General features: G+C 39.7%; 18 protein-coding genes and 2 long non-coding RNA genes across 21 annotated transcripts; 8 read left to right on the top strand and 12 right to left on the bottom strand.

Moving 5' to 3' along the window:
* The first annotated feature begins 2,412 nt into the window (after positions 1-2,412).
* On the top strand, positions 2,413-18,418 carry Pvf2 (PDGF- and VEGF-related factor 2). Its single transcript, XM_017149179.3, has 5 exons — positions 2,413-2,706; positions 3,413-3,935; positions 13,506-13,614; positions 17,180-17,711; positions 17,768-18,418. Exons 2-5 carry the CDS (start codon positions 3,561-3,563, stop codon positions 17,916-17,918), a joined length of 1,167 nt encoding a protein of 388 aa, XP_017004668.2. The 5' UTR covers positions 2,413-2,706; positions 3,413-3,560; the 3' UTR covers positions 17,919-18,418.
* Ugt307A1 (UDP-glycosyltransferase family 307 member A1) lies at positions 18,406-20,000 on the bottom strand. Its single transcript, XM_017149177.2, has 2 exons — positions 19,330-20,000; positions 18,406-19,258 (listed from the first exon to the last, which is right to left on the bottom strand). Exons 1-2 carry the CDS (start codon positions 19,998-20,000, stop codon positions 18,406-18,408), a joined length of 1,524 nt encoding a protein of 507 aa, XP_017004666.2.
* Positions 20,001-20,655: 655 nt separating this feature from the next.
* Positions 20,656-25,744, bottom strand: LOC108062436 (uncharacterized). The gene is made up of 6 exons (XM_017149095.3): positions 25,672-25,744; positions 24,914-25,612; positions 24,310-24,649; positions 22,735-24,253; positions 21,168-21,849; positions 20,656-21,109 (listed from the first exon to the last, which is right to left on the bottom strand). The coding sequence occupies exons 1-6, from the start codon at positions 25,733-25,735 to the stop codon at positions 20,730-20,732; spliced, it is 3,684 nt and encodes a 1,227-aa protein (XP_017004584.2). The 5' UTR covers positions 25,736-25,744; the 3' UTR covers positions 20,656-20,729.
* Positions 25,745-26,032: 288 nt separating this feature from the next.
* Nuf2 lies at positions 26,033-27,454 on the top strand. The gene is made up of 3 exons (XM_017149090.3): positions 26,033-26,410; positions 26,477-26,849; positions 26,905-27,454. The coding sequence occupies exons 1-3, from the start codon at positions 26,110-26,112 to the stop codon at positions 27,416-27,418; spliced, it is 1,188 nt and encodes a 395-aa protein (XP_017004579.2). The 5' UTR covers positions 26,033-26,109; the 3' UTR covers positions 27,419-27,454.
* On the bottom strand, positions 27,409-27,916 carry Sem1 (Suppressor of exocyst mutations 1). The gene is made up of 2 exons (XM_017149091.3): positions 27,696-27,916; positions 27,409-27,636 (listed from the first exon to the last, which is right to left on the bottom strand). Exons 1-2 carry the CDS (start codon positions 27,805-27,807, stop codon positions 27,509-27,511), a joined length of 240 nt encoding a protein of 79 aa, XP_017004580.1. The 5' UTR covers positions 27,808-27,916; the 3' UTR covers positions 27,409-27,508.
* A 2,337-nt stretch (positions 27,917-30,253) lies between these two features.
* On the bottom strand, positions 30,254-33,674 carry LOC108062429 (chymotrypsinogen B-like). The gene is made up of 8 exons (XM_070214548.1): positions 33,309-33,674; positions 32,127-32,513; positions 32,021-32,066; positions 31,803-31,966; positions 30,981-31,487; positions 30,877-30,925; positions 30,679-30,809; positions 30,254-30,609 (listed from the first exon to the last, which is right to left on the bottom strand). Exons 2-8 carry the CDS (start codon positions 32,335-32,337, stop codon positions 30,254-30,256), a joined length of 1,464 nt encoding a protein of 487 aa, XP_070070649.1. The 5' UTR covers positions 32,338-32,513; positions 33,309-33,674.
* Positions 33,675-45,142: 11,468 nt separating this feature from the next.
* On the top strand, positions 45,143-46,101 carry LOC108069522 (uncharacterized). The gene has a single exon (XM_017159633.3). The coding sequence runs from the start codon at positions 45,279-45,281 to the stop codon at positions 46,020-46,022; it is 744 nt and encodes a 247-aa protein (XP_017015122.1). The 5' UTR covers positions 45,143-45,278; the 3' UTR covers positions 46,023-46,101.
* Positions 46,102-48,275: 2,174 nt separating this feature from the next.
* LOC108069483 (low affinity immunoglobulin epsilon Fc receptor-like) lies at positions 48,276-49,216 on the top strand. Of its 2 annotated transcripts, none has more exons than XM_017159579.3 (2): positions 48,276-48,381; positions 48,439-49,216. In XM_017159579.3, the coding sequence occupies exons 1-2, from the start codon at positions 48,316-48,318 to the stop codon at positions 49,168-49,170; spliced, it is 798 nt and encodes a 265-aa protein (XP_017015068.2). In that variant the 5' UTR covers positions 48,276-48,315; the 3' UTR covers positions 49,171-49,216. The 2 variants fall into 2 exon arrangements, with proteins under 2 accessions (XP_017015068.2, XP_017015076.2); XM_017159587.3 differs by having other exon boundaries at positions 48,291-48,381; positions 48,442-49,216.
* A 977-nt stretch (positions 49,217-50,193) lies between these two features.
* On the top strand, positions 50,194-51,152 carry LOC108069464 (uncharacterized). Its single transcript, XR_011420609.1, has 2 exons — positions 50,194-50,311; positions 50,375-51,152. It is a non-coding gene; the product is annotated as an uncharacterized lncRNA (long non-coding RNA).
* A 404-nt stretch (positions 51,153-51,556) lies between these two features.
* Positions 51,557-52,820, top strand: LOC138914966 (uncharacterized). Its single transcript, XR_011420668.1, has 3 exons — positions 51,557-51,885; positions 52,104-52,179; positions 52,622-52,820. It is a non-coding gene; the product is annotated as an uncharacterized lncRNA (long non-coding RNA).
* A 3,844-nt stretch (positions 52,821-56,664) lies between these two features.
* On the top strand, positions 56,665-57,612 carry LOC108069444 (collectin-11-like). The gene is made up of 2 exons (XM_017159540.2): positions 56,665-56,770; positions 56,830-57,612. Exons 1-2 carry the CDS (start codon positions 56,705-56,707, stop codon positions 57,610-57,612), a joined length of 849 nt encoding a protein of 282 aa, XP_017015029.1. The 5' UTR covers positions 56,665-56,704.
* A 1,107-nt stretch (positions 57,613-58,719) lies between these two features.
* On the top strand, positions 58,720-59,703 carry LOC108069506 (low affinity immunoglobulin epsilon Fc receptor-like). The gene is made up of 2 exons (XM_017159610.3): positions 58,720-58,861; positions 58,922-59,703. Exons 1-2 carry the CDS (start codon positions 58,796-58,798, stop codon positions 59,648-59,650), a joined length of 795 nt encoding a protein of 264 aa, XP_017015099.2. The 5' UTR covers positions 58,720-58,795; the 3' UTR covers positions 59,651-59,703.
* A 12,438-nt stretch (positions 59,704-72,141) lies between these two features.
* LOC108069453 (repetitive organellar protein-like) lies at positions 72,142-73,285 on the bottom strand. The gene is made up of 2 exons (XM_017159551.3): positions 73,173-73,285; positions 72,142-73,115 (listed from the first exon to the last, which is right to left on the bottom strand). Exons 1-2 carry the CDS (start codon positions 73,236-73,238, stop codon positions 72,201-72,203), a joined length of 981 nt encoding a protein of 326 aa, XP_017015040.2. The 5' UTR covers positions 73,239-73,285; the 3' UTR covers positions 72,142-72,200.
* Positions 73,286-75,575: 2,290 nt separating this feature from the next.
* LManIII (Lysosomal alpha-mannosidase III) lies at positions 75,576-78,800 on the bottom strand. The gene is made up of 5 exons (XM_017159516.2): positions 78,699-78,800; positions 78,270-78,640; positions 77,739-78,209; positions 76,814-77,684; positions 75,576-76,760 (listed from the first exon to the last, which is right to left on the bottom strand). Exons 1-5 carry the CDS (start codon positions 78,780-78,782, stop codon positions 75,576-75,578), a joined length of 2,982 nt encoding a protein of 993 aa, XP_017015005.2. The 5' UTR covers positions 78,783-78,800.
* Positions 78,801-79,300: 500 nt separating this feature from the next.
* Positions 79,301-82,462, bottom strand: LManIV (Lysosomal alpha-mannosidase IV). The gene is made up of 5 exons (XM_017159622.3): positions 82,379-82,462; positions 81,958-82,328; positions 81,430-81,900; positions 80,550-81,375; positions 79,301-80,485 (listed from the first exon to the last, which is right to left on the bottom strand). Exons 1-5 carry the CDS (start codon positions 82,460-82,462, stop codon positions 79,307-79,309), a joined length of 2,931 nt encoding a protein of 976 aa, XP_017015111.2. The 3' UTR covers positions 79,301-79,306.
* An 893-nt stretch (positions 82,463-83,355) lies between these two features.
* On the bottom strand, positions 83,356-86,589 carry LOC108069435 (lysosomal alpha-mannosidase-like). Its single transcript, XM_017159529.2, has 5 exons — positions 86,491-86,589; positions 86,035-86,405; positions 85,504-85,974; positions 84,596-85,439; positions 83,356-84,537 (listed from the first exon to the last, which is right to left on the bottom strand). The coding sequence occupies exons 1-5, from the start codon at positions 86,569-86,571 to the stop codon at positions 83,356-83,358; spliced, it is 2,949 nt and encodes a 982-aa protein (XP_017015018.2). The 5' UTR covers positions 86,572-86,589.
* A 1,194-nt stretch (positions 86,590-87,783) lies between these two features.
* On the bottom strand, positions 87,784-91,101 carry LManV (Lysosomal alpha-mannosidase V). Its single transcript, XM_017159679.3, has 5 exons — positions 90,977-91,101; positions 90,521-90,891; positions 89,990-90,460; positions 89,082-89,925; positions 87,784-89,023 (listed from the first exon to the last, which is right to left on the bottom strand). The coding sequence occupies exons 1-5, from the start codon at positions 91,055-91,057 to the stop codon at positions 87,842-87,844; spliced, it is 2,949 nt and encodes a 982-aa protein (XP_017015168.2). The 5' UTR covers positions 91,058-91,101; the 3' UTR covers positions 87,784-87,841.
* Positions 91,102-92,597: 1,496 nt separating this feature from the next.
* On the bottom strand, positions 92,598-96,010 carry LManVI (Lysosomal alpha-mannosidase VI). The gene is made up of 4 exons (XM_017159645.3): positions 95,851-96,010; positions 95,353-95,723; positions 93,909-95,295; positions 92,598-93,844 (listed from the first exon to the last, which is right to left on the bottom strand). Exons 1-4 carry the CDS (start codon positions 95,932-95,934, stop codon positions 92,663-92,665), a joined length of 3,024 nt encoding a protein of 1,007 aa, XP_017015134.2. The 5' UTR covers positions 95,935-96,010; the 3' UTR covers positions 92,598-92,662.
* A 602-nt stretch (positions 96,011-96,612) lies between these two features.
* Positions 96,613-97,305, bottom strand: LOC108069538 (uncharacterized). Its single transcript, XM_017159660.3, has one exon. It carries the CDS (start codon positions 97,199-97,201, stop codon positions 96,659-96,661), a length of 543 nt encoding a protein of 180 aa, XP_017015149.2. The 5' UTR covers positions 97,202-97,305; the 3' UTR covers positions 96,613-96,658.
* A 15,236-nt stretch (positions 97,306-112,541) lies between these two features.
* LOC138911961 (uncharacterized) lies at positions 112,542-113,468 on the bottom strand. The gene is made up of 2 exons (XM_070211638.1): positions 113,365-113,468; positions 112,542-113,307 (listed from the first exon to the last, which is right to left on the bottom strand). The coding sequence occupies exons 1-2, from the start codon at positions 113,428-113,430 to the stop codon at positions 112,849-112,851; spliced, it is 525 nt and encodes a 174-aa protein (XP_070067739.1). The 5' UTR covers positions 113,431-113,468; the 3' UTR covers positions 112,542-112,848.
* Between the last annotated feature and the right edge of the window lie 18,864 nt (positions 113,469-132,332).

Genomic DNA, 132,332 nt, shown 5'->3' on the forward strand with positions numbered 1-132,332 from the left:
CATTAACCTTTCATCTCTGTCTCGATTTTTTTATAAACTTCTTTCTATAAATGTTAGATTTTGAGGGCATTTATAAGTGTGTGGTATTGTGCCAACAATTCTTTGGAAAAGGGTAGGAACTTTTTGTCAGACCGACTGATTGACGGTAGCGCTGAAAGCTGTTGTCCATCATCAACACCAGGGAATTGAGAATCGAGCAGAGAACACAATTCCCAGCCGAGAATTCCGGACTTAGAACCGAGAAATGAAACGCAAATGCATGGATGCAGATCTTGCGAGTATTCTTCGCTCACTTGACAGAGATCATTAATAAGATTTATGTGCTATTAGCAGAACCAGCCACAGGCCATAAATAAGACAAAACCGCCGAGGATTCGAGCAGATCTCCAATGGCAAACCTGTTGACAGGCGAGTCGACATCTGGAGCTGAATCACATCGTTCACATTTGGATTTGCATATGAACCCAAAATAAAACTCGGCGTGAAGCGTGTGCTATCGATAAGCTTACTTGTAATTGGCCTGTAAATGAGGCTTTAATAGTCGACACCTTAGAATGTGGATGATAGGTGTGATCTCACTTCTATTTATAACGTGTTACTAGATAAGCGCCTTCATAAGAAAACGCATTAAAATGAATTTATGAATTAAGGTATCATTTTAACTAATAGTTAAATTACATTTATTTATGACATTAATAGTTAAAATTCAAAACGAAGCATTAAATTAGACCTTAAAGTTACAGGAATTTATATTAAACAAATAATTCATAAATTACATAAGTCATCATATCATTAGTTACAATTTAATTTTCATTATTTTATGTATTAGTCAGTGAAAAACAAATCATTATTAGCTATAAACATTTTCTTACGTAAAAAACTAATTGGACTTCCGAATCTTTCTATCCTTACTTTCGGCAATTAATCATTTGCAATGCGGTCATAAATATAAAAAAAGGTTGGTTATTCACATATGAAAAAACTAATAAAATAAGTTCGCCATTAAGAACACTTTCTATTTTAAAGTTATTTACGTATACTCAATTACGTATACTAATTTACGTGTATGAATCAACATTTCCTCAGAAGGCTCCAAAATTTTTTCACTTTTTTGTGGTCTTTGAAAATTTAATATTAACACAGATTTTGAAACCTTAAAACTGGTCTTATTATTTTCAAAGAATTCGTATCATACACGTTGTGATTCACCAAATACGTTTTGTATCCTGTTGCATTCGACGATGAATCATCTGCAATGTAGTCCGCATTACAGAATAATATTTAAGTATTTTCTAATGCCTAGATACGCCAGAAAAGTTAAACTATAACTATTTCAGTGGGAAAAAAACCATAATTTGAAAATACATACTGATTAGAATAATAAAGTGTAACAACAGCTTTCGCGAAGCATGCAACATAATTTTCCACAATTTTTGCAACAGATTTGCTCTAAATTATACAGAAATTGTGAAATTATCATTTCAACAGCACCAGCTGTTTTAACCGAATATTATTCGCTTATTTGTTCGTTAAAGACATAAAAGAGATCACGCTGTTCAACCTTTTACTGCCTTTTCTACAAAATCCTATAACTAACTCCACCAACATATGTATCAACATGGAAATGTAATGTTGCTTTCGTATATCCTACAAAAAGATCGATTTTCGTGTGAGTTTTCAAAGATTTTCGTAGCTGAGCCTTTTCTGACTCACGCATTTAAAAAGAGAGTATGAGTCAATTTGCTCTTAAAGAAAAGCACTCGGATCGCACCAGTGTCAGAGTAAATTGGAGTCACACAGAGAGAATGAGTTAAAAATGTGAGTTCACAGTGCATCAAAATTAATGGAATAATATATTATTTCTATTACAGTTTGGCAAAACGTGAGACTAACCCAAATCCATTGATCATATCAAGTACCTATTAAGTTGTTCTCAGTAATAATTATATATTCCAAAGAATCAATTCATAGTTAAATATATAAACAGGTTTTACCAGAAGGATACTATAAACTTGTTGGTTTTAATATCTTTTCCTAGTCTCACTTTAATAAAGCAAACATGTTTCTAATAGGACTTTAAAACAGGGACCATAAATAATCAATATTTGAGATTTTTATTTTAAAAGGCCTACTGAGGTTTTTACAAGTTTTAATCAACAATATACCTGGTTTTTATGCACTTTATAGACATGAACAAATAACAGTTAATTTGCTTTCCAGATTTGTTGAAATGCATATACTTTGTGGACAAGAGTAAAAAGAACTTTATTTTTGACGTTTAAAACAAAATATCGCAGTAGTCTTTTTAAAATAAAAATCTCAAATAATGATTATTTACGGTCCCTGCTTTAAAATAATAAAATTGTCTTATTAAAATATTCAACAAAATTTAACAGTAACAACTTAATTTAATACGTATTGTTCTTAAAGTGAATAAGAGCACTCAGTTCGTTCGTTTTCATTTTACTCAGTCTGAGCACAAAACTCTTAATGTCTGAGTGAAAAGAGCGAAGAGAGAACAAGCTTTTGGCTGCTGGGGATCGCCGGCAAATGTCTTCAATCAGTTCAAAACAGGCACTCGAAGCGCGCGGTTCGCTTGCTCGGCTCAATCCCTTATTTAAATTAAAAGTCCTACAATTATTCGGGTACTTTGAAATAAAGTAAACAAAGTGAATAAAAATGTCCTTTTGAAAGTTTTGTGAAAAGGTATACCATTCAAGAATCAATCAGCTATCTGAGTAAATTTACATAAGTGCTTGTAATTAATTGACAAATTCATTTAAAATAATTTCGCCACTGGTTGTAAAAAAATATGTTGGACCTTTTATTAATCGAAAAGAAAATATAAATTAGAATCTAGAAGGAAAATGTGTTAATAAATAAATCAAAACCAAATTATTTTTTTTACCTTTATAATTTAAACGTATTAAAATCTTAATAAAAAATCGTGTCTAGTTTATATTATTAAAGCCAAAATATCGTGTTTAATGCCTTGCCGGTAAAAATTATTGTATTCTCGACAAGCAGGCAGCAAACAAAATGCATTGTAAATAAAAAACGATTAAATAAGAAAGATTTTTGAATGTTTTCAACCGACAAATTCGCCAATTCTGTGCAGCCGTGCGTTAAAAGTGAAGGCGTGTGCCAAAAAAGAAAACATTTAGCAACTTGTTAGACTCAAAAAATTGTCTTACAAATTGTTGAAAAAAAAATTTAAACAAAAATCCTGCAAAATGTAATTAACAGAACCAAAATAAATGGCTCACATTTGTGCAAAAAAATAAAACAAGTGCGAAATCTTAAAATAAATTAGTGCAAAATTAAATAAAAAAAAAAAATAAAAATTGTTTGTGCCTAAGGCCTAGCCACCAAATACTAATTGCTTATTCCATTTCTCTTTGCCTATTTTCAGAAAAGTGAATAACAAAGAATATTGTGAATCTTCTAAAATATTCTTATTTCAAAAACATAAACAATATAAATGAAACTAAAATAAGAATACAAATCTCATTACAAAATTTAAATATTTATAAATACACTAAACAAAACGTAATATAAAAATGAATCTCCTAATCGGGCTCGCAATCTTCGCGATCTTCTTTATGAAGACGACACGCGTGTACTCCAGTTTTCCAACCGACATAAATAATAATTATTTTGACGTGAGGAATTCGACCTTGCCCAGGACCACCTCTCATCCACATACCTATCGACCTCGTTATTACCTCCCTCCACGAGAATATTACAATGAGGACGAGAAGCCCTACGTTATCGGGGAGTATTCCGAAGATCGGGAGATCCCGAGGTTTTCCCACAAGCGCGTGGCACGTGAGCCGGCCACCCAGCAAGGGTTCCCTTATGGCCGCAGACTCAATGGCAACCTCTTGGGGCAGGCTGACGATAATCGCCTCGATTCTGAAACTGCCGACGATGGGGTGAGTACTTCATTTTAATCTTGGGACCCACACGAAAGCAAACACTTCGCGGAACCCATAAAAATATGGTCCTGTTGACTCGCTTCATTCTATTTTTCTTCACAACTGCTTTAAGCCGATTAAATATTTGTTAGTTATTTAATTTTATGACACTTAAGGAAAGGTGGATTACGAATGTTTATGAATATATTTTAAAAGAACAAAATTAAATTAGTTTTGACAAAACTATTAAAAAGGAAATATTCGCATCAATTATTCTTTGAAAAAAACACATATAATTTTATAGAAACAATTGAGAACTTAAATAAAAAATGATTTCCATCATATTTAGAGCCTCAGTAATATTTAATAATTGTGTCTGATAGCCATTCTAAGATTTGACTTTAAAGTTTTCAAGAGAATTCGTATTTCAATTCAGATTTATAATTAAATCATTAAAATTTTTGGAAATTTAATTTTGGCACGTACTGAAATGTTTCGAGGAAATTAAAAATCTGAATATATGTTTTTTTTTTTAAGTAAATCTGCATAGCAGAATATTTCTATGTAACAGTTTTTTATTCCTTTCGCAAATTCTCAATGAATTTTCAAAGTATCTTTAGTAGCTGCTGCTAGTTGTTGCGCATTAGAATCGGAATGGTAATCAGAATCGAATCGAAACGAGATGGCTCACCTTGAACCTCGGCGCGTAAGTGAATCGGAGACGGGTGACTAACCCTGGGACGTGCAATCGCAGCGATCTCCGAGCCGCTCACCCATTGCGAATCGCAGATCGAAAAGCCCACCCATATGGCTGGGGATCGGCAAGAAGGAGTTACACAACGGCGGCAATTATGAAACGTGTTGCGGCAGGTAGGAGCCACCAATTTGGTTAACAAGCCAATTTGGCGGTGTGCAAACGGGAGCCAACATAATGCCCAGATCCAGAAGAGAGAGATCCCTACTCAACGATCGGTTTCGGTTTCACTTTCCGGCCTGTAATTGTGCCGATCCGTTTAAAAGCGACAAAGGGGGATCTCGGGAAGAACCTGTCGCTTTGTTGTTTTATTTTTAATTTTTTTCTGTTCCATGGCCGACAGCTGGCCGATGATAATAAAAAAGGGGAAAATGCAAACGGGTTGTTAAAGGGATCTTTAAGACACGACTTTCCGTTATGGTGGTCCCTCGTTAATTGGCCCAATTGACTTGACAACTTGTAACTGTTGCCGCCCTTAAAGGGAAATCAATCGTGCCTAAATATATATGGGATTTATTAGGGGAAAATTGACTCTCTGATTTACATTGATTACTCATAATTGAGATGAAACATCTGATAGAAGAATTAATCAATGACTCCGTTGTTAAAAATGTATGACCATGACAAGTAAATAGAATTGCTTGAAAAGTCGTTTCGATTTCTTATATTTCATATTAAATTTTTAATAATACTTAAACAACGAGCTTTAATAGGAACAGATTTTGGCAAATCTTGGAACTGATTAAACAAACATTCTGCAAATGGGCATTTCCAAGAATATTAGATGGTTTGCGTCATCAAATAAACCACTTTTAAGTTTCATGGGAATTTTGATCCAATGTAAAACATTAACACTATATTTTTATTTAATTATCTGATATGATATAATATATTAAACAATAATTGCGTGAATGCACTAGTGCCTATATAAATATTGCTTTGGAATTCCCCGAAATGAACGACAATCACTGCCTTGATTGCGGTTCATTCGCTTATCAACCAGAGGCTCCCGATTTGTTCCCCGTCGTTGAGTCTTATTTGCCCTCTTATTGCACACACTTTTGCTTGAAACTATAAGTGATCCAATGGCAAAGGTACCTCAATAAGCTTGCCTGAAAAGATAAGGGGATTGATCGGAATGGGGATGCGAGTGAGAGTGGGTGGTTGATGCACTCAGGCGGCATAAAAAGCTTATGGTCTGTGGTCATGATTTTACCTTAATATCCGCACCTCCCATCGACCCCTCCTTTTGACCTCTGAAAAGAGGAATTTAATATCTGCTCGTTGGAACTGAATACTCTGCACTCTGCTTTTCCCTGCCCCTCCAACTACCTTTTCGCCTTGGGAAACCGCTGCACTTGCCTCCTCACATACCATTTCATTTCTCTCCGTGTGTTTACCTTTGCCTGTTTATTTGCCATCACATTCCGTGCGCATAACTGCACTGAGATTAAGAACTGGGAATGGGTCTCATATCTTGGTTATGAGCGTAAAAATTCCAATTCCAAAAGTTCCCACCAATTCCCCACTTTATTATATTCTTACAATATTATTTCTTGTACATAGTTCTTATTTGACATTTGGAAAACCCCGATGATGCCATCGTGCCTTATTGTAAGTTGTTTAAAGTTTAAGGTTGTGAAAGCCCTGCTTTAATTTCGAACAGAAAAACCAGACTCAAATAGGTCACTATAAAATCTTGTATTGCAACCAGCCGGAATGTGAAAACAAATTGACTTAATCGATTAATCATCAAGAACTTAGTTGCTATATCACAAGGTCAATAAATTCTAAATCTGCATATGTATTTATAGGCAAATGTGCGATTAATATAACTTGATCTGGACGTTAGCATCGCGACTCATAATTGTATAATCGCAATAGTTGAATGACTAGAAAATGCCTTTATCACCAGCGGGATTGGAATAAAAGGAGGTTATCTACGGCAATATATACATAAAGTTGACGAGACACTTAAAGACGTGGGGAAAAAGAGAGTTATTTGCACTTGAACTCCTCTAGATAACACATTCTGATTTATAAATATCAATCTTAACTTGATGAGAATGAAATTAATTATTTATAGTTAATAAATTATTTTAGAATATCATAGAAAATTGTATTTCAAATTGAAATATGCTTAAACAAAACACACTTACTATATTTAAAAAATCATTTCACAGCTGTCAATACTCATTCATCTGTTCATAAACAATGCAAATATTTTTTTCGAAAAGCACTTCGCAACTGCAATCATTTCACTTTCGTTTCGACTGTGAATCAAGAAATAAACACAAAAGTTCCTATAAAATTTCTTTCCCCATTAAATTTGTGTTGACTCCGTCTATTGCCACACAGAGTTGAACGATGAAATCTGTTGCCACGCACCAAAGTATATTTGGGGATAATGTAAATGTCGGCAAGATTTCTGATTTATTAGCAATCTTAATGTGGCGCGTTTTACCAAAAAATATAAAAAAAGCTAATGACGGGCAAATCGGCTTATGACATAACTGCAAACTGCTTTCGGGCGGTCTACAAAGTACTCACATGCCAATGATTTGGTTATGACTAATAGTCCAGCCGACTTCGACCATTTGAGGCGGAAGCTTTGAATATTTATGGCAAATCTATAAAATTTTATATTATTAATTTCTAGTCTGCGACACATCGCCTAATGAACGTGGAAAACCCGTCGACAAGAAAAAACGCGTGAGGAAAGTGTAGGGGAACTTGTCGCCAGACCAATAAATTAGGAGCAAAGAGTTCACGCTTTTCGGCTGCTGGCAATAATTAACTGGCCCCGACTGTGCGAACTGGCTGATTGATCGCCGGCGACTTGTTGGCCATTAAACGGGGCATGCGCCAAGAGTCACGCAATTAAGGCCCACCAGCAAATATAAATCACGGCCAAGACGAGGCCTTAATACACTCTTCGGGAACATAAATCATATAAATTCCTTTGTTCTAAATTTAATGGCCATTTCTCCCTTTGTGTGATCTATGTTTTCCGGGAATATTTTGCGGAACCAAGCGATCTTCGGGAGAGATGAAAGACGTTTGTAAAAAATTTACAAATATGTTTCATGTTATACGTTATAAATCACTTTTATGTTGTGAAAGTTAAGAGCAAGAAATACCAATGGATTATGTATGTGGAAATTCCCTACTCTCGAGATTAACAACTGTGCAAAGTTCTATAAAATTAAAGATTACAGAAGTTATTTATTTATTTATTCTAAAAGTAAAGCATTTACCACATTCCAGAATCCCATATTTCCGTATCCCCCATCGTTTATTTGCGCATGAGTCTCACAACAAAGTCAATATTTCCTCTTTGTCAGTCAGTGTATCGCCTTTGATAAATTCAAACAAATTGCAGATTGAAAAGTCAATCTAGAGCAGGCCAGACGAGTCGGGAGATCGGTGGATTGGTTGATCGGTGGAGCAGCTACGTTTCAATCTCTTGGGCAATCTAGCGGCAATCGATCGGTGCGTGTGGGCGTTGCAATTAGAAGAGTCAGACAACCCCGACACTCCCAGCCCCTCTCTCTATCCCTCTGGGGTCCAATCTGATCCCCCCACATTTTCCTAGACATGTTCTTCAAATCGACGTCTCGACTGGCAATCAGTTTCTCGATCGATCCCTCCGACGATGATGATGATGCATCAGTTCACATTTCCGGCATTTGCCAAGCTGCGCCAACAGCAACTTGCTATATTTTGCAGTGAGTTTGTCTGTGAATGGGCCATTTAATTGGTAGGCGCCTCCGTGACTGGATGATTCAACCTCTGGCAGGGATACAATATAAAATAAATTTGGATTGTGTATTAGATTATAGTGTCAAGAATGAATATATTATTATTTTACTTTGTCTTGTGAAAATATTATTGACTCATATTTAAACCACAAGAAAATTAATTTTATTTTGTTCCCCAATATTTCAAGTCAATCTTTTAATCAGAGTTGATAGGCTTTTATTTTGGTGTATCTTCAATATATTGTTAATAAAACAACCGATTGTTGTACGTATATTGAATTAATATTGCTGTATTAAAAAGAAAAGTAAAAAGGCTGACAAATTGTTCATTAAATTTTTAAAAAATATTAGAATATATATATTTTTTATTTCAATTTCCAATCGGTAGTTCTAAGAAGATCATTCCAAATTGTCCCAAAATCGAAATGAAAAATCTAAAACACATAGTCTCAAGTTTGTATCCCTGAACGCAGGCAGCCAGCTCTCTGGCCAGAAACATCATCTCTCTGTCATTGACATTGGATGGATGCTATAGCCATTTATGGTACCAAAGGCGGCGTCTTTGCTTTCTGATTTCTGCTTTCAGCCTTGATGCTTTCCTTTTGCCTGCTTTCGTTTTCGCAGTCGGCCGAAAGCAAACAAATATAAAATTGTCATAATAAACGGCCAAGCAGTCGCGGCAGATTTCGCGGCTACATTCGCTCGTTAAAAATTAAAAAGCATTTTATACAGCCCGTCCTTTTGCGCATTTCTTTTTGTGTTTCTTTCAAAATACTTGCCCCGCCAAAAAGTATAAAATTGTATGGGCTTTTAATGCGAGTAGTTTCAATTAATATGCAAAAAAGGAAAACACCGAGTGAATATGCAAAGTGAGTCCGATTTTAATTACTTAAGTTAATTGTCGAATTGGGAAGGGGGAGGGCGGTGAGTGAGTGCCCGCCTAATTGGTACTTTTATGTCAAAAAATGTATAAAGAGCAAACTGGAAATACAATAAGAAAGAGAAAAACCCATGACACATTAAGCATACGCCATATGGTCCATCCATAACCTCCCCTTTTCACATCTCTTCGTGTCTGGGCCATGTTAATAGTTCTAAAAAAAACGGAAAATATATGGAGGCGTATATTTTCCCAAACGCTGCTCACTGCGCTTTTTCATACATTTTCCCATTTTCCCTGCTTAGCTTTTAGTCAAATTGCAATTGCTACATTTGCATTTCGCGGCATCGCATTCAACACAAATTAAGAAAACACAAACTGAAAAGCCTCAAAAGCAGACTGACAACGAACTGGTTATGCCCTAGAGAGGAGAATATTGGTTTTCAAAGGAAAAAGAAATGAAACATTTCTCTCATGCAGCTTTTTTTTTAATTTGTCAAATCAATGAGTTGCGTTGATTCTTTTCGATGAAAGAAATGCAGTGTAATTATGCAATGATCTAGAGTCAGAGAACTTAGAAAAATAAATGAAAATATAGTCTTATTTAAATAAATGTGTAACTTTAGAAAAATAATATAAATTAAAATATTTTAAATTAAATTAAGTTAGTATTGTTAATATTTCGTAATATTTTAGACAATAATAAAATATTAATTTGTCATTTTAAAACTATCAACTAAATAACTAATACATTCTCCCTAAATCTTTTTTTTTAACAAAAAAAAACATTGTAATAAATTGTGCTTTACCAAATTTAGTCAAATACTTGATGTTTTTGTACCCAGTGGCCTATTGCGAATTTCGTCATTCCCTTCTGGATGAAAATTCTAATTTAGCTAAAGCGATTCATTGTGAACGTACTTGCCCATTTATAGTTGTGGATTCCAAGGGGGATTCCGGGGAAAATGAAAGATGTAAAGGGCGAGGAAGGCAGTGCACATTTAGTTGGCCCTGTTTGTTGTACTCTCTTTGGCGTAAACAAATATTGGATTGTACTATTTGCAACTTTGGTCCCTCGTCCAACCACCCAGCCCTTTCTGGTCTATTATCAATCCCCCCTCACACCCACCGCCCCTTGCTTATTTGCACAGTTGTCGGCGAATTTGTTGGCCAGACTTTTTGTACCGCCTCTGCCCCTGTTGATGATGTTTCTCCCACAACTCTCCTACTTTTTCATCTTTTGCCCATTCACGCATTTTACCATGCATAAAAAGAGCGAGGAAAAAGGGGGTATTTAATCTTGACCTGGGACAACCAAAAAGGAACACCTTTAAGCCCTGAACCTCGCTGTCAGAGGCTTAGTTCTGGAACTCCCGAGAAGTACACTAAAATGAATAGTTTTGGAATAAATAAAGAAAAGTCTTAACTTTATTTGAATAAAAATAAGAATTTTGTTTTGTTTTATATGTAAATTAGGAACCACTTCCTTTTGTATTTTTCACAAAATATCGATGTTGAATTTCTCGTCTTACAATCAGATGATATTTTGATATTTGATACTTTAATTTTTATTTTAATTTCGCGTTTTAGATTTTGTTTTAGAGTGTAAGGGAATGAGGATCGTAAAACAGGGTACTGGGTGCGCTATTTGCATTTGGCTCATAACTCTTTTGATTGCAAATAAACCCACGACAGGCTCTTTATTATTGTTGTCGCTGCTGTTGTTGTTACCTTCTGGGTCGTAAAATACCAAACACAAGTCACACCCACGCCAGGAATCCCAATTGAGGCTAAACAAAAAAGGTGTGGAAAAAAAAACAAGAGTGAAAAATAATAAAGAAACTGCTCCTCCGACCAAAACATCCTTCAAACGCTCAAAACAGAACAAGGGGCAATGCAAATGAAGTTTGGCTTTTTTTATTATTATTTTGTATAGAGGAGACTGGCTGGAGCGGGCCTAAGAAAAACCAACTGTTTTCGAATACTGTCAACCCCGCAGACACTTAATGGCTTTTTTTTTGTTCATTCATGTGTCCCTGCCTCAACTTCGGTTCTGCAGTGAAAAAATAAAGAACTTTAATTGTGAAAATCAATTGGAAATTCAGTTTTTAATATTTATTAATTTATAACTTCAATATTTGTTAATATCAGTATATTCAGCAAATCGAACTGCAAACATGAATAAACAACAAACAAACATTAATTAGACAATACTTTGTTGAACAACAAGTACAATTTCTTGTATATAATATATATACTATATATAGGCCTACGTATTTTTTCTCTGTGCAGCTATAGCTCCGGTTCCTGCTCCTGGGATTGGCACTCCAGATTGATGGTAATTCTAGGGGGGAATCTCGGGAGGGTTGGGGGTCGGGGAGTTAAAAACTGCCAGTCTGGATGAAATGGTCGTGTCATGGCTGAGCATGCGTAATGAAGCTTAAGTAGAGCTGGTTATAAGAAAAGAGAGCTGAGGTGTTGCCTAAAAGAAATATCAGAAAGGGGGGCATGGAAAGGAAATAGGACGGAGAGATTCCGGATCCGATTCGAACGACTTTGATTGGTCTAGGGAAAACGATCATTGTAAAAAAATAGAAGTATACAAAATCAAAATAATTACTCATTGGTAGTCATCAGTAGTTCCTGATGATAATGCTTAAGCATAATCGAAATAAAGACTCATGTTAAAGGATCCCCCGATTTCGTGCAGTCATGATCAGCGGTCATTAAGCTCCCAAAAAAATATAGTATATGCATCCGAACCATTAGCTTCTTTTGCATGCGGGGCATGACTTGGCGTAAAAACCTTCAATTTCAATTCGCAAACGAAGGATCCCCCACCGCCCACATTTGCAACCCCAAACCCTTTCACCCATTTCGCTGGCCATTTCACTTAACGCTTTGGTGACTCTGTTGGGAATGCGAATGGAGTTGTGTCCTGGCTGCTTTATCCTTTCTGCTTCTGCCGGTGTCATTTTTCTTACATGCACACTTCATTTATTACACCCAGAAGGCAGCCACTCCCGCTTTTCCGATTTTCCGCTCCTCCTTGTCGCATTATGTATCACTTATATGCATGTCGTTAGTTTTCATGACATTCGGGGGGCGCCTTTTGGGGCTGGAAAAACGTGGGAAAAGCCAGTGCAGCCATCCCTTTGTTGAAAATCGATATATGTGTGTGGCAATGCAAATTGTAAAAGTTTTACCCCACATCCGCTGCCGTTGCTCTTTGAGCTGTAAGTGATAGCTTTTCAGGTGCTCTCAGGTGTGGCACGCAGTTTTCCTTTTGCACCTGCACTTGGTATTCCCCTTTCGCTGCGGCTCTTGTGTGAAGCGTGTTAAAAATCTGTTAAATAAATCAAAATAGCTGCGTGAGCACAACTCGCCAGCACACATAAATCAAAAGGCATAAATTGAATTTTATTTTTATTCGCCCTCTGTGCAAAGAAAAAACCAAAGCAAGAACAATACCATGGAAATTTAAATATTTCACCATAAATTGAAAATTACTTTACAAACATAAATGTTCTGCTTGTCAGTAGCTTCCGGTACGTCGTAAGATTATTGTTCTAATATTAATAATGACAAAGGCAAAAAGATAAAAAGACTCAAGGTCAATAATTTATTATCATATTGCCATTGGCTTACATTTTAATTTCACAACAATAACAAATTAAATTAAAAGTAAATAAATAAATAGGAAGAAAACTAAACACCTTAACAGATAATTTTAATTACTGCTGATTTTCCTAAATATGTTCCAAGAATATTGCAATATAATATTTTTGAAAATTTGTTTATTTTGATTCATCCGATTCTTCATTGAGTAAATATGGGAAAAACCCTTCTGTATGCTGTCATATTGCACAATCCAATTTATTAGCTGGTCTATATGTTTTTACTGCCATAAAAAGTGGCACAAAATTGTAAATACTTTATGGATGAAAAAATACGTGGAAAAGGAGCGATGCCCAGCCGCATTGTGCAATAATAATGAAAGCCGCAAAACATTTCGTTCTGTAAATCGGAATAGAGTTACGTGGTTGTCGAAAAAACAATAAAATAATACAAGATAAACCGACTATATCCATAAATTAGGTGTTGTTCACATATGTAGGTTGTTACATTGCCTTATCTCCTTTCAATGCTTTAATATTCCATATTTTGTATGCTCTTTTGTTTCATGAAAACAGAACGACGACTATCCATCGGATCAGCCGCCGGTCGCGTTAGCAGCCCAGAGGGAAGTCCAGTATGGAACCCCAAATGCCATCGAGGAAGCCAGAGCGAGGAAAGTCAATAGTGAGTACGCTACCCTTTACCCTTTTTAAAGATTTTCCCCGGTCGGGGTTCATTGGGGCCATTAATGGCAACTCCCTTCCCCCGTAATTGTGCTGCAAATAGATGTCCGAGGCGCCCGCCCATGATCATCACGTTCTGGCCATAAAAAATGTGCTAAGCAAATGTGCTAAGCGAACTCCATGCAATTCTCTATGCGAAAGGGCGAAACAAGCCAAACAAAACGCCATCAAATGGCCTTTGATGTGGCAAAAGGAGAGCTGGGCGAACAGTTGATGCCAAGTTTATAGAAGCAAACGAATAAAAAATATACAAGCTCTCAAGAATTCGCGGTTTAGTAAATAAGGGCTAGGCAAACAGTTGATGCGACAAAAAAAAAAATATTCGAACTCTCAAGAACTAGCGGTCTTAAAACTATATTTAAAACCAATCAAAACACATTTTTTTTCATCTTCATTTTTTTTTAATTCAAAAACTGAGAAAATGTTGTCCCAATAGTATATTTTTTTATTTTAATATTAATGTTTTCATATATTTTGATCCAAGGCAACCTTTGTAATTCCACAACTGTGGCTGGAGTGCGTGGCAATCCCAGTTGCTTTTCCTGTTATTTATGACAATGGAAATGAAAATGACTGTTTTATCCTTTGGCACGTGACTCTCCTTGTGAATGATGTGAAACCAGAGCACGAATGTCAACAACAGTATGGGTGAAAAGTCAGGCTTGAGCTTATTTCACGCACTTTACTTTCTAACCGTAGGAAAGTGAGTGAAAACTTCGCATTAAAGAGTTGAAAAATTACCCAAAAAATACTTTTCCACAGCTTTTTTCCCTTTTTCTACGTTTTTTTGTCGCTTGGGTGAAGCATCTGCACTTTCATTGCAATTAAAAGGAGAGTTTTCTTGTTCAGCAAATACACACATGCCGCTTCTCTTAGTTCAAGTTGTTGATTTGTTTTTTTTTTTTTGGGGAGAGGATTGGAGACTTGCATAGATCTGGCCAATTACTTCATTACAAGTTTAGTGCCACTAGGTTTTACAAAATCCCCATTAGAGATACAGAGAAACAATATTCTAGAACCACAAAAGGTATTGTTACAAAAGTTCCACAGAAATTTTTTTAAAGTATTTAAATTAGTTGGTGCAGTTCTTTTGAATTTTTAAATAAAATAAATCTATTATAAGAACAAGAAGTAGACAACATCTTAAATTATATATTTTGTAAAAATATAAATATAAATAAATTTAAATACAGTTGTTTTCTCAGTGTATTGACAATTACGAGGCAACCACAATCTCAACCCAGACCTCTGACAATGAAATGTGAGCTCGGTCTGTCTCAATACTTTTTTATCTCCACCCCTTTTCTCCATTTTCTCTGTCTTTTGCATTTGAGCGGAAAATTGTTGTCGCTTAATGGGCGCGAAAATTGTTTTTGGTAATACCGTTAAGAGCGTGTGGACAGAGTCGGGGCAAAAGCCAACAAAAGTGTGTCACTCAGCCTGGGAAATTGTCAATGGAAATCCATGTGGATGTGGTCGTAAATGCCTAATGATGCAATTTTCTTATCACATTCGATTTGTTCAGCTGCATTTGTTTTAGTTAAGCATCTAAGATTTTTACCCGTAACAAAACTTACTTACTTTGACTCATATGAAGATGATAGTAATTATTAGCTTAAGAAAATTAAATATTGCCAACAGGAATTTGCTACGTTTTGATAGGAATTTGTGTAGAAATTCTTTACTTGATATGGGTAAAAGTTTATTAAAAGTTTATAGAGTTATGCTGATGTATATTTGAAGAGATAAGAGGAATATCCCTGGTGCTTTTCACTAACTTTTCTTTTATTAAACGATGAGTAACATTTCGGAACAGTCAAAATGACTATATTGGCCAAGCCCAACTACTGGCCATGGAAAGCCATGGCAATTTGGACGAAAATTCCCCTCACCTCATCATATTTGGAGTCCGTCAGATTGGCCCACATTTTCATGGGCAATGGCGTCAAGTTCAAAGGCAGCAAAGCAGACTTTCCTCAACCCAGGCATCAAGAACATTGCAATTGCCCCCTCTTTCACCCTATTTTTCACCCCGCCATTCCCTTTAAAAACCCTGTGTTCTCAGTACTCCTGGCTTGTTGAGCTAGAACCTCTTGAATTATTCATGTGGCTGTTGTGGCTGAAGCAGCTCCGCAAACGCTGAGGCAGTAGAACGGCTCCACCACCCTTTGTCGCTACATCATGCAGCTACCTCAAATGCACCGAAAGAAAAATAATTTTAATAAAACACAATTAGGATCCTAACATCTTCAATTTTACAAATCCTTTTAACAAAGAAATTTCTGCATACATTTTTTTGTTCAAATTTAACAATAAATAGTTCGACTTTAAAATTTAATATTTGTAACAACTTATACACAATTTTTTAATTTGAATTATAATTTTATATTTTTAAATATGTAGGGCAAAAAACTTTCTTTTTAAAATCCATTAAAAATTTTTCAAAAAGCTTTTCCATTTTTACCCCTATTTATTCTGAAAAATTCCATTTCAAAGGGGATTTTTCGACAGTGTACAAATACCCACCCGATCCCTCCCAGCATGCTCGTTAAGTTGATGATTCAATCATGGGGCATTTATGAAAATTACATATGGAGCCAACAGTTGAATCTTCCTTGGAGATTCGCCTGGAAAGTTGATCTCCCAGTAGGTGAATGAATGGAGACTGGGACTAGGACCCGGGATTACCTCGGTTAACTGCGCATTGGGTGGTCTTTGAAGACACTTTCCCCCTGCCCGCCAATCCGCTTGGCTCGTGCAACTTTATGACCGTCAGACGGACGAGAAAAAATTAATTCCGCATGCAAAGATCGCTTCTGAACGTTTTTTTTATAGTCGCGACAAAAGACCATAAATAAAACTCGCCTGCAACGGTAAACTTAAGCCAGCCAAAAAGGCCTTAAAGGGGCAGTATCCAGCAGCCGATCAATAAAAAAAGTCGGATCGCACAAATGATCTTAAGCCGATGGCATGGCAAAAAGCCAGTGGGCGATCGAAAACGCTACCGAAACGCACGAAAAACGCGCGCAAAAGGCATTGAAAACGCGGAGGGGAAAAATTTCTGGCAGTTTACTGAACCGACCGATTGAGAAGGCGAATGAACAGCCTTTAGTGGGCTATTAAGTAATGAGCCCGGTAACTGGTTATTCCAATGACACACATACGCGAAAAAGTGTGTTTATGTTAATAGGTTTAGTGTAAAAATGAAACATTTAAGGGGATTATTCAAAGCAGCAGGATGCATTTTACTTGCACTAACTTTAGTGTTTGAAATAATTTATTTTTGTTTTAATTGGCTATAAAAAAAAGATATTTTAATTTTAGAATAAGTGCCTACAAATTAACATACAAGCTATAAATAACTAAGCTTGAGTAATAATGGAATAAGAATTGTAAATCTTAACTTAACTTTCTTTTCCATTAAAATGTTTAAGATTTCATTATATGATACACAAACCTTTCCCTGCGTAAACTATACCGTTAAATATTATTTATTTTCTCCACAGATGCTCGAATCAAGGAACTCACTAAAAGGGCCGAAAACCACCAAAAGTTCATGTCGGAGAATGGGGCCTGTCGGTGGCCAAGGCCGGAGGTGGTCTACATCCCAACGGCTACCGATGCCTTCTATTCGCCGCGTGCCACGATCCTTCACCGGTGCAGCGAAAAGATCGGATGCTGCGCCGCAAAATCTTCCTGCCAGATGAAGACGAACCAAATAGTGGAAAAGGTGTTTTTCAAGATAAAGGGCTCTCACAGGGAACCCATATTTTTTAATATGGTAAATCACACGGAATGCGAGTGTGTGAAGGTGGAGACCCGACGCAAACGCAGTCCACTCTGCCAATGTCCGAAGCACTTCATCGACTTCAGCTGGACGGAATCACCTACGGTGGAGGAGGAGGAGGAGGAGGAGGAGCAGGAGGTGTATCCGTGGGAACTGAAGGAGCAGCGCTGTCGATGCGACTGCCACCTCAGCGACGACACCTGCAAGAGGCTGAAAAATGGCTTGGAGGGATTCTCGGTGATGGAGCGACGGTGAGTAATCATTTCATATCAAATGATTGAAAAAATCACTAAAAACATATTTACAGACGCATTCAAAGTGGGGAAATCAGTCCGCCTTTTTGCAATTACGGTCCTTATGATGCGAAAAACGGCCGTTGTCCGCGCCCTGAATTTCCAAATCGGACACTAAGCCGGCACAACTACATCCAATCGAGGCGCCAGCATAACAAGAGCTAAACCAAATCCCCAGTGAAAACCATAAGTCCAGAACTGTGCATAAACTAAAAACTACATATTCAATACTACTATTTAAAGATACGAGTTAGCCATTGAACAAAATAAATCCAGAACTGACTTTCCCGATGATGAGGATTTGGTGAATAAATTTTACCAAATGCTCCTTATGGGAACTTCCATATGTTTAGTCGCTAGTATTATGAGCTATAATATTAAATTGATATATATGGTCCTCCTGGAACACATAAACCATTTTAAACACTACTTTTACAGCAGACACACTTCAAGTTAATTTTTATAGTAATAAATGCTGAGAGTAAGATGCCAGTAAAAAAAAGCTTGAAGCAAAAATACAAAAAATATAGTCCCATGTTCCGATCAGAAGTATTGTCAAACAACATTCGAGTGTACTTAAGTTATCGTCGATTAAGTTCACCTCCTAAGCTACTTATGTAATATATTTGTATACATTAAACGATACTTCTAGTCACAACAAACGATCTATTTTCCTGAGTACGGTTATTGTTAGAATTAAGGCCCCATAGATGGTCACATAGACATCGATGGAGTAATACTCGATGAAATTTAAGTGCCTGGCGGGATTGTACAAATTCTTGGCTCCCTTATGACGAATAATGTACTCGATCCAATAAGTGGCCAAATCGCTGGACTTCATTGGACGATCGCGGTAAATTTTGGAGGCCTCTGATATAGATTTAGCATAAATTGGATATCTAATTATTCTGTCCATTGTTTTGGATAGCTCTAAATGGGTGAGATTGTGGGTAGACAATGTCAAGCCCCAATTTTTCGACTGCATCTTCTGGAGATTTGCCCGTTGGTCGCCAATCAAAGGCAGTCCCAGCAGGGGCACTCCATAGTAAAGAGCTTCCGAAAGACTGCCCTTTCCGCCGTGAGTGATAAACAATCGAACTTTTCCACTTTCCAATAACTGACGCTGGGGCCACCATTTGCCGACTTTTATGTGGGGATAATCCAGACTGATGGCACTTCGATTTGGTCCATCGTAGGTCCAGTAAATGTCATAGTCCGGAAACTGGTCAAAGGCATTTGTGAAAGTCTGCAGCAATTTCGGAGAAGATTTTCGCCATGTAAAACGAGTTCCCAAACTGAAAATTATGAGCGAACGATTGCTTGCCGTTCTTTCGTGTGATGAGTCATTCAGTTTCTGTTCCAAGACTATACCGCCTATATCCACCATATTGGGTAATAGAGGAGCTATGGGCCCCTCGCTGATCATGTGATGATTACTTAAGGCCAGAACTACCGATCGGCGCATGGTTTCAAAGCTGGGGTAACGGGGTTCGGGAAAATGCAAGCTAAAAATGAAATAAATATTTTCAAATTGAATAAAATATTTAAGTAAGTAATAACTGTTTTCAAAACATACCTATAAATCCTTGCTAGCACTCTCCTCGCCATAGCCTCCATTAGTTTCTCCCAAACTCCAAATATCCACGCTGAGACTCCAGTCCTCTGGCGACTATCATATGGTTGTGGGACATACCAACGCTCCTCGGGATTTCCCATTATGCTGTTTACAAATCCAGTTGGCTGCTGGGTGGAAATTATGGCCACTGGACAGTTAAAATGCGCTGCAACCCCCAACAGATGATCGTTGAAATGATAGCCCAAAAGTAGCAGATCATAAGGAGTAGTAGGTGGCTCTTTTAAAAACCCTTTCCACTCCGGCAGATTGAGCAAATCTCCTGAATGTTCTAGGCGCCTAAACATCCGCTGCAGATGGAGAACTATGTCAAAGGAAGATCCATTATGATTCTCCTCTTCTGTCTGCTTCCACGGAATTAAAATGTGCGACACATTCCCCCGGATCTCCTGCTCCTTCAACGGCAATGTGGTGACCAATGTCACGTGGTGACCCTTCTGCAGCAGAGCTCGACATACTGCCAAATGGACCATTAACTGGGATCGATGCACATTCACAAAAAGCCCCAAAATGTGATGTGATTCCACTGAGGTTGGGTTACCGGCCAGCAGGAAAAAAGTGGAAGCGAGCCACCAAAGTGACAAAAGTGACAAACTGACCGGCGAACTGTTCATGACTGGGGCGTCCGACTCAAATTCACATTAACAGCTAATTAGCTGAGACCCACGAACGCACAATAAATCAATCAAAATGATAACAGCCAATTTGGTTACCCAACGAGACCGACTCAACAATCGTGACGTCATGGGACTGACAAATTTGGATCCGCAATCGAAATAAAAAATCAGAGAGCCGAATAAATATAAGAGTATGAAATACGTATAATGTAATCAATCAATTTGATAGTCTCAAAGTAAAATATAGAATAGAATATATAAAGTATTAATTTAATAGTTTTAAAGTGCTTAGAACATATCAAATTCAATTCAACTTACCTGAAGCTAGTGTCAGATATTTCTATATTCGATGTCAATCTTTTTGTTAACACCGCATTGTCCCACGAAGTCGTTAAATACAGGGATTAATCAACCTAAACCGCACATCAGTGCTCAATGAACAACAAATTTAATTACAGTCGGTTTCAAGCTTATTTGCGGCTTTTTAATTTAACAGCTTTTGCATTCTAATTGAAAATGAAAAAAATATAACAGAAAAGCCGTGTGGACGAATTGCTTACATCTAGTTTTTATTTGACATGGCATGAGTAACACCCAATCAATAAATATAATTTTTAGGATGTGTAGTTTAAGTTTATACTTTATCCAAGTATTGTTTAAATTAAAAAACTAAAATTATTAATTTTGAAAAATTACATTAAATACATACAATAAATTAATACTTTCCTATTTCTTGCATAACTTGGAGTAAAAATCTTCGAGAAATTCCTTCAATATTAACTTGAACTTTTCACCATGTTTTGCCAACTCCAATTTAGTTTCACCACCCTCATTATCCAGCATTTCATCCGCCTCCCTTAGGACTTCGAGGTAGTGCAGCCAAGCGGACTCCAATCCCATCACCCTCTGATACGTTTTCTCGGTTAGTTGAACCTGATATTTGTGCAGGAGCACAAAGAGTTCCAACATGGGTGTAAAGGCGGATTGCTTCACTGGAACTTCTTTGAGGAGTTGCTCGAAAAGCTGTTTGGCAGCCACGGTTTCACGGATTGTACGAGGAACCTTCATCACATTTCTCTCATTGCGTCGCATATATCGGTAGGTTGCTACAAGAGACATAAAATAAATAGTGATATATATTTAAATATATTCTGTAAAACTTACCCCTCATCAAATTGCTGGCATAATCCAGCAACATTTTAATATTGAGAGCCTGCCACTTTTCGATCCAATCTAGGATAGTGCTCTTCAGGGCATTCTGATTGATCAGTATGAAGTACACGTTTGTAATGGCGTCCTCGAAGATGACATCATCGGCCAAAGCACTATAGTGTTCGATTCCCCCTTCAAAGACCCCAGCTGTTCGTGAACTGGACATCAGTCGCTGCCGGAATCCCTCCTCAGTAGTCTCCCAAAGGACACGATTTCGATTCCATACCGATTCATACTTGTCGATTTCCTCTCGCTGGATGGCGATCTCCGCTTGAATTGATCTCATCAACTCTGAGCATTCCTGATCCTCACGAAAAACGCTAGCGAATCCCTGACGCTGCTGCTTCTTCGGCAGCTTTAGTTTGTAGCCCAGACGCGGAAACTGATCCAACATGCTGCGTATACTGTCTACGATCCCGTTTATCATGTCTTCAATCGCATTCATGTCGGGAGTGAAGACAATTCGACCATCTTTCACGTCCGATTCGATGACTATTATGGGAGCGGATGCCATATCCTCATCGCAGTGCAGGGCCTCGTACAGTTTGCTCAAGGATCCGCGGGCACTGGTCATTAGCGAACTGGCTAGCATGTCGTCCATATCGTTCACATAGGCTATCCACTCTTTCGACATCTGGTTTAAATGGGAACAAAATCGGAATACAAATGAAAACATTAATTTTGGATCGCCACACTTATCGTTTAGAGCTATAAAATTAAAATTATATTGCTTAAATGTGGCTGATTCAAGAAACTATATATAATAGTTTCCAGAATTGTTTTTGCTACTTATTATACATTTTGGTTTTTGAAAAAGCTAATTCATATGCCGTCATGCAATTTTCTGTGGAATAGATTCTCCAAATAAATTCAGCTAGTAACAAGAGAGAACGTTATAGTCGGGTTGGTGTCCCGACTATCTAATACCCGTCACTCAGCTAAAGGAAGTGCGAACGCGGGTTGGTGTCCCGACTAATAATCGTAACTCAGCTAAAGGGAGTGCGAGGGAGATAGATATATAAATTTTAATTGCGTATAACTTTTTAATGAATGTTCCGATTTGAAAAATATCTTCTACATTTCGATAGGTATAAATATACACAAAAAAATTGCATTTTTACTTTTCGGAAATCTTTAAAGATGTTGGCGCATGACCCATTTTAAAATCGTTAGTGGGCGATTGTGGGCGTTAGAGGGGGAGTGGCGCTCGGCTAAAATAAACTTGCGCTGCGTAGGAAGCCAAAGAATATGTGTGGGAAATCTCAACCTTCTAGCTTTTGTAGTTTCTGAGACCTCAGCGTTCATACAGACAGACAGACGGACAGACAGACGGACAGACGGACATGGCTAGATCGACTCGGCTGGTGATCCTGATCAAGAATATATATAGTTTATAGGGTCGGAAACGCTTCCTTCTACCTGTTACATACTTTTGCACGAATCTAATATACCCTTTTACTCTACGAGTAACGGGTATAAAAACATCATACAAATTTAAATAAATTCTCCAACGCCTTACCTCATCGTCCACCGACTGGAACTGCCGACTAAAGGCCGACAAGAGCTCCACGATGTTGCCGTAGTAGCTCCTCAGGATGTCGCCCGAGGAATTCAGCCTAGTGGACAACTGCTGCTGGAACACCGACATATCCACGGAGCCAGAAAATGCAAAGTGCAGCAGGCAGGTGTCGCAGATCTTCCCACAGCTCCTGGCCACGCCCCGATTTGCACGCTTGAATATGTGCACTAGTTCCTGGAACTCCGCGATGAACTCTTTGCCGTCCTCGAAGAACTCCTCATTAAATTCCGAGCCATAGGCGATCTTGAAGATGCCAGGAGCCAGTTGGCGATCACAGGCTTGAATCAGCGGTCGAAATAGTTTCCTTTCCCGCTCGCTGAGAACGGTTAAAATGCGATTATGGCTGAGGGCCAGTTGAATTATTCCATTATACAGGGATCCTATAACATCGTATCTTTCGTAAAGTTTCTTCAAAGTGTTGGGGACGGCAAAGCCCATTCTTTCAAAGTGCTGGGCCTGCTCACAAAGCTCCAGAACAGACGGATCGATATTGCACTCCAGAAGGCCCTTGAACTTTTTACTTCGAACAATCAGATAGCGATCCAAACGCTGGGAGAGTTCCCCGGAAAAGCCGCAGCACTTGGCCACCCAATCCTCGTAGGCCTGTCGGATTTCCTTTTGAAACTCGTGACGCAGTGAATCGAATTTGGCCAGAGCTGGAGAGGATTCCTCTACGGCAGGCAGCCACTCGGCATTTTTCAGGCGATCCCTTAGCCAAGTCAGGCGTTCCAGATTGATGCGATAGCCCAGGGCAATGGACAAATGATGGGACAACCATGACTCCTGTCTTCGCTCCTCGAGCAGTTTCCGCGATGTAGCGTCCATTTCCCGGGAGAACATCCTCCACACTCCGCTGGTTTCCTTGAGGTACGTCTTCCTTAGAGTTCCTCGCTGACGGTAGGAGTAGAAGAGCATGGCCTGCAGAGCCTCCAGGGTCTCCTCCACATTGGACACCTGCTGGAACACATTGAAGATCAGCCGCTGGACCGTCTCCTCCAGCTTCCGCATGCTGCGACGAAAGTCGCCCACATCCGTGTACCAATCCGAGCGATGTACATTTAGTATATAAGCCTGCGAGCTGTCCTGCAGCTTCTTCAAGGTGTCCAGAAACTGCTGCTCCACATTCTCGGCAATCTTCTCCAGCTCCTCGCCACTGGAGCCGCCGAAAGCCGGTTTGGGTATGCTCCCGTTTTCATCCAAGCGACCAAACACAATCATGGATTCACAAATGTCAATCACATCATTTAGTCGCTCCACAAAGGCGTCGATATGGTTGAAGATTAGACCCTCGTCCAGCTCCCAGGGTTGTTGGCTCTGCCTTTGGTCCAATTGTTTGGATATTTTACCATAGATTCCCTTGTAGGCCAGACAGCAATCAATGGCGATGTTGGATATCTTGATACCAAAGCGCGGCTTTCCGGAGAGAATCTCCTCGACTTTTGTTTGCTGCGTGCAGAATCTGTTTAGGGAAAAATATGCAATAAAATTTATTCTAAATTTATATTTATTGATTACCTTATAATCTGGTTGCTCAAATTCCGGAACAATCCAGCAATTAGCCTATTTGTATTATAGTAATCCGAGTTCAGCCATATAAAACGTATTAGGTGGATAATGCGTGGTAGAAGCTTCGTCAGATCCGCCGGACCTGTGGCCACATCGATTTTAGAGCAGGGTTCGATCAGTAAGTGAAGAAACTTAATGTTGGACAGGGCTTTAGTAAGCTCCACCTTAGCCCTCTCTATAAGTCCTTCCATCTGGGGGGAGTGGACGGAATGGGAGTTGTGCAATAGCAATAGCACCTTTTGGACATCTGATTGAGCCAATTGGTCGTTGATTCCTTGAAGAACTTCATCTGGGGAGATAGAAATAATTGGGATTTTAGGAAAGAACTATCTTACAGCCAAAAAAAAATCGATATAAAACGTAGATCGATTTCACATTATTTAAGATCAATTTTAATTTGATATGTGGCCAGGTAAATTTAACCTGGTCGAAAAAAATATTTCATGTAAAAACGATATGGGTTTTGCATGACCTGAAATTTACATGGCCATATCGATTTTACGGGAACATGCTTTTTCTTGGGTATAACCTTTATTTACCCCTTCCAACTCACATCGATACTCCCAAAACTCAAACTCATCCCGCACGGTGACCAGATCATGGGGAACCGTCAACGTATCATCGCCCAGCAAAGTGCGGATCTGCGTAGTCCAATACAAGGCGATCCCCTCCAAACTCCTGACCAACTGCCTGTCGACGGGTCCTGCCGACAGTTCCTTGATGACAAACGGCACATATAGCACGGCCACGCCAGAGATTTGATGGTGCATTCCGGTGAGGAAGGCCAGGAACCTATCCATGCTGGAACAGAAGCGATTCCTCACAGTGCCATTCCAATCCAGATAGTTCCGGAAGAAGGGGACATACAGGCGATCCAGTAGCTCCATCAAACAGCCATCCACATCGCTCGTCAAGGTGCCAAAGTTGATCTCATCGTGGAAGCCCTCCACGCTGAAGATCTCGTTGGGTTCCCGGCGAAAGTAGCTCAGATCCGAGACACAAGTGGACGGGAGGCCCAGACAGGCGGATAGTGAATCTCTGTCGTAGTAAATGGCCAGCAGGGGCTCGTGCACCTCCAGCAGCCAACGCCGGATGATGTCCAGAGCGCCCTCGTGCCAGTCCCTGTGATCCAAACAGCTCAGCACGCACATCCGCTGTATGTAGCCCACCAGGTGATGCAGTTCCTCGTCGCTGTAGGAAGGTTTTGGGGTCTCCGGACGCAGCTCTTCCTGGCGCGGTTCCACGCTGCGCTCTGGGATTTAAATTCAGGAATTTAGGGGTTATAGAACGGAAATAGCGGCACCCACTCACCTTCATCATCGGTTAAATCGGAGTCAGTGAGATGCTCATCTTCTACAGCGCTGGAGGAGGCCATTTTACGGCGTTTTCACAGACCAAAATCGGAAAGAGACTTGGTAAATAAAAGAATCCATGGCAACCAAAAACCGGTTAAACAGTTACCATTAGTATTTACAAACACTACAATACTAATTTATGTTGCAATTGATAAGATAGATATAAAATTACATCATTTTATAGAAATTAAATTGTTGGTAATGATATTTTAAATTTAAAATAATTTCAAATGTTAACGGATAATAGGCAGTGTTGGAAATCGTATTTTTAAATGTCATTAATTACAGGGGAATACCCCTACTAATGGGCAATTTCCGCCTAACCAACTCTGGTCACATCAAATTTAAACGCAAATTTTAAAACGCTTTGTCGAAACTTTTTAACCCAGATAAAATGGATGTGGCTGCGGAAATCGAGAGGTTGGTGGACCAGGGCAAATACCTGATGCCCGACATCCACATCTCGCAGAGCGACTTGGCCCATCCCACCGAGCCCATTGTCACCAACATCATGGTGCACTATCTGCGATGCTTCGGATTCCGCGTCGAACCGCCTTACAAAGTGGGCTCTGAACTGGCGCACGCATCGCGGGAAGCGCGCGTCTTCCTCATCCGAGTGTGCCGCCAAGTGGAGCGCATCATCCAGATCTGCTTTCCCAACAAGACGTACTCTTATGTGGACATCATAAAGCCAGGTGAGCAGCATCCTTACTTCCTTCCTTACTCAAGTACCAGTAATAATAGCTACTCCTCTCCCACAGCTGTCAAAAAGACCCTGACCATTCTGGGCTACCTCTTCAACTATCTGTCCTACTACAAACTGTTCAAGAAGAGCGTGCTGCCACCCGTGGAGGAGGCCATCAAGCTGAAGGATTCGCTAACGGCCGAGCTGAAAGCCAAGAGCCAGAACTTGGAGCAGCGCAGGCTGAAGGCGAAGGAGTGCGAGCTGGCCATCGGCCAGCTGAAGAAGGACCTGCACCAGTCCCAGGCACAGCTCCTGCCGCTGAAAAAGTCCTGCAGCGAGCAGAGCAACGCCCTGGAGCTCATCGAGCAGCTGCAGTCGGAGCTGGACAAGCGAATCACCCACTGGGAGCAGCTGGTCGTGAAGGACAGCCAAGTGATCGAGCTGCAGAAGTAAGTGATGCTGTGGGGAAGCCTTGAGTTCTGATGATAATGCTCTCTATTGCAGCAAAATCAAGAGCGCCAATTCCCACGTCGAGAGCTGCAAAGCGGAGCTGGCCAACAAGGAGCTGGTGACCAACGAACATCGCCAGATTATCGAGGCCAGCCAGCAGATAGTCACGGCCCTGGAGAAGGCCAAGGCTGTGCTGCCGCTCAGCCAGGTGGAGGCCTACAAGGAGAGCTCCAAGCAGCTGGAGGCGATGGAGAAGCAGCTGGCCACCGGGCAGGCCAATTACCAGAAGAGGCGCCAGGATGCGGAGGCCATGAGGCAGGAACTCGCCCGGGGCGCCCAGCAGTACGAGGCCAGGAGGCAGATGAACGATGCGGAGCATGACAAGCTGCAGAAGGCACTCGAAAAGCTGAAGGTCGAAGGCGAAGAGCGCCTGAACCGGATAAAGCTGCTCGAGGACAACATCAGCGAACTGGAGCAGGAGAATCTAGGCAAGGAGCAGCTCCATGCCATTCTGAGTGAGCAGCTCGCCGAGGTTCTCGGCGACAATTGGCAGTCGACTTCCACTTAATATACTGATTTTATTCTATATAAACTGCAAAACAGCTCAGCTCGTTTTTATGGTTAGGATCGAACAATTGGGGCCGCCGCCGCCGCCGGTTTACGTCTCCATCTTCTTGCTCTCCAGATGCGCCTTCAGCTGCTGGCTGAAGTCGTCCTCCACGTTGTCGTCGTCCCAGTTGTCCTCCCACACGTTCAGCTCCTCCTCGTCGTCGCCAACGCGGAAATCTGCGTTGGAATTGCGAAAAAATCAGAGAAACGCCCGATTCATTAATTACGGGACGTACCTTCGGCGGGAAACTCCTCGAACTCATCGTCCTCCTCGAGCAGACCCAGGTCCTCGCCCTTGTTGTTGGTCTCCTCCTTCTCTTTCTCCTTTTCCTTGTCGGGTGCAGACATTTTCTGTTTTTAAATTAACCAAAAGACGACGAAACAATGTTTTTAACTATATTTTTTTTTGTTGCCAAATGATGCCAAGTCACTTTTAGAGAGACCAGGGGGCAGGAAAATGGTTAGACCGTCGGCAGAAATATACCAATTTCATTTTTAAAATATACCGACAGGCTTCCGAACGGTCACGCTGATCGGTATTGAAACGGACTAACGCCACTTTTTCACAAAAGTTCTTGCGCAAGGTCAGATTTCTAACAAAGTTGTTGCACGGTCCTTGGCGGGAAATACTTAACTTTCAAAAACGATCTAAATTACTTTGGCATTTAATACAGCAGCCTTCAATTTTTCCCAGAGTGCTCGCAAGCGTTGCCACCCAATTGTTCACTTTGAATGTTAACGGTTAACTGGTGAATTCTAGGAGGGTGGATCGGCTAAGTTAGCGAGTACACCCTCCCTCCAAATTCGTGTCAGTATATATAAGAAAAATACCAGAAAATTATCAAAAATTGACGAACGGTCCTACGCGATTGCAAGGAGGGTGTATTCGCTAACTTAGCCGATGCATGCTCCTGTCATTCGCGTAGAACGTAGTGTTTAAAGTGGGCGCGTGTATAATCGATAACAGGCATTTTCAAATAAGTGAATTCTTTGACTAATATACGAAATTTACCACCGACTCGATGCGGCTTGCCTTTGTTTTCGGTAAGTAATTTTTTTTAAAAAGTACTTGCATATTTGTACAATGCACATTTCGCGAAGCGTGAAAGCTCATCGGCTGATCGAAGGTCTATATGGGCACTTCCAAAATGTCGCTCGGGACATTTGCACACCTTTAAAGTGGAAAAAAAATTTTAAAATAATGGATTTTAATTTTAATTATGGGCTTTACTTTTCACCAGGGACCGAAAATAATGATTATTTTTTTTTAAGTAAAAAATAAAAATCACCATTTAATGATTATTTTGTAAGCGAAAAAAATATCGCTCAGAAATAATGATTAATTTGTGAGCGATATATTTCGCTCAAAAATATCACTCAAAGTGGGATTGCATCCGTCCTACGCGAAATTTTACAAAGATTTAAACGTGCTCTTGCAAGTAGAACCACGAAGCACATATTCCGTTAAACAAAAAAAATAAATTTTCTATGTATAAACCGCTTAAAAAAAACAAAAAAACTTTTTGTATAAAAACACTTTCTGTGGGATTCGAACTCGTGCTTACAGCTCGGTGGACCAACACACTAGCACCCAGCCCACATGTCGGGTTGGATCTAAGTGGAATAGTTGTCAAGTCGTTTTACTAATAAATAAATGACATAAAGTTTTAAGGTTGATACAACTTTTTGTATTTAAGCATACCTCTTGTCAACTAAAAACCGCGTTTTAAAAAGTTTATACAAAGAAATCACCATCTTTTATTAACTCGATGTGTGCTTCGTGGTTCTACCTACAAGCTGAAATTTAAAAGTTTGTAAAATTCCGTACAGAACGGCTGCAATCGCACTTTGAGTGATATTTTTAAGCGAAATAATATCGCTCACATAATAATCATTATTTCTGAGCGATATTTTTTTCGCTTACAAAATAATCATTAAATGAAGATTTTAATTTTTTCACTTATAATGATTACGGTCCCTGCTTTTCACTCTTCCCAAGCTCTATTTTTTGTGAAAATCTTGATTTTGTACCACTTTTAGTTTTTAAGATATCGGTAAGAAACTGCCGTATTCGCTCGGGACAAAAATTGAAGTGGATTTCGGGGAAGTTCATACAACACCAGAAATTAGCGAATTCTGATGGAATATTTAAATGCGATTTTTTTTTAATGTTTTTCAAACATGTCGCTGTGAAATGCTTTTGGTTTTACTTAAAAAATTCTTGCCGTTTTTTTTTTATGCAGTTTTAACAACATTCGCTCGGGACATGTCGCTCGGGACATTTTTTCCGACTGTTTTGTAAAGCGGATTTCTTTACCTCTATGTCTCAATTGCTGGATGTTTTGCTTTTAACTTAATAGTTTAGTATGTGAATGAAGCATTCAGTACAGAAAAATGTCACATATTAGCATTCCTATAGGATAAATTAACAACAGAAGACAGGTCCAAAAAATAACAAAAAAATAGACAAAAACTGATTTTTGCATATATTGGTGGGGTTTGTCAGAAAAATAATCAAACTATACTCCAAATTTTTAGTTTAGCTCAGGATCCAACTAATTAGAAACTAATATGGCGGCAAAATCATGTGGAAATATGTTTTTTTCAAGTTTCATGTTTTTTGGCTTGGTGGACCTTTTGGTGGAAGTGCCCATATTTTATAGTTCCCATTCAATAATGTTTAACATTTAATGTTTTTCAAGATATTTTCTTATATTTCGTTGTTTTTTATTTTCTTTATTTATACTATTCTAGTCCCCATTTTTATTATAAATACTAAAATATTTGTTTAAATTTAAAAATTGATTGTTTTTAGTATCCAAGCCATGTAACTTGAAATATTTGTAAGGATGGTCAAACCGTTTCTTTCAAAGCTGGCTATACCATGAAGAAAGAATTTATTGTACGACCCGAGTTCTTCAGTTTTGCCAAATACTTCTGAGATAAACTCTCCATTTAAACATAATTGGGTTTCTTCCAGTTCCTTTCCAATTATTCTGCCGCAATTCAAATTATCAATGACAGAAAAATTCTTTTGTATTTGGGGATTATTTTTAGAAAAATCCCAAGAGCGGAGAATGGCAGTAAGCGACGTTGGTGGCTCTACAAACTTTTGAGTATTTGGTCGTAAGCAGATAGGTGCCAGAAATTCTTAAAAAACAAATTAACAAAAAAAAAGGGGTTATGACGAGAAAACATCGGTCAATAGAAAATACTTACCAGAATACGGAACATCTTCATTGAGTTTGATCAAAGCTATATTATTTGTGATCAACGGGTACCTTCTAAAATCGGGATGCTTGTATACTGCTTCAACGGAAAAGATCCTACCGCCGAGCGATTGAACTTTACTGAACCACAAAAATGGGGAAAGAAGTAAAATAAAATATAAAAATATAATAATAAATTTGCTCTTACACTTTTTCGGCCTCCGCTGGTAAATCCTTGGCAACAGTAACAACGAATCCTAGAAAACGTTAAATTTTTTTACTGAGATTTATTTTTCCATTATAAATACTCACGGTTTGTTATAAGTGCGCCTTTATAGTAGCGAGGAAGTATATGCACTTTCCACGGCTGCCGGATAGATCCAGATGTGCGCCAAATGTTGCTGCAGTCGTCATCCAGCAATTGGTTCTTGTTTTCAGTTTTGGCCAGCACAGTATCGTTAATCCATTTTTTGAAGCCATAAACATTCGTGTAATAGGCATAAGAATTGCAATGTTTGGAACCTCTGCTCGTGATTCCAAACTGCGTGGTTATCGGTTCTCTCCGGTATGTGATATTGGCCGCAATTGGACCACCCGAATCACCATAGCAGGTGTCACCCAAATTGGCGCGAGCGCAGATTTCCTTTTCGGGATCTGACCCCCGACAAATTCTCGAATCGACTCGGAAAAGAGCGATGGTCTGAAGGACTCTGCTTGTAGATGCTTTCTCCGTTTGACCCCATCCATAGGCCCTGAAAACCTTAGTTGACAAATGGTTTATCTCGTCATCCATAACAATGCAGATTGATCGGATATTAGCTGAAGCCAGAGAAAGATTGTTATAAATGAAATAAAATTAGTTTCAAGAGAGTCAAAAATTAATACAAAACCAGGAAGAACGCTATAGTCGAGTATATCGACTATCAGATACTCGTTCCTCAGCTAGAAATACTCAGTTTGAGAACTCCATTTTATTTGATTAATTCTCTCTGTGCATGAATCACACTGACTTAAAAATGTAGATTAAAAACTTTTGAATCATTTTGTGATAACTTTTCGATTCAAAAATGCCTCGTACATGCCAGCCTAACATTTCCTATATATGTATAAGTCTTTTTCTTTTTGCCAACTTACTTTTGTAGTCCACTTTCTTCTCCAATTTTAAGAGAGCTATATCAGACTTTTGTCTAACTCGGCTATATTCCGGATGCTGTATTGCCTTAATCACATTAATTTCTTCGCTTTGTGTGCAATTTGGCGGATGACAGTACGTTTCATACTGCCCCAATATAACGGATCTAAGATACAATAATTCTTACATTGGGGATAAACTCTATCTGGGGGTTACTTACAAATGATCAGTTTCGTCAAAACAATGCGCGGCTGTCAGGACAAACCCTGCAAAAAGAACGATTGAATAAATGATTGGGTGAAAATTTAAAAAAAGAGAGTACGAACATGGATGAATCAGCGTTCCTCCGCACATAAATGTGTTGTTAACTTTTAATTGTGCCATCCAAGGAGTGGTTCCTGGCTGAGCATCTTTTCCATAACGTATCCTCGGGGCAGGGGGGGCCACACAATCTTCATCCAGGAGCTGTGCCATTCCATCCTTGCAGGACACCAGCACGAAAATAGCTAACAGAATCGCGAATGACTTCATTCTCATCGTGAAGGTCCGAAACTAAACACCCAAACCAACAATGCTTCACACGAAAGCCCCATGCGCGTCTTATCAAATTCGGCTCACATTAAGCCTCTCCAAATTTAAATATATATATAATTTTTTATGACTATTCTGGGGAATCCACATTAATTAGTCAAAATGTTTTAAATGAGAGCTTCCTGGAAATTTATAAAATATTTGGGTGTTAAATTATTAGATGGTAAAATATCTGTAGTAGAGATGTACCTAAAATTTGTATCTTTTAAAGTTTTTTTGACTTTTAAGAAATAATGTAGAAACTGTCTGAACCTAACTTATATAGAATATCTCAAAAACTCTAGTAGTGGCAAAGTCTAAAATAATTTGTTTCATATTTTTTATAACGACCCGACGATAAACTGAGCTGAGGAAAACAGGGTTTCGAGAAAAACACATTAAAAATAATTAAATATATCTACTTCACAAGGAAGGTGGGTGCCCTCATCCTCGTATAAGTTCCAAAATAGCTTGAATTTCTTCGTGAAACTTTCATGACACATTCTTAAAGAGTTATTCTACCAATTTAAATAATACAAAAAATGGATTTTTTTCTTTATGTATCTCCCTATTTAAGTGAGGGTATCTACGCCCCTAATTCCCTAGGATATTGGCATTTTAAGTCTTTCACATAAACAGTTTACAATTAAATAACTCTTTAAACTTTTTTTAAGGCATTATATGGCACACTTTTTAAGCTTTGGTTTAAATTAATTTCCAAATTTGTGTTTGCACAATATAGTTTTTATATTATATATGCATTAAATTATTGGGCTGGGCTTTTTATTCCTAATAAAATAAATGACAGCTATTGCAAAAGTAATGGAAGGGCCTAAGAGTGTTTGCAATCTTAATTTGCAATTTCCTAATGACGAAATGCGTTTCGCACCTTTTTTAAATGGCACCTCAGCTTATTGTTTTGGCTTAATTTAAATTACCTGTTTGACTAATGCACGGTCTCAGCCACGGGCGACAACAATAATAACGAGACTCTCAACTCATTATGCATTGTTTATTGCCACTCAAAGCAGCTCTCCTTCCTCTTTTCCGCATTTTCTGAGCACTGCAGCATTTCTTTTAATGCACATGTAACAATAGGAAAACTCCACTCCTCCATTACTCCACCCACCCATCTATGGTGCCACACTCTTTTGCTATTCTCAGAAACAGGTTGACTATCCTACATTTTACTTAAAATACTGTCGTATTTTTATAAATAATCTTAATAAAGTAAGTAAGAAAGTAAAGTAATATTTAATATTTTCAGAACCAAATTTTGAAATTATTTTGCAGACCCAGATTATTGTTCCGATTTCCCAAATTATATTTCCAAAACTATATTTCCGAAAACTATGATGCAAAGCAAACTGTTAGACATATTTATATATATTTTCGAATAGCGATATATAGTTAAATACTTAACGAGTATTTGAAACGTTTTTAAATCACTTTGTCCACATATTCAACAATTTGTCTATATTTCTGGCTTCTTCTAGATTCTACCACCTTAATTACTCAATGAATGCATTACTCTTCTATAGAAAGGGGAGAATTTCCCAATAACTTTCCCTCCAATCCCTCAGATGCCTTTATATAATGAATTTATATTGGTACACGTAGGTGGTGGATGGCAAGTAAAGTAAAGGCACTTCATTATGCACATTAGGATACAAGTTCTTTTGGCACAGGCGAGGTGGTATCTTAACTTAATTTAACCAACTAGGGAACAGCGTGGGATTTCGTGGGCGGGGCTTGCGTGTGTGCTGCTAATGGCCTTAATAAAAAATGCAACATTTTGATTTAATTTAATTGAAATTCACGCCACTCGAGCAACTCCATTAGGCAGAAACGTGTCCGACGTCAAGGATGCAGATGATGGCAGCGTCGAGGAAATCAAATTACCCAAAGGCAGTGGCTCGAACGTGGGCGGAGGGGGGCTGGCATGCTGCGGGGGGCGGGGCTGTGGGCGTGGGTTGTAGCAGCTCAAATAAATATTGTCAAAACACTTGTCAAATGGCTAAACAATTGGGCTGGGACGTGGACAGGGCACAACGCACTCTTCTTGTATAAAATTTGGCAGGGGTTTTCCAATTGATAATACACTCGAAGAAAAATACCAAAAGTTAAAATTTATACATTTTGAAAGCCAATTTTCATTATTTTAATTTTTTTATTTTGTGAAAAAAAAACAATTTAAAAAGTATCAAAAAAATGTTAATTATTTTTGTAATATTCATTAGTCAAAGACAACAAACTTTTAACATTTCTTATATTACTTTTTTTATAGACAATAAATACATGAAATTACTATTTTTCCCAAGTTTTGTTTAAATATAAATAAATAAATTGTAGACTTTTTTTAATGTGTAGCCTTGGCGTGAGTAAAAAGTGAAACTGGAACTGTAAGCAAATCAATTTGATTCGATTTAAATTTAAAAGCATCTGCACACTGGCATTCATCACCTCCACCATTTGGACGTTCGCCCAGTTCCTTCGTCACCATCAGCCCTATCCATTTGCCATCCTCGGCGATCTTGAGCGTGATTTTCATGTCGGGGTCACGTGCCGCCGACGCGTGCCACTGACATAAGTTTTCAGTTCTAGATTCACAGCTCTTCGAGCCCAGGAAAACGAAGGGGATTCCGATTTAAGTCGCGGCATGACCACAAGGCAAAAAAAAGGGTCGACATTTTTCAGTGGGTGCTTTCGGTCGGGTGACTTGATTGATTTAGTTAAGTTATCAGTTTAATTGTATTAGTCAAACAGATTTAATTTTTTTTCTTAATTCTGCGCGTGTGTGTTTGCTGTTCTGTTTTCTGATAAGAACTTGGGGCTAGGAATGGGAATAATATATTTATATTGTGTAGCAACAAACAGATAAAAGCGCTTTTAATCTGCAAAACGTGGCAAAAGCATTATAAAATAAATAATTTAATAACTATATATACGTAAAAAAGTAGTAATAAATGTTAATAATTTAAACTATATTAGGATTAAGTTGGTAATATATTCAAACGTTTTCTTTAAGCAAAAATTTGTAGAATTCAAAGAATTTGTGGAATTATTTGTTTTAAAATTTCCTAGTGTGGTGATACTAATAACACTTCTTTAAATACAAAGTTATATAATTAAGTTCAGAATCTTATACCTCCTTATCTATATCCTTTATGTCTTTATTTTATGCTTAGTGTAGTATTATAAGTAGCCATATAAGGTAATTATCTATTGGCATGAATAAAAAGATAAATAATTTGTTTCTAACCAATTGAACTTCCTTTATTCTAAACCATTAACCACTTGGGACGCAGCATTTCCCACGGCTAACTTATCCGATTTGTCCAATCGAAGGTGACAGCCATATAGTGGCCAAGTATGCACATACATCCTGTTCACCTGTAGCCTCGTCGCTCTCGAAGTTCTCCAAAGTTTGGATCAAATCAGCCATAGAGGTGTCAGTATACAAAGGACGCGCCCTGACACGCGTCTGACGTTTATTGGTGCCCTCCAGCTGCAGCGAAAACTTTTGCCAAGCAAAAAGCCTTTCAAGGAAAAGCCACATGTGGAAATTGTAGACGACAAGCAGACACAACACAAGACACAAAAAATACACAAGAGTGGATGGCTAACTGGGTAGCACCGAAGATGAATATACCGCTTGGATTTAAAGGTAAAAAAATCTAAGAACAATGTTCATAACAATCTTAACAATTTGTGTTAGTACTTACAACCAAAAAGAAAAAATGTATAAATAAATATATATTTTGAATACCATTAGCATTATAAATAGTTTATAAATAATAAAAAAAAACTGTAACTGTAAAAAATATTAATAAAGTGGTTCCTTTTCCTTAAAAAGTGTATCTAAAATTCCCTTTCAAATGCACTTTTAACTCTAAAGGAGAAACAGAAATAAAACACGGTCGCGATTTGTATTTTTGTGTAAATATTTTCATGTCAATATTGCAAAAGTAAACATGAACTGACGACAAAGTTGGGGGAGGCCCTTTTAAGTGCTGCCCTTTAGGCAGCTGGCAAGTGGGTTTAAAATTTCCCATGTCCATTTTCTCGCATTCCCTTCGCTTGGCGTCAACATGTCCCAGCATTTTGGCTTGGCTTTCTTCACTCGCCAAATATTTGAAGTGTTTCAGATTTCAGAAAAAAGAAACAGAAAATTAAAACCAAATTTTTCTTTTCTTTAAAGTGTTTTTTAGTCACCATCGAAAAACTACCCCCTCATTCCCACAGAGGAATCTCCTTTTGGGCCACCAAGTGTTGCGAACTCACTCAATGATTTCTGGTTTGCAGCAATTTTTATTTTCTACTTTTGCCGCGTGGAGGGTTTCTGTTTCAAGTCGGGTGGCTGGGCTGGGGGCGGCAAGGACTGCGGGCGTGGCACTCTCGAGTGCGTGCTTGAAAATACAAAAATTTCACTGCATTTCGCGTTATTAACACGTAGGTGCCAAGAACCCTCGCGGGTTCGGGTTAGAAGCGGTTTTGCGACTATGGTGCGGGTTAAGCTTGGTCGTGCGACCGCTAGGGTTGGGTTGGTGGTGTGCACTTGCACTACAAAAAAATATCGAGATTAAAAATTCCCGAGTCCTGTTTAAAAAAAAAAAAAAATTTAAAATTTGTGTTTATTTGGTTGGTAAATAAATTCTATTTAGACAAACCCTTTAATGTTTGGGGATTAAATTATTTTTTTTTGTTGAATAAAAAACTCATTTAATATTTCAGTGTGGACCGGCCACGCTGACACCGTGTAATAAGGAGTTTTCATGGCCTCTTGAACGCTCACGCTTACCAAGCGAGGACATTTTAATTGAGAGTGTTGCGAGGAAGGACGACGACGCTGATGTCGATGACGGCGGCGCGGTACTTGGCCAGCTGCCGCTCCTTCTTCCGCTCGTTCCGCTCCTCTGGAGCGCCTCAAGTGCGGTCCATCGTCCTCGGCACTCGGTCCCATTCCTTCCCAGCTTTGGGATTTCCAGAGCTGTTGGTTTGAGGCCTGCTTTTCTGCTCAGGTGTTGATGGATGAAAATTCTGAGGGCAACTTCTGAGTGGCGGACACTTGGAGGACAAACCGGCTTTCAGAGTTAGCCATGAATAAGATCTTGGAAGTTAACTGTAGTTTACCAGCCTAAGCCCAAGTCATTTTCAAGAATTCATTACTTATTCTATAGCTTAATTTAAAAGTTGTAATAATAATTTTATTATTTCCTAAAACTACATGACCCTAACATTTTTATAACTTAAAGCCTCTATATAATAATTGTTCTAACATTGAATTAAAAATGACCGAAGTATACTAGGAGTGAACTTTATATAAGATTTTTAAATTCTTAAAGAGTAAATAACAAAATCTTTTAAATACTGAAATCAGAGAAAAAATATGTTTTAATTTTAATGTGAAAAAAATTACATTCTACATTCACACATCCAATGATTAGGTAATAAATATACCTAAATAGTGTGAGAAAACAAAAACAGCACGAATGAGAACTGCCAGAGCAATTTATGAGTAATTTCCAATTTGGGACCAAGAGGGTGAAGACATCATTAATTTGCCCTCTGGGGAAAACGAGGGGGAAAGGGGAAGCGACAATTGCCAAAAATATTTACAGGCAAAACAGAAGCTGGGACAACAACAATCAGCCACCCCAAGACCCACCCACTCCTTCCGCTTGCCCACCCACAAAACCCACCCACTCATACTCACTTTAAGTTTTGTTCCCAGCGGAGCAAAAGAAGTCGAAATGAAATCAGCAGAAAATTCAATGAGCAGGAATGGGTGGTATGAGTTCTCGTTTGGGTTGAGCTACACTGAGCTTGACACTATAAAATCTTTTACGATAAGTTGTAATATTTATAACTACAATTTTTAAAAATATATTTTTATGATATTCTTACGTGATCTATAGAAATCTATGATATTCATGGATCCACTATACATTTTGGGTATACACCTAAAAAAATTAATATTTAAAATACTTTTGTTCAGTGCAGCGGTCTCTTGGAGTTTTCCAGTGATATCAGACAGGCAGACGCCCTGTCGGCGGTGGTTGATGGCTGCAATTGATGGCTGGCAACCAACCGCTGCCCCACCCTCCAAGTCCGACCCGCCGCCCACATCGTTTGGTTAGCGAAGGGGTTGTGATTTCAGGACTTTCCTGTGTGTATGCGTATCAGCTGCTTAAGCCAACATTTTTGGGGGAGCTGAGAATATTACTAGGTACACCAAAACTCGGGGGAGTGGGGTGCGGAGGTGACGTGCAAATGCCAGAAAAATATTATGTGACATGATAAATATTGCACACAGGGGGATTTTTCGAAGCTATAAACGAGGATACGGCCGTTGTTGTTGTCAGCATCATTGCCGTCAAGCTGATGAGGATGGCGATAAGTTGTTGCTGTGGTTTCGCATCTTTTTCTGGCTGCGGTGGCACTGGGTGTTACTTTGTGGGTGTATTCTTGTGGGTTATGCAAATTGGATGGGAATGATCCGAATACAGCTGTTCCCATGTCCATTACTGTAGGTTTTGAGAAATATAATTGCTCTTATATTTTTTCTGTAAAGAAACCCTTTTCATTTTAAGTCCCTAAATATATCAATTTCTTTAAAAAAGAACTTACAGGTTATATGTAGGCGTTATAGGGGGCGTGACGCTCGGCGGAAACAAACTTGCGCTGCGTAGGAAGCCAAAGAACATGTGTGGGTAATCCCAACTTTCTAGCTTTTGTAGTTTCCGAGATCTCAGCGTTAATACGGACAGACAAACAGACGAACATGGCTAGATCGACTCGGCTACTGTCCCTGATCAAGAATATAGGCTATAATATAGGGTCGGAAATGCTTCCTTCTAGCTGTTACATACTTTTGCACGAATACAATATACCCTTTTACTCTACGAGTAACGGGTATAATTACACTGTGCAGTGGCGGATCTAGGATTTTGTTGTGGGGGGTGATATCAGAAGAATTTTTTTGTTGCATACTTTTTGAATATCAAAATTTCTTTAATTTTTCACCCGAGTGGGGGGTTATATATCACCCATATCACCCCCCGTGGATCCGCGCATGACACTGTGCAACAAATTTAATGCTATATTTAATGCTATATTGTTGAATTAGTTACGAATTCCCAAGTTAAACTGCGTTTTCCAAAAAGTTCCCCGACGCAAGGATTCTGAGCAAAAGGACCTCAAAGTTCGAAAAATGCTGAAATTGGCCAACTTTCCGGATGTATCAGAGGATTCCGGATTCATGGTTTGCGTTGCTGTAAAAATATTTTAAAAGTGACACTCTTTATATTTCAAAACCTATACTTAAATATTTGCGACATAGCCATAAACAAAGGAAAGTTACTTCTTGAGGACTTTTCCCAATTTGCCAATTTATTAGTATATAAGTTTATAATTTATATAATAACATCTGAAACTAAGTTAATTATGTAAAACCAACATGGTAATCATTTTAATTCTGTTAATCTTCCAGTTATTCCTATGGATGCTATATGATAAGTTGCGTAGGAACGCAACAATATTTTTGATAACCAAAACGAACAATAAATGAAAACTTTGAAATTGGGATACTTAAAGAGGCGTTGGGTGATTAATCGGGGAGCTCCCAGTCGCATTCCAATAACATTTGGAAATGTCTGCGGGTCTGTGCGCCCGACTCGGAAGTACCCAAAAGTGAAAAAAACCAAAAACCAAACAAACAAAATTGGCGGACGCAGGGCGGAGATGGGCGTGGGTGTGGGGGAATCCTTTTGTTCTTATTGGAGCACGCGCTGCCAAATGCCAATACAAATGGCGCAAAAAAGGACGCGCCGCAGGAACAGAAACAAAAACCAAAAAAAAAGGGAGAAAAAGTTACTCAGGGTTGCAACCACTTTGAAGTGTTGCTGTTTGCTCTGCTCCCTGTTGGCGGGGATTTCGTCCTTAAACATGCGCACTAAACGCTAATAGTTTGCCCTTCGCCCCCAAAACAACCCCAGACAACGGAGTTGCTCCATTTTGTGCCGACTTGGGGAGGCTTTAAGAATTTTTCAAGCTTAAAATGTCCAAGCGAGCATGCTCGTAAAATATTCGAAAATTGCATTCATTTATTCCCATATTCACTGATTCTGGGGGAGCTGTTGTTTACTTCCTGTGCCCGCAAGATTGATTCACAGCGTGACCAAAGGTCCTGCAACAAAATTATTCACGCATCTCGGTCCTGGACATGCAAGCGGCCAAAAATCATATAAAAGGACGAAAAATATGGACACGTGCGCTCCCTGATTTTTTACGACTACTTGGGCTCCGGGCAGCAGAAGGTCGAGGAGTGGTAGTGAAAACTGTTTACGAGGGTGTTGTACACGATTTAATATCCCTGACCCGTGGAGCAGCCGACGAGCTTCATCAACCAGAAGTCCTGCAACGAAAATATTCATTAGCCACCCACGTTTGTATAATATTAATATTCTTTGAAGTCAAATTATGTATTTCATTAAATTTTAATTTTTTAAAATAGCTTTAAACAAAAAATACCTTGTAATTTAAAGTATCTACTTTAGAAAAGCAGTTTTCTTTTAAATTAAAAAATAAATTTAATATTTCTCAATTTTGTTAAACACGTTTTCTGCACTATAAAGTATTTTACATTAAACCCTAAACCTCAACCCACACTTACAAGTAAAACAAACAAACAACCCGTCGAAAAAAATTGCATTCCATAAAAAGCAACCAGAAAAAGTGGGCGTTTCCGGTACCCGCAATAACTGTCAAATATCCATGTGACCAGAAAAAAGGCAAGAAATGCCATATAATAAATAAATTTATGTAGGACAATAAAAATAAAATCCAATAAAAGTTTCCTTTTTCCCTGTTCCGCTCCTAAGCACCCCAACTCAAGGAATTCCAATTGTGAACAATAAGGATGTGAAAATCGAAGCCGAAATATATTTTATAGATTTCCATACCATGCAATAGGTAAATGACCCGCATACTCAAATGAAGGTCAAGTTCAGTGATAATTTCAATGCTATTAATTAGTTCGGATTTATTCATGAATTTTATGGAGGAATTAAATGATTTTTCCTTTTATTTTGCCCGCATTTGTCGTGGAAATGGCGCATTCTTGACTATTTTCGAACAATTATAGTATTGTTAAAATTGCAGCTAGATTTAAGAACGCAAATGACAGATTACCCCAGTGACCCTAGAAGGCTAAATACAAGATACCCCTACAGAGAAATCCATTTGTTGGTTGGCATGCCCCGGACTAATGATGTTTGCTTGGAAATTCCTTGTCAATGAGGGTTGCATATGCCAGCAATAAATTTGATTATCGTTAATCTTCGATAATTTGCCATGAGAAAATGCTCAGTTGCTCGGTTTTGGATGATTTATGCATTTAGATCTTCAGTAAATGGAATGTGGTATAAGTACTGATAATACTAATAATTGTGAAAAAATAATATTTGGTGATAATTAAATAAATTATAAAAAACACATAAAATGAAAACTTGAATTCCTTTTTTCACTTTTTCTTATATTTGATTGGAAAATAAAAAGAGCCTTAAAAAGCCGGTTTTCCAATCAATACACTCATTGTCAAAGGAAATTCAGACATATGACGACAAAATCAAAACAGTTCAATTAATTTCCAGGCAGCGAGCAGATCGCAGATAAGCCAGCTCCCATGACGATGAATAATCAGCTTTAAGTGAGATTACTTGCCCTAGGTTAGGATGGGGTTTTCGATTAAAACACACTACACGGCAGCCGATAAGCTACACGTATTTACATACACCCCGACCATTCAGATCCGATCCAGACGCACATCAAAGCGGTGGAACAAACCGGGGAAACTTGACATTTTGCACTTGGTCAAGCAGAGAGCGATGCGGAATCGGGGAAATTGTGGCAGGCGGACAAGGCGGCCGACATCTGAAGGGGTTTGCGCAACTTATGGCGACATCGATAGGACAAATACCGAAAAAAAACGTAAGCCCAAACCCCTAAAAAGTGGGAGGGGCGGGGCGAAGGCGAACCACTCGACAAGCTGTTGGCACACATAGAATGTCCTGAAAGCCCAAAGACACTCGAAAGTAAGCTACAGTTGCCGGCAAATGTCTTCACAGACACACATACACAAGCACTCTGTAGGACTCGTTCCCATATTCCCATTCTTTAGTCCAATCCAAAATCCATGGTCCCCATCCCTAAAAGTTTCCTGTCATTTATCTTCACCGCTTTTTTTTTGTGGCCAGAGTCTAACGAGAAATGTCGAGCAGCCCAAAGTTTGCTGCCTTGCTTTTTTATCTTTTACAATTAGAACCGTTGTCCCTGGTTTTTCCATATATTTACAGAGTGAGAAAAAATATTGGAATTTCCAAAAAAAAATTAGGAAAGAATTTTATTTCATAACGGAGAATAAATTTCCCATCCTTTGGATTTTGATAAAATGGAGAGAAAATAAAATGAATTAATATTAATATCAAATTAAAACAAGAATTGGGTCTGTTAACAATCTTACAATAAACCACGGGACCGAAGACCTAAAAAATAGAAGAGAGACTTAAATGGCTAAAACATTTTTTGCAGTGTTTTTTCGGGATATATATGTCTTTTTTTCAGCGACTTTCTCTTACTGATTTGTTCGTCCCCTGGTCAGATAAATGCATTTTTGGCTGCTTTTCCCCCTCGCTGTTAGCATGTGATTAAGGAAGGAAATTGTTTTGGACAACGCACAAAACAAATAACACTCTTGGGGTTGTGCTGATTTTGGAGGACGTTTTTTCGGTTCTTATCGCTTAAGTAGCATCATTTAACTGCTGTCTGCGGTTCGTTTTTCTTTTTTTTATTTTTCCTGTTTTTTTTATTGTATCATTTGTTTTTCGTGTTTATTTTTTTGTGGGTCACAATTGCCGGACATTGTAATTTGTCGTGATGAATGTTTAGCAATAATTGTTGGAAATGAATGGGAAAAAGTTTAATAGATGTTTGTTGTAATTGAAAGAATGATATTTAAATAGATAAATATTAGATTAAAGTACTTTCATCTAATAATAATACATACTTTCATCTTAATACAGGATTTGCATATTATTGTAACCCTAGAATTCATTTTTGTAATTATAGTGCTGGTTGTATACCTTTCTATTTTTAGGTATACTTATATCATGTTATATGATCTAATTTATTTCTATACCATGAGGTCCTGCAAACCAATTATATCTGTTGACATAAAACCACTAATTGGCAAACGGATTTGTGGTCTTCTCGGCTTACCGATAAAAACAGGTTGCCCCAGTAACTTTGTCATGCAAAGTAATATGTAGAATCTTAACCCTCGATATGGGTTTGCCGCATATTTTTATTACGGTGGATGAACCTGTGAGGGACAGGGCGCAGACCCAAACCTAGATAATTACATAATCAGAAACGTTAAAAAACGGTCATTGTCAAGCGGGCAGGGTAAACGGGTGAAGTGACATTTTGCGGTTAAGCAATTTCGTCCTTTTCGGCGAGGGAGTTGACTTCGCCTGGCAACGAACGCATAATTTATAATTGTCAAGGGAATGTCCGACGAGAGCTGGGGGATGGGTCGTGCCAGTGCTGATTTATGGAATTTAATAAATTTTCACAGATTTTAATCGCTTGTAATTATACGAGAAGAAGCACTGCAACAACAACAAAGAGCGAAAAAAAAGATATTGTACAAATTTCAATTAAAATTAAGAACGAAATCAGCGACAGGTGAAGTCCAGGACCAGTTGGCGCGGCTCTCCCTTATTTGATTGGTTTTTTCCAGCATTCAATTCAATGTGTGTGTTTCAGTGTGCACATTTCCAATTCAATTTCCCCAGCCAAACATTTCCTTTTATTTTTATTTCATTATGCTGTTCATGTATGTGTACACAGTTAGGGAGCAAGTAATGCAAGTTTATGCTAAATTTAAATCATCTTTAAAACTCTTGATTTTTGTAATAATTACTTTAAATATTAATTAAATATAAATTCATTAAAAAATTCAAAATATCAACACTAAACCATTTTGTTTTTTTTTTTATTTATTTAACTGAATTTAATAAGCTAACAAATCGGCCCCACTTTCTTCGAAAGCATGTTCATATTACAAAATAATTTTTATGGAACTATTACATTGACAGCAACTGTAAGCATATATTTTTCCTGGACTCTGAGGTCGCTTCTTGGTATTTGTTATTGTATAGCATTATAGAGCCTCTCATATCCTTACCATTGGCAGTCCCAGATTGATTTTCCTCTCCACTCCGCCCGTCTGCGCTCTGTATTTTTGTATTTCCTTGGAGACAAACTGGCCCACCCACAGGACTCGAGTTTTTATCCAACTTCAAAGGACTTTCGGCCGCTGCTGAGCCTCAAGTGTCCTTGCAGTTTGTCCTGCGTCGGCTTATGCGACATTTTTTTTTCATTTATGTAGCGTTTCTCGGGCTTCGGCTCTCTGATTTCATTTTTTGTTTTCTTCTCCAAAAGGGGATGAGTGGGCCTCAAATTGATGGCCCAAAAACGATGAAGAATAAGCCCTCAAGAGGTGTGGCAGAGTCGGCACTTTTGCGGCTGCCATATATATTAGATTTGCTTGGGGAGGCTGCCAAATTGGATAGTACGATTGGATTGAGCATCCCTTATAAAGGAGCCGCGTATTCGGCTTTACTAGAGTTTCTAAATGTAGGTATACAAGCACTATTTATTAGTATTAATATAATATCGTCTGTTTGGGAACTTATTGAAAGTCATCTTAGTTGTTTTGAGTTTGATCTCAAACGGTTTTTTAATATTTTCTATAAATATGACCAAAATTTTTAGTGTCGTTGAAAGACAAAGGCAATTGATGTTGCTAGGACTATCCGGTGAAACTGATTTTATAGAATCGCACAATGTCGGACGAAAGTGGCACGACTATGAGTACGAGCAGATTTGTTGGGTGCACCCTGCTCATCCTGGCAATATGCCTGTTGGTCGCCACTCCGCAATGGATGATAATGTGCCTCTTTGCGTGGGATGCCATGGTGTACACGGTAGCCTGCTTCTTCCTGTCCTTCGCGCTCCTTGCCATCATCCACATGTTTGAGCCGCTGAAGTACGCAAGGCCCTGGAACTACATCGTGATCGCCGTTTGCTACGAACTCCTGACACTTGGTTCTGCCAGTTTTCTAATGGAATGGAACCTGATTTGCACCATTATCGTCTTGGCCATGGCCCTTCTATTCCTCGTTATCGTGCTGCTGATCTGTGCCCTTCTAATCTGGAGCGGACTGTATGCGAACCCCTTCAAAATGGCCGTCGTTGGAGTGATGGGTTTTGTTTTGGCATTCTGCATTGAAATAATGGATATCCTTGAGCACTGGTATTTTTGGCAGGATGTGGCTGTTGGTGTCTTTATATGTAGTGTGATTATTGTAATCATCTCCCACGTGTTGATCACGTACAACAATATTGAATTGCTGGTCAGAGATGATGCTCTCCTCGTCGCACTCGTGCTGTACATCGCCTACTTGCTTTTCTTGGTAAGCGGTAGAGTTTCACTCTTTTACATTCGAGAAAACGCTTATTATTTTGCCACGACTACTCCTATGACCTATGACGCAGAAGAAGACGATGAAGAACATAAGAGGAAATAAAGTTTATGGATCAAACCAACTTTCATGTTGATAATTATCCTAAAAGACTTTGAAAAATAAATTTGTAGTTTTTTGAACACTTGGTTTTGGTTGGTTTTTAAACATTTGTATTTAAATATTTGTTGACTTTGTGTATAGCTAGATTACTTACTCAATTTCCTTTATAACTAAGTTCCTGACTGTATCGAATAATTATAAGATGACAACTTTTCTCTACGCATGACGTGATGGCATCCATAATGCGATACGATGTTAATTTCTTACTGCACAGGTATGATTCATTATGGAATCTGGGATTTATGGATGAGTAGCCCCAATCACGTTCCCGGTTCTTTGTGCCTACGTGACTTGGGAGTCGATCTTAAATCGTAATCTCAGAGAAAATCTGTACACCTGTAGATGATTTTCTCTCAATTTATTATTAGAACATAAAATTATACATTTTTCTTCAACGTTTCCAAGGTTGGATTATATTACTGAGAAAGTAAAGGCATTATTTTACAATAAAGATAACCATTTCTAAACATTTAAGCCGCACTGATCACCCAGAATCAATTGAAACCATCATTAAATTGTTGAACATGAAACAGATTTTCGTGAAATAAAAAAAATGATGGTCACTTTCGGTCGGCCATAAATTAAGCTAGAAAAGAATTTGGCAATTCAAATCGATGAGTGGGGTGGTGATGGCGTGGACCAGGAAAAGCGAGGACGATATAGAGGAAGAGATGCCGGCAATTGAAATTGTCGTCATTTCTGTTGTTATTGCTCGGTTTTTCTGGCTCGCAGCGGATGCAATTCCTACAAAATGATAATTTATGATAATGATGCTTCCGTTATGGGGAGCACAAAACTGGACACAGGGCATTGGATTGTGTGCGCCGTGCCGCATATAAAATTCATCAGCCAGCCAGTGAGATATGGCGAAAAATTTGCCAGTTTCATTCATTTTACGGGTCGGGCCTCGCATATTTATTGATAATTTCCGTGAATTTCGCAGCAGTCAAGCGAAAGCGGAAGTTATGCCATTTGCTGCATGCCCGCCCACAAAAAGGACAATAAATAGTTGCTGTCGCCCGCCGAAATGGGCGTGGCAGTGGGTTAGAGTGACTGTGGGAGCACAAAATCAAAGAGCCTATCGATTGCGATGATTTGCCTTGTTTATTGTCTCAGTTAAGGCGGTGTACGCGCTTGCTCCCCCCTATAAAACCCCCTTTGCCACCCTTCCAAATTGTTTCGACTGCCCCTGAGTATTTATGGGTTACGCTCGAGCAACAATAGCAACAACAATGACAGTGGGCTAGTCCATTGTCTGCGATTATCAATAAACATTAGCCAAACAATGGGATGTTCAGTGTCAGTGGCTCCCCCATTTCGGTGAGCCTTCTAATGACCTTGAAAATTAGTTCCTGCATAAATCTCTCACACCCAACTCTCATTGCCCCACCTCACCCCGTTTGCCAATAATAAGTTCTTAATTATTGTTTATTATTTATCGCCGATTGCATATTAATTGCTCGCCGTATGACAAAAATTCCATTTTAATTTGCATTTACAAACATATGGATGGTCGGTCAGAAGCACTGACAATATGGTCGAAATCAGCACATGGCTGATGCACTGCATCCGCTTTTGGTCAACGGCAGGAAGATTCATTAAGGCTTTATAAAATTCAGTGAACCACAGCGCACTTAATAACACACTATTTACAAATTTAATTAATTAATCTTATGAGAAAATTATCCTATAAAACACATTTATAATTTGGGGCGAAATTCGAGTGGATTTCATACCATATAGCACAAATCGTTTATTGGAAAATTTTTAGACAATTAATTATGGCTTTGTTCTTTTTCAAACAACAACAACAACTTATCAAAGATTTCAGATTTTCAGACAAACATTCTTACGATTTAAAAAGTACGATTTTTTACTTTGGCATCGATACCATTATATTTATATAATTAAAATCATTCCCACGTTCTTGGAATTTATATTAATTCCTAGAAGCATCTTTTAGTTCCTGATTTCATTTAGAAAAACATTTTGGATAACCTTTTGAATTATTGTGCTGATTAGAAATGATGACGAAGGCAGCCAAAAAAAAAATAATTTTTGGCAGTTTTTAGAATTTGGAACCTCTTATGTACAATCTACATAAACATTATATACAAACTAGCTGGATTAGGCATTGATTACACAAATGCAATGCCTATAAAATAGCGGGATCAGTGAAAAAATGTTCAGTGTCTACTTTTAATTGCTACGTAAAGGTCTAACAATTTTTTACACAATGCGTGAATTTTTAATATTCATCCTTTTCGGAGTTCTTGTTGAAGTTACCCTTGGAAGCGGATTGGTAAGCTAATGTGTGCAGCTTGGTGACCAAATTTTGGTAATTTTGTCGTTTTTATAGCAGTCTTCCAATGACCTCGAGAGAAGACTCGTGAATCTGGAAGCCCGGCAATTCGCTGATAACGATGCCTTAGAAGAGAGAATTCAGAGATTGGAAATCCACTTGCCCATCCAACGGAGAATTGAAATCTCGCAATCGTACCCTGTGTATTCATCTCCTTCTCTGGAGCAAGCGGAGCATGTTGATAACGAAAAAATTATTGGTGAGAAATTCGACAAATTGGAGGATGGATTAAAAAAAGAGTTGGCTGAGCAACTGGGTAAACTAATTTTAAAATTCGACGAAGTAATTGGAAAGTTAGCACCGATAGAAAAGGAAAGTTCCAGCAGCAAGCGATCCGAAAAATTTCAGAAGATTGGTGAAAAATATTACTATATTGAAAATGACGTTCAGAAGGACTGGTCCGATGCCAAGGATATTTGTTCGGAGATGGAAGGACATCTTGTGACTCTTCAAAATGAAAAGGAGTGGAAGGCACTTGCAGAGCATCTGAGCAGCGACAAAAACTATTGGGTGGACATTAACGACAAAGGAGAAGAAGATGAATTTATATCTGACTTTACCGAAAAGGAAGCAAGTTTCTTAAAGTGGCGTGAGGGCGAACCTAATAATGCGCCTGATAAACCCTATTATGAAGATTGTGTGGAATTGCGAGGAGATTCTAAATTTTATATGAATGACGCTCAGTGCTCAAATCGGGCTTATTTTATTTGCGAAGAGTCTGATTTGTAATTTAAATTAATAATCAGAAGATTTTCCAAAGAATATAAAGTTTAAATGATGTAATTAAGAAGCATTTTTTGAACTGGTATGGGTTTCTTATGCGTAAATTCTACACATTTTGGTAGACCTATTGAATTTTTGTGAATTGCTGATAAGAGGCAACGGAACAAAAACTACTTTTTAGCAGATATTTTAAAATGTTTTTAAAATGCATAAACAGTTTTAATATTGCCCGTCCATTTATACAAAAATTTCATCAGTTTTAAAGCTATTTGTATAAAGCTTTCCCAGAAGTCTTCTTTCTGTTACAGGTATAAATTGGAACTTATGTAAACTTACTTACTTACTTTTATGGAAAAAATACAGCAAATTTTTAAAGATTTCAGACTTTTATACAAACATTCTTACGATTTAAAAAATACAGTTTTCTACTGTGGCATCTATACACTCCGAAAACAAATTTTCCTTAACTTAAGTCCATTGACTTTGATTTAAGCAATAATTGCTTTAAAATGGCTAACAAGTCTATACGTGGACTTAAAAATGTTCATCCCATATAAATTTTAAGTCGAAATAGACTAAAAATGGACTTAAGTCCATGTAACAGTCCAAATGGCCTTAGGTCCATTTTTAGTCCATTTAAACTTTTAAGTCCATGTATAGCCTTAGTTAGCCATTTTCAGTCGATCTTTCCTTAATTTAAAGTCCATGGACTTTAAATTAATTTTTTAACTGGGTGTATCATTATATTTATATAATTAAAATAATTCCCAAGTTTTTGAAATTTATATTAATTCTATGAAGCATCTTTTAGTTTCTGATTTCATTTACAAAAATAAAATATTTTGGATAACCTTTTCAATTATTGTGCTGATTAGAAATGATGACGAAGCAAAAAATTCTTTTTTGGCAATTTTTAGAATTCGGAACCTCTTGTACAATCTACAAAAAACAATATATACAAACTAGCTTGATTAGGCACTGATTACACAAATGCGATGCGTATAAAATAAGGGGGATCAGTCAAATATTGTTCAGTGTCTACTTTTAATTGCTACGTAAAGGTTTAACATTTTTGTACAAAATGCGTGCATTTTTAATATTCATCCTTTTCGGAGTTCTTGTTGAAGTTACATTTGGAAGGGGATTGGTAAGCTAATGTGTTTACAAACAAACAAACTGAACAAAAGTTGTAATTTTGTTGTTTTTATAGCAGTATTCCAGTGACCTAGAGCGAAGACTAGTGACTCTGGAAGCCCGGCAATTTGCTGATAACGATGCCTTTGAAGACAGAATTCGAAGATTAGAAATCCACTTGCCCATCCAGCGGAGACTTGAAATTTCGCAGTCTAACCCTGTGGATTCATCTTCTTCTCTGGAGAAAAAGGAGCATGTTGATAACGAAAAAATTATTAGTGACAGACTCGACAAACTGGAGGATGGCTTAAAAAAAGAGTTTGCGGATCAACTAGGGAACTTAACTTCAAAATTCGAAGGCCTAGTTGAAAAGTTGCCCTTGTTAGAAAACAAAGTGGCATTCGGCAAGACTGGAAAAAAGTTTAAGAAGATCGGTGAAAAGTATTATATTATCGAAAATGACGTTCAGGTGGACAGGGTCTCTGCCAAGACTATTTGTTCTTACATTAATGGACGTCTAGTGTCTCTTCAAAATGAAGCGGAGTGGAAGTCACTTACCGAGAACCTGAACAGCGACAAAAACTATTGGATGGACATTACCGACAGTGAAGATGAAGGAAAATTTTTATCTGACTTAACCGAGAAAAAAGCAAGCTTCTTAAAGTGGATGGAGGGCGAACCTAATAATGGAGCTGATAATGATTTTGTTGAAGATTGTGTGGAAATGCGAGGAGATTCTAAATTCTATATGAATGACGCTCAGTGCTCAAATCGGGCTAATTTTATTTGTGAACTCGTAATTTAAATACGAATTTTCAGTTATTTCAGCAAAAATAAAATTAATATGATTTTATACGACGCATATATGGCATTAGCTATTCGCTTGGAACATTATTTTGGAACAGGATCAAATTTTTGGGTAAAAACACATTTCTTTATTGGGTGTGTTTCTACACAGAGAAAACTAAAAATGAAAATAAAACGTTTTAAAAAGCATATATAAATCAAAATTTGTATGAAGCGTTTTCGATTTTGCGACCGCTATAGTCGGGTTGGTGTCCCGACTATCTAATACCCGTCACTCAGCTAAAGGGCGTGCGAACGCTGTACTTGTGTTGGTGTCCCGACTACACTCATAAAAATTAATTTCTAAATTTTGGAAATCTCGCCATTGAATCGGCCTACCTTTGAAAATAGAAAAAAAATTTCTTGTTATTAGAAAATTGTCCTTTGAATACAGAAAACCTTTCTTGATGGAAAAAATTCAAGAAAGAATTTTTCTTAAAAATAGAAAAATGAAAATCTCATATGTTTGTTTTGCCGTCGCAGCCAAAACATTTTTGTACGTATTTAATGACAAAATCACCTTTGAATATATGAATGAAATGACCCTAGAATATAGGAAAGTAGCCATTGACTTCCTTCGGCTGCCGAATGTTAACGACAAGAAAAACGAAGTGGGACGAAGGGCCTACCCGGCTACCGACTTCTCTGATCCCCCGAGCGTCAGTTGTGAAAAAAATTCGTGAGTGATGGACGTGATTTTCAAGCGGATAAGAGGTGAAGCCTTTTTCCGAATATTCAAAGGTATGTAAATATGTATATAATTTTTTGTATAGCGGGCGTACAATTGTATGTATGTAATTAAAGGATACATTTCAAATCTCTTTACCAAGCGTATACCAATTTAGGTGAATTGTTTTTTAGCTAAGAGCTACGTACATACATACATTTGTACATAAATTTGTGGGTGTACAGTTCTATAATAACTTTATCTTATTACTCGCATTTTATTTATTTTTCAGAGTGAAAATACCTGCAGTTGCATCAGCCAAATAATTTGTTTGTAGAAGCTGTAATTTTGTTTTAAAACCTTCTAAGGTAAGAAAAATATGTTGTATTTGTTTGACATACTTATGTATGCATGTAAATATCTATGCATGTACGCGGCTCACCCGATCTGAAACCCGATTTTCAACCCTTTCATATTCTGCTCGTCTCTCTCGCTCGCTTGACCTACGCGTCGCGACGTTTCTCTCTTCACCTTCTTAAAACTGACACGATCTGCCCTGCTTACATTCGGTCTCCCTTCGCGCAAAGGACTGTATGTAAATATATATGTATGTATGTACGTGTCTCTCCCGTGCCTCTCTCTCTCTGAAATTCGATTTTCAACCCTTCATTTTCTACCTGTCTTGCTCCTCTCCCTCGGTCGTCTGTCCAACGTGTTTGTATTTTGGCTATTATTAACATTACATTATTTCAAAAAAGTTGTTCATCTAAAAACAAATCATTGATATCCCAATAACTCTTTTTTTTATAGATGAGGAAAGGCGAAGAAAATGGATCACCTTGGGTCATATGAAGTTCAACAGACCTTGGGTAATAATAATGTTTTCTTGAGTCAAAAATGTGTTATTTAAAAATGTTTAAATGTTAAGTGTTAAATGTTTTAAATGTAAATAAATATAATATGCAAAAGAAAAAACCAAGTTACATTTTATTTTTAGGGTTTCAGTGTTAATATAAAACTTCCTTTCAAGAAATATTATTTCTTAAATCAAGAAATAAAATTTCTTGAAAGGAAATTTAAACAAGAAAGAATTTTTCTTGTTTAAAAGGTGCCTTTCTAAAAAACCCTTTCTTGTTTTAAGAAATTTAATTTCTTGAAACAAGAAACAAACCACCTTTGAAACAAGAATCGCCTTTCTTGTTTTAAGAAATATTTTTTCTTGTTTTTATGGTGGCTTTCTAAAAAACCCTTTCTTGTTTTAAGAAATTTAATTTCTTAAAACAAGAAATATTTTTTCTTGTTTTAATGGTGCCTTTCAAAAAAACCATTTCTTGAAACAAAGGTGAGGTCGCCTTTGGCAAAAATTCAAGAAAGAATTTTCTAGATTTTAAGGAAATTCTTCGATTTTTTTTTATGAGTGTAATAACACTGTGCAGCATTTTTACTGTTTTTTAAATTTACCTCGACAAATTTACAAACAAAGTTTGATGTTGTAATGGATCTCTTCCTGGTAATATTGTATTGATTATAATTTTACTATTAGACTAATTGGATAAAAAAAAGTTACAACATCAAACTTTTAAAAACACAAGGCGGCCACACTACTACTATTTTGACCGCAGTTGTATGTTTTTAAGTTTTTTGACTATGTTTTCTGGAATTTATTTCTGCCATAAAAAAAATCCTAAAATTATTTTAAGTATGGGGTTTGAAAGATAAAGGGTGTATCTTTTAAAAAACTTTAACATTGAATCAAACCATGCATCCATTTGCCTCTGAGAGCTCCGCAAAGTTGGCCAATTTCAGCATTTTTCGAACTTTGAGGTCCTTTTGCGAAGAATCCTTGCGTCGGGGAACTTTTTTGAAAACGCAGTTTAACTTGGGAATTCGTAACGAATCCAAAAATATAGCATCCATCGAGGTAAATTTTTGATGCTGCATAGTGTAATCGTAACTCAGCTAAAGGGAGTGCGAGGGAGATAGATATATAAATTTTGATTGCGTATAACTTTTTAATGAATGGTCCGATTTGAACAATGTATAAATATACACAACAAAATGGCATTTATACTTCTCGGAAATCTTTAGAGATGTGGGCGCAGGACCCATTTTAAAATCGTTAGTGGGCGATTGTGGGCGTTAGAGGGGGCGTGGCGCTCGGCTAAAATAAACTTGCGCTACGTAGCTTTTGTAGTTTCCGAGATCTCAGCGTTCATACAGACGGACAGACGGACATGGCTAGATCGACTAGGCTAGTGCCCCTGATCAAGAATATATATACTTTATGGGGTCGGAAACGCTTCCTTCTAGGTGTTACATACTTTTGCACGAATCTAATATACCCCTTTACTCTACGAGTAACGGGTATAAAAATATTTTTTCTCGGATGGCCACAGTACTTGTGTGATGAGTTCTAAAAAGTTTAAACCAAAAATAGATGTTCGGACTTTTTAGCAAATATTTCATATTTTGACTACTGTGCTGTGAAGGAGACAATGTAGATGAATTTCTATACACTTAAAATTTTTTTTTAGCAAATTGCCTATGGAAGCAAATCCATACTGCCGATTTTTTCTATATTTCTGGAAAACTTCTTAAATTTAATAAATTTTGATTATTTTATAGAAAATTTTCTTTACCAGTAGAAAGCGAAGCAAGTCCATTGGCGATTTTTTAAAATATAGGGGCAATTAATATTTTGAGTGTAAAGTAAAAGTATATAACAGCTAGAAGGAAGAATCAGGGTCACTAGCCGAGTCGATCTAGCCATGTTTGTCTGTGTATCCGTCTGTCTATCTGTCTGTCTATCCGTCTGTCTGTCCGTCTGTATGAACGCTGAGATCTCGGAAACTAAAAAAGCTAGAAAGTTGGGATTACCCACACATATTCTTGGGTTTTCTACGCTGCGCAAGTTTATTTCAGCGGAGTACCACTCGACTATAGCGTTCTCTCTTGTTAAAACTAATATTTAACAAAGAAAAACTTTAAAGAAGAAGGAAAGATCAAGAATTTAATGTTAAAATAATAACAAAACAATGTTAAAAAAATGTTTTATTTTTTTACTTCTTCTGAGATTAATTTTTAGTTAATTTCTAAAAGATTTACACCAACAATATATATATTGATTTTTATCAGCGCCCAAAAGTTGTTGATTTGAGTTCCAACATTGTGGAAGTATTTATGTAACATGTTGATAAGAGATGACGACAATGGCAACCAAACAAAACAATACTTTTTGCAGATTATTTGAAATTCGGAACCTTATGTACACTCAGAAAAAAACGCATCCTAAATTTGAGCGCGGTTTATACTTGATTTCGGATAGTATTTTTTGGGCTTGTTTTAAGAATGAGAATGTTGGGCGTTCTTGAATTAAGAATAAATTATTCTTAAAACCCAAATTATCCGCAAATGTTCTTGATTCCAGAACATAATAATTCAATAAACAGGACTAAACAAGAACGATTTATCCTAAACCCAAGTATAATTTATTCTAAAAAAATAATTTTTCATGGTAAGCACAAACATTCTTAATGTGATTACTAAAAGTACTTAATTTCAGAAAATTAGGTTTTAGTATTCTGTAAATAAGAATGAATTATTCTCATCAGTAGTATTAAAATTAAAAAATAATAAGCATTTTGACAAGTACAATTTGTGCTTAAGCCAATGTTAAAATGTACTAATTAATTTAGTTAACGAGTTCCAATATTGATTAAAGTAAAATAGAATTGGCACTAGACTAAAAAAGATTAGTTCACAAAAACTGTATAATGTAGGTACATATGTTTATAAAACACAAGTAGTTCAATATTATTAAAAATTAAGAGTTAGATCCTCAAAACAAGCAAATTTTGTTAAATCGGAGAAAATTTTGAAATTAATAATTGTTATTAAATACTGTGAAAAACGTGCATCATATATGCCAAAATACGATTCGATTTGAAAAACATTTAAATTCATAGCTAAGAAATAAATTCTCAAAACAAGCCGATTTTATGTTTAAATCGGGGAGAAAATAGCAAATTACGGATTTTGTGTCACTCCATTTTTAACTTGTTAAGAGGTGTTTTTGTTTTATATTATTTAAAACTAAGAATTAAATTCTCAACACAAGTACACGTTGTACTTAAATTAAGTATGCAAATAAAAGTACTTATGTAGGTTTTTTGGTCATCGCCGCGTAAGAGCGAGCGTGGCCAAGCTGTTAGAACGTCCGACTGTGGTGCGTGAGGTTGCGGGATCGAATCCTGGGAGAGGTATATGATTTTAAGAAAAATGTTTCGTAAGTATAAAACACATTTTTATCTACAAATCTTTATACATTTATGAGTAATTAAGTTTAAGATTATACAAAATAAGTATTGTTAACTAATAAAACAACACAATGATTTATACTATTAGTTTAAGAATATTTCATACTTCATTTGAGCATAGCTTATACCTCATTTACAAGTAAATCGGATTAAATTTGTACAAATAATAATATTAACCCTTCACTCTAAAGCAATTTTCATTAAATTTTTAAAATTGTTTTTTTATTTTTTACATTATTTGAGTAGAATTTATACTTAATTTAAGTATAATTAATTCTGGGTTCAAGAACATTTCATACTTAATTACGCCCGAAAATGTTCTCAAATTAAGAATGTCGGTTTAAGAATAAAACGTGAAAAAACAAGCCCATTTCGTACCTGTCGACCTTTCAAGACCATTTGGGCTTGAAACAAGCACAATGTGCTTGGTTTTGTTTCTGAGTGTACAATGTATATACAGCTTGATTAGGCATTGATTAGACAAATGAGAAGATGCCTATATAATACGGAGAGTGGGGTTCAATTTACTCAGTGTCTACTCTTACTTGCTTCGTAAAAGTCTTAATTCTTTTTCAATATGCGAGCATTGTTAAAAATATTCCTTTTAGGAGTTTTTGTCCAAATAACCCTTGGAATAGGATTGGTAAGCTAGTTTTGTCATCTTGCTGACTAAAAGTTTAAATTCTTTCGATTTAATTTCAGTCTTCCAATGACCTAGAGCGAAGACTCGTGAATCTGGAAGCCCGGCAAATTGCTGATAATGATGCCTTTGAAGAGCGAATTCAAAGATTAGAGAACCACTTGCCCATCCAACGTAGAATTGAAATTACTCAATCCAACCCTGTGAACTCGCATCTTTCTCTGGACAATGCGGAGAATGTTGATATCGAAAAAATGGTTGGTGACAGACTCGACAAATTGAAAAATGGCTTAAAGAAAGAGTTGGCGGATCAACTGAGAAACCTCACTTCGAAATTCGACGGCATTGTAGATAAGTTTCCCTCGATAGAAAATAATGTGGCATTCGGCAAGACTGGAAACAAATTTAAGAAGATTGGTGAAAAGTATTATATTATCGAAAATGACGCTCAGGTGGACTGGGACTCTGCCAAGACTATTTGTTCTTACGTTAATGGACATCTGGTGTCTCTTCAAAATGAAGCGGAGTGGAAGGCACTTGCCGAGAACCTGAAAACCGACAGAAACTATTGGGTGGATATTAATGACAAGGAACAAGAAAAAAAATTTGTATCTGACTTAACCGAGAAAGAAGCAAGCTTCTTAAAGTGGCGTGAGGGCGAACCTAATAATGGAGGCGATGACGATGATGATGATGACGATGATGACGATGATGATTCTGATGATTCTGATGATGTTTCTGTTATTGAAGATTGTGTGGAATTGCGAGGAGATTCTAAATTTTATATGAATGACGCTCAGTGCTCAAATCGGGCTAATTTTATTTGCGAAGCATTTGATTTGTAATTTAAAGTAATAATTAGAAGATATTCCACCGAATATAAAGTTTAAAAGATGAAATTAAGAAGCGCTTTTTGAACTGGGATGGGTTTCTTATGTCCATGAATATAAATTTTACACAATTTCGACATTTTGGTAGACTGAATTTGAATTTTTTTGAATTGTTGATAAGAGGCAACTCAATAAAAACTATTTGTTAGCAGCAAGGACCGTAAAAAATCATTATTTGAGATTCCTTTTTTAGCAGATCTTTTAGAATGTCTTATATAGTTTCAGTGGCTCTCCCATTTCGGTGAGCCTTCTAATGACCTTGAAAATTAGTTTCTGCATAAATCTCTCACACCCAACTCTCATTCCCCACAACACCCCTTTGCCAATAATAAGTTCTTAATTATTGTTTATTATTTATCGCCGATTTATTTTGCAATTACAAACATATGGCTGGACACTCAGAAGCACTGACAATAGGGCGGTTCGATTTGTATGGGGCCGAAAAAAGTAATGAATCGTCTAGGGGGAACGTAACCTTTAAAGGATTCTAAGCCATATTGGTGAACATACTTATGGTCTAAAATGACGTTTGACCCCCCCCCCCCCCCCCCAACGCGAATGAAAAATACAGCTTTTTTTGAGGAAAGTATCTAGTAGTCAGCTCATATGTATTACTAAATTTGAAATAAAAATTTGAAATTTATATTCACTCGCACTCCCTTTATTCGAGTGACGGGTATTAGATAGTCGGGACACCAACCCGACTATAGCGTTCGCTTTTGTTTTACTTTGGAATCTTCTTTTCTATTAGTGATTGACTGGACCTGTTTATTCAACATAATGGCATCTATATTATTATATTTATATTATTAACATCATTCCCAAGTTCTTGGAAAATAGATTAATTCTTAGAAGCATCTTTAAGTTCTTGATTTCATTTACAAATATAAAACATTTTTGGTGACCTATTAACTTATTGTGTTGATTAGAAATGATGACGAAGGCAGCCTAATAAAATACCGTTTGCAAGATTTTTTAGAATTTGGAACCTCTTATGTATAATTTACTTATACAATGTATATAAACAACCTTGATTAGGCATTGATTAAACAAATCCGATGCCTATAAAAAAGGCGGGATAGCGAAAAAAATGTTCAGTGTCTTCTTTTAAAAGCTACGTAAAAGTTCAACCAACACAATGAGTGAATTTTTTAAATTGTTCCTTTTCGGAGTTCTTGTTCAAATTACTTTTGGGAGGGGATTGGTAAGCTAGTTTGCTCAACTTGATGATCAAAAGTATTAATTTTGTCGTACCTATTTATAGCAGTACACGAATGACCTAGAGCGAAGACTCGTGACTCTGGAAGCCCGGCAATTTGCTGATAACGATGCCTTAGAAGAGAGAATTCAGAGATTGGAAATCCACTTGCCCATCCAACGGAGAATCTCGGAATCTAACCCTGTGGATTCATCTCCTTCTCTGGAGCAAGAGCATGTTGATAACGAAAAAATTATTGGTGATAAATTCGACAAATTGGAGGATGGATTAAAAAAAGAGTTGGCTGAGCAACTGGGTAAACTTACTTTAAAATTCGACGAAATAATTGGAAAGTTAGCACCGATAGAAAAGGAAAGTTCCAGCAGCAAGCGATCCGAAAAATTTCAGAAGATTGGTGAAAAATATTATTATATTGAAAATGACGTTCAGAAGGACTGGTTCGATGCCAAGGATGTTTGTTCGGAGATGGAAGGACATCTTGTGACTCTTCAAAATGAAAAGGAGTGGAAGGCACTTGCAGAGCATCTGAGCAGCGACAAAAACTATTGGGTGGACATTAACGACAAAGATGATGAAAATGAATTTATATCTGACTTTACCGAAAAGAAAGCAAGTTTCTTAAAGTGGCGTGAGGGCGAACCTAATAATGGAGGTGATGATGATGATATTAATTTTGAAGATTGTGTGGAATTGCGAGGAGATTCCAAATTCTATATGAATGACGCTCTGTGCTCAAATCGGGCTAATTTTATTTGCGAAAAGTCTGATTTGTAATTTAATTAGAAGATATTCCACCGAATATAAAGTTTAAATGATTAAATTAAGAATCGCTTTTTGAACTGGGTTTCTCCTGTGCATCAATATAAATTCTATACGATTTCAACAGTTTAGTAGACCTATTGATTTTTTTCGAATTGCTGAAAGGAGGCAACAGAACAAAAACTACTTTTTAGCAGATCTTTTAGAACGTCTTATAAAAAACATAAAAGGTATAAATAGTTTAAATATTGTCCGGCCATTTATACGAAAATTTGCCTTTCACTTTTAAAATAAAAAATAAAGAAACTTAGAACTTTTTTATTTTTGACATATTCAGCATAATTTAAATTTTTAGAATTACGAATCAAATATTATAGAAAATAAACAACTAAATTAAATAGCTGCCATAGGATCGGAAAATGCATTCAAAAATAATACGAATTTTTAAATGCCAATTTTTTATCAATCTTTCCGAAGCTACCTTCCTGTCTTGTTATATAAGACAACAGACAACTTTTGGCATTCAAAATACGAAATGACTATTTGCTCAACTGCATTGAGCCGAGCTGCTCATTTGCAAGAATTTAAAGTACACTTGCCAGTTGCATATGAATATGGAAATAGTTTGCCTTATCTGTCCTGCAGTCTGGCTCTGACTTTGGCAAAATACGGCGGCAAATGGAGCCAAAAGTTATGGACGAACCGAAGACTTCCATTTCCTCGATTCGAGAAACTTTCGTTGGGATAATGCGAATCCCACAGTGAGCGAAGTGTTTGGCATAAAGTTATGCGTCAGCCAAACAACAATAAAATAATAAAATTTTTTGTTAGCCAACTCACAATTGGGTTGGTAAGTCGGGGGAAATCCCTCCACCATTATTTGGGTGTTTTTTTTTGGCAATTCGCGACTGGTTCGACGCTGGGCCATAAACTTTTCCAGGAATATCGAAAGTTTCCTCGCATCGCGTTCGGCTCGGCGAAAAGCAAGAAGCTTCGAGCTGCGCGAGAGACACACAAAGGCTACAAAACTTATAACGAGAAAACTTTGCCACTTGGCAAATGCGCGATAAAGAAACAAACGGAACAGAACGGAGCAAAATAGAGCTGGGCTCCGAGGAGAGATGAGATGAGCAGCCAAACTAGGAGCGAAGAAGATGCCGTCGAGTTGATACCAATACCAGAGCTAACTTGGCCGAATGCAGAATGAGAGCAGGCTTGATATCCCACCTCTGGCGACCTTCGAGCTCCCTGCCTATGGATGGCAGGGTTCGAAACTAAGCATCTTTTAAGTTTTTTTTATTAATTAACAAATTATGCACTTATAATAGACGAAGGCCGAAATAAATAGGACAGAAGTAGAACAACCCGGAAATGTACATGAACTTAAATTAATTAATTTATTAAGTTAAGAACTTTAATAAAACAAAACAAAAAAAAATGTAGTATTAAATAACTGTAGCCCATGGGCTTATAGAAATGTTTTCCAATCTTTCCAAATCGTCATTTAGTTAAATAAGTGTAAGACCTGGTTTATTCGGATATATCCGAGCTAAAGAATATTTTGCAGGGTACTCTGGAGCAGCGATTGGATAAAAACTTGCTCAACCTCAACCCACAGAGCCGCCGGCTGGCTAAATATAAAACTTCGGCACAAGCTGAATTTTTCGCTGACAATGGAAAAGCAGAGGGAAAACTCAAGAAAACTCATTCGCGCGTTTTAACTAACTAGCAGAGGGAGCGAGTAAGCTTGCGAGCACAAGGAAAAGCTGGCGAAAATTATTATTTACGCACGGATGGTGTCATCTAATTATGAATTCATTTTCGTTTTCTATGCCAGCACCGGCACGGGCACCGGCACCCACAACAAGCGACTTTCTTGGCTTTTCTGTGGTCCTTTGGCCAGGTCTGAGAAATTAACAAAATGCGACCGCAGTTGGACAATGCACCTGCAGAGCTGAGAAGCAGCTTTCCGATCACCATTCTTCCCATTTGGTGGGTCGCTTTTAATGCCGTATTTTGCATGAGATTTTTTCCAGGCCGCCACGATAAAAAGTTTTGCTGCACGCAGCAATTTCAGCATTTTGCATTCTTCACTCTGCATTTTTGCGCCCAAGTTGCATTTTAGCCTAGACCGGGGGACTCGACCAAAGGAAATTTCATGCTCTTTGAAAACTTGTTAAAGTATGATAACCACAATGCAGGCCACACCTCCCGCCCCCTCCACAAACATGCGTTCATGTTCCCCCAGGAGAATTCCAAGCCAAAGAATCGCCGCAAATAATAATAAGCAAGTTGAATTCCAGAGCACGGGACTCGTTAACTCGCCTCCGAAAGTTAAGAAATGCATAAAATTTGTTAACAAGCTAGAAAAAATAAGAGGGAAAGAATAATGCCTTGTTCATACTTATCCGAGGGTGGCCAGCACCTACAACAAGGCAACCATTTTCTTAGAGGAAATAGTTAACAAGCACGAAATTTTCTTTCCAATACCCTTGCTTAAATGGAATTACGACGAAGAGAACATCTTTTTCGCGACTTTAATATTTTTATTAAAAATAGATTTTTTAGGCTTAGAGTCGAAAGACTAATTCACCCGCAATCGAATTTACATTAAATATAAATTATAAATTTTATCTAAATTTCTAAAATAAAAAATAAAATGTTGTAAAACCCTAAAGATGCTTATCAATTGTGAATCTGAAATTTAATGGATTTTAATAAATGGTTACCTTTTAAAAGAGCACTCAGATTTTGTATTTAAACTACGGAAATTTTTCTCGTTTTTGAGAATTATAAACGCTTTTATTTTTAGAAAGGAGGCTTTGTTCGCGTTATACCTCAGGCAGAAAGTTTCCCTAATGAAATCCGAATATAAATAAATCTTATTTGTTTTCTAAGTGCCAAACCAATGCTGTTCGTAGCTATTAACTCTCTTAAAGCCCAATACAAAAATTATGCATATTTTTCTGTTGAAAGTAAGGTAATAAAATAAATAATTTAAAATTGCATTTCAATTGTGTTTTTTTTGTGTTTTCATTCCTTTCTTTATGGCAGCTCGCATATTTTGCGGTTTCAGTATTTTTCCTGCCACTTATTTCACCGCTAATTGCATTTTAATGTAAATTAATGAATCTGCGCACTTAATTTGGCCGCATTGCCCCCGTCCCCTTTACTCGTGCTTTTTGAGGTTGGGCCTGTCAACTTGTCTGGCCGCCATCCTCCAAGATACATTTTGACTCATTGGATTTCGCGGAACAACAACAAGAATTTGGCTCATTAGCCGGTCGTGTTGAAAGCTGATACTTCGATATTTCTTCAGTTTCTCTTTTTAGCGTGAATGTTTTGATAAATGATTGAAATAAATGATGCTAGCTTTTCGGTACTGCCAAATTAACACGAACTCCGGAGCTTACTTAAGTGACGCAAAAGCCGATCACCTTATGTATAAAACTCTTTTAAAAAGTTATCTCTTTAAAAGAGTTAGAAAATATGTACATTAGGGTCGACTTTTTTTGTATGCAATTTTTAAGGCAATGCTATATTGCCTTTTGTTATCCTTAATCCATAAAAGAAAGAAAAAGTAAAAATAATTCGTTTTATGCGGTGTGCAACGGCTTTAAAGTTTATTACGCAAATTTCAGAATCATCTAAATGCCGTAGACTTAATTTTATAATTTGACAGTGTTTCAAAACGTATCTCAATCACTTTCCTGATTATCACTTTCCCGAGATTTTTAACAAGGGATGGAGTCGATGATAAAATTCAAGTCCCTGGGAGACAAATACAACTGAAAAATAATAGTCGGCATTTCTTTGACCATAACGAACGCAAAAGTGACAGTTAATCTTCAATATTATAATATAGAATCTTTATTTTAGTGTGAGTCACACAAAAAAAAAAACAATACGGGTCGGGGATCGAACTCGGTCCTTTTGGTACGGAGACAGAAGCTCTACAAGCTAGGCTACGTCCAACTGTTAATAGGCATAAAATAAACTTTTACTTGACTCTTTTATTCGAGTGAAACAAAAAAGATGACAAGTGAAGAAAGGAAGAAAAATGTTGGACGCGTTCAGCATGATCACTGATGGATCAGTAATCAGTGATCAAGTTTGTTCTGCTGAACGCTCATGATACATTTCGCTGACGTAAAAGTAAAAGACATCAAAAAGTGCGCGTGCAATTTTAGAAAGGGTATTTTTCGTGCTCGTGCAACTTCAGCACTGCTCACAGCTATCGTGGATGCATAAAAATTCAAAATGGCTGAACAAATTCAAAGAATTCCACCGTATTGATGGATTTATTTAATTTTTATGTTAATAAGTTTCGATATTTCGACTATCTATACATGCCAGAAGCCATGTATCGTGTATCAAGAAAAGGCAGCGTACTATTTTTACGCTACCTGATACCTGATCACTGATGCAAAATTCTTGCATCATGATTAGTAATCACGTGCGTTCAGCACAACTATCGTAAGAAATCCCTCAGTGATCAGGTATCATGTTGTTCTGCTGAATGCGGCCACCATTTTGTAAAGGAGAATCAGGGCATCACACATAAAATTGGTATAAAAAAATTTACAAAACGTATTTATTAATTGTAATGTTAAACTCAAAATACAAAAAATCAATTAAAATGTGTTCAAAAATAATTGGTTAGGTAATTTAAAAGCGTCTGTTTATTGAATCAATTTAGTTTTATATTATTTATTAATATTAATATGATTTGCAAATAAAATTGGCCTGATTTATGCAACGAGCGTCGTTCATGTAAAAATCAGAATCTCCTCGCAATTCTACACAATCTTCATTATAATATGTATCAGGCCCATTATTAGGTTCGCCCTCACACCACTTTAGGAAGCTTGCTTCTTTTTTGGTTAAGTCAGATACAAAAACTCCTTCATCTTCTTTGTCGTTTATGTCTACCCAATAGTTTTTGTCGCTGCTCAGATGCTCGGCAAGTGCCTTCCACTCCGCTTCATTTTGAAGAGTCACAAGATGTCCTCTCATTTTAGAACAAGTAGCTGTGGCATTAGACCAGTTCTCCTGGACTTCATTTTCAATGTAGTAATACTCTTCACCAATCTTCAGAAATTTTTCGGATCTATTGCTGCTAGAAGTTTCCTTTTATATAGGTGTTAACTTTTCAATTATTGCGTCGAATTTTAAAGTTAGTTTACCCAGCTGCTCAGCAATCTTTTTCTTTAATCCATCCTCCAATTTGTGTAAACAAATTTTAGGCCTTTACGTAGCAATTAAAAGTAGACACTGAACATTTTTTCACTGATATATAAGCATTGTATTTGTGTAATCAATGCCTAATCCATCTGGTTTGTATATAATGCTTCTAGAAATTAATTTAAATTCCAAGAACGTGAGAATGATTTTAATTATATATTTATATATAAATTATTCAATTTCAGGGGAAATTCGAATTTATCTTATAATTTATAAGTTATAAATCTATTTTTGTGCGTAGAACAGATCATATTTTCAACTTAGTGGGCAAAGTTAAAAAAAATTCAATACTATATTTCAGTATAACTTTTCTGCTTAGAGGACCAGGGCAATCTGAAAATTAGCCAAACGTGTTCCCACCTCCTGATTACCTGAGCATTTCCAGCTCTTTAAACATCGCACCCACTCAGCTAATTTTGCAACACATTTTGATAAGCTGGCAGCATATTTCTTTCCCCATTTTGTTTCCGTATTAAAAATATTGTTTGCTTCGCCTGTCCCCATCACATATACCACCGTCTGTATGTGCAAGCATGTTTTATACTGCCATTATGAAAATGCGACGCCTGTTTTGTGATTTTCCTCACATGTGTGAAATTGCATGTAGGTGCGAGAACAGTGAGGTGGGCGAGTGATGCATTAGAGACATAATAATTAAACGCGGCATGTGCTCATCATCATCGCAGGCATCATTATTATCAACATTTTTTCGCGATTCTAATAAGCCATTCGTGTTGTTGCAGATTTTTTCTCCCTTTTTTTCGCATGCCGTTGTTACTGCTATCCTCGCGCCAATTAGGGGAATTGTGTGCTATTTCCAATTTGAAAATTTCAGCTCATACCGCCCTTCTGGTTGGCTTCTGCCGTCTGGCTTAAGTGCCTGGCAAGGAAGCAACCAACCAACCAGGATGCAAAAATATCCGAAGGGATAATAGACAATGAGCGTCAATCATTCCAAATGCTCTTTTTCGGATTTTTGGTATTTATAATTAGCATTCACGAATTATTAAGAAACTTTATTTTATAATAATTACTGTAATGAAATTAAGAGATTCAATGGGTTCTATTTGAAGAAATTGTTGTAGTTTTTGTAAAATACACTAATACATAAAAGCACAAAAAAAAAAATAAGAAGAAAAATTTGAGTATAGAAAGCACCAAAGGGAATCTCTCCTCTTGTATACCCAGTGAAAGGGAAAAAAACATACAAAACAAAGGAAAATTTGCGATTTATTTGACGTTAAACTTCCGCGATGTGTTTTCTTCGTGTGCGTGTGCTTGTTAGGGTGTTGTCCATTAGCCAAAATGGAGCAGACTATTTTTGATTTAATGAGCCATGGTCTAATGGATTTTGATGCTTCCCCAACTGTAATTAAACCCTCACCGCCAAAAAAAAAGAAAAATCGTTTATTTCGAGTTACCTCAAGTCTTCTTTTGTTAGACACAAGGAAGTTGCAGGCAAGTTTTATTTGAAGGACCTTGTGTAAAAGCAATGAACATGTTATCTTGAATACAATTGAGAAAACTTATCACTCTAAGATATTCTTGGGAAGTATACTTATATTGTTTTCACAGAATAGATATAATTTTGGGGTGTTTAGTAAATCTTCAAGAAAATATTAGACCATCGGTAAAACCCGAAATACCTAGCTCGAATCAAAATCTCAGACATCAGGGGTGCAAACTGAAAGTGCGGCCGAAAAAAAGCCAAGTGAAATAAAATAAACAAACAAATGCCTCATTACATGCGAAATTAAATTTAAATGTTTGCTTAATGCGATTCCAGAGTTGCCCGTGGTGCTCCGGAGTCCGTAGTCCTTAGTCCGGACCACCGGGCTCTGAATACGACTGGAAAGGGGCGGAAAAGGTATACGGAACTAAACAAACCCAAGCACCAGGGCCATCAAATTTAATTTCATTTTGAAGCCCTGGGCTAACCAAGGATGATGACGACGATGACGATGGTGACGGGTCGCCGACGCATGCTTAGAAAAATATTTCTGGTATTTTCCGCCTCCATTTTTCCCCATTTCGGTTGTTGTTTTCCTTTTTTCCCCCTGCAGTTTTTGGGTTCTTTACTGAGTGGAGAAATTAGAATTTTTGCGTGTGTCTGCGGTCGCCGCATTTGGACGCCGACGGATGCCGCCATCGCCCCCGGTCGCTTTTCCTGACACCCCGTCCTCCTCCGAATAGCACCCAGAATTTAATATATTTATACAGGGTGAGTCCATGGTGAGCAGGCTATATTCGTATTGTCCACCGATGAACAGGTTTTTTCTTTTTTTCTATGATATATTTTAAGGAATTTTAACTCTACTCTATCCCCTCTTGAACGGTCGGAAATACTTTTGAATGTTTTTCTAATTAGTTAAAATTTAACATACGGACGAAAAAAACGTAAATAGGAAAACCCCAAAAGTGTATGGTATTGTCATATTGTATAATACAAATATATTTAAAAATATCGTTGAAAATATCAAATATTTGGAATATTTTGAACTTACAGTTAATAGTAAATGCCAACCTATAGGTGATTTAAAAATTTTTTTAATGGGTAGAAAGTTGTCGAGCTTTCCTCTTAATTCCTATTTAACCAGAATCTGGCGGAGACAAAGTCATAATAATTTCAATATTTTTGTTGTCGTTGATGTGCCTGTCAGCGGCAAACTGTCAGGGCGTTTATTTGACAGCCGCTGGGGATTAGAGGGGTATGCGGTGCTGGGAGACTGATGGGGCGGCGGATGGTCGGTGGTTTTTGGGCGGCACGCTCAATTAAAATATATAATTTTTGCGAAATACGACGGGAATAAAATAAGCGAAGCAACGGGAGCCGGGAAGATCCTTGTTGGGATCTGCATCCCATTGCATTCACATGGCCATAAATTAAAAACTTAATAACGAGCGGCGCACAGGATCCGAGCCGAAACCAGGACATGCCCAATACGTGTGTCCTGCTCCTGGCGACGTCCGCAGTCACGTCACCAATTCCCTATTCTCCCCGCTCACCTCCTCGCCATTCTTTCCTCCGGACGATGGGATGCGGCTGCGGCAGCAATAAATCGCTAACAGCAAATAAATCAACGCGCATAAATTCCAATGTTCGGCGAGGATGCCTGCCCCGACTTTATTTACGACATTGCGACAAAGACAGTTACGGCAAAATGCTGCCCCTACCCTCGGGGCCTCTATATGGCCGCGTCCATGCCCCTGGCAGCGCCTCTGACCCCGCCGCTGCCCCTTTGCAATGAGCGGTACGAGGTCAAGCCAATGGGGCAGATGTACCGTGGCTTATTGCCAAACTTCTTGAGATATATTTATTGTTAGAGTAATTTACAAAACTAAGAAATATTTCCCTAGTCTAGTGCAATCAATTCAAAGAGATTAAAGAAGATCTAACCAAGAATTTGTGAGGATATTTAAACTTTACAAACTGATTTTGTTTTGATCTTTACTTTAAACTAAATTGTCCTTAGGAATAATTATAGAAATTTACGGCTAAAAATATTTACTTTGTAATGTAGACACCACAAAAATGCTTTTATTCTACAAAACTAATTATTGTATTTGCATGAACTATCTAATAATTATTTATATGGGGAACTTTAAAATTTAATTATGTAAAAAAGTATAAAATATAATTCAAAAATTGACGATCATAGATAAACTACTTCAGCTATTTTTGATGTGAATAAGTAGAATATTAAAAAAACGAAATCACTTTCTTTAACGTTGATTACCATTCGCCCATACATGATTAAAAATCCATACAAATCCAGTCATAAAAGTTACTGCCGTTACTTGGCAAATGAGTCTTAATTAGAGGAAAAAGAACATAACAATTTCCATAACCAAAAACTGTCGAGCCAAGGCGAATTCGCATTCTGCGAGTGGCAAAGCCAATGAACATGAAAAAGGTTGACCTCAGTGTCGTGGCAATATGTTCTAGGAAAATGTCATCCAGCACTGTCCGTGGTTAACCAAAGAGGAGTCGCTTGCCAAGGGTTAAAAGGGTTAACCCTGGGCTAAAACAAAAAGGAGCGAGGAAAAAAAGGCAACGAAAATGGTAGTTGGCAGGAGGGTCAACGTCGACAAGGACGAGTATATTTGGCGCATTTAAACAAAGGGATGCCGTGTGCTAGGCAAATAGACAAAGGACATGCCCGGACACATGCGAGGCGCCAAATCAAGGCTTGATTTATGGCCAACCAGCCAAAGGATTGCCAAGGAGCAGGAATAGGAACTCACACACAAAACCGGAGAAAAAGTGCACAAAACTAGCATTAGCACCCTTGTAAATGTGTAAAACCGCCAGGAAAACACTCTTCCACACAGACAGACGGGTCCACCAACAAATCATAGAAATCCGAGTGGAAAAAAAAAATTCCATCCTGAACGGAACGAAATCCAGCATTAGTTGCGCCACTCGGGCCGTCCTGCCCCTGCCCGAAAAACCTCTGGCGATAATTTATTTATTTCGGATTATTTATTGCTCATACATCATAATTTTCGAGACTCGCTGGCAAATATATTTTATTCCTTAAGCAGGCCCCACCCCGTCTCCGAAGATGCAAGAATTATAACTTTCAACAATGAAGGATGCGCAATAAATTAAAAATTCCAAACTTAAAAACGCAACAATAAATACACGATTCTCATGAAGAGGGAGAAGGAACGAGGACTCCCGACAATCGCCAGGAACAGGACATGCAGTTGATTTATTTCTCCTCTATGGAAAATCACAGAACGAGCGAGATGAGGAGCGGAATTTCTCACCCCGCACTCCTCGAACTCGGGAGACTTCTCAAAGGAGCGGAAGTATTTATTTCATAATCGTTATGATGTAATGAAGAAAGCGTCGACATTTTCGAAAGATTAGGCGGGACTGCAGTTATTTGTCATGTGCATTATCAGCAATATAGATGTTAGAGTGTTTTTCTATACTTTAATATTTTATACTATTTTATTATATATTTTTTAAATATAATAATAATTAAATTAATTTTTTCCAATTTAAATATATTCTATTATAAATAATATTTTTGTTTATATAAGCATCAATCATAATTAGTTTTGTCTTCTTTAAAATGCATAAACTTTTTTTTTTACCCCATCTATCTGGGAATATTCTCTTCTACTCAACGTGTGAATGATTCAAGGAACTGCGCAAAAAAGGAAGGACGAGTACGAATAAACCGAAACACATCCTCGACATCAAAATACGTGGCGCATATTAAATTCTTACAAAATCTGGGCTCACTAAGGGATGCTCGTCGTGGAAGGCAGCGCGGGGGAAGGCCGCGAGTTGAGATATAGATAGACTAGGGCGCTATTGTTAAAAGTTTGAAGCATTCTACCGAACTCTCTACTGCTACCTCTGCCTCCATGGATGTGAGGTCCCGCTGCGATATTAAAAACTTGTTGCTAATAAAAATATTCGGATACGGTTGTCGATGTCGCATTTTCATAATGCCTTTGATGATCATCGCGAGCTGCAGTGGCAGATGATGCTGTTGATGATGACATCAATGACATTTGTTGCGGTTCAATAAATTCGCAAGCGCTTGGAAAACACATCTCTTACACTTAAAAAAAATATTTTCTAAAATTTATGACAAAATTTTAAAGTATTAAAGTCTCGTATAGGCTTAAAAAAATATAAAATACATCATTTATATAAATTCTAATTTGTATGGCAAGAAAGTATTAATAAAATGAAGTAAACGCCGTAGAAATTTTAAAATAAAACCAAATTGTATCGAAAATATTGTATCATAAATCAAAATCTGATTTTTGGTCTTGCTTTAAAAAATTGTACCTTTCGAAGTGAATATTTCTGTTTAGCAAGATGTGAAGAGAATACTTAAAGATTTTACATTTAACGCTTAGGAAGGGGAAAATAGTAAACATACTAATTTTCTCCCAGTGAACGTACTCTTATATTCACCATGTGTGCTCTGTTTTATAGACCCTAAGTAGGCTTGAGCTTCACTGCGCATTTAATTGTCGCAAAGAGGGAGGGTAGAATATGGAGCGGGCCCAGTTTAGCATCGTAGTGACAATTGTCAAAACGAAACGCTTCTCCATTCATTGGCACCGGGGTGTTGTTTAGCTGTCGGATAATCCGATGCATGCTTCCGTTGATTAAAATGACACACATAGGGACACACAACCATTAACTTGCCCACAATTTACCGCTGGGGCCTTAGGTCCAATGGATTTTCCGGGGGGACGACCAGTCGATTGTCTATAAGCCGACTGCAGTTCCCTGTATTTGAAGTGCCAAAAAGCACACTTTGGATTGTTTTTTTTCGCCGCTGTTGTACTCGTATTATTGAGTTGTCGAGTGAGCGCTTTGGCGAGAGGATTTATGCTCGATGACGATATTTGTTTAGCCGCTTAGTTTACCATTTGTCCTTTGTTTTTTATTTTCATCCGACTCGTTTAGACCAATTCGAATGGGTACTGATTCGAGTTCCCTTTGAGCTGTGTTTAAGCTTAAAGTTGGTTTCTGAAAAGCGCATAGCTAAACAATTGCATATTGCAACATATTGCAATATGGTCAAAGGGCGCCTTTGGACCATATTGTAATTTGTTATATGGTCTAAGGCGCTCTTTGACTATATTGTAATATGTTCTAAGGCGCCCTTTGACCTTATTGTAATATGTTCTAAGGCCCCTTTGACCATATTGTAATATGGTCTAAGGCCCCCTTTGACCATATTGTAATATGGTTAAAGGCCCCTTTTTTTAAGGGTATACGACAACAGCCCAAATTCATAAGAGCTATGCCTAATTGGAAATCTAAAAAAAATTTCGATATCCCCCATAATTTGGGCGCTGCTCCGATCAAGATGATTTTTTTTATCATTAGTTAATATATGGCCCAAATGCTTTTGTTTAATTTTTCAAGTTTTTAAAATTTTTTAAAGTATTTTTTACGAATATATTATACATTTTTAAAGCTATTGCGTTGCATTTTGTGAGAGCCAGCCGAGAGAGCGAAACCCAGAGAGCGGATGCTAAGAGAACGACGGCCGAGAGAGGAACAGATAAGAAAACTAATGAGGGGGAGTGCTGTTTGGAAAGGGGAGGGGATAAGGATATGTTTTGATTATAATAGAATACAACGCAATGTTGAACAACGAGAAATCTAAAAACAACTTTGATTCACAATTTAAGGCCAATTTTCACTTTAAAAAAATTTAAAAAATTCGTATAAAAATGTATCTCCCATAAATAAGTAATACATGCATATATTATAATTTTATACCTTTATACATCGATTTTTTATTTACATTTTATATTAGACAATTATAGCAAATTAAGCAATTTCAAAATACCCATCAAAAATGGAAAGTTTGGGTCTTTCACATATGAAATTGTTTTCTTGCCAACAGTTTATGTCGTTCATATAGTGATAATAGTCTGACCGCAATTCCACGCAATCTTCCCGCATAACTGTTGTAAGGAGATTATTTGGTTCTCGATAATCCCATTTCAGGAAGGCTGCTTTTTCCGAGTTAGTGTCAGATATATATTCCCCCTCTTTGACCAAGTCATTGACATCTACCCAATAGTTTTTTTCCGGACTTAAGTGTTCTGTGATAACGCCCCATTCCTCCTCATTTTTAAGACTAACCAGATGAGCTCCCCATTCGCTACATTTATCACGTGCCTCCACCCAAGTTAGCTTAACATTGTTTTCAATGTGGTAATACTTTTCCCCAATTTGTTTAAAATTCTTAGCCATCTTTGTTCCGGATTCATTCTCTAGATTTTTTAGGTTTTTCATTAACTCCAGATCATTGTCATAAATGGTCTCATCCGACTTTGTTTCCGATTCCTCACTATCAGTAGTAGTCGGATTTTCAGATTGCTCTAACCCTTTCAAAAATTCTGAATTCTTGCCTTCACTTTGCTGTTCCTCAACTTGCTTCTCAATTTTAGAGAATTTTTCCCAAAGGATCTCATACTTGGAAGATAGTTCCGCAAGCTGATCTCCGAACTCCTCCTTAAATGTTTGTTCCAATTTTTCGAGTTGTTCATTAAAATGGTTCGTTTCTACCGGACGTCCCACTTTTGTATTCGAAGTGTCAATTGAATAGAAACTTGGCTCGAGATCGATTCGGTTTAAAGTTTCTTCATCTTGATGAACTCCCATCTCTGTTTCTAAGCGGAGTACACGATCTTCCAAGGTGTCCAACCTTTGCTCGGTGTCGTAGGATTCGGATTGGTCCTGTCAAGGATTTAAGTGGAATAAATCAATCCAAAAAGATTTTCGGATTAAGCTCACCAGTCCTCTTGCATAGACATTGTTCCAGTACACGCCAAACAAGATGAGTACTATAAGGTAATGCATTTTGTCAAAAGCTTAACTGTTACACGACACTTGAGAATGTAGACTGCAAATCTATTGCACTAACGGCACCTTTTTATAGGCGGGCAGGCAATAACACATTCAATCTCTGGGATTTTTTCCTCCGTCATAGCTGGGAGATAAGGCCTTTTTTCATACGAAATAGTCTTATCAGCTGAATGTTAGAATATTCATTAGAATTGGCTGCCAATTGTTTTTATTTCCGATCTCTCCCTTTGTCCTAATATGACCTAGTATAATCATCATAATGGAATGTAGACTAAAAAGTTGAGTTTTTATTTTACTCAAGTGATTGACTTTTAGGCCAATTTAAAATAAATAAATAAATAGAAAAAATATACACGGCTAGATCAACCCGTCTAGTGATTTTAGTATTTTTTAAATTATGTTTGAAATTCTGAAATATTAAAAATAAAACTGTGTGCAAAAACGAGCTGTTAAAAGTCTGAAATGTTGTTAATATATCGTTCACGTGAAATAGTTCAAACCAAAATTTGTAATATAAATTCAATTATTCTACACAAACATTTATAGCCACATCAATTAGGTGAACAGTTTTTTCGTTATAATGCAGATGTCAAAGAAATTACTCCCTTTAACAAAAGTCCTAAAACACATATCCCTAAACCACAGAAATATGCTGTATTATTAAGCATTGTGCTAATCATTTTTGTTGCTTTTATTGTGACTTTCGTTTTTGTTTTGTTGGCTTCACCACGCTCACACATGGGAATAAACGACTCAGACTTGGATTTAAACACCCAACTTATTACGCTCCCCAACGCTGAAATTACTTAATCAAAGTTGGATTATCTGTCCAGCTCAGCGAGTAAACAGGAGGCGAGTGGGTGGTGGGTGGCCTCTTGTATGGGTTTCATTTGAATTAAAAACGCCAACTCGACCGGAAGTCGGCAAAGTAGAGTTTGACAGCCAGCATGGGGTACTTGGTACACATATGCCAGGCCACACTGTGGCAAGTCCTGTACAGTGAACAAAAATCAGGTCCATGTTTGTTAAGTTATAAACGATAAAAATATAATACAAAAATACAAAACTATTTAATACTTATATTTTCTATGATTAATTAAAGTTTAAAGTTTAACTTTAATAAAGCCAAAAAAGACATTTTAGAGTACAAATTTAAATTTATGCCAGAAATAATTGTATGTTATTATTGATTAAATAAATAAAATTTTAATTGGCCAGTTAATATAGAAACCCCAAATGGGACTAAGCTTGTTTCAATCAGCATTTTCGAATACACTTGATAACTCTACAATTTGTATACCAATATATCTTAAGATTTCTTTTTCAATTTCGTTGATATTTTGGCTCTCTGTGCTTTTTCTGGCTGCAGCTGGAACTAAATTAAATTCCGTGTCTAATGCTCGCCAAGGATTAGTACCAAACAACGCCTCAGCTTGCCTTGCCTCATCGCCTAAGACGGGCAATATTAAATAATTTTTTCCCATCTCCCAGGACCCAGGACTCGGCACACACATATGGCATGAATTCAGGAGTTCATTGTTTTGCATCGCAGCGAAGTGAAATGGAGTAGAGCCGAGGGTGTAGCTGTGTGTGAGCCGGCTGTCCCAACCAGGAGACGGAAGATTAAAGTCTCCCGTGGCGAACTTAATAATAAAAGCCCAGGACCAGGACCAGAGTCCTCCTGCAATGCGAGTGTGGTGTTGGCACAAAAGTATTTAGTGGGCTGGGCCTCAACTAAGGGGTATTGGGCGCAAATCTTTTTTCGAGTGCCAGGCATTAGCAGCATTAGACCAACAACAACGAGCTATCGCATATAGATATCATTTCCACTTATATACGGTGTATATATATATATATATATATATATATATTTGTGGACCAGGCATTGCACAACGCCGAAAGCTCACAGCAAAAATGCAAACGAGGGGAGAGCGGAAGCCACGGGTTCACCAAATAACCAAAGGACTTATGCCGACTCAGGCTGGGATTTGAGGTGTTTTCTGTGGGTGTGAGGCTCACGGGGGCTGGGTGGGTTTTGGAAGCCAATGCAGTAAATGTATCTGCATTGTAAGCGGTAAATATGAGAAGCCTGCGGAGCGGCTGATACTGATAATCTCGAATCGACATTTCCGACCCGTAATTATCATTGCGGTTCGTCTATCTGGGTAGCTTTACCACAACACATTGGCTTTAGAAATAAATATAAGGATTATTCATGCCCGAATCTAAATGTCGGTTAATTAAATATCATACCTAGTGCTAAAAACAAAATTAAAACTAAAGATGATTTGCCTTGCGGTTAAAGCTTGATATGCATATATTTTCTAGAACTTAGACTTGCTCCTTTTTAATGATGAAGGTGCGAATTTGCATAGGTTTTAACGTTACACTGAATGCCGAGGCATCCTCTGATTTTTCAACTGCCAACGGCTCGTGCAGACTGGTAAAATACTCCGGGACTGAGGGATTAGGACCAGAACCATCGTGATGGAACTTCAGGCGCTTCATATCGCTAAGTGGGAGATTGCCATCCAAGGTGGTTTCCCGAATCTCCAGCCCACCAAGATCATCAAAGATCTGGCGAAGGCTGAAGCTAACCACGTTGCCCTCGGTTTGATCTAAAAAGTTCTCCAATCGCAGCAAAACTTCATTCTGGGAGTAGGGCTCCAGGGTGAGTAGATGAACCGACTGGGGGAAGTCATTAAAGTCGGGCAACGATGTGGAAACTTCCCGTAGAATATTACTGGTTTTGCTGAAGAACTTCCAGAAGGGCAGGTGAATCTCTTTTTCTGCCACTCGCTCGGCTGCAGTGGCTCCATCTTCAATAGCGTTGAGATAGAGATACAGTTTTCCGCGGGCGATTAATCCCTTGCCAAACTGTTGTTCATTGATGGCTTCGGCAGCCCCTGAGCCATCGGCGAAAATGTGCCGACGATGCAGCATCATCTCCAAACGACCACTTTCCAAGCTGGCTCCTCCCTGAGATCGATCGTTGAGCAGGACCATTCGCCTGCTATCATCCTGCAGAGCCATCCTCGAGGTGACTGGGTAGTAGTTACCACTAACGGGCTGCTCACTCAAATCGGGACTGAAGTCCTCCCTCTTGTCCTTCTCTCTCCTGATCATTTCACGACCATTCGAATCGGTGTAGAAGACTCCGTCGGAAGAGATTCCACTCTGGAACACGGTGACTATCTCCTTGCCCAGCTCATCGTCAATCGGAACAGGACCCACAAGCCATTCCAACTCCACTCGGTTGACACCCTCGTAGATGCGAATTACCTGAGAGATCCACTCGTTCACCTGCTGATGAACTTCCTTCACGGATTCACCTTCGTACACGGTGAACTCGAAGGGATCTTCTAGAATTTCCAAGTCCGCATCCTGACGGAAAATGTAATGACACGACCGAGCGGTCTTGTACATTCCAAAGGTCTGTTCAATGTTTTCGGAAACTCCGTTCATTTCCACTGTCTTTAGCCGGCCTGTCTTGTTGTCAATCACCAGTTTTATAAGCTGGAAAATATGTTTAAGAATGGGTTACCTTAACTTAAAGCTATAGGACTTACAGAATTTTGGACAATCGTTTCGCCGTCATCGTGGGTCACAGTATCAGTTTTTAAGGTGTGCACCTTTTTGAATCGCATAGGCACTTCTCCTTCTTTGGCTTGAGTGGCCTGGTCTTCCTTATCTACCTTATTGATGTAGTAGCTGGCAATTTTGTTAACGGAAGCCTTGAAGACCAACTCATGCTGAGTGTCGTTATTACGGAACTCCAGGGCGAGGACTTGCCAGGGAACTGGGACCAATTCGGAAGCCACCACGCGACCCTTCTCATCGGTAACCTGGTAGTTCTCCTCCTTCACCGGCACTCGAACATACTGCGTAGAAGTGTGGGCCAGTGGATTGTACAAAGTCACCATTATATTATCAGCACTTTCTTTGGTAAGGGCACACTCGCTTATATTCAGCTTTAGGCAACTTGCAAACTCTGCCTCTGGCTGGTTGGTGAGCAGGCGAAGGGCATCGCGGGCGGTGTTGGCGCCTCCCAAAATGGCATCGTACAAAAGGCGATCGTAGTCATTGGACACCTCCTGCTTCTCAGTGCCCGTGATGGCATCGTGATGTTGCATGACTCCCATGATCTGACGTAGGTAGTCCAAGTCCTTGGTTTGCTTGTCGCTTGAAAGATCGGCAAGCACACTCAATTGCTTGGCCACCTGCAACATGTGGTTGCCATCGCGCTCAAATCGCTTCACGGTGGGACGTGAGGTGAAGAAGCCGGTCCAGAAGCTCTTTGCCTCGTGAGAGTGGGGCAGGAAGTCCTGGGTCTTGTTGGGCCAGCTTTGGAGACTCTTGTGCAGGGAATTCAGATAACATCCTGCAGTGGAATAGACGACATTGTACTTGGAGCCACTGGCCTGGCGTTCGTTGACATACCTTAAAATAAATATTTAGAAATACGATCATACCAAATAATCATTATTTACTTACTTGATCAGTTTGTCCATGTTCTTGTAGTTCATGTAGGCATTTTCGTACTGGAAATCATCGCCCATGGGCACCATTATGTGATCGGAGCGATAATAACCGGCCAGATTAGAGGCATAGTTGATGAAATCATCCACCCGGGACTTGACATTGTTGTCGTAACTCTTTCCATCGATTATGGGATCATCTTGGCAGAGGGAGTCAAAACAGAAGCCAGGAGGTGCCGAGTAGTGATTGTAGAGCATGCCGGTGAAGAAGTCTAGTTCCTTCAGGGTCTCGCTGGCATCCCAAATCATTTCGAGGCCCAGGTTATCCACTCGCTTGTTCTTGTCATTCTGATCCATGCGTGCAAAGAACTGGCCGTCGAAACCCATTTGGGCAAACATAGAGGCCTGCTCCCTGGAGTGTCCAAAGGCATCGATCTGCCAGCCGACACGTGGACGACCGCAAACCCCAAAGTTGTCATTCAGGAACCTTAAAGGTGTGGTTAAATCATTATAAAATGGCAATGAGATGATAGAGCTCCGTTCTCACTTCAAACCAATGGCGAACTGATCGATGACACTCTGGTAATTAACGGCAGCTTCATCGTTCATGCTCCAGGCGCCGCCAGTGAACTCCAGACGCCCCTCGTTCACCAACTTCTTGACCAGTTGCTTCTTAGTTTCCGACTGGTCCTCCCACCACTTGGCGAAGAAACCGGTCTCCACCTGAATAAATCGGCGACGGGAGTCCTTGCTCAGTTCCGCAACAACGGTATCGAATATATATTGCACTCCGGCATGCTGAATGTTGTGCTTATTGCCGTAATAGTACTGATCGACCGTTTTTAGCCAACCCAAATCGTCATGGGAGTGGGGCACCAAGTGAATATTGATCATATTTGACTTTGTTTCAGGACATGACTGAAATAGGCACAAATTATTACATTTTCTTTCCTAAAGATGCAAGTTTTCTACCCACCTCATAACCGCAGACAGCTTCAGATTGGATGATATAGAAGGCAAGTAGGGCCAACAAGATGGCCAAGGCCTTAAAGTTGGCCATTTTCAAGAATTCGCAATACAGCCGACTCCAGACCAAGAACTGACTTTATAAGAAAACTTTCCCACTTTTATAAACATCTCAATGGGGGGTTAGCTGATAAGTAATCACCACTTCAGAATGTTTTGAATTTGAACTAGCCGAGAGAGCCAATTAACTTAAACTTAAGCATTAGCAACGAGTCTCAAAGGGTAAGTACCTTGCGTTTTATTTGGGCCACATGCATTGCTTCAATGTTGCTAACATAATCACACTGTACTCATAGTCTTATCAGGCATTCGGCACTGAATTGCAGTTCTTATCATTCATTCTCTAATGCTTAAATGGATTTTAATTGACGATTGCCCACTCAAAGATAAGGACTCATTTACGATTTGGAACCACTTGAGATTTTCACGAATATAGTGAGCTCTAATCTCAAAAAAAAGTGAAAGCCACACATGCAGAAGTGGCGGATAATGAGAATGAACCCAAGAAATGACAACGTAGTATTTTAGTCGTAACTCATTCATTTTTATTGCTTTTTCTTATTGTGTTTTAATAATAAATGTGCGAATTTGCATGGGATATAGTGTTACAGCAAACAGGGAAGCTTCATCGGACTTGTCAGCTTCAAGTGATCTATGCTGAGCCGTAGAGAACTCAACGGCTGAATGCCTATTTCCGGATTCTTGGGCATGGAACTTGAATCGCTTCATATCGCTCAGTGGCATGTTTCCATCCAGGGTGGTTTCCCTAATCGCCAAACCGCCCAGGCTGTCAAATATATCACGTATGTTGAAGCTAGTCACTTGTCCCTCGGATTTGTCCAAGAAGTTTTCGAATCGTAGTAAAATTTCCTTCTCAGTGAAGGACTCCAAGGTGAGGAGATGAATCGACTGGGGAAGGTCATCAAAGTCGAGTACCGTTTTGGTGGTGGCCTTTCCAATTTCCGTTGCCCTGCTGAAGAACTTCCAAAAAGGAAGGAAGAGCTCCTTTTCCGCCTTACGCTCCAGAACGGTATCTCCATCTTCCACAGAATCAAGAACCAGGTATAATTTTCCTCGGGCTATTAACCCTTTTCCAAAATGCGTCTCGTTCAGAGCTTCTCCCACGCCACCACCATCGTTGAAAAGATGGCGACGATGAATGAGCATCTCCAAGGCACCGTCCTCCAAACTGGCTCCACCCTGGGAACGATCATTCAGCAAAACCAATCGCTTGGTCTCATCTTGCAAAGCAATCCTGGAGGTGACTGGATAGAAGTTACCGCTCACTGGTTGGCGACTCAGATCGGAAACAAAGTCCTCACGCTTATTCATCTCGCGTTTCATCAACTCACGGCCATTGGAATCGGTGTAGAAAACTCCCTTTGATGAAATGCCACTCTTAAAGTTTGTGACAAACTCACTGCCCAGTTGATCATCGACGGGAATTGGTCCTACCAACCATTCAAACTCCACTCGGTTGACATCCTCGTAAATGCGAATCACCTGCGAGATCCAATCGTTCACCCGCTGGTGGACTTCCTTGACCAAAGCTCCTTCGTAAACTGTGAATTCGAAGTCATCTTCAAAAACTTTAATATCCCCATCTTGGCGGAAAGTATATGCACAGGAAGTGTGAGTCTTGTAGACGCCGAAGTTCTGGACAATTTTCTCAGACACTCCGTTCATCTCAACCGACTTCAGGCGCCCTGTTTGGTTGTCAATTACTAGTTTGACGAGCTGTGAATGAAAAATAATAAAAGGAATAAGCCATTTTGTTAACCAGACAATCGAATAGACTTACTGAATTTTCTACTACAGTCTCGGAACTATCAATTTCCCGCTGGCTAAGCTTCTTGATGGCAGAAGTCGGATTGCCCTCAACCTTTTTGATGTAGTAATTGGCGATTTTATTCGCTGTGGCCTTGAAAACTAACTCGTGCTGCGTGTCATTGGGTCGGTACTCCAAGGCCAAAACCTGCCAGGCCACTGGAACCACTTCTGAAGGAACCGTTTTTCCCTTGGCATCTGTCACTTGGTAGTTCTCCTCCTTCACCGGTATGCGAACATACTGGCTGGAGCTATGAGCCAGTGGGTTGTACAAGGTCACGACCACGTTGTCAGCACCGTCCTTGGTAAAAGCACACTCGCTGATGTTCAACCTCAGGCAACTCTCAAACTCTCCGTTGGGCATGTTGGTGAGAATCCGCAGGGCATCGCGTGCATTGTTAGATGCCCCAACGATGGCGTCGTACATCATTCGATCGTAGTCATCGGACACAGCCTGCTTTTCAGTGCCCGTGATGGCATCGTGATGCTGCATTACTCCCATAGTCTGCCGCAGATAGTCCAAATCATTGTTGTGCTGTTCACTTGTTAGATTCGCTAGTACGGATAGCTGCTTGGCCACCTGCAGCATGTGATTCCCATCCCGCTCAAACCGTTTCTGAGTGGGTCGAGAGGTAAAGAATCCTGTCCAAAAACTATTCTTCTCATGGGCATAGGGGAAAAAGTCCTGGGTTTTGTTTGGCCAGGACTCCAGGCTCTGGTGCAGGGAATTCAGATAGCAGCTCGGCGTGGAGTAAAATATGTTGTACTTCGATCCAGATGCCTGGCGTTCGTTAATATACCTAAAGTAAAGCGAAATAGTATTAAGGGATTTTTAACTCTTTACCCCCTCTTACTTGATCAACTTGTCCATGTTCTTGTAGTTGACTTTGGCATCCTCGTACTGGAAATCCCCACCCATGGGAACCATTACGTGGTTAGTGATGTACACCTCCGACATATTTTTGGCATAGGCAATGAAGTGATCTACCCTCTCTTCGACATTGTTTTCTTCGCTATCGCCATCGATAATGGGCTCATCAGTGCAAAGTATATCAAAGCAGAAGCCCGGAGTATCAGAGTAGAAGTTATACAACATTCCACTAAAGAGATTGACTCCACTCATCGATTCACTAGCATCCCAAATCATCTCCATGGTCAAGTCACTCATGCGGGTGTCCTTGTCGTTATGATCCATCCTTGAAAAGAATTGGCCGTCGTAGCCCATGTGGGCGAATATTGCTGCTTGCTCACGGGAGTGACCAAAGGTATCGATCTGCCAGCCAACTCGGGGACGAGCACAGGCTCCGAACGTCTCGTTGAGGAACCTTACAAAGTGAGTTACTACTAAATACTACGAAAGAAGAACCTCTCACATTACTCACTTTAATCCCACTGTAAACTGATCAATCACACCCTGGTAATTGACATCGGCCTCATCGTTCATGCTCCAAGCACCGCCGGTGAACTCAAAACGTCCTTCATTGACCAACTTAGTGACCACCTTCTTCGTGGTCTCCGACTGCTCACTCCACCACTTGGCAAAGAAGGCCGTCTCCACCTGAATAAAGCGACGATTGGGATCCTGCAGTAGCTGAGTGACAACATTATCCAAAATGTATTGCACACCAGCATGATGAATTTTATTCAAGTACCCATAGTACGACTGATCAACAGTCTTTAGCCAACCCACATCATTGTGGGAGTGAGGAACCAAGTGGATGTTAACCATGTTTGATTTCGTTGCGGGACACGACTGCAAAGGACATTATAATAACTAAGACCAAATCAAAAGCTACCGCTTACCTCATAGCCACAAACTGCTTCGGATTGTTGAGCGAGGACCACCAATAAGGTGGCCAAGAGAAAAATTCGACCGAGATATGTCATCATATGTCATTACCAAGTACTGGCCTTTTTTCACACAAGACTGCTGCTTTATAGGCCGCGAATTCTGAAGTATGATGTGATAAGAAAGTACAAGATGGTCACTTTGATAAGTTTGCTTAATTAGCAATTAGCGAAGCTCATAAAATATTCCGAACCTGGTAACTACTGTTTTTTAAGTACCACCATATTGTGATCATGATAAAGCTATTTTAGCTACCTATATTTATCTAACACTTTAGGGCTCTGTAATGCACTTGCAATCTTATCATTCCTTAAGCGAACCATCAGCAGTTTATTACTTGAACTTTGTGTAAAATTAATGATTTGTTAATTTATAAACGTAACGAATGGACAGTGGTAACAGTTAGTAAAAAAGTTGAGCTGTGATGAAAATAAAAATAAATGACAACATTGAATAAGCCGGACGATTCAAAACCAAGGGTCCTCTGAAATTAGTTTTCTTGCAGAGAGTCCGATGATTTTCTTTAGACTGTTGTTTATTTATTGACACACTGCTAAGTGTAACAACATAAATCGATAAGCTATACGTTTTCTATAAACTGAAGACATTTAATAGGGTCAGCTTAGTAAAATCCTACTACTTAGTCCTATTTTATGGGCTAAGTATTTTCTCTGCCTTCACCGCACTAACGGTAATCAGTAGCGATCAACATAAACACCCATCGATAAATTACTCATCCCAGTGGAAGACACTATGTCAACCATAGTTTGCCGATTGGTTTTTAAATGTGTCTAAACCTACAGATTTATTTTTAAAGTCCCAGAAACTTTCTCCCATTTGTTTTATACGAATGAGCTTACTTTTTCCAAAATATATTTCTGTTATATCAAATTGCATTTATAATAACTCAAACAGTTAAATCAAATTAAACTTATTTAATCTTAATAATGAAAGTTCGGATTTGCATCGGGTACAAGGTGACGGCAAATTCCGAAGCGTCCTGGGACTCGTCAGCTGACAGGGGCTTGTGGGCGGAGGTGTAATACTCAGGTTCTGATCCTCTAATTCCAGACCCCTCAGAGTGGAACTTGAATCGCTTTAAGTCGCTCAGTGGCAGGCTTCCATCCAAGGTGGTTTCGCGAATTTCCACCCCGTTTAAGTAATCGAAAATCGGGCGAATGTTGAAGCTAACCACATTGCCTTCAATGTGATCCTTAAAGTTCTCCACACGCAGCAAAACCTCATCATCGTTGAAAGGTTCCAGAGTAAGAAGGTGCACCGACTGGGGGAAGTCGTCAAAACTGGGAACCGCCTTGGCAGCGGAGCTGCTACTTCCACTGTTCTGGCTGAAGAACTTCCAAAGGGGCAGGTGGAACTCCTTCTCGGCCTCGCGCTCCGCGGACGTGGACTCATCTGCAGCATTGAGGATTAGGAAGACCTTACCACGAGCAATCAAGGGCTGGCCATATTTCTGCTCGTTCAAGGTCTCATCTACTCCGTATCCATCATCACGGACTAGACGACGATGCAACATGAGTTCTATTTGCCCATCCTTCATGCTAGATCCTCCCTGAGCACGATCGTTCAGGACGGCGATGCGCTTGTTACTGTCTTGCAAAGCAATGCGGGATGTAATGGGATAGTAGTTTCCGGAAGTAGGCTGCACTGCCAATTCTGGGTCGAAGTCCTCTCGCTTATCCTTTTCTCGTCTAATCAACTCACGACCATTGGAATCAGTGTAAAAGACGCCATTGGAAGCGATTTCACTGGTGAATGTCATGACTACCTCCGTACCAAACTCTTCTTCAATTGGAATGGGGCCAACCAGCCACTCGAACTCCACAACATTTTTGTTCTCATAAATACGGATGACCTGAGAGATGTAGTCGTTGAAATGCTGGTGGACCTCCTTGACTAAAGCTCCATCGTAGACAGTAAACTCGACTCCATCTTCCTGGATTACAAAGTCTCCTTGGTTGTATTGACGGAAGACGTAGGCACCGGAGTCATAGGTCCTATAATTACCATAGCTCTGATCGATGTTCTCGGAGACTCCGTTCATTTCAACCCTCTTCAATAAGCCTGTTTTGTTGTCCAGCACCAGTTTAATAAGCTAATTATAGGCAAAGTTAATTGAAAGTGTTTCCTTATAAAATGTAATAGTGACTTACCGATGTCTGCACAACAGTTTCTTCATCATCGTAGGTTTCAGATCCAGTCTTCTTTTGAGGAGTGGTAAGAACGGTATCAGTGCTCTCCTTGCTGTCAACCTTCTTGATGTAGTAGCTAGCGATCTTGTTAACGGAAGCCTTGAAGACCAACTCATGCTGAGTGTCGTTGTTACGGAACTCCAGGGCCAGGACCTCCCAGGGAAGTGGGACCACTTCCGAGGCCACCACGCGACCCTTCTCATCGGTAACCTGGTAGTTCTCATTCTTCACAGGGACTCTCACATACTGGTTGGTGGTGTGGGCCAGTGGGTTGTACAGGGTCACCACCACGTTATCCGCACTGTCCTTGGTGAAGGCGCACTCGCTGATGTTCAATTGGAGACAACTGTGGAACTCTCCATTGGGCAGGTTGGTCACCTTGCGCAGACCATCGGCGGCAGTTTTAGTACCACCGAGGATGGCGTCGTACAAAAGCCGATCGTAGTCATCGGACACATGCTGTTTCTCAGTGCCCGTAATGGCATCGTGATGTTGCATTACTCCCATGATCTGGCGGAGGTACTCAAGATCCTCCTTCTGCTGAGTACTCGAAAGCCCTGCGAAGGCACTAAGCTGTTTGGCAACCTGAAGAATGTGGTTTCCATCGCGCTCAAATCGCTTTTGTGTGGGACGAGAGGTGTAATAACCAGTCCAGAAGCTGTTTGAATCACTTCCATATGGGAAGAAATCAAGAGTTTTGTTTGGGTAGGACTGCACACTCTTGTGCACAGAGTTCAAGTAGCAACCGGGTGTTGAGTAGAATATGTTGTACTTAGAACCACTGGATTGACGCTCGTTGATGTACCTAGTAAAAAGATTTAAACAGTTTTGATAAATTTATCTTTTTGAGAAACCGGACCTCCCCTTACTTGATCAGTTTGTCCATGTTCTTAAAGTTCACCTCAGCATCTTCGTACTGGAAGTCTCCACCCATGGGAATCATGATGTGGTTCGTGCGGAACTTTTCGGCCACTTGAGCGGCGTAGGCAATGAAGTCATCCACCCTGGACTTGACATTGTTGTCGTAACTGTCGCTGTCAATAATTGGATCGTCGCTGCAGTGAACATCGAAGCAAAATCCGGGGGTATCCCAGTAGAAGGTGTACAGTAGTCCGGTGAAGAGCTTGACATCACTCAGTGACTCACTGGCATCCCAAACCATTTCTAGAGCAAGATCATTCATCCGTCTGCCCTTGTCGTTGTGATCCATGCGTGAAAAGAACTCGCCATCGTATCCCATCTGGGCGTACAGTGAAGCCTGTTCACGGGAGTGGCCGAAGGGATCGATTTGCCAGCCGACACGAGGACGACCGCATACACCGAAGGTATCATCCAGGAACCTTTTTCCAAAAGGTGTGGTTAAAATAGTGCACCCGCGATACAGAACCGCCTTTACTTACTTCAAACCAACTGTAAACTGATCGATCACACTCTGGTAGTTCACGGCAGCCTCATCGTTCATGCTCCAGGCTCCGTTTGTAAACTGAAGGCGACCCTCGTTGACCAGCTTTTTCACAATTGCCCTGACGGTCTCCGACTGCTCGTCCCACCACTTGGAGAAGAAGGAGGTCTCCACCTGGATGAAGCGACGATCCGGGTTCTTGATCAGTTCAGAGATCACGGTGTCGATAATGTACTGGACTCCGGCGTGCTGAATGTTGTTCTTGTGACCATAGAAGTACTGATCAACCGTCTTTAGCCAGCCGACATCATCGTGGGAATGGGGAACCAAGTGGATGTTCACCATGTTTGACTTGGTTTCATGACATGACTGCAAACCGATATTTATTTTGTTACTTTAGTCTCATCGAGAAGGAGGAGTTCCTAAATTTCCTAGAATCCGCCGTTTTCCTTACCTCGTAGCCACAAACAGCTTGGGCTGACTTTGCTTGGACTGCCAATAAGGCTAAGCAAAGGACGAGTCCCGTATATTTCATTGTCAAATCTTTGGTCCTTTCCACTCGATGAAACAACTTTCTCAAGCCGATGAAGACGACTAAACTTTTAACATTCAAAACAGGCTATATATAGGGAGCTCTTGTGGGGGTTTCTGAGATTGTTGATAAGTAATCGGTCCTTGAGCCTATCGCGGATTAGAAATGCTTAAAAGTCAATTAGGTATTTTTAACTACAATTATGAATATCGACTACGTTTTAAAACCCATGATGTACCTATAGGAAATGTACAAGGTACCATTTTGGAACTATTGGTCATTATCAAAACCAATATCTTAATGAGCTGCTTCTGTTTTGATAGAGTTGCAGTGCTTATCTGTAGATTAGTTAACGATTTGAATAGGCGATTGCATATTAGAATTGTTTTTAAATGTTGGGTATAATGTTTATGGATTTGTACTGGAAGTGATCGTTTTCTATCAAGAGGACAATGGTAAAGTTGAAGTGGAAAATTAAAAGCCCCACGCAAAGCGCAAGTGACCAGATACAGTAAAGTGCCGATTATTACAATGATGTCAATTATGTGGAACTGCTTCGCTCGGCAACAAAAATAAAATTTGTGACAATCCCGAATGTAAGTTGAATGTATGCATAAAAGGTTTCACGGAGCTGTAGAGATAGGCCACACTTGAAGTTCTATGTCATATTTGCGATTATGATTATGCTTATGATTATTATCTGATCGTTATGACTTTTTAAGTACAGTCGAATTCGGAAGTTCAGAGTTATACAAATAAATATTACCAGAATTAATTGCAATAGTTTTATGTTTTATATATACATAATATTCCTATGGCTCAATTCAATTTTTTTGTCTATATTTTATCTTTCAGGGCTGTTTGTCATCCAATGTCAAGGTTCTAAGTTTCTAACCTACTTTTGATTTATATTTGCTATGCTCTGTTTTTGTATTGCATCTGTTCTTTTTGGAGATTACAGGTTTAGATTTTATGGAGTTGGTTTCGGGCATCTGTTCCTTTCGCAGATTATGGACCGTGAAAATGTGGGAATCTTCGCACTACAAAAAACCATTAAAAATATGTTGCAATGATTTAGAAAGGGTTACCTCCTTATTTTCAAATTGATGGGTTTTTCAGATTAGTGTGCACTAGATATTAGTTTTCTTAACCCATTTTACTTAATGTCTAGAGCGTTTTCTATCTACCAGGAAATACTGGCTAAACATGTTTTAATTCAATATCATTTTCTGTATTTCTTTGATTGTTTAACAACTAATACATTTGAATACATTTAATCATGCTTAATAATAAAAGTTCGAATCTGCATTGGGTACAAGGTCACAGCAAATTCGGAGGCATCCTGCGTCTGATTTGCTGAAAGGGGCTTGTGAGAAGAGGTGTAATACTCAGGTTCTGATCCTCTTGCCCCCGAGCCCTCAGAGTGGAACTTGAATCGCTTCAAGTCGCTAAGTGGAAGACTTCCATCCAAGGTGGTTTCGCGAATTTCCAATCCGTTCAAATAGTCAAAGATCGGGCGAATGTTGAAGCTAACCACTTTGCCTTCAATGTGATCCTTGAAGTTCTCCACACGCAGCAGAACCTCATCATCGTTGAAAGGTTCCAGAGTAAGAAGGTGCACCGACTGGGGGAAGTCGTCAAAACTGGGAACCGCCTTGGCAGCGGAGCTGCTACTTCCACTGTTCTGGCTGAAGAACTTCCAAAGGGGCAGGTGGAACTCCTTCTCGGCCTCGCGCTCCGCGGACGTGGACTCATCCGCAGCATTGAGGATTAGGAAGACCTTACCACGAGCAATCAAGGGCTGGCCATATTTCTGCTCGTTCAAGGTCTCATCTACTCCGTATCCATCATCACGGACTAGACGACGATGCAACATGAGTTCTATTTGCCCATCCTTCATGCTAGATCCTCCCTGAGCACGATCGTTCAGGACGGCGATGCGCTTGTTACTGTCTTGCAAAGCAATGCGGGATGTAATGGGATAGTAGTTTCCGGAAGTAGGCTGCACTGCCAATTCTGGGTCGAAGTCCTCTCGCTTATCCTTTTCTCGTCTAATCAACTCACGACCATTGGAATCAGTGTAAAAGACGCCATTGGAAGCGATTTCACTGGTGAATGTCATGACTACCTCCGTACCAAACTCTTCTTCAATTGGAATGGGGCCAACCAGCCACTCGAACTCCACAACATTTTTGTTCTCATAAATACGGATGACCTGAGAGATGTAGTCGTTGAAATGCTGGTGGACCTCCTTGACTAAAGCTCCATCGTAGACAGTAAACTCGACTCCATCTTCCTGGATTACAAAGTCTCCTTGGTTGTATTGACGGAAGACGTAGGCACCGGAGTCATAGGTCCTATAATTACCATAGCTCTGATCGATGTTCTCGGAGACTCCGTTCATTTCAACCCTCTTCAATAAGCCTGTTTTGTTGTCCAGCACCAGTTTAATAAGCTAATTATAGGCAAAGTTAATTGAAAGTGTTTCCTTATAAAATGTAATAGAGACTTACCGATGTCTGCACAACAGTTTCTTCGTCATCGTAGGTTTCAGCTCCAGTCTTCTTTTGAGGAGTGGTAAGAACGGTATCAGTGCTCTCCTTGCTGTCAACCTTCTTGATGTAGTAGCTAGCGATCTTGTTAACGGAAGCCTTGAAGACCAACTCATGCTGAGTGTCGTTGTTACGGAACTCCAGGGCCAGGACCTCCCAGGGAAGTGGGACCACTTCCGAGGCCACCACGCGACCCTTCTCATCGGTAACCTGGTAGTTCTCATTCTTCACAGGGACTCTCACATACTGGTTGGTGGTGTGGGCCAGTGGGTTGTACAGGGTCACCACCACGTTATCCGCACTGTCCTTGGTGAAGGCGCACTCGCTGATGTTCAATTGGAGACAACTGTGGAACTCTCCATTGGGCAGGTTGGTCACCTTGCGCAGACCATCGGCGGCAGTTTTAGTACCACCGAGGATGGCGTCGTACAAAAGCCGATCGTAGTCATCGGACACATGCTGTTTCTCAGTGCCCGTAATGGCATCGTGATGTTGCATTACTCCCATGATCTGGCGGAGGTACTCAAGATCCTCCTTCTGCTGAGTACTCGAAAGCCCTGCGAAGGCACTAAGCTGTTTGGCAACCTGAAGAATGTGGTTTCCATCGCGCTCAAATCGCTTTTGTGTGGGACGAGAGGTGTAATAACCAGTCCAGAAGCTGTTTGAATCACTTCCATATGGGAAGAAATCAAGAGTTTTGTTTGGGTAGGACTGCACACTCTTGTGCACAGAGTTCAAGTAGCAACCGGGTGTTGAGTAGAATATGTTGTACTTAGAACCACTGGATTGACGCTCGTTGATGTACCTAGTAAAAAGATTTAAACAGTTTTGATAAATTTATCTTTTTGAGAAACCGGACCTCCCCTTACTTGATCAGTTTGTCCATGTTCTTAAAGTTCACCTCAGCATCTTCGTACTGGAAGTCTCCACCCATGGGAATCATGATGTGGTTCGTGCGGAACTTTTCGGCCACTTGAGCGGCGTAGGCAATGAAGTCATCCACCCTGGACTTGACATTGTTGTCGTAACTGTCGCTGTCAATAATTGGATCGTCGCTGCAGTGAACATCGAAGCAAAATCCGGGGGTATCCCAGTAGAAGGTGTACAGTAGTCCGGTGAAGAGCTTGACATCACTCAGTGACTCACTGGCATCCCAAACCATTTCTAGAGCAAGATCATTCATCCGTCTGCCCTTGTCGTTGTGATCCATGCGTGAAAAGAACTCGCCATCGTATCCCATCTGGGCGTACAGTGAAGCCTGTTCACGGGAGTGGCCGAAGGGATCGATTTGCCAGCCGACACGAGGACGACCGCATACACCGAAGGTATCATCCAGGAACCTTTTTCCAAAAGGTGTGGTTAAAATAGTGCACCCGCGATACAGAACCGCCTTTACTTACTTCAAACCAACTGTAAACTGATCGATCACACTCTGGTAGTTCACGGCAGCCTCATCGTTCATGCTCCAGGCTCCGTTTGTAAACTGAAGGCGACCCTCGTTGACCAGCTTTTTCACAATTGCCCTGACGGTCTCCGACTGCTCGTCCCACCACTTGGAGAAGAAGGAGGTCTCCACCTGGATGAAGCGACGATCCGGGTTCTTGATCAGTTCAGAGATCACGGTGTCGATAATGTACTGGACTCCGGCGTGCTGAATGTTGTTCTTGTGACCATAGAAGTACTGATCAACCGTCTTTAGCCAGCCGACATCATCGTGGGAATGGGGAACCAAGTGGATGTTCACCATGTTTGACTTGGTTTCATGACATGACTGCAAACACATATCTATTTTGTTATTTCTTTTCCATGAAAAATAAAAAATACTTGAATGTCCTAGAATCTTTTTTTTTCCTTACCTCGTAGCCACAAACAGCTTGGGCGGACTTTGCTTGGAATGCCAATAAGGCTAAGCAAAGGACGAATCCCAGATACTTCATTGTAAAGTTCTTCGGCCTTCTAACTGGATGTAACGAATGGTTCCTACTCTGACATACAACTGACTTCTTCCTTTTCGTAAACAGTCCTATTTATATCAAAGATTGCTGATAACCAATCGGTACTTGAGCCTATCTAGGATTAGGCAAACTCAAGCATGCTTAAAATTCAATTAGGTATATTTCAACGATAATTAGTTAATAATGATTACTCTTTGAAACACGTTTCATAATTTCAATAATAACCTGATAGGTACTATTTGTTGTTCATTGTCAAGTTTTTATCTTAACAAGCCTCTATAAATGGTTGCTCTTGTTTTAAGAGCTGCAGCGCTTATCTGCTGATTAGTCAAATCAATTTTTAATGATCGAATGCATACTAACAATGTTTATTGATTTGTACTGGAAGTTATCATTAAGTAATACAGGCCATAAAAGAATACTGATTACGTTTAAATCGGAAATCGAAAGCCCCACGCAAAGTGCAAGTGATGAGATACAGTGAAGTACCAAGGCTAACGATAAAATAAGCCTAAGCCAACAAAACACTTATAATGACCTGGATAGCGCACGGCAACAGGAATATTGTTGTTTGACTGTGACTTTGAATTAATAGCTAATCATCATTATCAACTAATAATAATTCTTTTAAAACGGGTCAGTTGGAGTACTTAACAACAAGAAATCCAACCAGACGAACAGCATATATGAAATATTTCAATAAAATCTTTTTTTAATTTTTTATTTTTGAAAATGTTTTTCCAGATTCCAAAGTCAAAAATGCGTTTTTCACGTAAAAAATGTGACTTTCGGCTTTAAAAAAAATATTTCAAGTAAAAAAATTGAAAAAAACGCTTCCCAGAAAACGATCGGTAAAGCCGTTTATAAATGCCGATGAACACGGACTTTCGAAACGTGGTTTCGAGAAGAGCACACTTAAAGATGCACTTACATACCTAAAGTCTTAGATGTTAGGGTATTAATTTTAGCATTGACTTAAAACTTTTTTTGTCTAATATTAAGATGTTATTCTACAAGAAAAAAAATTTAAAAAAAATGAAGATTCTACCCCCCTTCCCCGCCAATGTCGAACGTGTCTTTAATTCTTAAGATACTGCTTAAAACTGTATGATGATGAATGTATGATGACTATCGTAATCGAAAGAAGTTACAAGAGCCTGTAAATTGCTTTGCCATTTTCGATCGAATCAAAGAGCTTGAGAAAACTCGAACTGGTCACTTGGCGCCCGAGCAGGGAAATTACTTGGTATGAATAAATTTTAACTTGCAAATATTGATTGTTGCAAAATTTTCCTCAACGTTAGACATACAAAATCTAAGGGAAAATATGTTCATTACTTCCGATCAGGTATAGAAACAGTAAAAGAACTTTCAGGCCGATTGTTTGGATGTTTTCCAATTGTATTGTCTTTTCTTTACGATTTCATTATTGTGGGTCAACACAATTGTTTTTTCCCATCTATTGAAATAGAAACTTCCAGTTCAACATACAAATATATTCCAAAAATAAACCGCATATTTTTTTTACATTGAATTTATTCAGTTAAATATTTACATTTCTTGAAATACTGTTTTGAGAACTGAGCTTTACTCGGTCTTAATAATGAAAGTACGGATCTGCATTGGGTGCAGGGTGACGCTGAACTCGGATGCTTCCTGAGACTTCTCAGCGGCCAAGGGCTTGTGGGCAGCAGTGTAGTACTCGACTTCTTCGGGCCTGTGTCCAGAGCTATCGTGGTGGAACTTGAAGCGCTTCATATCCTTCAATGGCAGGTTGCCGTCCAAGGTGGTTTCGCGAATTTCCAATCCGTTCAAATAGTCGAAGATCGGGCGAATGTTGAAGCTAACCACTTTGCCCTCGGTGTGGTCCAAGAAGTTCTCGACACGCAGCAGAACCTCGTCGTCGTTGAAAGGCTCCAGGGTGAGCAGATGCACCGACTTGGGGAAGTCATCGAAGCTGGGAACCGATTTGGCAGCAGCGGTGGTGCTTCCAGTGTTCTTGCTGAAGAACTTCCAGAAGGGCAGGTGGATTTCCTTCTCGGCTTCGCGCTCCACGGCGGTGGACTCGTCGGCAGCGTTGAGGATCAGGTAGACCTTACCACGGGCAATCATGGGCTGGCCGTACTTCTCCTCGTTCAAGGCCTCACCCACTCCGTAGCCATCGTCGCGGACCAGACGGCGGTGCAACATGAGCTCCAACTGTCCGTTGATCATGCTGGCTCCTCCCTGAGCACGATCGTTCAGGAGGGCAATACGCTTGTTGCTGTCCTGCAGGGCAATGCGGGATGTGATGGGGTAGTAGTTGGCGGCAGTGGGCTGCCTGTCCAGACCGGGGGTGAAGTCCTCACGCTGGTCCTTCACGCGCTTGATCATCTCGCGACCATTGGAGTCGGTGTAGGAAACGCCATCGGAGGCAATGGTACTGTTGAAGATGATGACCACTTCCCTGCCGAACTCCTCTTCCCTCTCAATGGGTCCCACCTGCCACTCGAACTCCACGCGGGACTGACCCTCGTAGATGCGGATGACCTGGGAGACATATTCGCTGAACTGCTGGTGGACTTCCTTGACCAGAGCGCCATCGTAAACGGTGAACTCGACGCCTTCATACTGTACGATGAAGTCGGCCTGGTGGTATTGACGGAAGACATAGGCGCCAGAATCGTAGGTCCTGTAGACACCATAGCTCTGGTCGATGTTCTCAGAGACTCCGTTCATTTCGACGGTCTTCAGCAGACCAGATTTGTTGTCGATCACCAGTTTGACTTGCTAATGAAGGTAAAAAGCAGAATGTTAGTTTGGTCCCTGAGATGAGTGACTTACGAGATCTTACCGAGGTCTGCACCACAGTTTCTCCATCCTCGTCGTCGAAGGTCTGAGTAGAGTTCTTCGCGGAGAGAGCCTTCTTGAAGCGCTTGGTCGCCTCCAAGTTAGATTCCTCAGTCTTGACGGACCTCTTGGCCTTAGTGTGCACAGCAGTATTCCTGCTTTCCTGAGAATCGACCTTCTTGATGTAGTAGTTAGCGATGGTATCGACGGAAGCCTTGAAGACCAGCTCATGCTGAGTATCGTTGTTTCGGAACTCCAGGGCCAGGACCTGCCAGGCCACTGGGACAACTTCCGAAGCCACCACACGACCCTTCTCATCGGTCACCTGGTAGTTCTCGTTCTTGACAGGCACTCGCACATACTGGGAGGAAGTGTGGGCCAGGGGATTGTACAGGGTCACCACCACGTTGTCGGCACTGTCCTTGGTGAAGGCGCACTCACTGATGTTCAACTGCAGGCAGCTCTCGAACTCTCCATTGGGCATATTGGTCACCTTGCGCAGACCATCGGCGGCAGTCTTAGTACCTCCCAAGATGGCGTCGTACAAGATGCGATCGTAGTCATCGGACACATGCTGCTTCTCCGTGCCCGTAATGGCATCGTGGTGCTGCATCACACCCATAATCTCGCGGAGGTACTCCAGATCTTCCTTCTGCTGCTCGCCGGTCAGCTCGGCGAAGACACTCAGTTGCTTGGCCACCTGCAGGATGTGGTTGCCATCGCGCTCGAAACGCTTCTGGGTGGGACGGGAGGTGAAGTAGCCGGTCCAGTAGCTGTTGTCGTCACTTCCGTAGGGGAAGAAGTCCTCGGTCTTGTTGGGCCAGGTCTGGAGACCTTCGTGCACGGAGTTCAGGTAGCAGGCAGGGGTCGAGTAGAACAGGTTGAAGGTGGAGCCCTCAGCCTGACGAGCGTTAACGTACTTGATCAGCTTGTCCATGTTCTTGAAGTTGACCTGAGCATCTTCGTACTGGAAGTCATCACCCATGGGGATCATGATGTGGTTGGACCGGTAGTGCTTGGCCACCTCCGTCACGTAGCTGAGGAAGTCATCCACCCGGGACTTGACATTGTTGTCGTAGCTCTTGGTGTCAATGATCGGATCGTCACCGCAGTGCACATCGAAGCAGTAGCCGGGGGGAGCGGAGTAGTGACGGTACAGCAGGCCAGTGAAGATCTCATCGTTGCTCAGCGAATCACTGGCATCCCAGATCATTTCCATGCCCAAGTTGTCGATGCGGTTGTTCTTGTCGCGGTGATCCATGCGGGCGAAGAACTCTCCGTCAAATCCCATCTGAGCGAAGATCGAGGCCTGCTCACGGGAATGACCGAAGGGATCGATCTGCCAGCCGATGCGGGGACGGGCGCAGGAGCCGAAGGTGTCGTCCAAGAACCTAGTTAATTAGCCATAAATAACCTGATTTAACACTTCATTATTTTCCAGCACTTACTTTAATCCCAGGGTGAACTGATCGATCACACTCTGGTAGTTGACGGCAGCCTCATCGTTCATGCTCCAAGCTCCGCCGGTGAACTCCAGGCGACCCTCGTTGACCAGCTTCTTCACGATCTGCTTGGCAGTCTCCGATTGCTCCGACCACCACTTGGCGAAGAAGGAGGTCTCCACCTGGATGAAGCGACGGGCAGGGTCCTTGATCAGCTCAGCGATCACGGTGTCGATGATGTACTGAACACCAGCGTGCTGAATGTTGCTCCTGTGGCCATAGAAGTACTGATCAACGGTCTTCAGCCAGCCGACATCGTCATGAGAGTGGGGAACCATGTGAATGTTGATCATGTTCGTCTTCGTTTTGGGGCATGCCTGTAACGAATTTATGAATATTTAGTGGTTTCTTAGGCAATGTTATGAGATATTAATCCCGAAATAGAATGGACTTCAACCCGGCGAATAATATCTGGCTGGCCTAATAATGGCTTTCACTTCTCACCTCGTAACCACAAGCCTCCTCAGATGGCCTCACACTGAGGGCCAAAAGGGCGACAAAGAGCACAATGCCGCACAGATATTTCATGGCGACGATTTTTCACTTTCTTTTCGAACTGCAGACAGTTTCGATTCGAGCACAGAACTGACTTTCCTTAGAAAATTTGCACTGCTTTTATAGGAGAGCCCCACATGGAGTCGGCTCGATAAGCAATCACTCTAGACCCTCAAGAGGCTTGTGCTTAGGCTTAGGGTCAATAAAACGGCTTACTGATAACCATAAGCTTTGGGAAATGCTGATACTCCCACCACGAAGTTCAAGTTCAGTGTATTCGCGATCGCCAGTCAATGCATATCTTAATTGGTATCTTGATTGGTTCTAATCGCTGCCTTGCGATTAGTAAAATGAGTTCCCATTGACGATTACGCGATGGTACTTCTTATACAATGTTTATGAATTTGTACTAAAGCGTAGAGTTGGCAATTATTTCATGCAGATTGGGGCAATTCAGACCCCAAACGGGGCGCTAATACCAGGGGGCCCAAAGGTCTATTTTAGCATTTTTATTAGCCCTTCAGGCAACCATGAGTGCCTGATTACCTTGAGGGAAGTGTTTTGAATATTAGGACCACATGGAAGAGTTGTGAATTTCTTATCATAATTGCCCACTATTAATCGCTAATCGCAATAATTTAAGACTTTTGCTTTTGATTGGAAAGAAATTTCCCACAGTGGATCTTTAAAACAATTAAAGTTCTTCTTACTTCTTCTTTATTTAATTCTGCACATGTAAAAACCCACAAAACTTTAATTATAAACTATTTTGGGCACTGAAAAAATCCTTTATCCAGTAGGAGGCAAAGCTAATCACGCACTGAAATATTATGATGTGGGCATTGTAAGACAGGCCGAGGGCAAAGACTTGACTTATATCAATGCCAAATAGGTCCAGTATCTTTTTGAAAAGAACACTAGAGACCGTAATGATCACCGGCATCAGGCGCTCTAAGCTGAACCACGGGACTCGGAGTACTGACCCTCTTCTCGGCCGAAAGATGATTAAAGCCGGGTTCCCAATCTCGGCGGTCTGGGGAATGATATGGGGTCCATCGCCGGCAGCGGAAAGGTCAAAGCTCGGTTCTTCGGGATCAATTTGTGTCAAGGGCACCACTTCCAAGTCTATAATGTCTTCTTCGGGCTGCATTGTCACTCCCTCTAAGTTAGGCTCATTCTGGGGCTCACCGTTCTCTTCCTGACTCAGAAAATTTCCAATAGATGTCCAGTGGCGGTGAAGATCAGCCGGTAAGCCAATGATACACATATAGGGGTCTCCCATATCCAAGAGTGCTTCCATAGTCTGTATATTATTTCTGCTACTCACAAGCAATTTTGGTATCTTTAAGTACGTATTTAGTATTTTCAACTTTTTCTTACACCCGAAAATGGAAATGAAAGAAAACTGAAAGTTGCCTTGAAACTGAGGTTTACATTTTTTGCTTAATAAATTTAAAACAAGTTAATTAAATAAAGTTAAAATACGAATTTTATTTATCGTTGATCAAGCCAAATCCAATGCACAAATGAGAGACCGGGACGAGCCCAATGAGGTAAAACTTATTCAACTTTTAATGAGTCTGCCGACCATACAAAGACATATTTTTTAATGAAGCAAAAACGGCAATTATGCTGCACATTTGCATTTCGTATGCACATATCCCTTTTGGCGCCCAACACTATTGCGAATGGCGACGATTGCATAAAATCGCTTAAATGCAAAACTCATTAAAATAATTGCAAAATGCAAAAGTATAACAAGCTCATGCAAGTCGACGTCCCAGCCGATGAGACCAGAGCCAGAACGCCAGAGAGCACTGAACAGTGAGTACAGTAAACACACACTGAGTTCGGCACACACTCATTAAACCAACCATAAATAATTAACAAAACAATTTATTTTCAAGGATATAAGCGGGTTGGGGTAGCCGTAGTCCCAGGCTCAGTCTATAATTGCGTCGCATTATCCCTTCAGCCAGTGTGACTGCACTGCCTGCACTCGCGTATGCAAACTTCAAAGCTCATTTATGTGGCTGCTTGTCTGCGCCGATGCCAAGATGAAAAGCCAAAAAGTACAAAAAAAAAACGAATGGGGGGAAAAATGAAAACAAAATTGTGCTGACAAACAAACAGCGTCTAAAAGTCAACAAACCATGGCACCCAGGGCTGGCTGTCGTTGGCCACTGATGCGCGATATCTGAAAACACTTAAGCAGTCCGCACACATGACGCATACGCCCTGTGCGCGGGTGTAGTTTGCGAGTCATTAAAAGCAAATAACCTCAAAGCAAAGAGCTGCCGCTTCTCTCGGTCTCTGGACCACTTGAGCCACACAAACCCTGCCTAGCTGCGTTAGCTGGCAAAAAGAAGTGCTGGACTTCCTCATGGCCATGTCCAGCTGGGGTTCACGTGTCCTGCGAACCACCTCACACTTCTTGTCGTGCGGCATTTGTCCGCAAACACTTTTGTAATTAATTGCGCATGGCCAGCGCAAATGTCAGGACCCCACTGCTCTGCCTCAGACCCACTTGAAAGTCATCCAATGCGCTGGTCAAAGGTGGTTCCGGGCGCCACATCAAATTTCAGGGATGAATTACGAAGCTCTTCGAGCGATAAACGGATACAAGAAAGATTAATGGGCTTTTGATTTTCTTAGATTTCGATGCGGTTTTTATTTATTTAGTCTCGATACAAACACACAATTTTATATATCATTTATAAATTATTGTTTTTGTATGATAAAGGTACAGAACAATTAACAATGCAAATGGTGATATTTCTTTTTTATGGTGCTGCTGCCTTTCTCTAAACGAATTTAGCATAATTAATTGCCCTGTCGAAATGTGTGCAAATGGAGCACGCTGCATTGCCGCAGGTCCTGGCTAAGGATCTGCACACCTTCTTATTCCGTTCTTGGCAGGATCCACTCCACTCCACTCTACGGCACTGCAGTAAAATGTTGTTTCGCCCTGCTCGAGTATTTGCATAATGCAGCACGATGCATTAGAACCATCCTTTGGCGTCTGAACTCGCTCGTCCTTGTGAGCGTCTCGTTGTCACTGGGGTGTTCTCATTAGCACGACTCGAGTGGATTCGGCCCTGGGGGAACTATTTAGCACACAACAGCGGCGACCGGGGAGAAAATATCAGAATGGAGGCATTCGAGTGTTCCAGCAACAATTGCGAGAAGAACTTGGCCAATTCTACTGCAGCTAATCTCAAAGTTTAAAGCACAGAAAGAAATATATTAAACAATTTGTAGACAAAAAAAAAAAAACAATAAAATGGGTTTGAAAATTATTAGCGTATTAATAAAACATTTAAGTTAAAAATAACTTTTAATTTGAAAAATATTTAGTTTCACACTTTAAATTTTCCGGTGCTTTGAATTGCTCACTTGATATGGCTAAAACTCAAAATATATATTCACAAACTTATTTAATTTAATGAATTTAGTTTCATCGCTGACCTCCCCCAACAACCCTTCAGAACGTCAATCATCAGGGGCGTTGGGGCGGCAGACGGCGGATTCGCCTTGAGATGAGTAATTAAAACATTTTTCACTTTGCGTCTCCCCTCCTCTGCTGTTTATGTTCTAGTTGTTTTTGAGCAACGCGCTTCTTACAAGTCAGTGCCGCACTTTCACGGAAAGTCATCTGCCTTTGAAATTAAAAGGCAAAAATTGCAGATGAGCTTAGGTTGCGGCATGTCAGACCTCAGAACTGCTACTCGAGCACTTGAGTAATACTTTTTAACCCTCTAAAATTTATAATCTTACGAAGCGAACGATATTTAAATTTGGCCCCTAATCTATACCGGTTTTATGCCACTAGAAAAACCTAATCTACACATTTTGCTTTTCCTTATCAATTAGGTAAACAAAACGGAAAGTACTCTTAATTGTCAGAATTTATAGCCTCTCTTAATCATTGATTGATAGTCCTAATGACACACTTAAATAGAATTATATTGTAATTAAAGTGTGCGCCTGTTGAATAGACTGATAAGCCAGCGGAAACGCGTGAATTCTTGAATTAAAACTAATCGAGAAGGCGATTAACTTAGTGTTTTTAATCACACATTCTCTGATTAAATTTGTTTTCTAGCGAGCTCAGCTAACTTTTAAGAAATCTGTTTTTTTAACGCTAACTTTGTTTTTAATCATGCGATTATTATTAAAAATTATTACAGTAACTGGAAATTTCCTTTCTTTGAAAATGTTACTTTCCTCCCAAGTAGCGCATTCCCCAACTACTTAAGCCCAATCTAAACAATTGCCATTTTCCTTGGCTGCAGCTCAAAAGTGTTAGCCTGAAGTGCAGTTGGTTCTGTTGCAGCAACGAGTTGCGTTTTGCTGCTGGTCGCAATGTCGTTTTTGTATTTTTTTTTCTGTCACCTGTTTCAACACTTGAAATGTGACGGCAGCCGCCAAACAACCTAATTAGTATGCAAAACACATTAAGTGGCAGCCAACTACGTTGCCGCAGTACTCGTGCAAAAAAAAAAAAAAAGAGAACGGAAAACAGAAAAGAAAAGCGGACGCGGAGTGGGTGGTGCTGTAGGATTACCTCGTCGGAGGCAGGCCATTGTTTTCACAACCTACAAAACATTTCAAATGGAAATTTTGCTCCCTCCCGTGTGCCGGTGGCTGTGGCGGCGATATTGACAACCTTCACCTTCATTGATGCCTATAATTAGTGAACACAAAAACACAAATCGGGTGAGCGGTGAATGGTGAATCGCAGCGAGGGGAATTTATCCGCCAGGGAGCTGTTTATTAATCATACGCCACGTTGACGCCGGCTCAACGAGCCATCGTCGGGAGTCCTTGGCTGGTGTGTACTAATTAAGCCTTCGATTAATTTACGCCTTTTGGCCTCAAACGTCAGTGTGAAAACAAAGAAAATTAAAAGCTTGCCGCTCGAACTTCAAAAGCCGGAAACGGAGTGAACCTCGAACCTCGGATCCCCGGTTCCCCGGAACCCAGATCCCGGATCCGGGTGTCTGGTTGTGCCCGAAAGGCAGCCCGGAATATGCGTTAATGATGCCATCACCGTCAGAGTGGATGACACTGTCTGGGCTTAGTGGCTCCGTCCGTCTGCTCATCACGGTTTTTGGCGCGGGCGTGGGACTGCTGGTGGGCGTGGCCGAGGTCCCTTTGCCTGGCGAACATCAAAGCGTTGAAGCTTGGGAATTGTTGACACACCGGATGAGCAAAGCTCGAGCACCCGCTCTCCGTTCCGAGATCTTTCTGGGGTATATCATTTTCTCCACCTCGGGCTTTTGCTCTCTGTGTTTTTTTTTTGTTTTTTGCTAATACCCTGACTGCTGCGCTTACTGATAAGCCTGGGGATTTTATTATGACGATTTTTTGTTGCCGTACTTCCCCGTTCATCTGCATTACGCTGTTTTTTGTTTGGTTCATTTTCGCTTTGGGGCAAAACTCACCGTTTTGAACGTTAGATACGCTGAAATTGTCACATTTGATGGAGGAGGATGGCGCGGTTTTTGACGGCTATTTATGGCTTCCTGATAGGAGTAATTTAATGCTAAATGGGTTTGCTATTAAAAATGCAATATAATGGGCATAGGATTTTTATTACTTCAATTTTAGATGGGAATTATACAAATAAAATAAATATATTAGCTGAAATTGAGCATTAGATAAAACTAAAATTGTTTAACTAGTGAAATAACTAATGGAAGGTATTTTAATTTATTGCATAGCCGAGAACCACAAACATCTTGGCCCACCTGACACGCAATATCAGAGCCACTACCGAATCGAAATCTAAACTCAAACCGAAATCAAGGCTGCCATCACGTTGCTCATTGCGGGTAAATGTTCTTGCTGGAATGAAAATCCAGCCAGAGCCCACACAAAGGACCACATCTGTGGATTGGTGAATGGATGGATGGATGGTTGGATGGCCGTGTGTGGGTGTGTGCGCTTTGAATTTGCGGAAATGAATTGGTATTTAATTAATAGTTTTACCCTGATTAATCTACCCCTTGCGCATCCGCCCCCATCATCATCGCCATCCTCATCGAGGGCATTGCGTAAGCCGCAAACCAGCGATCCCGCCCCTCAGCCATTGCCACCCTCTCGCCAGATCCATAGTTCCAGTAATGCCGCATGTTGACCTAATGAAGTTGCCGTATAATTGTTGCTCAGACGTTCAGTCGAACGTGCCCCCTTCCTCCCCATCTCCCTCGAAACGGAAATCAAATTGAAATTAACGTACCATCGACAGGCGGCTCACGGAGGCTTTGGGGGGTGCAGTTTTTGGAAAAGGGAATCTGACCTGGGTATGGGCTCGAATTCGGGTTCATCAGGGGCTTCATGTGCCCAGACTCCTGAGCCCGGCTGCCGCTTCTGCGGCCTGTTGTTGTTAATTTGATTGGATTCTGATGATGGGGCGGAGCAGTTGCAACGCCCACGCACACGTTTCGACATTCGCATTCGCATTCGGTCGGTTGGTCTATTACTTTAGTGCTTTAGTGCCCCGGCTTTGATTTTTCGCCGTATCCTGGCCCTGGGAGAAGGACAACCCCTTGCGATCTGGGAGCTGCTGTGCCTGTTTTGATTGTGTAATGCAATCACGTCGTTGTTTTGCTTCACTTTTTTCCCCTTGCGCTTGTGGTACACTTGAGAAAAACTACTTATGACTCATTAGAATTTTACACCATCAAAGAGATTTTTATAAAGTAAAAATTGTGTCTTTATTATAAGCCTAAACTATGAATTATTGCTTTTAAAATAATATTTTTTACATGAACCTTAATAAATGAGAAATAATATTTAATTGTTAGAGAAGAGGACTCCTTTACTTTCTTCTTTTAAGCTGTCATAATAAAATGGTTATTACAAAATAAAACAAGTAAGTACATACAAAGAAAATCTAATTTAAATATTTGTGAGAAAACTTTTTTTACAGCATTGTTTCTTAAGGATATTTCCAAAATTTTTCTTAGTGCAATCAAGGGCTAAGGCAAGGTAAGTTAAGTAGGAGGGTCTCTGAATTTTAATTTTCGACAGCATTTTGAGCTGCGCACGAACAATGTGCGTAATCATACGTGATGATGTGATGTGCCCCCGTCCAGGATCTAGTCCTCATCCTGGGTAGCTCCTTGCGGATCTTGTTAGGCGGTGACAGAAAGTTGGCATTGTTGTTGTCTCTATGGGAAGACATTGATGTGCCTGGCACTTCATAAAATTAATAAGTTGATATACTTGCGACTTCTGCTCGGCTGATTGTTCAATCCTGCAGAGGATGGGAGGGAAAGGGAGGCGTTGCCCTCAACATGTGTACTTGAACTTGCCGCAAGGGTGACTGCTGCTGCTGCTTCATTAGTTAATAGTAATCAATGCTAAAGTTTGATGTTTTGTTTTCGTTATTCCTCTTTTTTTGGCTGGGCATTTCCCCCAAAAATTATGCATAAATGGAATGCAAGTTCATGGGACAACCCTCTGGGATCTCCCCCTTTGGGATCTGGCGTGTTTCCTGCTGGCACACGCCGCTGCAAAAGCTTGAGCCTTTAGGATTCAGAACTCAGAATTCAGGACTCACGACTCTGAGCTCGGAGCCTTCAGCCAGGATGCTGCTCTCTGCCGCTGCGCTGTGACATGCCACGCATTTAAACGTCACCGGAAGTCCTTTTGTTCTTGTGCCTCAACGATGACGTTCCCGCCGATGTCTAACTGACTGACAGGCGATGCCGGGAGGTCCCCTGCCCCACAAAAACCCCTCCCCAGCTCACTGAGCGCTCGACTGCCATCAGAGTTCAAGTGTAAATGCGAAATTTCTATTTAAAATAAAGAAAAATGTACAGCTGAGCGTGAAAAAAGAATTGCACAGAACTTAAACTCATAATTAAGAATGAGTACAGTTCTATTACTCTTGTTATAAGATAGGGAAATATTGCACGAATTTAAATATAATTAAACACACATTTAAGAATTAAAGTTTTTGGGATAGAATTTCAATACCAAAAACGATGACTTTGAAATTTTTCACATCAAATTATTTTTAACACCGAGTCCCCATCCTGTCAGTTTTCAAATTGATTTTTGAGGTTTGGCAACAGTAAAAAAAATCGAGTAAAAATCAATCAAATTGTTCACATGCATTTTTCACACTTTCATGGTACGGGGGTTTTCGAGTCGTCCAAAGTGAATGATTGCGCATTATGCCAGGGCCTATACACCTTAAACAACATGACATTGGCATTATTTATTGTTTACCCCGCCGCTGGCTGTGTGGGTGCAAAATTGGTTAGTGGAGGGGTAGAATAGGAAAAAACGAGGCAGAAGGAAATGTCCCTGAATACGGCTGTCAGTGACACAATTCGATGTCAGGAATAATGCGTCATTCGTCATTTGGCATTGTTCAACAAGCCAGTCACCGAGTCCTTGCTCCGAAACGAACATATTTCATGTGAATCGCCCCCGAGTACCTGAAACTCAAAACCGAAACTCGGCCCGAAAGTCAATCGATGTTTGTTATTACGGCCAGTAATCCCAATCTTCAACTTCACCTTTCCATGTTACTTGCAGCACTTTCTATGCTGTATTATACTGAGAATTTCTAATGAATTGCCACTATGTTGGTTCATTCATAAAAATAAGAAATGAATAGAAATGGTCTGTGTTCGGTTTGATTTCGCCTAATGGTTTTACCGCCTTAAGTGGATACGGTTTTTTATTTATAAAGCAGTTTGGTTTTTGTTTTGAACAGTTATTTTAATTGCAGTAAATTGAACTTCTCAAGTTTTAAATAAAGATATTATTAAAGTTTACTTCCAAATTTATTTTATTTTTAGAAACTTTTGCTGGACAAGAACATTAAATCGCTTTCCTTTTCCTTGAATTCAAATAGCATAGCAAAAGAATCTTTTACAGAAAAGTGCTAAAAAAAAGGAAATATAAATAAACAACAGAACAACAATTACCATAAAAGTTACGCGGTCTACACCGACTAACAAACAAACAAGCAAACAAACAGAGGGAAAGCCCCTAAAGCCGTCACAAAGACTTTTGTTGGTGTTGGCCAAGTGGAAAACATTTGCCAGCCTATTCCCGACCAGGCTTTGGGCCATTAGACCAGCAAATTGTTGGTAAAACAAGCGCAAACACCTTGCGAACTTTATCCTGAAGGAAATGTATTGGGAAAAGTTTATATAGAGACGCCACATCGATTAGTTGTCTATAATTTTTCCGTTCACTGAGTCGCAAAGTGCAAGGAGAAAGGCGAAAATGTCGAGGAAAAATTGTAAACGAAAATTATTCGAAAATGGCCTACAATTTCGTATAATTTTCCAGTTCAGACTTTTAGGTTTGCTTTAAGTTGTTTGTTTATTCTAGAAATGGTTATATATATTTAGATTTAACGATATTTTTTAAAAGGAAACATAGACATTTAAATGCTTAAATTTATTTTTTAGTTTTTTTTCCTCGGAGCTTTATTTTCCTGTGAGTTATTTTTAGATAGCCTGTCGGCCTTATCTGACAGGAGTCAGCTTTGAACCTGAACTAACTCCCCAACTTTGTCTCGTCGAGCAGCTGAGACTCACTTGACTCTAAGCCTCCTATTCTGGCCCCGAAACTCCGCCGTTCCATAGAAATCCGCTCTCCGGAGTGACGAGTGGCCTCGAGTGCTCCGAGGGTCTGGGCCCGATACTTTGTTTAAGATTTTTTTGCAACCCCCAGCCAAGAGCAACGCCCATGCGGCACCACCGAACCACCCGGGGTAGTAGCACCACCACCCCCAAGTGGAGTCTGTGTGCAGACAGACATCGGATTGCTTCCAATTCGTCGCGCAGTCGGCGGTGCAAAGTATTTGCCAAAGGCATCATGAGTGCTAGGGATTAGTTCGCCTCATCCCCGCCACTTTAGCCATCCAGCCAGCCACTTCACTCCAGGGATATATCCTATGGGATAGCGAATGGCTCAGGATGGGACTACGTCTACGGCTGGGAATGGGAATGAGTCCCTTTTCCTCCTTCATTTTTTCGCGCAACCTTGGAAGCGGCTTTAAAAATTCGCCTGGGGGAAAAAGGCGCAAAAAATTAGTTAATACCGGAAGTCATCGCACTGTTTCGTGCATCCGCCTCAAGTCTGATTCGGGGTCTCCTGCCCTCACTTTTCTGAGATTCTGCGCAGTCGAGTGGAAATTTTATGAAACTGTTGCCTGTCTGTCTGCGGTTTGGCCAACGTTCGAAGGCGCGGGTGGTGGCGCAAGAGTCATAATTTATAATTTATTGGGCCGCGCGTATTTATGTGCGTTTTATGGGTGCTAATTAGCTTGGCCTGAGACCACGATTGCAAGGAGTTGGAATTGGCATATTCGGGTTCTGCGACTGACAGTGAAATACGGGCTATAGAGGGGAGATTGAAGGTATATTTTGCATAGATTGTAAGGAAGTCCTGATGGTCCTGTGTTTTGCCTCTATCTAAAATTAATTTGGTTTTACTGTGTCTTTTTCAAATTAGAGGAATATATTTAAACATTAAAGTTAAACTAATAGTATCGGTAAATTATATACAATTTAAAATATCAAAATAAAAAAGGCTATAAAATTATATTTTGCATTGAGAAATATTATTGAAAATATAGTTTACACAACTAAGTTTGTAAATATAAATAGTAATAGAAACAAATTAAAATTTTAGATATTTAATGGCAAACCTAGAATAATATTTTGTTGGTAATAAATTATAGGTAATGTCATTTAATTTTAAGCTAAGTTATTATTAAAACTTCTGATGTTAGTTTATTAATAATTAAATTTTTAGGGCATTTCAATATCATGAAGTTAGTATTGCTTATTTTTTGAAAAGGTTTTGTCAACATGGTGCCGAAGTGAATTCCCTTCACCAATATCTTGTTCAGCAGACTCGAAAACCTAATTCCAAACGAAAACAGAAAATCAAAGGACCGCCCAATATTCATAAAGTGCCCACTAAGACATCTTGAAATTAATGCGCCGGTCGTAGGAACGGAATTGGAGCAGGAACTGGGGCCAAGCGGAGCGAGGAGCCCTGTTCGCTCGGCACTTTCCAATTTTCATTAAAATAACAGAGCCCTCAATCCTCAATTCTCGGTCCCCAAACCCCGAAACCCGATGGCCAGTATGGCGATTGGATAGCCACCCCCAGAAGAGTACTTTTTTGGGTCGGAGGACGAGGATGCGAATGGGGATGGGGGTCGTCTACGTGATTGCTGGGCGATGGATGTCTGCCCTCGCCACCGCCCCACAGCTGCGATCTCGGGGCCTTCGTTCCATTCGTTAGTTCAACGCACACCCGGGATGATGAAATTAAATTGGGGAAACTTTGCCAGTCGTCGTCTGTCGTTCGCTGGTCCCTCTGCTTTTTCTGCTCCTGCAGATGATGACGATGATGATGATGGCTGCCATCGCCAGAGCAGCCACATCCCGGCTGTGAGTCTGGTGTCCTTCTGTTTTTGGGCTGGTTTAAGTCCTCGTCCTGCTCCGGCTGCCATATTTTATATGTATTCTACACAAACATGCGCATATATTCTGCGTTATTCTGTTCCTGAAACATTTTCACTGCAAACGAAAGCGAATGTAGATTTTTCAACGTTTCCCCCTGGCATGTTTAAAAATTTAAACTTGTCGCCGGGATCCAGGCACAGATTTTTCTTCTTTCCTTTTATTTATTTTTTTTTTTTTGGTTGTTTTAAGCTTTTTACCTGACCTCACTCCTTTGCTCCTCTTGTTGGGAAATTTAATCAGTTGCCAAAGTTTTGCAATTTTAATTAAATTCTCCAAATTGGTTTTGACTGCTCTGCGCTAAAGTTTTTCATTTTCATTGTCGCCCGTTCGTTCGCTCGGTTTTTCTTGCCGCTTTTTATACTCCATACCACCCCGCCCCATTGGCCCTCTGCCATCGGTTCTGGTTTAGAGGTTATCCAAATTGGCAACTTTGTAGGTAGACGAGCAAAGTTTTAATTGTTTAAGAAATGCACCAGAAGTGCACACACAAAGAAATTGAATTGAAATCACTAAGTTGAAATAAATCGAATGTATCTTTTATTTTTACAACAATTGATCTATTTATTGTTGGTCAAAAAATATTATATAAAAATTATTTGGTATTTTAATTTAGCATGGGTTGTATTTTAACAATGTTCGAAAAAGAGTTGTAATAAAAGTTATTCTTTTACATTGTTACATGTTGTCCAAAGATTTCATTACCAAATATGTTAAATAGTTAATTTTAAAAACTTTCTAAATTTATAAAAATATAAAAATATTCAATTTTACTAAAATCTAGTAAAGGTTTTAGCTTATATTGTTTAAAGGTAAGGTCTAACTTTTTATAAAACTCATCCTAAAAGTATGCTTCTCAAAAAGTCCCAGTTCTGGTATTAATTTAGTTTGCCAGTGTATGCCGCCTAGAACTCCGTGGAGTGCAAAGAAATGATATAAAAAAGTTTTTGCTCATTTAATGTCGCCATTTTTGCTGGGTATATAGGGACATAAACTATCGTCGCCTGCAATGGATGGCCCCTCCCCCACTTATCGCCGCCCCTACCCACCATCGCTGATGGAAAACAAAAACAAGAAGAAGCGGCAGTCGAGGCAGAAGATGGGATCCAACACAAAAACGCCATTTAGCGCACAGGAAACAGTTTTAAAAGCGCGACAGGCGACGACGGCGATGGCGACGTCGCGTCGCTGAGGAAAACCCGGGGAAAACCCATGGAAAATAGAGGGTTTCGGTAGAGGGGAGTGGGGAATGCGGGGAGTGGGTCGTTACTGGCCAACGCAATTGCGTTTAATTGCAAACACAAAAAATAAGAAAATATAATGTGAAATAGTAAAGAAATGAGGCAGAGCGTCTGGTGGACAAATTACGAGTGGACCCTCGCACACAGAAATACAAAGTGGGAAACTTATGTATTTGTTGTCCTTGTCTTGGCAAATTACCAAATGGAAGCTACCTCTCCACCAACTGTTTGAGTTTCGGTCGTTGAATGGAAAACCTTTTTCTTCACTCCAGCGCACAAAACAGATCAAAATCGATGCGGATCGTTCCATCTTAATTGCGCAACAACAAATGAACCAACTGAATTAGTGATGGTAGCTGGAAAACGAATTATGCGATATTTTGTTAGCAAAAAGATTCAATACATTATTTTCACTAAAAATATATTAGATATTTCGGCAATATTTTTTAGAAAGCCGATTACATAAGGTTAATTTCCAACTATTATTGTGGAAAAATAATGAATCGATAAGGAAAACTCCCCTCAAACAGGACAATCACGATCCCGATCGCCATTCGAATCACGCATCACTGGCACATCCGATTGGAATATGTTAAATCAATCGCAGCCTGATGGGTTACATACATACGCTCTTCTTATCAACTGTGGTCTATCGGTGGGATGGTTGCCAAGGACAGGGGGTCCTGAAAAGGGGGAGTGGGTCAGCGCAACGGAAGCGCGAAGATTAGTTGATTGCATCAATATGCTAGCCGTCCGATTCGATTCGATTCACCCTCACGTTTCGTAACTCGGCCGTGGGCTTTATCTCATCGTTCATGCGAATCCGAAATTAAATTATCTCCCAAACTGCCAACAGACGTCGAAGTGGAGGACAACCCTTGTTTCAAAAGTCCTTTCGCCCCCGCCACTCGGCAGCTTTTATTCCAATCAGATTGTTTCCGTGGCGGCCCTCTCCTTTTTCGTCCTTTCGTCCTCGTCTATATATCTGTGTCTCTGTGTGTGTGTGTGTGCCTCAAATAGGCTTTTTACTTTGTCGCTGAGCTGAGCCTTGCAGATTGAATTCGAATTAATGCCTTTGACCCGCCCCGCAGCAACCTCATTACCATCACCCCCTCATCAGGAGCGGCAGCAACATCATCATCAGCAGCAGCAGTAGCAGCTACAACATCATCCTCATCCACACGTTTCGATTTGGCCCGGGTCCTCGGCTTTATCCCCATCCATGTGTCTCTCTCCTTGCGGCGCGTGTTCGTACGCCTGATTAACATATGTCAACAGTATTATATAAAGTGGTATTTTGGGCCTCATTTCGGGGGAATTGGAATTGGTACTCGGATTTGGCATTGCGTCTGGGACTCTGATTCAGATTCAGCTTCCGATTCGGTTTCGTATTCGGATTCGGACCAGGGTCTGCTCTCGAAGACGGCACATGTTGCTGCACGAAATTCAATTATGGCAGCATTTGCTTATTTTGGTAAGAAATTAACTTGTAGATTAAAGGAAGGGAAAAGCCCCTGCGAAGGGTGGGCGAAAGAGTTGCTCGCAAATCTGGTGACTTAATGGAATTTTCAATTTAGCCGCGGGCACAGTGGTGACAAGGGAAAACTAGGTTAGGACTTAGGGTTTGTTAGGCAATAATCAAGGGGATAAAGGTCTTGCCATCACGTTTACGGGTAAAAGTGAATATTGCCTTTGAATAATTTTAAGAATACAAATACTAAAATCATATGTTATTTTTCGAGTTAACACAAAAATCATTTTATTTCGCCATAACATTTTCAGCTGCAAAGTAAACCAATACCTTTTGTTTCATTCTGTTAATGCAACACAAACACTTCAATAAATGCGGAAGCAAAAAATAGGTGTGCACGTAAATCCGAAAGTCTCGTATAAATAAAATATGTGCATACAATTGTGGCCTGAAAAGCAGAGAAAAATACAAAATTAAAATAAACAAGCAGCGTGTTTGCTAATCGAAATTAAAGGTAAGCAAATAAATAACCCTTTTCAATATAACTTTTATTCAGATAACACCAAAATCGGTTGAACTTTAACTTGAAACTTTCCCTCCAAAACTTTTATGCAAAAAGATGGAAAAGAGGTATTTATGGAATCGTTCGCCCGCCATATCGATACGTACTCCCTCCTGAATAAAGGAGTGCACTTGAAATCGCTATCATCCTTTGGCCGGCGGTCAACCACCAATAAAGCCGCCCAGTCCCCTCGAAATGCAAATGAACAGCCGCCATCGCCGCCTCGACCTACCCACTCGAATGGGATTCATCACGAAAAAATGAGGGGAGCACCAATAACTGGTCTTTTCCAGCACCAAGAAGTCGGGGTGCCCGCTGCAATAAATCAGGGCTCCAATAATTGAGTGGTGCACAAGGGGTTGTAGAGGGAGGTTGGTCGAGTGGTTGTGGTGGAGTTGGTGGTTCCTCTGGGGGTGGTGCCACTGGAGTGGGGGTGGTGGGGCAGGGGAATCGCGTCTGCCCCGCCGTCTGGTCAGCGTTGCCAGACACTCGACTTGGTTCAATGAGTTAGCCGCTTGTTTCGAGATTTTTCGGCTTTAGCCCGATCCAGCCAGCGGGGCTTTTAATTAGGCTCATAATTTGCGAAATATTTCCACGTGATATTCAAGTGGACTGGCTGGCAAAAGGCTGCCCGACCATGCCTAAATGTGAGTTTAACCATCAATGCACTTGGAAAAATCAGAGGCATACATTTTTCAAATTCGTCTAATTTTGGGATATATAAATTGAGTTTATTTAATTATTGGAATACCAATAAATAGAAGAAGGTCTACAATTTGTAGGAGTTAAAATCCTTATAAACTTTGAAATCTAATTTTTTTGGTTTTTGCAAATTATGACCAACATTTTATAATATAAACTAAAATCTAAATATGTTTATTTTTTAAATTTTAGTTGAGCCTGCAGATTTAAAACTGGTTTATGTTCCAAGTGTGTACAAGACCAGGACAGAATCGTTCACCCACATTTCCCTCGTGGAGAAACAATGATGGGCAATAGAAGCTAGTCCTTATTATGAGTGCTACACCCGTGTGCACTCGAGAACCAGGCAAAGGGTTCATCATCATCAGCATCGCCGCCGACGTCCTTCTCACAACAACGTTGTGGTATTTTCTTCGCCGACGAGTTTTGTCTCAGCTCTAAGGACATGGAGAACCAACCGGGGCAATCGTTCCAGCAATCCTTCAACCAGCCGCACTTGAAATATTTGTGGTTGTTGTTTGATTGAAGCAGCTCAAGCCGTTTGCAACGGAAGTGTGTTTGATTAAACGCAGAAGGACGAATCAGGACAGGGGAGAGACCGCTTGCGAGTGGCTCAGAAATAGAACGGTGGGAACGGGCAAAAACCAGGGGACAGGTTAAAAGGATCCCGAGGACGTCCTCTTGGGGAACAGGTCTTTTAATTGCAGGTAAAATACGCTGAGATACGAGATGAATATTAAGTGCAGAAAAATAAAAAAAACGTCCAAAAGGGGGTAAAGGTTTTATATCAGGTGCAAGGAGTAAAAATTCTGATGTTAATAACCTATATTTTAAGCTGATCAAGGTACATATTATTCGCGATCTATTCTTTATATACAACAAATGGCAAAATATGAAATTCTTGATTGATATTCAAGAAATTTGACTGTTATTTAATATTCCGTACTTAAACTATTTTAGTCACATTAAAACAAATACTCCCATTTTTTTTCGTAAGAAGCAAACGGTCAAAAGTCTTGAAACACATTTTTGTGGAATTTGGTAATTTCACTTAAAAATGCATACCTCCTAGAATTTTCACTTAATTTGCAAATATTTGGCTTTAACTTCTTAACAAGAAAAGGCCCCTTAGATCTGAAAGCATAAAGTAATTTATACATTTTTATTTTTTTTAATTATATATATTTTTTAATTTTCCCGGGTTGACAATTGCGGCCTGATCACAACGAGCAATAGTCTTTCAGAAAGGTGCATCTATTGCCTTTTAAATAGTGTTAGTTGCAAATTTGTCAAATGGTTTTTGAGATCTGTTAGGTTTTATAAAAGAAGTGCCGAAAACCTGAAGTTTTGCTAGTATCTTTAGAACGGTTCTTTGGAACTTAAAAATTTGTTCAGCGTAATTAGCGACTTAAAACTAAACAAAAAAAATTGGTCTCTGCAATTATTTCGAAAAAAAATTTAAAGTGGTAAACTAGTGTAATCATAGTCAGACAACCATTTATAAAATGCATCCCAATGTCTATCATGCAACTTTGATTCTTCACTGTCATTAGTTTCTGCCCTTGGGATTTCTTCCGAGACCTTCATAACATTGTCTGTTTTTTCTTCAACGCGTTTCTCAATATTGGCCAACTTTTCAAAAAGATCCTCATATTTGGAAGATAGTTCTGCAAGCAGAACTCCGAACTCGTCCTCCAATTTTTGTTTAACTTTCTCGAGCTGTTCATTCAAATTTGTTGTCTCTACCGGACGTCCCACTTTTTCATTCATAGAGTCAATTAAGTAGAAATTTGGCTCGAGTTCGATTTTTTTTAAAGTTTCTTCACTTTGATGAGCGCCCATCTCAGTTTCCAGGCGGGTCACGCGTTCTTCCAGAGAGTCCAACTTATGTGCGATGTTGTTTTCTTCGGATATGTCCTGTCAGGGATATTCGTTGGATTAGGATGCTTACAAGATGTCTAAGATTAAACTTACCAGTCCTCTTGCAAAGACATTGTTCCAGGTCATTCCCAACAATATGAGTACTATAAGGTAATGCATTTTGTCAAAATCCTAACTGTCACACAACACTTGAGAATGTAGACTGCGAGACTATTCCAGTATCAGCGTCTTTTATAAGCTGGCTGTCGCTAATAAACAAGAAAATTCCGGGGTTTTTTTTCTGTCAGAGCTCAGAGATAATTCTGTTTTTCGTAAACTCATAAAATTTCTTTCTAAAAAAAAATAAAGATCAATAAAGATTTTTATAGATTCGTAGAAAATTCTGATGATTTGTTTTTATGAGTATGGGACTTATTCTTATCAGCTAATATATTATAACAAACGCACTTTACTTTTATTTCCGACCTCTGCACTGTGGAATAACATGTCTGAATCATCAAAATGCACAGTAAGATGCCGGAGGAACAATCTGCATGCTTAATAAAAAATAATTAAATGAAATACTTATGAACCGTGTTAAGGATAAAATTCTAGTTGTTTTAAGTTTTTCTTTGCAATATCTACAGTATTTAAATGGGTTAAGTATATATGGCTGGTCCCCCCGTTAATCGTCCACCTTAACCGCCGTTAATAAGAGCAATAATGGCGGCCCTTAATGGAATATCGATTTGTTGTTAACAGCTGGCTGGGGGCAACCTCATCGGATTCTTTCACCTTTCGGTCAGCCTCATCGCGACCAGAATGCCATCCTTTTCGCAGTCCTGCCGTCTCTGTCCCACATGGAGCGGTGTGTGTGCTGATGCCACATTGTTGCCACTTAATCCGTTTATCTAACTTCGTACACCGTTGGACTTGATACCCGAAAAACTAGCTGAGCGTGGTCCAAAATCCCAGCCCGAGCTGCATCTTTTTCTCCTGTTGCTCAGGGCAGGAGTAAAATGGAAATGGAAACGGGCGGGTGGGATTCTCTTGAAAATTTCAAGTCCATTCGACCGTATAGCGAAGCTCCCACACCGCCGTTTCAGTCCGACTTAGTCGGGAGCCACTGTTCGGAGTCGACATCCATTAGCAATCGCAGTCATACAGACTTCCGCATCATACTTTCGACTTCCGCATATTTTATGTTCCACTCTCTGGCACTCTCCACACAAAATGGCGGACTCGGATTCAGATTCATGTTGGCCATGCGCGCGCCTCGACCTTCCGACTCCAACTCGGCTTTGGGCCAAAAGTTTGCCCGTCGCCTGGGAGTTTCAGGGCTCTCGAATCCATGCGATCCGATGCGAATCGCTTTGTTGCAAGTACTTTTGGGGACCGGGTGGCCTGGCCTTCGCCATCGCCAACAGCCACTTGCAACATTTCTGCGGAGTTTTGATTGCTTTTATTGGGGAGTTTCACTTTTTGTGCCGATTTAGAGGGCGAGTGAAACAAAAAGTTGACGACAAACAATGCAAAAGCAATAAATATTGATATCGTAGAGCATTTATCGGCGCAAATAAAATCAGACTTGACCTTTTTATATCCAAACACCTATATACATAGTAAAACTTTTAGAGCTTTAATTATTCTAATTTAAGGATTATATACATAAGTCATCCAATCCATTCTATTAGAATTCTCAATAACTTTATTTCCCTACATTCTAAGCCTAAACACAACAAAATAAATTGTATAAATACAACTTATAAAATGAATTTAATTAGAAGCTTCCCATTTCTTTCCTTAATTTCCAATGATAAATTCCCATTTTTATTTTCACTCCTCCTAAAAAAAGGTCAAGTTTAAACGACAAATTTGTTTGCAAAGAACCCAAAACCGGGAGAACAAATAAACAAACAAACCGAATGCGGCAACCGAATTTTAGCCGGTAAGAAATCAGCGACAAAATATGACAAATTCGGGCCCGTGAACAAACAGGAAACTCAGAGCCAAGAGCAGTGGAACAAAATGCTCCTTGAGAGGCTGATTCCACCTCCCGCCCCGGAAACTTCCTGTTTCTGTGTGTGCTCAAATGCAAATCCTCGGCAAACCTGTAAAACTTTTTTAAAGTTATGTACCGCTGTCGTGTACCACCCTCAACTTTTGCTACCTTGGCTGCCATAAATCACGGGGCTTCACCACCCCGGAGACCCCAAAACCCGAGTTTTGTAGGCTGGTGTGCTGCGTATTCACTGATTCTTTTCGCTTTGTTTTGTTGAGGACAGCGTTTCCTGAATTTACCTTCGCTCTTACTTCTGTCCCTCTCTCGCACTGTCTTTGTATCTGTCTATCTATACTTAGAAAAATTAGGTTAAAAAAAAATAAGTTTATACTTAAAAAAAAATAATAAAATAGTTTACCAAGAAATATATAAAAATGTGTTTATAGCCCTAAAAATATTCACTGAATTGAAATATTCATGAAATATTAAGTTTGTTTCCCTTACACATCAAACGATCTATTTAAGAAACCAATTTTTAAGTACAAAGGTTATTTATTAAACATAAATTTGTTAAAATAGAAGGGTTTTTTTAAATACCTCTAAAAAATTGTGAATTTTAGTTAACCTTGCTTTCTGAAATGAATTTTCTAATTTCCAGTTTAGAAGAGGTATAAATATGTTTTCTTCTTTAAGAGAAATTTCTTTCTTAGCCGACTTATTTTTGAGTGTGTATCACGGACTCTCGCACTCCTTGGCCTTTTCTCCTTCAGTGTTTGTTTCGAGAAGCGTCGCAAAAACATAAATCCGAACGCCAAGACAAATTTTGCAGATCCGCCGTTGGTTCCCGTTCCCATTCCTGTTCCCCCTCCCGTTTTCAACCAAGGGGGGATAAACTTTTGCTCCAAGTTTCTCTCTATGCTCACCGTGATTTATGCCTGGCACGCCATTGGACTAGGGGTGTCCTGGGCGAAAAGTTTTTTGGGCTGCGCGAAAAATTATTTGCCCCGGCAAAGTAGTCCTCCCTTCTCATCCGCCATCGCCTTTAATGCCACCCGTTGTTCTAAGCCATTTGCGTGGATTGCCTGCAATTTGCTGCCCAGATTTCCCAAGATGTTCCCATTTGGGTGGGTGGGGTTGTTGGGCGCATCTTCCCCGGTCGTGTGTCTGTTTCAAAATTATGTTTGTGCAAAAGATTTGCCGGAGTCGTGTGCCCGTGTGAGTGAGCGACCATGTAAGACGGGCTCTCATCTTTTTGGGACCCAGAGACCCCAGCCGGAAGAGCTTTCTTGGCTCTCGAGATTTTATATGTCCGCCGTTGTCTGGTCCCGCTGTGCGGACTACGAAAATTGCGTTTAAATTAATTGCAAATGGCGCATGATTAAGGGGAAGTAATAAATGGCTAATTGTTCATGATTTAATGATTTCGGTCTTGCAGTTTACTTCATCTTCCACAGCTAATCGAGGTCTTTGTGGGGGAGTCTTATTTATGGGGAGGAAACTGGGGGAAGGATACAACAAAGCCCTAATGACTGTTAATCCAAATACTGTAGTTTTATTTAGTTTAATATTGTTTAAGAAAAAGTTTATAAATATTTATATAGCTTTAATAGTTTTCTGCATGTTTTTATTTGTTCGCATTTTATATAAAAGATGATTCTTACCAATTTTAATTTATTAAAGATATACGATTCCCTAAAACATAGCTTTAATATAATTATTTAAAAAGCCCAAAGGAGTAGCATAAGCTTAAAAATTGTCCTGCCTTTCGAGGGCATAATATCGGCAGGGGTTCCTTACTCTTGAGAACCTCTCATCGGTCCCCTTCAATCTCGACCCAACTTCACAATTTATGCTGTAATGACAAATGTAACCCTACTTAAAATAATTACTTCGCCTTAATTGCGCTGTCAGTTGGTGTCTACTTAGGGAAATATTATCCCGCATCGCGCACAGACATATAAATATTGTGTGCTCCCGGTGAAAGGGTGTGAACGGAGTTGGGCAGCCGAAGCTATATGGCCATATAGCATAGATCTACCCCGACTGGGAATCTCAGATGAGTGTGCTCAGCATACATATGTCAATTAAGTTATAATTCCGTTCGGCATGCTGAGCCTCAACGAGTTGCTGACTGACTGTCAATCAAGCTATTTCGCCTCCGTTGCCTTACTGACTTCCTTAAAGTCCCAGGGAACTGGCTTTAAGACGGAACAACCACATCGAGTTGTCAACAAACAACCCCCGGAACCCGACCAACTGGCTATTGGAAGGGGGAGAGCCTTGCCTCGCAATTATCAGCGATAATTATGCCATATTTTTATCTGAACGGATCCGTTGATGCTGGGAACGAGCGCAGCTCAGTCGGGGAAATTCATTCCCCAAACCCGATTCATAGCACTCATTTCCCAATTGCCTAATTTTCCCAGGCAGCATGCATGATGTGTGATTGATTGGAAAGCAGACTTCGGAACGCAGTAACAGGGTTCTAGGGTATGCAAAGTATATCAGGTGTTGAATTTCCTGTTAATATACCTACTTATATATTCCATTTTAATTGTCGAAGAACTCTATCGGTGGATTGTATTTATAGAAAAATGTACTATATAGGAAATATATAATTAAAAAGTATACATAAAATATATTTTTAACATTAATTTTAAAATAGAAACCTTACTGATTTATGCTTTAAGTTTCTTCCTTCAATTTCTGTCCCAAAATTCTTTTTTTTTTATTATTGTTGGTGCTTTTTCTTTGCATACCAAATCAAAAATAAATAATATTTAAAATTATTGTGGTAAAAACAGTTAATATTCGAACCCCAGCAGCATTTGCATAGCATTCTTGTTTTAATTAGACTCAAATCGAAGCATGCCTGTTAATTGGCCTGAATACCCGACGCGGCTTTAATTCCCCGTTAGTTTCCAATGCCTTCCACCGGCTCCTTTTAATGCTCCATTCGCTTGGTCCTTGATGCTGGCGCGCCAATTTGCGTCCTGGGTCTCAGCCAACTCAATGGCGTGTTAAGTCAGTCAATAGGCGCCCCCGCCAATCAGTGCTTCAGCTACCAAGGAGCCATGATGGTTCCTATACTGAGAGAAAAAATGTATCAACAGCTAAAAGGGATATTATTTTTGATCCCGAATTGGATGAACCAAACCAATTTCATTTATTTCAAGGGATTACCTATATATTTTCTGTGTTATTAGTTTTTACCATTGGTAATAAGTTTTAATTAAATTTCTTTGTACAAATATTAAAAACCATTTTAGAATCAGAAATAAATGAAATTTTCAATTTTGAAAGAAGTATTTTAATTTTTAAAAGAAGAATTCTTTTAATTTACATTTTCATAAACAAGTGTATACCAAATTGTTTAGAGTGTAACCTCCGCACGCACACAGACTGGCAGACAGAGAATCGCTGGCATATACACAGCAACTGGGAGATGGCAACCCTGGCGCGCGTTCTTAATAGAAAAGCGCTTTTCAATTATGTTAGCCAACTCCTTTTTGCCAAGAGTTTCTGGCTGCTTTTGCCGACAGTCCTTCGCCCACCCGCCCCCTGAATCCTCGTTCCTCCTGCCGGTCGGGCATGTTGTGTACCTTTTAATTTACTATTTTTGCTCCTTCCTTGGCCAGGTGCAGAGGTCCAGAGGACCAGCGGGTCCATAGTTATACTCGGGCAGCATCCTGCTGTTAGTATCCAATTAAAATCGAAAATTAAATGTCAGAAAAGCAGTCCAGCTCCTGTGAGATGGGCCTGACCTGGCCTGTGTTCCTGTGGCCTGTCTTCTTCTTTCGCCTTTCGAGGGGAGAGGACGACTGGGGCCAAAAATGTGGGGCTTAGGCGCTTACTTATTGAATATTTGCTGCACTTTTCGGCCCGAGGCCAGGAAAACCTAATTGCCTTGACCGTAAGTAAACAGGCTGGCCCTCAGCGGGCCAACTCAAAAATGCATGAAGCCGCACAACAAATAGACAAACATAATCAAAAGTACGAGAACGAGAGGCCGGAGTACCAGCCAGCCAGCCACTTGAAAATCACGCCCAATTTGACATGCGCCTAGAGTAAACAAACCCCGGCTCGGGAAAAATCCGTGTATAAATTCCGTGAATAATTGATGCCAGCCAGAGTGTGTGCTCGGACGCAATGTAAACTTAGTCATTAATGGCCCCGGGGCCCTTAATATATGTATTACTCGCCCACTCGAATGTGTACATTGTATACTTTGCCCAGCCTCAACCTTATCCTTATCCATATCCGTGCCCACCCCACGGCGAATACTTATCGCTTTCCCCATCCTTATCCTTGACGTGTGTCGCAATATTTTCTTTGTGCATTTTAAATGCTTTGTTTGCTTTGGTTTATTGGACGGATCCGTCAAGTGGCGGAAGAAAAGCCTTTTTTGGGGGGAAAGGGTTGAACTAACATTTTATTATACCCGTTACTCGTAGAGTAAAAGGGTATATTGTATTCGTGCAAAAGTATGTAACAGGTAGAAGGAAGCGTTTCCGACCCCATAAAGTATATATATTCTTGATCAGGATCACTAGCCGAGTCGATCTAGCCATGTCCGTCTGTCCGTCTGTCCGTCTGTCTGTCTGTCTGTCTGTCTGTCCGTCTGTCCGTATGAACGCTGAGATCTCGGAAACTATAGAAGCTAGAAGATTGGCATTTTGCATGCAGATTCTAGGAATTCCTACGCAGCGCAAGTTTGTTTCAAAATGGTGCCACGCCCCCTCTAACGCCCACCATCGCTTATATACGATTTTAAAAATTTTAATATTTTGGAAAAGTAAAAATGCAGTTTTATTGTGTTTATCAATACCTATCGAAATGTAGAAGAAATTTTTCAAATCGGACCATTCGTTAAAAAGTTATGCGTGATCAACGTTTTCTATCTCTATCTCCATCTCCCTCGCACTCCCTTTACCTGAGTAACGGGTATCTGATAGTCGGGGCATCCGACTATAACGTTCCCTCTTGTTAATGCTCGAAAGTCTGAGCAGGTAAATTCGGCGGAGGGGCTAATGATACCTACTCTACGACTCAGGTTTATTGGAGAAGAGCTTTATTGTTAATTTATATGTCAAAAACTCGGCTTTGTATATTGCTTTTATCTATTTTCTTTACTAATTCTATAGGGGTTATACAATTCCTGCTAATTTAATTTTTACAAAGCTTAAAACTTACCTACACACAAAAAAAGCACGTCGCCGTAAAATCGATAAGTCCAGGTAATTTTCTGGTTATTCCTACTCATATCGTTTTTACCTGAAATATTCATAAAATTTACATTAAATAATATCATTTTGCCTAATTCTCTCTCTCGGAGATTCTCTAACTTCGAAAAAGAGCGCAAGAATCAATATGGCGAATAAAATGACATGAGTGGAAGCGAGAAAGACTGATTCGAAATTCGAACTGACGTACTTCAAGCATGTTTTCTCGCTCGCACTAGTGTACGTTTTGGTCAGAAATAAGATTTCTTACATTTCGAACATATCACATTTACCTGGCCCCATATCAAGTTAAAAATGATCTTAAAAAAGGTCAAATTGACCTACGATTCATATCGAGTTTTTTTTGGGTGTATCTCAAATTCTTCTGGAACTTTTTATGCTGCTACCAGAAACATAAATCTATAAAATTCGGATGGTAAATATTTTATATTAAAAAAATAATTTTAAATGAAAAATTACATTTTGCAAGAAATTTGTTTTTATAAAATTTGGTATAAAAAAATAATAACAATTGTTTTGAATTTTTTGCTCTTGGCTATAAAATTGTAAGTTTGCTTTTATAACATCCCTCCCGCCCTCTTCTTAAGCGGAAATATGAAATGTTCCGCTCATTATGCAATGGGGAGGCTGTTGGCACTGCAGCCCATAAACTAATGTAACTAATGCGAACGATGATCAACAAATTATACAGGGGAATTATTCAAGCATTAATGCGAAAGCTGCCAAAGCCGAGATGGATGACTTGGACGGACAGAAGGACGGCTCGGCTGGATGGATGGGTGAATATTTCGCTCTGGGCGGATGGGTTGTCAGTTGGCGGGCCAGCTCATATGAAATTTTAATGCCTGGGAATACTTTAATATGACGCTAAGGCCTCCATCCACCCACCAGGTTTTTTTATCCGAATACTTTTAATAACACAGTGGCACGCAGATGGGTAACAGACAGAATCGCATGACATAAAATGATAAACAAGAAATGTAAAAAAGGAGATTTATTACGCAGGCGGTTGCGACGTTCGTGAGATGCTGATGATGGACCATAAACAAAAAATGCAAAGCAAAACACGAAAAAGTATATAAATAAGTATATGTATACTTGTATATTATGTGCACCCGGACAACCCGAGGAACTAAGTACTGCGTGCCACAAAAGCCATCAATCATTTTGAGCGAAAGGGGCGAGCGGCGGACTTGGGAGTGGGTTTCAGAGCCCAGGATCCCCGGAACACTGTATCCAGGGGGCCAAACAGAGAAGGAATCAGGGGTTTTGGGGAATTAGAATAATCAGCCAACGTCATCGGCATGGAAGCCCTGCCCTGCGGCCCATGATTATTAAATATGGCAACTCCCGGGTTCCAGAGCCACCGACGTCGTCGAGCTAATCGATTTATTATGCTAACCAGGCGATGCAGCAAAGTGTGGAAAATCTGGGGTCGGAGTGGAAAACCCAGGAAGAGGCTCTAAATGTGTGTCTTGGTTGGCTGGCCATCAAGCAAATGGAGCGTGCGTCTCTCGTGGATAGAGCGTTTCAATTGAGTTTTAATTCGAAAATTAGCTTATTGAAAAAAAGCCTCTATTAATGGAAAACAATTTAAAAAAATTTCAGGTTTTATTTTCAGTAACCTTGAAAATTTTAATAGAATTGAAATAATAAACACATAATAAAAAAATTGGACTTTAAAGCTTCCTTTAAATTAAACAGGCAATCGACAAAACGGCCCTCAGTGCTCTATATCCTAAAAACATTTTATATTACACTATTAAATCATAACGTAAATGCTAGGACTTTCAAAACATTGCAAAAACCCAGTAAATATTAAATAAATATATTTTTATACCCTTGCAGAGGGTATTATGATTTCAGTCAGAAGTTTGCAACGCAGTGAAGGAGACGTTTCCGACCCCATAAAGAATATATATTCTTGATCAGCATCACAAGACGAGTCGATCTAGCCATGTCCGTCTGTCCGTCTGTCCGTCTGTCCGTCCGTCTGTCCGTCCGTTTCTACGCAAACTAGTCTCTCAGTTTTTGAGCTATCGGGACGAAACTTTCGCAAAAGTCTTCTTTCTATTGCAGGTAGTATATATGTCGGAGCCGACCGGATCGGACAACTATATCTTATAGCTCCTATAGGAAGGATCGGGAAAAAAAAACTTTAAAAAATTCTAGCTTCGGTGTTATTTGAAATATTACCTTCTACTTTTGGGGATGTTATTTTTTAAATATTTCTGAATTTCGAATTAATTATTTAAAAAATCGGACTACTATATCATATAGCTGCCATAGGAACGATCGGAAAATTAATGGAACAGTAATAGGAAATAAATTCAAGTTTCTTTGATTATACCCGTTACTCGTAGAGTAAAAGGGTATACTAGATTCGTGCAAAAGTATGTAACATCTAGAAGGAAGCGTTTCCGACCCCATAAAGTATATATATTCTTGATCAGGGTCACTAGCCGAGTCGATCTAGCCATGTCCGTCTGTCCGTCTGTCCGTCTGTCCGTCTGTATGAACGCTGAGATCTCAGAAACTACAAAAGCTAGAAGATTGAGATTTCCCACACATATTCTTTGGCTTCCTACGCAGCGCAAGTTTATTTTAGCCGAGCGCCACGCCCCCTCTAACGCCCACAATCGCCCACTAACGATTTTAAAATGCGTCCTGCGCCCACATCTTTAAAGATTTCCGAGAAGTATAAATGAAATTTTGTTGTGTATATTTATACCTATCGAAATGTAGAAGACATTTTTCAAATCGGACCATTCATTAAAAAGTTATACGCTTTATAAATTGTCAACATATATCTATCTCCCTCGCACTCCCTTTAGCTGAGTTACGATTATTAGTCGGGACACCAACCCGACACAGCGTTCGCACTCCCTTTAGCGGAGTGACGGGTATTAGATAGTCGGGACACCAACCCGACTATAGCGTTCTCTCTTGTTTTTATTGTATTATCTTCTACTCTAGGATATGACTCTTTTTAAATATTTCCGAATTTCAATTTTAATTTGTTCAAAATCGGACGACTATTTCATATAGCTGCCATAGGAACGATCGGAAAATTAGAAAATTGAACATTTTTGCGATTTGTTAATGAATAGGAATGATCTGCAAGGGTATATAAGCTTCGGCTGGCCGAAGCTAGCTTCCTTTCTTGTTTATTTAAACATATATCAGGGTTTTATTGCTGGTTACATTTTTCCTTTTTTAAGGTTTTAAGCATCTAGTTCATTTAAATTCAAAACGAATCCAGAATCGTATTCACGAAAATTCGCATCTAATGAGGCGATTACAAGGGCATTTCTGTTTATTTTCCTTGCGGACAACATGGCACATGATTTATGGAATAAAATGCACATATATATTGGGCTAATTAAAAGCACGCAGAAGTGAAAAATCCCACCACTTTAAATTCAACTCATTTGGCGGGGGCAACACCATTAAGCGACAGTCGACGGCCGACAGCCGACACCCGGAACCATCCGCAGACAACTGTGATGGCTCCGGGCGATGATTTCGGATGGTGATGGAGGATTGTGGTCGAGGATTGAATTGTGGCCGTGGAGGACTCGCAGCATGGGGCAGCGTGGCAGGACACGTGCCGCTAACTTGGCCAAGCGTGTGCAGCATCTGAAACTCGGAGACGACGTTGGATGGATGGATGGATACCGCCCAAGGCGGTGTGTGTGTGGTCTTGTGGTCAGCCAATCGACCGCCCCGCCCACTCCGGCCACGCCCCCATGCCCAAGGTCCCCAGGACATTATCGGCCAACAGGGCCGCCTGCGCAATAACTTTTGACATTAATGACCAAGGCGAGGCATCGCCATCAACATCAACATCGGCATCTGGCATCCTTATAAATTGCCATTTGTATCTTTCACTCTGCATTCGGTTTGACAAGCTACAAATTCGTATCTCTGCTGTCCTTGGGTGATGTGTTTATCTAAACTTCGCGCTAGAATGCTCGTCAAAATCGTTCTCGCTCGGCGGCATTTCTACATCATCTGCTCCATCGCTTCATCTTCATCAGAATCATCAGACTTTGGCACCACTTGCTCAACTTGTACTTCCCCCAAGTCCCAAATACTGTCTGCTATTAATAACGACATTTCTCTGGGGCCTCTTTCGCTTCACTGGGCTTTAGTTCCGGTTTAATGTTAATGCAAATTTCAAACTTCTGCTTGTCAACGATTAAATGATTAGAAATTGGGGAAGTTGTGTGCAGAGTTTCTATGGGTCACTCAATCTTGTTTATTCTAATAGATATACCTATGTAATTGAACTAAGAAATGGGAATAAATAATAGTTAAAATAAATAACAGGAAAATTAGTCGAATTTAAATTAATTCCTAATTTTCTAACTTTATGTTATATTGTTTTTTTGTTAAGAAATTTAATACTTATAACTATTATATCCCCACACTCCCATCATCACTCTAGGCATCTTTCACTTTTACAAGCGGGGGAAAAAACTTGAAACTAAATTTGCTGCTGACACCAATTTTCAGAAACAGCTTTTCCGCAACTTGACATGTTCCTAATTGATTTTTTTTGGCAATTTAATTTGGCAAAGCAAGCTTCACCTGGACGAGGGCGTGTGGGCGTGGCCGCTGAGGGCAGCGGAAGATGCAAGGGGCAGCAAAATCCTTTCATCACATGTTCCTTGGTTGGCCACTGCCGAAAAGGAAAACCCCCGAAAATGGTGAGGGAACGGAACTGGTCCGCTTTCAACCTTTTCATCACCATTTTCGTCTCGTTTTTTATGCGCCACATGTGCCAAAAGCATTCATAAAGCAAACACACACTCCCAGCCACGTATATATATATTATATATGAACATCCCTGCAAACCACTCGACCATTGGGAGCTGCATTGGTTATGGGAATTTTTGATTGACATCGGGTTCCAGCCCAGCATAAAAGTAAGCTCGACGCGTTAACTACACGAGCTCAATCTGGAGCTGAACCTGAAGCCGGAGCTGGAACACAAGCCCGATCCGGAGCAGGAGCCTCGGTCGGGTACTCGCCCCCTGTTCCTTATACCACCTGGGGCGGCTCTGATGCAATATTGACAGGTTAGCACACACACGCCCATCCTGGTGGAGGACTCGGGAATGAGAACTTTCATACAGCCGTTCTGCTTGCTGCCGTAGGAGCCTTTCACGTGCGCACAGTGGGTTGCCTATGTATGTTTAGAGATCACTTACTTAAATACTTGAAAATAGATCTTAATAACATGGGAACTAAGTTTTCATATATATTTTTTAAATAAAAATAAACTACTAAGTGAAGTAACAAAAAGTTTATTGGAGAGCTATAGCAGCATAGGGCCTTAAAATCACTTAAGATAGTTAAGTTGGTGATTATTATTATTTGTACTATGGTTTTAGATAATTAATTTGAAATAATACAAAACTTGTATACTTCTTTTCAAGATCCAACTTCAGGTGATAAGGCCAATAGTTAAATGTATTAGCTTCTCAATTTTAAAGATGTCTCTACAACTTAAGGTCACAAATAAAGAAATTTAATAAACAAATTAAATAAGAAAATAAATAATTAAATTAATAAGCACAATTATATTTTTGGGGGATGAAAACTATTTTTTAGACTTTTGCAAAATATTTCAAAGTTTCCCCCGACTTTTGTGACACGGTAGCTGGTTGCTTCTTCTGCTCCGACATTTTGTGAAGCATAAATGAAAAAGTTTTTCGGTTAGCACTCAGCGCGTACCCAATTTTCTTTTTGCCTGGCCGAAAATACGTGTATGTTTTTCCTTAGCCGGAGCAGCTACCTTTCCACCTCCAGCACTGGATCCTTAACCCTCAAGGCCCCCTGTCCCCTGACCGCCATTATACCCCCCAACCCCCCGAATATATATGTACATGCACACATCTCTGGTGCCTGTGTTTGCTTTTGAAGCAGCGCAAATTAGTTTTTTCACTTTGGTCGCGCTCGTTCGCGTTCTTCCCTCTTTCCCAGTCTATTTTTTCCTTTTGGTTGTTTGTCGTTGTTGGCCTTTGTATGGCCCGTTGCCTTGCTTTTAACGTTAAATGACGAAATAGCTTTACGGTTCATTGATGCACGTAGCATGTCCCCGTCCCCATCCCCTTTCCCTCTCCCCCTTTTCGGGGAACACCCTCCATTTGGGCCAGCAAGTCACACGCCCAATTAGTAGACCAAGTTTTAGTCTGTAGCGCTAAGCTTCATTGAATTACCACTTTGTATTTGCATTGGCCATTTGTTTGGACCCCCGCCTCCTCGCAGCCCCGCCCACATTATCCCTTCTAGATGTCAGTATTCAGTTTTTTTCTCTACAAAAAACGTGCACTTTTTGGCTACAGTTTTTCCCTCCTTTTTTGCAGCGTGTGTGCGGGTCTTTGTATAATAGCCAAAGCTATTTGCTGAGGCCAATGAAAGCCGTTAAGTTTAGTTGGAATTTTTGAAGCGTTGATTTATTCAATAAACACGAGTGCCAGAAGCGCGAGAAGTGGCAGAAGAAGCCTTTTGATGCAGTTCATTTTGTTTGGCCAGTTTGAGCACTGAGCATCCTGCACGTGAAGTGTTGTCAGCGGAGATTGGCTGGAGAAGGGGAAAGCTGAATGGAAACCACTTCAAGTTGAATCGCTTTTTAAGGTAGGGACTCGTGAGTATAAATATTTAAATTCAAGTTGAGGAAATGTGAAGATTTATGGGACCAAAGTGTATTTAATGCGATTTAATGACACTTTTGACGATCAAAGTTGAACAATATACTCGTGTAGAGGCAGTTAAATAATATCTATGATTTTTAAGAATTTTAAGTAATATTTTGTTTTCAAGATTACTAAACTATTCTTTGAAAAATTCTATAAAACACTGTAAGCAGGGACCGTAAATAATGATTATTGACCTATTTTTTGAACCAAAAAATCAGGCACTTAGGATCGACATACGCAAAAAAGGAAAACACCATAGTGATCCTCATTGCTTAATCTATTCATTATCGCCATGATTTTTATTTTTGGGATTTTTATAATATTCTTCAAAAATAATCATTATTTTTGAGTTTTAAAATAAAAATCAAAAATAATCATTATTTCTGATCAGAAAAAATAAAACTCAAAAATAATGATTATTGTTGATTTTTATTTTTTTCGCTCAGAAATAAAACTCACTTGGACGCCACGGCTTTTCTGTGCCGATTTTCGGCGTTTTTTTTTTGCATAGTCCTATGTAGCGAATGCAGACGTACCACCTCTGAAAAAAAAAAATTGAACTTGGCTTCTGCATCCCGTTAAATGGTATCATTCTTATAGTCAGTAAAGGAGATACTTCTAGCCTTTGTTTATGTTTATGTATTTAAACAAACATTATGTTTATGTATTTAACCATGGATTGCAGTCGAAATGCACTTCTCTTTCTCTCTTACTCTACACGAAATAATTAACCAATGAAGGCCGCCAGCTCGACAATACATACTGGAGCAACATTTAACAAAGTGCCACCGCTGTTTAAAATCTCTAAAATCTAAAGAAGCATTGTCCCTTATTCTTAAGAATGCAAAAAAAACGCCGAAAATCGGCACAGCAAAGCCGTGGCGTCCAAGTGAGTTTTATTTCTGAGCGAAAAAAATAAAAATCAACAATAATCATTATTTTTGAGTTTTATTTTTTCCGATCAGAAATAATGATTATTTTTGATTTTTATTTTAAAACTCAAAAGTAATGATTATTTTTGAGTTTTATTTGTTTTGCTCAAAAATAATGATTATTGAGTGAGTTTTAAAATAAAACTCATAATGATTACGGTCCCTGACTGTAAGTCATAAGAACTTTACTTCATACCGATCCTCCCCTAAGAGATCCCATACCAGGGCAAGCCCTTCTTCCATTCCCACTATCTTGAGGTCCATTTGTTAATCACCCCACTGGCCATAAAGCAAACACGATTTATGATCAGAACATGAAACTACTTAGGAATCCATTACCAGTGACTGACCGCATGAAATGCGTGAAGTGTGGCTAAATGCGCGTATATACGAAAACATAATTGAACACTTGCACGCCATTCCATATTTTACGATTCGAAGACACTCTCCCCTGGCAGAAGGCTAATGCTGCTTAGCCAACAATTTATGGTTGATTAAAACCAACGGATGGCACGCAAAGCTTCACCTCGAATCGACCCAGAAAGGTATGCAATGCTTTGAGCGAAGGTCCCTAAAACAACTAAAGCAAATCGGGAAAGTCATAGGGAGCTGGAAACTTTTGCCTGCGCAACATTCGGGGTCGGACCCTAGTCATTGATTTTAATGCCAGTTTGTCTGCAGCTCCTGTTTGTATATGCTTTCTACTTCCTGTTTGCCATGCAAAAGTAAAGTAAATTGCTCTGGACATGCCAGCTTCCTGCAGAAATCATTTTCAGATTGCACAGCGCACAAAAAGAAAACCCAAATCCGAAATGGGAAGCTGTAGCTGTAGCTGCACATATCTGAGTCGGGAATCTGGACGGTGGAAGGCGGACTGTGGACTTCGGAGCTCTCTGTCTGCATAGCAATGTGACATTTGCATGCGCCCCAGAGTATGCAATGCCATAGCCAACTGGATATACTTAAAGTGGCTTGCTGGACCCAAAACAGGACAGGATGTACAGGAGTACTAAGTCCTGAGTGCGAGTGCCGACCCACTCGGCCATCGTTGGTTGTTTTTCGGTTACGCTTCGCTTTTAATTTCCACCTGGGAGTTAACTAAACATGTGAGTTTATTTGATGTGCTCCGGCCCTTTCAACCCGGTCAGAGGAAGAGGATGTCATGTGCCAGAGTGCAAACAAAGTACAATTTCTTCCTCATAGCCCACAAAAAAAAACTGCAAATTTGCAAAGCCCGAAAAATATTTGAAGCTTGTTTGATGTGACTCAGCTACTGATGTGAGTTTTTAAAGTCAGTGAACGGAACAAGTTTGAGAACAATGGTCATCTTTAAAAGAGCTCTGAACAATATAAAACATTTTTGAAAGGTTCTAAACACTTTTAAACTGTTTTATAAATATAGTTAAACGTTAGCCACTATAAGCTTTGATACAATATAAGTCTAATTCAAAAGGGCCAACATCTATTGTTGGAGATAATGCTATATAAATTAAATTTTAAATGAATTATTATGTACGAAAATTAAAAATAAACTTACTTTTTTATATACCATGAAAATACAAAAGAAGCTAAAGATCCTTTAAACCATTTTAAAGACTATTCATGACCTACGACCCCGGCCTTGTAAAAGTTCACAAGATCTTTCGTGATGATCGTACAAACCCATTTTCGAAATGCTCGAGCTCATTGAACACTCTTCGGTTCCATTGGCAATCCTCGACAGCTGTAGCCCCTGTTCTCCTTGACCCAATCTCCTCCAAAATACAAAAAATAAGAAAACAACAATATGAAATGACTATAAATCAGCGCCAAGACGCTGGCATCTTTCCATAAATAATATTGATAACATAAAACCGAATCGAAACTTGAATGAATTGCAACACGTGTTGATGTTTATGTTCTACTTCACCCCGTCCCCGGTTCATTGAGCAAACCCAACTCACGGCCAAGACAAAAGACTCTATGATCGCGAAAGACGTGGATGTGGAGACGACGACGATGACGACAATGCGATCGTGTCCATTGTTACTTTGGTACTATCAAAAGGCGACGACTGCTGAATGGAAGTTTTCTCCTTTATGCCGCGGCATCTGAAGAGGTTTTCCATAGAAAATTTATGGTATTTATATATTGCGCACGCGGCTCGGGCGCCCTGAAAGGTGTTCCCCTTGATCGCGCTTGCGCAGCTGCCCAGAGTTGCGGATTCGCCCTGGACCCATCATCCAACTTTTACTACATGGCAGTTTTCAACTGCCGAACACACGCCACGAAGGGTGGGTCGATCGAGTGTTTGTTCCTTCGATCTGAATGAAATATCCTGACATATGTCCCCGCGGAGTTGGGGTTAATCGAGTGCCGAAAACGGGTGATTATATTACCGACGCAGGGCCCAGGCCCCAAAAAAGCAGTACAGTTGTGCGCGGGCTTAAACAGTTTGTTTGTTGGTTGTATGGTGGAATTTGCTTAAAAATTGGATAGCTGAGTGGTTTTATTAAATATACTAATACAAAATATTTTAAATAAATTGATATTGATACGTCATTATGATATGTGGAATAAATTTTTTTAATTTTCAAAAATTTACAACATATTTATAACGATATATTGGATTAAAATGTGTACCTACATTTTAATATATTTTATCAGATTTAATTTGCATAATCCTTCGAGCGAGGACTATAGCAATACGGATTTAATCAAGCCAATCCCTGGACCACCACTGCTGACAGCCATCAAGTCAACTCGGCTTATGGCCAGGATCGAATTCAATCCGGGCCTAGATTCCGGCTCAGATCGAAGGATTCAATCCAGGGCCCAGTTTTTCGCTCTAATTCGCCTTAAGCCTTCTGAAACTGCCGCTCCAAATTCCGAAACTCTCTGAACATGAAACATGGATGAATCACACACACAGCGATTCCGAGAGTACATGTTTTCCGAAATCAGTATTTCATTTTGGGAAGAGAACAAAACACGACACCGCTCGTTTTGCAGGACCAACCCTCCTGTCAGAGCTCAGGACCGAAAATCGGGTCCGAATCGAGGGCCAGGTGTGCCCGTGCCGGTGCGCAATCAGCTTTGTAGGCGATTTGTGAGGATTAAACTGTGCACCAGGGCTCAGATCGTGAGTGCGAGAGAGAGGTTCGGATGAGGCCAGAAAGAGACGACTGCCTACCTGCGGGATCCTACGGTCCTGCGATCCTTGTAGGAGGATCAATTTGCTGACTAAATACGCACGGAAAGGTGTATCCGTAAAATCTGCCAGATACACACACGCACACACAACCGGTAGGTTTTTGGGGGCAGGGGATAAATGCCTCATTTTTTGCGTTTCAATGGGCACTTTGAGCCCGCACCGAAAATCCGAAATTGGAAAATTGAAATGCAGGAAAAGGTATAATAATTTCATGCTCCCTGGTAATTGGCAAACAACAGGATGGCCCAGAGTTGGCAACAGGGTTTTCGAAAACAAGTTGGGATCCTCTCTTTCAGGCGGCCAGGTGGCTTTCGATTCTGAGACTCCTTAGGGGTGGAAATCGCCGCTTCATGTTCATGCAAATTACTCCTCCTCTCGTTTCTTGGCGAAATAACTGCGCAGTTGTAACGGGTTGGGCTCTGGAAAATTACGAGCTTCAATTAAGTCCAAAGTGCCTGTCACATATGTTCGCCAGGGGCCCAGTGAACTGTTGGCAACTTCAATCCACAATCATCGGCAGCGATTGCAGCATACCTTCATCCTACAAACGACCAGTATCCCACATCTAACACATAACATCGATCATCGTCAAGCGCTGTCTGCCATTATGTCTGCCTCAGGTGTTCCAGCCAGCGGATTTGAGAGGGAGATCCGTTCAGATACTTGTCATGTTATTGCGCCGCTGGCATTTTCCCATCCCTAATCCCGAACCCCTTCGTCTCTCATCTATTGCGCATTTGGCACTGCATTTCAGCACTTTCGATTGCTTTTGCCGTTGGCGAATGATTTCCGGGATTTTCTTCTTTTTACAATCGCTGACTTTGCCCACTAGATGGGATGCTAAAAATATTAAAATAATGTTGGATATGTGCTTACTGAAGATATAATATAAAAGAAAATGTTGGAGAGAATATATGAAAATTAGAAAACTGAACTCCAACAAAATTATTTTATTTGCATTAAACAGATTTATTTCTAGTCAAAATGTTCAGTACAAAATAAGTG

The sequence above is a fragment of the Drosophila takahashii genome, chromosome 2L (genome assembly GCF_030179915.1).
Source record: "Drosophila takahashii strain IR98-3 E-12201 chromosome 2L, DtakHiC1v2, whole genome shotgun sequence".
In the NCBI taxonomy this organism is placed as follows: domain Eukaryota; kingdom Metazoa; phylum Arthropoda; class Insecta; order Diptera; family Drosophilidae; genus Drosophila; species Drosophila takahashii.

Coding starts and splice junctions, on each gene's coding strand:
- Pvf2 (XM_017149179.3), top strand. CDS start 3,561: ATGAATCTCCTAATCGGGCTCGCAATCTTCGCGATCTTCTTTATGAAG. Junction 13,615..17,179: donor CAGAGCGAGGAAAGTCAATA/GTGAGTACGCTA, acceptor TTTTCTCCACAG/ATGCTCGAATCAAGGAACTC. Junction 17,712..17,767: donor TTCTCGGTGATGGAGCGACG/GTGAGTAATCAT, acceptor ACATATTTACAG/ACGCATTCAAAGTGGGGAAA.
- Ugt307A1 (XM_017149177.2), bottom strand. CDS start 20,000: ATGAACAGTTCGCCGGTCAGTTTGTCACTTTTGTCACTTTGGTGGCTC. Junction 19,259..19,329: donor GTGCTAGCAAGGATTTATAG/GTATGTTTTGAA, acceptor TTTCATTTTTAG/CTTGCATTTTCCCGAACCCC.
- LOC108062436 (XM_017149095.3), bottom strand. CDS start 25,735: ATGGCCTCCTCCAGCGCTGTAGAAGATGAGCATCTCACTGACTCCGAT. Junction 24,254..24,309: donor TTGAGCAACCAGATTATAAG/GTAATCAATAAA, acceptor TTCCCTAAACAG/ATTCTGCACGCAGCAAACAA. Junction 21,110..21,167: donor TGCCAGCAATTTGATGAGGG/GTAAGTTTTACA, acceptor TGTCTCTTGTAG/CAACCTACCGATATATGCGA.
- Nuf2 (XM_017149090.3), top strand. CDS start 26,110: ATGGATGTGGCTGCGGAAATCGAGAGGTTGGTGGACCAGGGCAAATAC. Junction 26,411..26,476: donor TGTGGACATCATAAAGCCAG/GTGAGCAGCATC, acceptor CCTCTCCCACAG/CTGTCAAAAAGACCCTGACC. Junction 26,850..26,904: donor CAAGTGATCGAGCTGCAGAA/GTAAGTGATGCT, acceptor TCTCTATTGCAG/CAAAATCAAGAGCGCCAATT.
- Sem1 (XM_017149091.3), bottom strand. CDS start 27,807: ATGTCTGCACCCGACAAGGAAAAGGAGAAAGAGAAGGAGGAGACCAAC. Junction 27,637..27,695: donor CGAGGAGTTTCCCGCCGAAG/GTACGTCCCGTA, acceptor ATTCCAACGCAG/ATTTCCGCGTTGGCGACGAC.
- LOC108062429 (XM_070214548.1), bottom strand. CDS start 32,337: ATGAGAATGAAGTCATTCGCGATTCTGTTAGCTATTTTCGTGCTGGTG. Junction 32,067..32,126: donor AGGAACGCTGATTCATCCAT/GTTCGTACTCTC, acceptor TTCTTTTTGCAG/GGTTTGTCCTGACAGCCGCG. Junction 31,488..31,802: donor GAAGAAAGTGGACTACAAAA/GTAAGTTGGCAA, acceptor CTCTGGCTTCAG/CTAATATCCGATCAATCTGC.
- LOC108069522 (XM_017159633.3), top strand. CDS start 45,279: ATGTCGGACGAAAGTGGCACGACTATGAGTACGAGCAGATTTGTTGGG.
- LOC108069483 (XM_017159579.3), top strand. CDS start 48,316: ATGCGTGAATTTTTAATATTCATCCTTTTCGGAGTTCTTGTTGAAGTT. Junction 48,382..48,438: donor TTACCCTTGGAAGCGGATTG/GTAAGCTAATGT, acceptor TCGTTTTTATAG/CAGTCTTCCAATGACCTCGA.
- LOC108069444 (XM_017159540.2), top strand. CDS start 56,705: ATGCGAGCATTGTTAAAAATATTCCTTTTAGGAGTTTTTGTCCAAATA. Junction 56,771..56,829: donor TAACCCTTGGAATAGGATTG/GTAAGCTAGTTT, acceptor ATTTAATTTCAG/TCTTCCAATGACCTAGAGCG.
- LOC108069506 (XM_017159610.3), top strand. CDS start 58,796: ATGAGTGAATTTTTTAAATTGTTCCTTTTCGGAGTTCTTGTTCAAATT. Junction 58,862..58,921: donor TTACTTTTGGGAGGGGATTG/GTAAGCTAGTTT, acceptor ACCTATTTATAG/CAGTACACGAATGACCTAGA.
- LOC108069453 (XM_017159551.3), bottom strand. CDS start 73,238: ATGCATTACCTTATAGTACTCATCTTGTTTGGCGTGTACTGGAACAAT. Junction 73,116..73,172: donor ATGTCTATGCAAGAGGACTG/GTGAGCTTAATC, acceptor AATCCTTGACAG/GACCAATCCGAATCCTACGA.
- LManIII (XM_017159516.2), bottom strand. CDS start 78,782: ATGGCCAACTTTAAGGCCTTGGCCATCTTGTTGGCCCTACTTGCCTTC. Junction 78,210..78,269: donor CAGTTCGCCATTGGTTTGAA/GTGAGAACGGAG, acceptor CACACCTTTAAG/GTTCCTGAATGACAACTTTG. Junction 77,685..77,738: donor AACATGGACAAACTGATCAA/GTAAGTAAATAA, acceptor ATTTATTTTAAG/GTATGTCAACGAACGCCAGG.
- LManIV (XM_017159622.3), bottom strand. CDS start 82,462: ATGACATATCTCGGTCGAATTTTTCTCTTGGCCACCTTATTGGTGGTC. Junction 81,901..81,957: donor CAGTTTACAGTGGGATTAAA/GTGAGTAATGTG, acceptor TCACTTTGTAAG/GTTCCTCAACGAGACGTTCG. Junction 81,376..81,429: donor AACATGGACAAGTTGATCAA/GTAAGAGGGGGT, acceptor GCTTTACTTTAG/GTATATTAACGAACGCCAGG.
- LOC108069435 (XM_017159529.2), bottom strand. CDS start 86,571: ATGAAATATACGGGACTCGTCCTTTGCTTAGCCTTATTGGCAGTCCAA. Junction 86,406..86,490: donor AAGCTGTTTGTGGCTACGAG/GTAAGGAAAACG, acceptor ATCGGTTTGCAG/TCATGTCATGAAACCAAGTC. Junction 84,538..84,595: donor AAACTGTTGTGCAGACATCG/GTAAGTCACTAT, acceptor GCCTATAATTAG/CTTATTAAACTGGTGCTGGA.
- LManV (XM_017159679.3), bottom strand. CDS start 91,057: ATGAAGTATCTGGGATTCGTCCTTTGCTTAGCCTTATTGGCATTCCAA. Junction 90,461..90,520: donor CAGTTTACAGTTGGTTTGAA/GTAAGTAAAGGC, acceptor TTTTGGAAAAAG/GTTCCTGGATGATACCTTCG. Junction 89,926..89,989: donor AACATGGACAAACTGATCAA/GTAAGGGGAGGT, acceptor TCTTTTTACTAG/GTACATCAACGAGCGTCAAT.
- LManVI (XM_017159645.3), bottom strand. CDS start 95,934: ATGAAATATCTGTGCGGCATTGTGCTCTTTGTCGCCCTTTTGGCCCTC. Junction 95,724..95,850: donor AGGAGGCTTGTGGTTACGAG/GTGAGAAGTGAA, acceptor AATTCGTTACAG/GCATGCCCCAAAACGAAGAC. Junction 95,296..95,352: donor CAGTTCACCCTGGGATTAAA/GTAAGTGCTGGA, acceptor CTAATTAACTAG/GTTCTTGGACGACACCTTCG.
- LOC108069538 (XM_017159660.3), bottom strand. CDS start 97,201: ATGGAAGCACTCTTGGATATGGGAGACCCCTATATGTGTATCATTGGC.
- LOC138911961 (XM_070211638.1), bottom strand. CDS start 113,430: ATGCATTACCTTATAGTACTCATATTGTTGGGAATGACCTGGAACAAT. Junction 113,308..113,364: donor ATGTCTTTGCAAGAGGACTG/GTAAGTTTAATC, acceptor TATCCCTGACAG/GACATATCCGAAGAAAACAA.